This window comes from Acinonyx jubatus, chromosome C2 (assembly GCF_027475565.1).
Source record: "Acinonyx jubatus isolate Ajub_Pintada_27869175 chromosome C2, VMU_Ajub_asm_v1.0, whole genome shotgun sequence".
Classification (NCBI taxonomy): Eukaryota; Metazoa; Chordata; class Mammalia; order Carnivora; family Felidae; genus Acinonyx; species Acinonyx jubatus.
In genome coordinates, this window is record NC_069384.1 from 126,382,000 (window position 1) to 126,526,178 (window position 144,179).

General features: G+C 46.9%; 1 protein-coding gene, 2 long non-coding RNA genes and 1 pseudogene across 5 annotated transcripts; 2 read left to right on the forward strand and 2 right to left on the reverse strand.

Moving 5' to 3' along the window:
• Positions 1 to 2,707: 2,707 nt before the first annotated feature.
• Positions 2,708 to 43,581, forward strand: LOC106987554 (60S ribosomal protein L7a-like; annotated as a pseudogene).
• LOC113599962 (uncharacterized) lies at positions 18,513 to 34,466 on the reverse strand. The gene is made up of 3 exons (XR_003420949.2): positions 33,705 to 34,466; positions 32,557 to 32,729; positions 18,513 to 23,174 (listed from the first exon to the last, which is right to left on the reverse strand). It is a non-coding gene; the product is annotated as an uncharacterized LOC113599962 (long non-coding RNA).
• A 28,761-nt stretch (positions 43,582 to 72,342) lies between the features above and the next one.
• Positions 72,343 to 90,433, forward strand: AMOTL2 (angiomotin like 2). Of its 3 annotated transcripts, none has more exons than XM_027061806.2 (10): positions 72,343 to 72,501; positions 75,126 to 75,911; positions 78,636 to 78,942; positions 79,948 to 80,092; positions 80,486 to 80,578; positions 84,503 to 84,798; positions 85,570 to 85,877; positions 86,654 to 86,871; positions 87,444 to 87,617; positions 88,619 to 90,433. In XM_027061806.2, exons 2-10 carry the CDS (start codon positions 75,178 to 75,180, stop codon positions 88,675 to 88,677), a joined length of 2,334 nt encoding a protein of 777 aa, XP_026917607.1. In that variant the 5' UTR covers positions 72,343 to 72,501; positions 75,126 to 75,177; the 3' UTR covers positions 88,678 to 90,433. The 3 variants fall into 3 exon arrangements, with proteins under 3 accessions (XP_026917607.1, XP_026917608.1, XP_014941186.2); XM_027061807.2 differs by having other exon boundaries at positions 87,447 to 87,617; XM_015085700.3 differs by lacking the exon at positions 72,343 to 72,501 and adding an exon at positions 72,531 to 73,172.
• Positions 89,938 to 110,303, reverse strand: LOC113599963 (uncharacterized). The gene is made up of 3 exons (XR_008297985.1): positions 109,957 to 110,303; positions 99,315 to 99,444; positions 89,938 to 91,432 (listed from the first exon to the last, which is right to left on the reverse strand). It is a non-coding gene; the product is annotated as an uncharacterized LOC113599963 (long non-coding RNA).
• Between the last annotated feature and the right edge of the window lie 33,876 nt (positions 110,304 to 144,179).

A 144,179-nucleotide genomic window follows, 5' to 3' on the forward strand; every position in this document is an offset into this window, starting at 1 on the left:
AGACTTCACATCTTGTGGCCTTGGCCTCTGCACCTGGGCCAACCAGGACCCAGTTCATGGACATGCAGCCCATGTGGCAACACAGGACTCACACTCAGAACAGCCTGTTGAGGCTGTCTTGAGATTCTTAACAATTATTGAACAAGGGGCCCCATAAATGACAATGATGGTCCTTAAAACTATGGCAGCCATCTATAGGGGTTCCATGTTGGACAGTGACCAACTGGACCCAGAAAATGCCCTCACATTTCTGGAAATGAGAATTCAAGAAACGAACTGTGTGCCTTCGGGCTATCAGAAAAGTAGGCTCATCCAGGAGAAGCAATGGGAGAAAAGCTGGGGCAGACCTCCAGGCATCCTGAAAGCTGTTCCTGTTCCTCATGAAAACCTATAGACCTATTGATGAAATTGTTTCCTGAGCTTGACTGAGTCCTCTGTCATTGTTGCCATCCTACCCATAGGGTAAGAGGGTAGATAAAGAAGCAGTACAAAGTACATTAAGAAAGGTTTTGTAGACAGTTGAGAGAACTTGAAGCAAGGTTATCACCCAATCCCAGGGCATGTCTGTGCCTAAATCTTATCTGGCTTTTGGCCGAATACTATATGAACTTACACTCCATTGCCCTAGCTGTCTCAGAATAGAGCCCCTGACTGAAATAAGATATGAGAGCACAATTACAGAGCTGAGAACAATGGTCAACACACAAGTTCATGAAGGGCTTCTGCCTGGGTTTTTATTTCAGTTTACCTTATTGTGTTGAACCATACCAAAAAAAATCTGTTTTGGGGGCACCCTAGGTGGCTCAGTTGGTTAAGCAGCTGACTCTTGGTTTTGGCTCGGGTCATAATCTCACAGTTTGTGACATTGAGTCCCATGTTGGGCTCTATGCTGACAGCACAGAGCCTGCTTAGGATTCTCTCTGTCTCTCTCTCTCTCTGACCCTCCACCCTCTCTCAAAATAAATAAACTTTTTTTAAAAAGCTGTTTTTATAGGTCAAAAACAGGCACACTTTCCTGGGGCTTTTTTTGCTAATTTTATTCTTACCTAGAGCCAGTTGCACACATATACACACACAACACACACTGGATATGATGAGGGGAGGCAGGAGCTGGCAAAGGGTGGAGAATTTGAAAACAACCAAGTGACTCCAAAGGAAGTGAGGGTGGTTGATGTATAAACCCATCCCAGTTACTCCATGCCTTCCCTGATGACTCAGATCCCCTTTATCCTGGGGCCACCACCCAAGGGCAAAGGGGGTTTTCCTCCACCCACGCCATGATCTTGCTTCCACTCTCTTGGCATCTCTGCCCATGCTTCCTGCCCTGTCCTCTTAGTCTCAAGCAGTCTCCCTGCCCCTACCACCAAGCACGCGGACTGGTACTCACTCTCACTGGCACACCATCTAACTATGAGGGACTTCTTGAGGAAAAAAGAGGAGGCAGCACCCCTGCCTCTCTGCCAGTGGGGATGCCCTAACTCCTATCATCAGCTAGGACCCCATATGGCCTCCCCCAGCTCAGGCCAGACAGATGGGGACGCAGGCTGTCCTGGGGAGGCCCTTCTCTCCAGTCCCATCTTTCTGGCTCTTGTGTTCCCCCCTGCTCTCCTCCCATCTTCTCTGGCTCTCAGCTCTCAGGGCTGTGTGGATGCTGAGAGTTACTCCTTCCCCTCCACTCACAGCTCCTGCTCACCCAGGGCTGCCCTCTGGGAGATGAGGCGCTCACAAATCTGAGTTCTCAGCCCAGGAGGACAGGGAGCAGTGGCTCCAGTTATACACAAGAAAAATGAGCCCAGTCTGGGTCACAGAGCCCACGGACTGCTACCTGCCTCTCATCTCACCCAGTTTCCCACTTTCTCTCAGTCAACCAAGCAGGCAAGACTCCTCTGTGCATGTGTCCTTCCTCTCCTTCTTGCTTTTTTGCTCTTATTTAAGCACTTATCTAAACATCTTCCTCCACGTTAGACTTCTTTCATGCTACAAATACCTTTAAAGTAGAACACATGTCAGGCTTGCACCTTGTGTATTTTACATAAGTTACTTACTTGAAATGACGTGTAAGGAAACCATATACAGGCTGCTGCAAAATATAACAGCTAAAAGTACAGACTTTGGAGGCAGAAAAATATAGGTTCAGAACCCAGCGTAGCATGCACCAGCTACTTGTTCCCAAACAAGTCATTTACCTTTCTGAACCTGCTTTTGGATCAGAGATAGGGTTGACAATACTGGTCACATGATAGGCTTATTGGGGTACCAAATGAGCCAACACAAGTAAAGCACTCAGAACAGTTTCTGGCATATGGTGAGCACTTGAAAAACATTAACTATTGTGGGTTTTCAACAAAATAAAACATTTAAGCATTTCAAAGGAATTCTACATTGATACTCTGAAGTCAAGCAAAGAATAATTTTATTGTGTAAATAATCATTCCCAAAATAGTCCTCGGGAATTAAAAATTTTGCATGGTAGGAACAGCAGTGACTTAGGAGGCAGAAAGTCTAGATTCAAGATCTAGCTCCACCACTTACTGACTGTGTGACCAGGAGCCTGTGTGGCAGCCTTTCTGAGCCTATATCCCAGGGGTTGGGAGTGAAATAAGTACAGTGTACTCAAAACTGCGGTGGGTGTCAGAGAACACTGCTGCATTTAGTGGTAGGTTGGCCAGGGCTGTTAAATATATTGCAATAAAGAATTGTGATACCGATGGTGATCACACTGAGAAATACCAGTAAGTAAGAGAAGTATCATAAAGAAATTATTACAGTGTCACAGAGAAAGTGCTGACACAGATATCTACACATGTTTTCTGTTTTTGTTGGCCAAATCAAATCATATGACCTCCCTTCTAGGGAAGAAGCAGGGAAATCATACTGGAAAGGCCCATAGGGGTTGCTGAACAGAGAGCCTCTTAACAGAGATTAGACCTTGGTCCCAAGGAAAAGGAGACACAATCAGGTTTTTGACCAGAGGAATGATCTTGTCATATCTGTGCTTTAGAAATGCCAACCCCCTATTTTTAAAGAGAACTAAAATGTGAAATGATAACAAGTTAATTTTTTCAAAGCTTTACACTGCCTTGTTCTGCATCAGAGAAAGCTACGAGCTCATTCTATATTTTACAAACTTCTCCAGATTTAAAGTATGATAAAAAAAAATTTATTCAACAAATTATGCTGGGACAATCTGGGTAAACAAAAACAAAACTAAGATAGATCCCTACCTCAAACCACATATTCAAGATGGTTTAAAGAATTAAACCTAAGAAAATTTTAAAGATGTTAGGAGGAAATGTAGTTAAATACTTTAGGAACCTTGAGGCAGGGGAGGCCTTCCTAAGTAAAAACCGAAGAACCATAAAGTACAAAATAGAGAAGCTCAACATTTCTACATAACAAAAAAGGTAAAAGAGTAGAAGCTGGTTTTAACATACATAACAGACAAAAGATTCTTTTCCAGATAGCCTACCAAGCTTAGGCTTTGTATAAATTAATAAGAAAAAGATAACCCCAAATGACAAATGGGCACTAGGTATAACCAGGCGATTCACAGAAAAAAAAAAGATATGAAACATGAAAATAGGATTATGGCCAATATTTCAGGTTGATTCACTCAACTCCATGCCTACTACCTTGTAGTTTGCTGCATTCTGGAGCCTAAAAAGCTAATGCCTACAATTCCCAGGCTCCCTTAGAGCTGAGCTTCTAAATGTAATCAGGCTTCCCCTGGCCATAGATACCCTCAAGAGACTGACTGACTCTCATGACACTCGGGGTTAAGGGAGGTGCTTATTTTTTGCTTGGTTTGTTTGTTTTTTTTTTTTCCTGCATCAACAGAGCAGCAATCTCACTGTCTAGATGTAGTCTCCAGCTCCATAGATACTGTGGACAAGATGTAAGGTATCCACAATGCAGCTGAGGCAGCGTGGTCCTGGATACCAGGTATGTCTGAGGCCTTCAGGCTTCCAGATTACCAAATCAGCAGTTGGGGCACAGCCTCCCGAATCCCAGTTTCCTGGTCATGGCAGAAGTAGACGCTCCTCTGGCAGGTTGGTTCTGAGCTGGAGTTCTGGGGGTCAGTCCTACTTTTTCATCTGATCTCACAAACTGTAAGCATCTGATTCCATATTTTAAATCAAGCAGTTCCCGTACTCTCTTTCTATTGATCTTTCTACATAAACTAAGCAGACTGGCTGCTGTCATCTGCAGCTGAACTCTGACACAATGGTCAGACTTACTAAAAATCAAAGAAATGCAAACTAAACCCACAGTGAAATGACTTTTCATTGATCAGAATGTGAATGATTATAGGGGTCTCTGGATGGCTCAGTCAGTTAAGCATCTGACTTCTGCTCAGGTCATGATCTCACAGATCATGATTTTGAGCCCCACATCAGGCTCTGCTGACAGCTCAGAGCCTGGAGCCTGCTTCAGATTCTGTGTCTCCCTCACTCTCTGCCCCCCACTTCAACAATAAATAAACGTTAAAAATTAAAAAAAAAAAGAATGTGAATGATTATAAAGTTGGATAGGGGCACCTGGGTGGCTCAGTTGGTTAGGCATCCAACTTCAGTCAGGTCATGATCTCACAGTTCGTGGGTTCAAGCCCCTCATCAGGCTCTCTGCTGACAACTCAGAGTCTGGATCCTTGCTTCGGATTATGTCTCCCTCTCTTTCTACCCCTCCCCTTCTCACACTCTGTCTCTCTCTCTCTCAAAAAAACAAAAAACAAAAAACAAAGATAAAATTCAGTGTTGCTGAGGGTAAGGGGAAATGGGCTCTATTTTGGAGCTTGTGTATGTTGTTGCAACCATTCTGAAGAGCAGTTTGGCAGAATCTACACAAATATAAAGTGAGCATCATATCTAACCCAGCTAGGGCATCCGCCATCTAGGCATCGGCCGAAGAGCTGTACTGCTATATGTCCTCAAAAACACATTTTCCACAGATATTAACTGCATCATTGTGAGTAATGGAAAGACAATAACAACTAGCTGGATTGTCCATTAAGAGGGAACAGTTAAGAAAATTATTGCACAGCCATTCTTTGGAACGCTTTGCAGCAGTTAAAGAATGAGGCTGAGCTCCAAGCACTAATATGGAAAGATCCCAGACATACTTCCAAGTGAAAAATAAATGGCAAAACAGCACGTATAGTATGATCTCATTTATGTTTAAAAATACATATAACAAAATGTGTTTCTATTTAAACATGCATATATCTGTATAAACACAGCCAAAGGTCAGAAGGACACAAACCAAGCTACTCTGTGGGGTGGGGGACGTAGGTGGAGGAGGGACTTGGGCAGGACTTGTGCCTCCTATCTACACTATTTGAATGTCTGAATAATTTACAGTAGGAATGTATTCTATTAGAATGTCATATATTATGTAATTATATTAATACATAAATTAAGAGGTTATAAAACACTGTAGGGGCAAGCTTCCAACTTTCAAATGCCTAAGAAAAAGATATATAGATATTGACTGATCTGTCAGCTATCCACCTATCATCTATTTATCTAGAAAGGGAGAAAGCAAATATGACAAAATGTAATGCACTGAATCTAGGTGAAGTGATATGGGTATTCATTGCACTCTTCTTTCAACTTTTCCATGATTTGAAACTTTTTTCATAATATAAAGTTGGAAATAAAAACATCAAATACACGTCCTTGGACCCCCACACACTTTTTCTGTGCAAGCAGATTTTTTTCAGAGGTGGGGGCAAAGCCTGTGCCTTGCACAGCTGCTAAAAAGCAAAACAGCATTGGCGTTCCTTCCCACTGACTTCTTAGAGCAAGAGTGCCTCACTCCTGAAGACAGTGTCCTGAGTAACCTTCAGAGGCCTCCATGTGCATGAACTGGGATTGACAGCAGGCCTCTGCCCAGTCCCTCTGCAGGCACAGTCACGGCCAGGACTTCCTAGGGAGCAGGGACCTAGCTGGCTCTCTAGAGGCCTGCAGAGCTCATGGCCAAGGGCACCTTTAATATCAAATACATACCCCCACACACACCAGTGCATATTTATGAAGCCCCATGAAAGGGGAAGTGGCCATTGGTAAGAAGGGGACCTGGGGACTCCTTCTTGCCCACACCAGGGGGCTCTGAAAAGATTCCATTCATTTGAGCTGCTATACTCAAGACCTCCCATTCAGTCCTCATCCTGGTGTTTATTTTTGACCTAACAGTGTGAGGAGAATGGGGAAAAAAGGAATTGCAAAAAAAGGAACTGGAATTTTAATGAGAACCATCTGGAGAATTTGCCAAGGGTATAATGTTTGGTACAAGAAAGTGATTCCTCAGCTTAAATGAGGAAACAGAGACACGGAGCAAATTGTTATGTTGCGCTTACCCCCAAACCAATGCTGAACAGAACCACCTAGAACACTGGAACATGCACATCACACAGGAACGGGGCTGCGACAGGGCTGCGGAGGGACGGAGTGCGCAGTGAGAAGGAATGTTTCTCCTCCGCCAAGGAGACTTTGAGGGATGGGTTGTGGTGGGCCCTGGGCCAGCGCCTGGAATCTGGGTAACCATGGAAACGGGCCCGCGGGTGACAACAAATACGGGATGGAATTTCAGAGTTCGCAGCCAAGCCATAGAGGAATGGGAAAGTTCGGGAAAGTTTTTTTGTTTTGTTTTGTTTTCTTTTGTTTTGTTTTTAACCAGGGATTGAGGAAGACACAGGAGGGGGCCACAGTGTTCCAAATAAATGGCTCCCTGCGCAGTCCCCCAACTGAGTCACAGGGAGCCAGATTCTCTGGGAGGCTCTATTTCCACTTTATTCTTTCCATTTGTTTATAACCCACCGCATTCCACCAAAGATTCCGTGGGGTGAAAGCCGCTCCTGAGGGGTCTCGGTGCACAGCCAGATCCCTGACTTCACTCCAGCATAATCCCATACCTTGAGGATAGCCACCTTCTGTGGGGATTTATTTGGGTGCATCCTCTCCATGCATCTTCAAAACAGCCCTGCAGCCAGGATGGCCAGATCCCCACCTGACAGATGGGGAAATGAAATTCTGAGAGCCAAGATCTCCCAGAAACAGAGGGGCTTTCTGCCCCAGCCCAAGCCCATCTTCCTTGCACCATGCCATTGTACCTGTAATCTTTATTCTGGAAACAAATGAATAATTGTGGTATTCCGCATTTATGAAGACTAGGAAAGCCTCCTACATCTATTGGTGTGCAAATGCCACTCAACCATGTAGCTGCAGAAGCAGGCCTTGATTGAATGGGAAAAGATTTCTATGATGGAAGGAAGAAATTTTTACAATTACTGGACTGAAAAATTAAAGAACCATGGACTCTAGAATTTTCTTCTCTGAGGTGTTTGAAAATACAATGGCTGGCATCATGCCTTGGGCAGATCAGGGCCTGGGACTAAAGGAACCATAGACATCCACTCCAGGCTCCATGCTTTGCAGATGGGGAAACCAAGGCAGAATCAGGCACTGGGCCCCACATCCAGTACAAGATTCTTTTCTTGACAGCATGTCCCAGGAGCCCCCAAACAAGCCCATGGTAGACCCTCGGAGTCCACAGGTAGGTTTTGGCGAAACGGTATGAATCAGCAGGATTAAAACAGGAGGTAATAACAATTGTTGCAGAACAGAGGATTATTAAATCTGGGATCAGACTCGGGGGTACAGGGACGAGTAGGGTGGGGAATATGCCTAACGGATTGACATCCTGAGAAACCGAGATCCATACAGTGCAAAATCCACTTCAGTTTTGCTGTTATGACCATCATCAGTTAAGAAGGAGCCTCTGCTCATCTCTTTTGCATTGTTGGTGGGAATGCAAGCTGGTGCAGCCACTCTGGAAAACAGTATGGAGGTTCCTCAAAAAACTAAAAATAGAACTACCCCACGACCCAGCAATTGCACTACTAGGCATTTATCCACGGGATACAGGTGTGCTGTTTCAAAGGGACACATGCACCCCCATATTTATAGCAGCACTATCAACAATAGCCAAAGTATGGAAAGAGCCCAAATGTCCATCGATGGATGAATGGATAAAGAAGATGTGGTATATATATACAATGGAGTATTACTTGGCAATCAAAAAGAATGAAATCTCGCCATTTGCAACCATGTGGATGGAACTGGAGGGTATTATGCTAAGTGATATTAGTCAGTGAGAGAAAGACAAAAATCATATGACTTCACTCATATGAGGACTTTAAGAGACAAAACAGATGAACATAAGGGAAGGGAAACAAAAATAATATAAAAACAGGGAGCGGGACAAAACAGAAGAGGCTCATAAATATGGAGAACACACTGAGGGTTATTGGAGGGGTTGTGGGAGGGGGGATGGGCTAAATGGGTAAGGGGCACTAAGGAATCTCCTCCTGAAACCAGTGTTGCACTATATACTAACTAATTTGGATATAAATTAAAAAAAATAAAAAATAAAATAAAGAAATTCTAATTCAGATCGAGAAAAAAACAAAAAAAGAAAAAAGGAGCCTTTGCTCTGAAAAGAGAAAGAGACTCAACAGTTAAGAATTTAGCAAAGAAGATAGTTTTAAATCAGCAAAGTTACATAACTTTATAACAGTTTCAAGAAATCATCTTGAAACTTCATTAGCAAAAAATGCCTCTGAATAAGCCAACAGGAAATAAAGAAGTGCAAAGAATTTCTGGAAATAGAAGAGTGGTTTTGTTTGTTTGTTTTTAAAGTGAAAAAAAAAAGACATTTTAAGGAAAAAGGAAGCCCTGACCCACATAAAGATAGGGTTTCAGTCACACTAATTTGAGAGCAAGAAGAGAAAAGAGGAGAAAGTGGAAGCCTCAGCAGTGGAGTGAGTGCCCAGGCCCTTGAGGGCTTTGTGTGGGTTGCTGAAAACACCTACAGTCCCAGAAAAATGGGCTCACGACACAGAGCCAGTTTGACACTAAAAAAGAAATTTCATTCACTGAAAGATAACAAATCTGCATGAGGCTGTCCACAGCCCTGTTCAAGTTCACAGAGTAACTTAAAAATTGCTTCAGTGCTTAACAATCTGGGAATACCTGCTATTTTATCCTGAAGTCACTGATTTTCCCGAAAGCTCTGCTTTGTCACTTTTTACCCTGAAAACCTCTATTTATCTTTTTCAGTCATTAAAAATGGGAGAGAAAGTGTCATTTTTTTCTCAGCAAATGTTTTTGACAACTTACTCTATGCCAAGCCCTGAATACAGCACTGTTATCGTATCAGATTATTACTGCCTCTTGGACTTACTACCATTTCTAAGTTTTTAATATTAAAATGCAGAGTCCACTGTGAATCTATAAGCCTCCTATAAAACGTTGAGAGTTTTCCATCTTCAAATACTATAAGCACTATGCAAGCTTAAAGAGGCCACTGCTCATTCCTAATGAGAATCTTCTGTTTATGATTCATGGATTAAATCCCTATAAATGGCTTTATATACATGCCCAAAATATGTGGATCCACACGATGTCTGAGAGTATTCATGTAAGTATGTATCTCCTCGTGAGAAAGTGTGTGTGGGAGGGAAGGAGTAAAACTGTTTTCATTTTATTTAAAAAATTTTTTTTTAACTTTTATTCATTTTTTAAGAGATAGACATAGAGCGTGAGCAGGGGAAGGGCAAAGAGAGAGGGAGACAGAGAATCTGAAGCAGGCTCCAGACTCTGAGCTGTCAGCACAGAGCCGGATGCAGGCCTCAAACCCAGGAACTGCAAGATCATGACCTAAGCCAAAGTCGGACGCTTAACCAACTGAACCACCCAGGCACCCATATTTTTAAAAATTTTTTAGAAATTTTATTTTTTATCTGTTTTTACTCATTTATTTTGAGAGAGAGAGAGAGAGAGAGAGAGAGAGAGAGAGAGAGAGAGAGAGAGAGAATGCATGCAGGAGGGACACAGAGAAAGGGAGATAGAGAATCCGGAGCAGGCTCCGTACTGTCAGCGTAGAGCCCAATGTGGGCTTGATCCCAGGAACAGCAAGACCATAACCTGAGCCAAAACCAAGAGTCGGACGCTTAACCAACTGAGCCACCCAGGTGCCTCCAAACCGTTTTCATTTTAAAATCGTTTTCATTTTAAAAAGCTAGAGGGACAAGAAAAAACTATTCATATACATCATATACTTCTTTAAAAGAAGTGAGTATAGCTCTCTCCTCCAGCCACCAAAGATGCCAAAAAGAAAAAAGCTAAGGGGAAGAAGGTGGCCCTGGCCCCTGCTGTGGTGAAGAAGCAGGAGGCCAAGAAGCTGTCAATCCCATTTGAGAAAAAGCCCAAGAATTTTGGCATCGGACAGGATATCCAGCCCAAAAGGGACCTCACCCACTAGCTCAAATGGCCCCATTACGTTGGGCTGTAGCGGCGAAAGGCTGTTCTCTATAAATGTGTAAAAGTGCCTCCCGCGATTAACCAGTCCACCCAGGCCTTGGATCACGAAACAGCTACTCAACTGCTGAAGCTGGCCCACAGACAGCAAGACAAAGCAAGAGAAGAAGCAGAGATCATTGGCCCAGGCTGAGAAGAAAGCTGCCAACAAAGGGGATGTCCCCATTAAGAGGCCACCTGTCCTTCAAGCTGGGGTTAATACTGTCACCACCTTAGTGGAAAACAAGAAGGCTCAGCTGGTAGTGATTGCATGTGCTGCGGATCCCACTGAGCTGGGGTTGTCTTCCTGGCTGCCCTATGTCGTAAGATGGGGTTCCCTCCTGCATCATCAAGAGGAAGGCCAGGCTGGGGCATCTGGTCCACAGGAAGACCTGCACCACTCTCACTTTCACACAAGTTAACTTGGAAGACAAAGGAGCTAAGCTGGTAGAAGCCATCAGGACCCATGACAATGACAGATATGATGAGATCCATTGTCACTGGGGAGGCAATGCCCTGAGTCCAAAGTTGATGGCTTGCATTGCCAAGTTGGAAAAGATAAAGGCCAAAGAACTGGCTTCCAAACTAGGGTAAGTGGATGCTGTTGAGTTTTCTGTACATTAAAGTAATTACAAGTTCTCTTTAAAAAAAAAAAAAAAAAAGTGAGTGTATAGGGCATAACGATGGGGAAGCCAATGCATTTCCAAATTGTTATTCCTTTAGCCCTTGAAAACATTAGTCTTCAATGAGAAACCATGGGCTGGTGTTTTCAGTAATAATTACACTCTTCTTTTTTTTTTTTAATTTCAGTGATTTTTAAAGACCTCTTTAAACCTTTTTAAAAATCACTTTTAACCTTTTGTTAAAAAAAAACCTTTTATCCTTTTATAAAAATCTTTATTAAAAAACCTTTATTGGGGCACCTGGGTGGTTCAGTCCATTGAATGTCCAAATTCAGCTCAGGTCATGACCTCATGACTTGTGAGTTCGAGTCCTGTGTCAAGATCTGTGCTGACAGCTCAGAGACGGGCGTCTCCTTTGGATGCTGTCTCCATCTCCCTCTGCCCCTCCCCCACTCATATTCTGTCTCTCTCAAATATAAATAAACATTTAAAAAAAGTTAAAAACAACTTTCATTACTCAGGTGCTCAGTACTTCAGTGATTATTACACTGAGAGAAAGGGCCCCCGCTGTGGGCATGGTGATCTCCACACCATTACATCACACAGTGCTAGCCTGAGTTGAAAGGCCTTAGACAAGATCATCTCAGCCCAGGTGCCCAAATGTTTGCCATGAGAAAGTGTTCTCCAGGCAAGGGGTCCCTCTCTGACCAACTCCAGACTGTGCCCACTGGATGAGCAGAAGCCTCTGTACTGGATATGCTCTGAGTGAGGTGCACCCTGCAAACCCCTTCCTGCCCCCTCCCTGCCCTGTCCCTATGGTTTGCTTCTAGCCTTCATGGGAAGAAGCAACCAGAAATATTGGAAATATTACTCAAATGCTCTATAATATGTGAACTGATGAGTATCACTTCTGTTTTTGTCAAAATGCCCAGGTGAAGCTGGGCTTTTCAACAATAATTCTAATGAAAACTACAAGCCAAAAAACGTTGGGCTCCAATTTGTATTATGCTGTCAAATAGAGAAGCCCAACAAGCAAATCTGTATCCAGGTAATATCCTGTATCCAACAAGGAAACCTGCAATATCATTGTATCATTTGGAATGCTTTCAGTTGCAAGTAAAATGAAACTCAACTAACAGAAGTTTAAGCAGCAAGGGAATTTATTATTTCATATAACCAATCCAGATCCATGGCTGATTAATTCCACAACTAAATAAAATCACCCAGAACCCAGGTTCTTATCTATCTTTAAGGTTCTTGTGTCCTCCTCAGCTGTCAGCCTGCTCCCTTCATGATCACAATATAGTGGCCACAACTCTGGGCAACACATCCTCACATCAGAAGCAGAAAACTGATTATCTTCTTAGTTGTGAACATGGAGCAGAGGTGAATACCTCTTACCACACACACACACACACACACACACACACACACACACACACACACTGGATGGATATAGCCATGTGGGCTGCTAGAAGCCATCTTGTAACTTTGTGGTGAGTACATAGCTGAGAATGACCTGAATATTCAGAAGAGAGAAGAACCAAGGCAAGAAACAGGTAAAATTGGAGATGAATGTCATTCTGAAGCCACATATGCCCTTGGCCTTTTTAGTTACATGAGCCAATAAATTCCCTGTTTGAGAGGACAATTCAGGGTGAATTTTCTGTCACTCACAACACAGAGACCTCATTCATACACCTTGTGCAATTTTTCCAAAGCTAGACTAATCCTCTAATTTTGTTTTTCTTTTTAAAAATATTACTAGTTGAGACATTCTACAATATATCTGGCCAGCATTCTTTAAAGCTGACAAGATCATAGTCACAGATTGGAGGATTTTAAGGAGACATGCTTAAATGCATGTAGTGGCCTGGATTGGATACTGGGAACAGACAAAAGGATATTGGTGAAAAAATTAGGGAAATCCAAATAAAATCTGTAGCTTAGTGCATAGTATTACACCTACGTTAATTTCTTAGTTTTGACAAATGTGCTGTGGCTATGTAATGAGTTAACATTAGAGAAAACTGGTTAAAAGTTACATGGGAACTCTCTGTACTATCTTTCACAACTTCTCTGTGAATCTAAAATTATTCCAAAATTAGAACTTTAAATAAATATATTACTGGTCGCTAATACTCCAAAATCTAGTCTAGTAAACACTGAACTCATCTGACTCTTCCAAGTCACAGATGAGAAGGTTAAGTCCCAAAGATTTTGGGACTTGCTCATGGAACCTGGAGATTCATGTCAGAGCTGAGCTTGGGACCCAGGCTGCATCACCTGGACACAGAAACACCCTGCAGCTCAGGGACCCCAGGACTTCACTCAAAGGAATTAGTTTCCATAGAAACAGCTCTTCTCTAAGCACACTAAATTCCCTTGCTGCTCTCCATATTAGCTCTGGACTATTACATTTCAAAGTCCATTTTTCACATTAATAAATTACACAACTATAGCAGCCCAGGAATGAGCTATAACACCATGCAAAAGGAATTTGTACCAGAAATTTAAACTACCATATGGTCAAAGGATTAACATTAACCATAAATAGAAACCATCACATTCTGTGGTGCCTTTCAATGACATTCATATGAATTAAGGATTTTCTCAAAAGCAATACACTAAAAATGTTAACCCAAGCCACAACATTTCCAAAGAAAGATGTTGAAGGGGCTGTATCTCAAATAACTTAGGTGAGAGTGAACATGGCATTCTGGAAAAATCTATATAAGATGACTCAAAAAGTGGCTCTAGTGATGGAAGACATTGATGTTAAAGAAGCAGTTGTACAGATTGGGTAGAGTGTGCCTCTTAAAATGTAAAGGAAAAAGTAGAATAAGCCACAGCCCTCCAAGAGTGATCTCTTCTACCATAGTGAATTCCTTCATGTAGAGTTTAATGACACAACCGCAGGATGAGACACTTTGAGTAAAAGGGAAAAAGCCCCAATCCACCTACTTTCCCCCAAACCTTAGCAATCTCATCCTCTAGGCTCCCCCTCCTGTAATGTTTTTCTGTCCTCTGCACCCCAGTACTCAGAGCTGAGTCCAGAGTTGGTGACCAATGTTAGCTCCCTTCTCTCCTTGTTTTCCCCACCCAATAATTATTCCTCTTCCATCTTGTGAGCACTGGACTGGCCCTTGGGCAGCGCCCAGGCATCCGCTGGAATGCTGATCCCAGAATGTCAGAACCCAAGGGATCCCTGAGAAACATGGACCAAAGTATGCTAATTAACACCCTTCCCTATAATTTCTGGTGACTATTGGAATTATCTGACAAAAGTTATGACAGTATTTCCCCTTCATTGGCACAGAGATGACTTAGGAAGCACATCATGATAGAGGAAAACCACAATTTCTGGTGTTGGCTACAGTGTCCCCCATTAGCTAATGGTTATATGACAGAAGATAAAAAATGATCTTGACAGTCAGGAATAATGGGCCCCAAATTACAAAATGTAATTTAGAAAGAATGTAGGCAGTGCCCTACAGTTAGGTTCCAAAAAGTGCCTTGCAGAGGCCCAGGAGGCAGCATGTGACGCCAGCAAGAGCAGAGACCAGGCCCTGGGAGTGCCCGGTCCCAGCTGAGCCTCTGACCAGCTGGCCATGCTTGGACAAATTGCTAGCTTCAGGGGATGCAGCTTTCTCATCTGGAAAATAAGAAACTCAAACGAAATGATCTTTCACGTACTTCCCAGATTTGAAGCAATTCTCTGCCAATGGTAGAAAGATGACTCAGTGAATTGTGGCTCGTCCCCATGATAGAGTATCATGCAGCTGTTACAGGCCCCATGTTTCCCAAGAAAATCTGATAACATGAGAAAGTGCTTGTGACATGAGGGAAAAAATAAATATAGGTTGTGGTTTTTATTTTGCAAAAAGAAATAGAGATGCCTCCGCGGAAAAACAAAATGAAGGGAATAAAAAAGTACTAGAAGTGTTGGCCACAGGTGAGTTAGTTTTTGTCATTCAAAGCTCTGAAAACTGTATTCATCATCAGAAAGGTAGTAAATGCTTGATTAAAAAATACTCCAATAATACACGAGTATATACAAGAAAAATTAAAGTTTCTCCCTTTCTGTCTCCCACTGCCACTCCCTAGGTGTAACCTATATTAACATTGTGAAATAAGTCAGACTTCACTGTGTTTAAAGCTAAATTTGCTTGAAGCATCCTTTGTTTCAAGCAGTCCACAAAGAGAAAACTAGAAAACAGAGATGGTTTTTATTTTCTCCCTTATAAACCTTAGGAAGAGAACTTCCATGAAATATTAGAATAAAAGTAAGAATGAGGATGAGAATAGAAATAATAAAAAAACCCAGGTACTAGCATATTTGTAAATGGTTTTAATAGAAGTCTAATAATCAGTTTTATAATGACTGTGATATTTGGAGTATTTTTATTTCTTAAAGTATTTGAAGCATTTAAGAAAGTCTGATATAATGGATTTGTTTTAGAATGGGATTTATAATAATGGGATTTCTAAACATGATAAATGTTTAGAAGATTAAATAATTTCCCATCAATGGGAAAATGACTAGGGAAATTTAATTTGTGAGTCAATGAGTTTTGATTTATAATTGTGTAAGTGTTGTGTGAACATGTAGAGAAATACAGTGCATTTAAAATTAATGGAATGTTAATCATTTGAGAAATTTGGAACATTGACAAATGAACCATTAAACAAAGTACAGGAGTACTAATTCTTCTCCATCCTCAAAAGCCCTCAAACATTAAAGAGTTGTTTACGTACATGCTCAGAAGCCAGGCCATACTTTGTTGAGGACCCTGTTGGCTAAGCCTACAGCTCAGGACATAGGAAGGGAGAAGCATGGGAAGTCGGCCTCCATCAGGACCTGAGGACCCCCTGCCTCTGCCAGAGCAGTACCTAAATAGGAGGCTCAGTCCCAGTTGGCCACAGATTCTCACCTGTGACCAGCAGGGTGACACCTTTTGTGGTGAGGGCCACAGCAGCAGCAGAACAGAAGTCTCAAGGGATCTCAGAGGCATCAACTGTGATGCCTGATTTCTGGCTTCTGGGATAGGTCTGAGTTCTACTCCCACCATGAGGCAGGATAACATACAAGTAAACACAAATTAACAACTTGGATGCTTACTTGTCCATTTATCCCAGAAGGATAGACCCCAAGAAGAGAGAAAAATAAGTTCAGATTTGAGGCTTGAGGTCTATAGTTAGAATACTGCAAAAAGAGATATGACCTTAATTGTACCCCAAGCAGATGAAGTGGGACATATTGGTTACTTTCAAATCTGTGATTCAGGTGGAGTCCTATTGCTCTGCTCCCAAGCATCTATGCATTTTTTTTCCCTCTAGGTAGCTATACCACACTTCCCTTCTGGGAGAACACCTCTCCTCATGCTCAGTACATTTGTTTCTAGTGCTGCTGATCCCTATTCATTGCTTTACCAGTGGGAATGTAATCAGGACCAGCCAGTCAGGGCATCACTTGTAAACTGCTGTGAGCCTAGAGTTCCAAGGACTACCCCACGGAGCTCTAGAATGAACCCAACACAAAGGAAGGCTGAGCCTGTGGTCTAGACAGGGAGAAAACAGACACCAAATGAAGACAGTCCTGGTGCTTTTCTTGGACTTTTCAGTTACATGTACCAATAAATTATCTTTTTGGTTTAAATCAATTTGATGTGAATTTGCAGTCATTTGTTACCAAAGGAGTCCTAACTCATACACATAGATCAGAGGGCTTAAAATAATCTAGAAACTTCATCAGGGAGAGAGGTGAGGAATTGGATATGTAATTCTGAGACAAGAAGACTCAGACTACAAGATAACTCCCTTCAAATACCCCCTACATAAATGTTCCAGAAGATTAAATGTCCACTCAATAAGTAGATGAGCTTCCTAATTACTAAAGTTATCCAATAAAGGGAACAACTCCTTCAGATGGAGGTGAACCCTCCACTAGAGGAACAATCCAGTCAAGGATGGATGACAAGGATGTTAGCACTGAGATTCCTTCACTGGGTGGGAAGTGTGACTCTCAAATGACTGAGATAGTCAACAGAAATTGGCTCTAATAGTCAACAGAAACCAGGGAAAGTGAGTGAAGGTGCTGTAAACCTCTGCAAAGTTTTGACCAGTGAGAAGCTCTGGTGCTCTTTGAATTGGATTTGGTCTGTAGCCTGATGCTGCATAGTGACAGAATTAATGTGGAAGTCAGAGAAATCACTGGAAAGCACTGAAAACTGACCACTTCCCTCTCATAAACCACGAGTTGTTTAAATAGGAATTCTGTAGTTGGTTTGGAATGCTGAGTTTGCAAAGCCACTTCTGTTGATTTGGCCAAGATGAGAGTAAAACATGGAAGAGGCCAGCCCAGAAGTTTAGTGGGAACAAAGGATTCTAGACACACCTGCATGTTTGTGTTACTGTGGAAATGACTAAAGTCAGCTCAGGTCCCACATCCCATTACCAGTCTGTGATCCCTGCACCAACACACACCTAGTCTTAGGTGCCCAGAGATTGAGATGGGCACAGACCATTAAAGTTTTCATTAGTATGGCAGGTTGGTTATTTTCATCACATAACCTACTTCTCTGACCTCTACCATACATTACACTTCAGCCATCTGGACTTTCATTTGATTCCTGAAACACACCTAGCTCATCCCATCTTAGAACCTTGGCTTTTTCTTATTCTTCTATATACCCAGAAAGCTCTACCTCTAGGTCTCTATATGGCTGACTTTTGGGGTTGTTCAAGTCTTAGCTCAAATGTTAAACCCTCTGTGAGTTCTTTCCTGACCACTAGTCCAAATTAGCAACTCTGTCCCCAAACACATGTCCTCACCCAGAGAGAACCCATCCTCTCTATCACATCATCTCTTTCATTGTCTTCCTGGAACTCATTACTATTGGAAATTGTCTTCTTATTTATTTGCAGCTTTCCTTTCCATTAAAGAATAAGCTCTGTGAGAGCAGGGACCTTGCCTGTTTTGTTCATTGACACATCCTCAGCTTCTAGAACAATTCCTAGCATGCGGTTCACATGTCATGAATGTTTCTGGAATAAATAAAAAATAGTTGAGTAAACCTACTTATTGTCACCTTGATCTTAGAGAGATTTTCTTCTATATAATATAATGTTTTCTGGAAGACAGAGTAAGTGAATGACTGGGGTAGACAGAGACTCTTGTTGAAAGGACTTGTCCCTGGTATGGCAACTTGCCCTTGAATTGGCTTACTATAGTGTGGTGACCAGAAGGGAATACAGGACTTTATCCAGAGCCCAGCCTCTTCCGTGAGCACGTCTAATATACTCGAAAGAGTGAGCTAACCTTATTTTTTAAAAAAGGAGCTACTAGTGGGGCACCTGGGTGGTTCAGTCGGTTAAGCATCTGACTTCAGCTCAGGTCATGATCTCGCAGTTTGTGAGTTCAAGCCCCACGATGGGCTCCGTGCTGACAGCTCAGGGCCTGGAGCCAGCTTCTGATTCTGTCTCCCTCTCTCTCTGCCCCTCCACCACTCACGCTCTGTCTCTGTCTCTGTCTCTGTCTCTCTCTCTCTCTCTCAAAAGTAAATAAACATTAAAAAATAATAATAAAAATAAAAAAGGAGCTACTGCTCAGCAGTCATTGGGACTCACTGCCCTTTCAACCCATTGTCTCCTTTGGTCCTTGGTGAAGATAAGCATACACAGAGCCTTCCCTCCTCCACTCTGAAAGCCCAGTGAGTCTTGAGTGAAACTCAACTCTTGAGTGTATCTATTGTTTTTCCTCTTGGTTTAGACAAATAATTACTTATTGGCATCTCCAGTGCCTGAGATAATTGATAGAGGATGGTTTTTAAAGTCTGAGTGCACATCAGCAAAGCCAGGCTTGGATCACCTTCCAAAGGACTTTGCCCCATGGGGAACTTCTTTCAGGAGAAGAGACTTGTAATTATTTAAATGAAAGAAGATGGGAGGAGCACCCTGTGGAATGTCATCTAACATGCTTTCCTGAGTTGGGAGCAATTGCAGGGCACCCTAAACATGTTGGCCAACACAGACAGAACTGGCTTTAGCATTCTGGGGAAGTCTGAGTACAGGGGGTTGGGGAACAGGCTTCTTACAAGGAATTTTTTTAAAGCATCTTGAATACAAGAATGGCATCTCCAGCAGTGGGGCCACTATTTGGGAGAGAGAGATTGCTCAGTGATGGAGTAAGGGCGTGAATAGATACACCCCAGGGACCATATGCATTAGAAAGGTGGCCATGGGAGATCTAATTTTTGGCTAGCATACTAAACTATTGAGACACATTTAATTTCTTGGTTTGCTTTTTTAGCTGCTGGAAGCACAAAAATATGGTCCACCCTCCATTCACTCACTCATTTATTCACCAACCAATATTACTGAGTAGCTGTTATGTTTCAGACACTATTTTTTGGTTCTAGGGAATCAATGCTGAAAATGGGATAGACAGGGTCCCTTTGCTTATAGGGCTTACATTCTATAGAGGAAGCCAGACAATTAAGAGATATTTGCACAAGAAATTAACAACACATATAAATTTATATGTAGGAAGGTTGGCCAAATGAAAAGAGGGCCTCAGTGCCAGTTTCTTCCCTGTTGCACCCCACCTGTTGAAAGCCCTTGCAGGTGGTGGGGAGGATGGAGAGGAAGAGGATGATGGCAAAGGAAGGAGATGAGTATGAGACCTGGATCCCAAACTTCCTATACTTTGTACAGAAAAGAGTCTACACCCAGGAAAGCACAGAAATCAAGGGGCCCCCACATTTTCTCCATTTTATTTTCTGTTCAAGCCATGTTCTTATAGGCAAGTGGTTCTGCGAAGGCCACTGTTGGCTCACCCTTCCCTTAAAGCATTTTTCTCCTTCTCTGCCAACAGCTGAAAAGCCACATATGGTTTCTCTAACACAGACTTTCTCACAAGTTATGTCTGTTCAGATCCTCCAGGAAGCAGATGTTGGGATAGAGTTGGCAGTGCAAGAGATTCACTTGGGGAGATGACTGTGAAGGAGAACAGGCAGGAATGAACAGGAGTTGGCAGCGAGAGCCTTCAGACCACAGTGCATTTCTGATCACTGTGAAAGGAGATGAGTGGAAGGAAAATTAAATAGAAAGAGCCTCAGAGCTGTACAGCCCCAGGATAATCTTGGCCAGCCTAATTGGGAGCTCTAGAACACAGATTGGTCATTAGAGGAGTCCTGCACTGGACAGATATTGTCAGGTCCTAGTGCCTCCACTGGACATAGTCATTGGTTGTTGCTGCCTGGGAAAGTATGGCCATGGTTCAAACACAGACACAGATCCAGAGGGCGCTACAGCTGGAAGCTCCTATCGACTGCCTCCCTCCTGAAGGGAAGGTGAGCTGCACACTCCCATGGCTGCCACCCAAGGCCAGCTTGTGGTAGTGCTCTCACTCGTAGGGACATTCTCCACTGCTGCAGTTGACAGCCAAGGGAGAACTTCCACAAGCAGGGCCTTGGCCTCCAGGAAAGACAGTAGGGATAAGATTGGGGAGGTGGGCACACAGGGCATGCAGGCCCCTGGGGTTTGAGGGGATACCAGAAACCCTGTCAAGGCTCAAATGGTGCCTAGCTACAATGGCTGAATGGACAGCTGGGGGCAGGAAACACAGGGATTGGAAGGCCCATGCATGCTGGCCAGGGAGACCAGAAGTGGCTGACTGCCAGGATAGCCACAATGGTCAAGCCAGTGATGGGGATGAAGGATGAGCTGTGCCACATGCTCTGCACACACAGGCAGCCCAGCCCACAAGTCTGGCACCTTTTCCTTGGTTCCCTGTATTTTCCTCATGGGGACCTAGACACCTGCCTCTATACACACTTATCTACATCCAGTGGTATTGATCCTTCTGATCCTCAATCACTTATTATCTGATATTAAAGAAAAAACCTGAAACCTGTTTCGACAAAAAAAAAAATCTAAGAGTTAAACTGAGTCTGTCTTAAATTAATTTTAAGTCGAATTTCTCTAAATAGATGCAAACCATCATCTTAGCAGTGCATTTAGGCTAATTTGATAGTTCTCTGAAAAACTAACTCTGAATTTCACATTCAGTATTAAGAGGCCCTTGGACACACTGAAGTTTGCGTTGTACCATGAACCGAGGAGTATGTTGAACTAAAATTTCTGTATCTAAAGTCAAAACTGAAATAAAATGAAATAAAATAATGCTGACCCAACAAAGTGACTCCATGCTTTTGAGCACCCTACACATTACAAGCACAAAACCTAAGTAAACATCTACCTTCTTGATGAGCACCACTGAGAGCCCCCTGCCCCCGCAAACAATTCCAAACCCTTTGTTCTGTAGTCTCAAAACAAAGGTGATTACTGATGGCTAAAGGCAGGCAGCTTGGGAGGTGGGCAGTGTGCTGAGATAAAGAAACACAATGGATTTACCCAATCCTTGCTCTCAGAGAGCATGAATACAATAGATTCTTGCACAACAGAATATAATTTCCCACTAGTGCTGAGCATCCACTTTTTGCTTCTCTTTGTGATCCCATGTGTGTTCCAGGTGCTGTCACTAATTAGTGCTGCATTCATACCAGTTGCATATGTATGGTGGCTAAGGAGCATTTTGCAATACTAAATAATTCACACTGCTGTTAGCTGAATTTATAATATTTAAGTATGTTGGCCTCCATTTGCACTGTTGGCCTGGGCCCAACAAATGTGAAAGACAGGCTTGGACAATGGTATCCTAGTTATGAAGCAGAAGTCAACAAAAGGATCCATGTAAATTGGGCCACAGGTCATGAAAACATTCCCATGATGGATCATTAGCAATGATGATAACCACAGCAGCAGTTCCGTAAATATACCAGAAGTACTGATCCTGTACATTTTGCTCTTGTAATCGGCTCTTTGCCCTGTTCTGCGCAGTATCTCTGTGTGCTGCAGAGTAAATGCTATGAGGAGCAGCTCTCACGACTCCAGTCTTGCCAGCCCTCTAGTTGTAAAGGAAGGACCACTTCCTGTTCTACCCCAGCCCTTGCCCTCTCAATGCAGGGAATCCGGTCTCTCTCTGAAGGTCTGCTCCCTGATGTTTGTAGGGTGTTCCCAAGTGCCATCCTTCGTGGGCTCTGGAGCCAGGCTTCAGACAAGCTTCCAGACAGGCTCCTCACTCGTCTTTGGCCACAGCAGTGCTGCTGGCTCTGCCCAGTGTCTTTGTGAGGGCATCTCTCTACTGGTGGCTGGGCTGAGCCCTGCCAGAGCACTGCTGTGGGGTCCTCTGCCTGAAGACCTGGCTCTCCCATCGGCCCCTTTTTCCACGAGCAGGAATCTCTCCTCCACTGCTGCTCCACACATCTCCTCAGAGAGCTCCCAGGCTCAGCCTTTCTGCAGAATCCCTTGTGATGCTCATTTCTCCTGGTTCCCAGGTATCTTCCAAAGATAGGGTCCTCTTGGGGCATCCTTCATCTGGCTGTCCACCCTCACCTGACCCAATCCCCAGGAATCTCCATGACACACAACACCCTCAGCCCAGAGAAAGAAGGTCTTTCTCTTCCCATATGACAAGTGGAAGTACTGAGTGGTCTCTTTCAAAATATACATTTAGTCTGCCCATAACATGGCCCTTTCAAAGTAGTCATTTTTATCAGCTTTAAAGGAAAATAAAAAGCCCTGCTAATGTCTAATTCCACTGCATACTTTGTTATACATCTAACAATCTACCTGACATCTTCTCAGCACCAAAGTTCTCCATTTCCAACTTGTTCGTCATAGTTGGGCACACTCAGGTGGGGGGAGGTTAGAGGCAACACCAAGCAGACATTACACATCTTTGAGGAGAAGTCTAGAGCTTAGTTTTGGAGCCTTCTCAAAGGAACACAAGGCTGCCTTCACTTGTCCAGACTATCAGAGACAGAGGACTATGCATCTCGGTCCCTTAATTTTACAGGTGGGGAAATTGGGTGCATACAAAAGAAGCAACTGACCCCTGTCACTCTGAGAGTTGGTGGCACGGTGGGACCTCTGACCCATGGCACTTTCCATCACAGAAAGGCTATGGATTCTATTCCCAGGAGACAAGACCATGCTTCCTCGGTAAATAGGAAGGGACTTCCCAGGCCTCTTTCATCACCCCAAAGGAGGATTGTCATCTGGAAGTATAAGCAGAAGACCTTGAACAGTTGCCAGAGATTCTGAGTAGAACAAGGGCAAGGTGAGAAGATGCCTGGGAAAATAAAGGAAGGTGGTGATGAGTAGGTGAGATACACATCTGATACAGTGATACAGTGAGAGCACTTGATACAACTTCCCAAGGAAAAAAAGATCTGCAGCCCCCAGGCTGGCTGTGCAGAACCTTGGAGCAGTGATTTTCATCCTTGGCAACACACTGCCATTACCTAAGGAGTTTTAAAAAATACAGATGTCTGGGCCCACTCCAGAGACTGACTTATTTTTTCAGTACAGCCTAAGTGTCAGCATTTGTAAAAGCTCTCTTGATATTCTAACAGGTAGCCAAGGTTAAGTTCCAGTTCTTAGAAGAAAAGGCCCTGGTCCATCTCATATTGGGTTCCCTGCTTCAAAAAGAAGCAAATAATGTTTAAATCGAAAATGCTTAGGGGCGCCTGGTGGCTCAGTCAGTTGAGCATCTGACTTCGGCTCAGGTCATGATCTCATGGTTTGGGAGTTCGAGCCCCGTGTCAGGCTCTATGCTGACAGCTCGGGGCCTGGAGCCTGCTTCAGATTCTGTGTCTCCCTCTCTCTCACACTCTGCTCCTCTGCTCACACTCTGTCTCTGTCTCTCAAAAATAAATAAAGATAAAAAAAGAAAATGCTTAAGTTATTTTCCCATCCTATTCTTAGCCCACACACCAGAAATTATAATTGTTCTAGCCTGAACTGTCAGATTTTCTGCTGAGATCCTTTTCCTGGGTCTTGTTTCCACTTCTGCTACCACTGTTAGATCTCTACACCTCAGATTCTATGAAATTCTTTCCAGTTCCCAAAGTCCCTTGGTATGTGACTCTATGAAAAATATTTAGAGTCATCACTGCTGAGAATGTAATCTTTAAAAAAAAAAAATCTTTCCCTTCTAGTCATGATAAAGTAACCAGTACCAGACTTGTCTTCCCACCATAAAACATGAGAAAATTGGACAAAATATATGAAACAGCTGTTTCCAAATACTGGACAACAAGCAAAACAGGACTATGATCAGGGCTTACAATTGCCCTGGCTTTCTGCCAGGAGCCACTTTTCCAGACAGTGGTGCAAAAGAAAAAACACAAGCATAGCATTACAAGTTTGCCAAGTTAAGCCAAGATCAGAGTTCAGAGAGGCAGAAGCAGCTGGAATCCATTGGGCAGAGTACTGGAGAGGAAAGAACTATGCAGAGAAAGAATTCCAGAAATCCACACAGAGGTCTCATTGAGTCTATTGTTGAAAACTTCTGTGGATGCTCAGGGTAAAACTCCAAGAGGCTATGCAAAGAAGCACTAGGAGTCTGTGCAGAACAACCTCTAAAGCTTACACACAGCTGTGAGATAGCAGAGCTCCAACCAGAGAGGAAGTATCTCATTGGACACCTGGAGCACTCAGTAACCTAGAAGTGTTAGATCTTAGTAGAAGCACTAAAATATACCCAAAGTGAAAGCTACTCTAGATCTGCTTTAACAAAGCTTAAAAGCAAACCTTCAAAAAATTGAGCTTAAATTCCTTAAGTGTATGCCAAAACAAAGTACAATATTCTTTAAAGAGAAAAACAAAAATCATCCCCTCAAAAAAATAACTGTCACAATGCCTAGAACCCAACAAAAAATTTCTAGACATACAAAGATGCAGGCAAACATGATCCATAACTAGGAGAAAAAATCAGTCAATAGAAACATACCCAGAAATGACAAAGATTTTGAAATAAGCAAACAGGTGTCTTAAAACAGTATTATAAATACGTTAATATAAATAGAAATACAGAGAAAAAAAACAGAATATATAAAAGAAAACAGAAACTCTAGGGATAAAAAAATAAACAATATCTGAAATGAAAAGTTTAGTGGATGGAATTACCAGGAGAATAAACACCACAGAAGAAAAGGCAAATGAATTTGAAGATATAACAAAAGAAATTCTCTAAGTTGACACATAGAGAAAAAAAAATGAATACAACCTGGAACCATGGACACCATGAGTGAACCACGGAAACATGTCAAGTAATTGAACATATGCATAAGGGGAGCAGAAAATTATTTGCAGAAGTAATATCTGAAAAGTTTCTGAATTTGATAACATTTTCAAACCACATATCTAATTAGAAACTCAACTAATCCCAAGAAGGGTGTACACAAATAAAACTACATGAGGGCATACAGCTGAAACCAAAGATAAGGAGAAAACTAACTATAGATAAGGAGAAACCGAACTATATGAGGGCATATAGCTGAAACCAAAGATAAGGAGAAAAACTTAAAGGCAGATAGAGAAAAAAAAAGAGACATACAACATAAAGGAAACAAAATGAGAATTATCATAGATTTATCATCAGAAAAAAAAATGCAACCAAGAAGACAATGGAGTGACATCTTTAAAATGTTGAAAGGAAAAACAAATTAATCTAGAATTCTGTAAGAAGTGAAAATATGCTTCAAAACTGAAAGTGTAGTAAAGATGTTTTCAGACAACAAAAGCTGAAATAATTTATTATAAACATACCTATTGTACAAAATAATATTTCTTAAAAATACAAATGGGAAATTTTTAGAAATATAAATAGAACTTTTTCAGGCTAAAGGAAAAAGTCTCTGCGGAATCTTGTGCCTACATAAGGGAATGAAATGTACCTGAAATAGTAAATAAATGAACACATATGTAAGATTTTTTTCCTTTAAGAAATTTATTCAAAAGTTAACTGTTGAAAGAAAAAAATAGTAACAATATATTAGGGGATTTATAACAGAAGCTGTATGATAACAATAGAACAAAGGATTAGAGGCTTCAGGTATGTCGTCATAAAGTTCTATATTGTACCTGAAATTATATATATTATTGAAATGTATATATATACATTCTAAATCCTATTGTAACCATTAAAAAATAAGACAGACATATAGCTAAGAACTAAAGTGGAGATAAAACAAAGTATCAATTCAATTAAAAAAACAGACTCAACTATATGCTATTTTTAAGAAACCCACTTTAATGATAAAGACACAGAAAAGGTGAAAGTGAAAAGATCTTTTATAGAAAAGCACACACCATGCAAACACTAATTAAAAGGCTAACACAGTTCTACACTAGATGAAGTAGACTGTAGTTATAAAAATATTACCAAAGATAAATATGAACATTTCATAATGACAAAAGAGTCAATTCACAAAGAGGACATAACAATCCTAGACATTTGTATACCTAACAACAAAATTTCAAAATGCATGAAACATGAAACAACAGAACTGGAATGAGAAATAGACTTCATCCACAATTATAGCTGGATATCCCAACACTCCTCTCATTAATTTATACAGCAAGTAGACAGAAAGCCAGCTAATATATAGGAGATTTGAACAATAATCAACCAACATGATCTCATTAACATTTATGGAACACTCCACCTAAAACAACAGAACACATACTCTTTTCCAATGCACAGGGCACATTCACCAAGATAGACCATATTCTGGGCCATAAACAAGTATCAACATATACAAATATTGAATTATATGTGCTCTGCCCACTCAAAATTAAATTAGACATCGACACCAAAAAAAAAAAAATCCCCAAATATTTGGAAATTAAAGAAAAAATTTCTTAGTAATCTATGGGTCAAAGAAGGAATCATGAGGATATTTTGAAGTGGATGAAAACATATCAAAATTTGTGCAATGCAGCTAGAGCAGTACTTAGAGAACAATTAGGGGTTTTATATACTTACATTAGAAAATAAGAAAAGTTTAAAATCAATTATCGAAGCTTCCCTTTAAAAAGCTAAAAAATGAAGATAAAATTAAACCTAAAGCACAAAGAATAAAATTAAGTAAAAATGGACTAACAATAAGAACATAATTTTTTAAAACCTCTAGTTTTTTTAAAAGATCAATAAAATTAATGAATTGTTAGCTAGATTGATCAAGAAGAAAAGACAAAAGACACAAATGGCCACTATCAGGAGTGAAACAGGGCACATCACTACAGATGTTACAGATATTAAAAGATAAAAGGGAATATCATGAACAACCCAATGGTAGTAAATTTGAGAACGTCAATGAAATAGACAAATTATTTGAAAAATACAATTTACCAAAACTGAAAAAGAAGAAATAAAACATCTGACTAGCCATATGCTTACTAAAGAGATTGAATTTGTAAAAAAAAAAAACTTCTTCCCATAAAGAAAACACCAGGCCTTAATGGCATCACTAATTCTTTTGAACATCTCAGAAAGAAATAATACTAGTACTACATAAATTCTTTCATAAAAGAGAAAAAGGAACATTTCCCAACTTGCTTTATGAGGGCAGTGTTACCTTGTTACCCAAACCAGGCAAAGCTATTATAAGAAAAGAAAACTACAGACGCAAAAATCTAACAAAATGTTAGCAAAGAGAGTTCAGCAATATTTAAAATGGATAATGAATTATGAACAAGTAGGGTTTCTCTCAAGAATGGAAAGCTGACATTTGAAAATCAACCAATACAATTCACCACATTAATGGCATGAAAGAGAAAAACTACATGATCATCTCAGGAAATGAAAAACAAATGGACAAAAAAAACAAACAAAAACATCTGATGGAATTCCACACCTATTTGTGGTGAAAGCACTCAACCAACTAGGAACAGAGAGGAAAGCCTCAACTGGCATCAATGAAAAACCTGCAGTAAAAGAAGGACTGCTTTCTACTTAAGATCAGAGACAAGCTCACATTTTTGTGAGCTCTCACCACTTCTGTCCAGCATTGTACAGGACATCCTAGCCAGTGACAAAAGAAATAAAAGGCATACAGATTGGAAAGTAAGAAGTAAAACTATATTGCTTAATGTGTATAGAGTTTCAGTTGAGCAAGATTAAAAAGTTCTGGAGATGATGGGTGGTGATGGTTGTACAACAATGTGAATGCACTTAATGCCACAAAACTGTATGCGCAATAATGATTAAAATGGTAAATTTTATGTTATGTATAGTTTGCCACAATACAAAATTAACAAAAAATTTTAGAAAACTGTATTTATACTCCGATAACAGGATTGTGTGTGTAGAAAATCCCAGTGAATCTACAAAGATGCTAATAGAAATAAGTTCTAGATCACACAATACAAAGTCAGTATGCAAAAATCAAATATTTCTATTACTTCTATATAGCAGCAATGAACAATTAGAAATGTTATAATACCATTTACAATACCATCAAAAAAGTGTTATATATTTAGAAATAAATTTAACCACAAAAATATGCAAGACTCATGCACTGAGAACTACAAAACATTACTGACAAAAATGGAGGAAGATCCAAATAAATGGAGAGGGAGCATATGAATTGGAAGACTCAGTACTGTTAAGAAATCCATTCTCCCCAGATTGATCTATAGTCAGTGTGAGACTCTATAATTTATATGGGACTGCTAAGGGCCTAAAATTGTTACAATTTTTATAAACAACAAATATGGGGTATTTATCCTACCTGATTTCAAAACTTACTAAATATTATAATTATCAAGACAAGGTGGTATTAGCATCAGGATTGAACACATAAATCAGTGTGTTCCAAACAGAGAATCCAGAAATGGATCCACACATATGTGGCCATTGTTTTTTGACAGAAGTGAAAAGGCGATTCAATGGTGCAAGGGAATTTTGGAAGAATGGTGCTGGAACAACCAGGTATGGTAAGGAAAGAGAGAGAGAAACAGAGAGAAGGTGGAAGAGCAAAGAACCTTTACTCTTATCTCATACAATACACAAAAAATTGACTCAAAAAGTATCATAGACCTAAAGGTAAAGAATAAAACTTCTAAAAGAAAACTTAATAGCAAATTTTTATAATCTTGGGGTAAGCAAAATTTCTCAGGATACCAAAAGCACAAACCATGAAAGATAAAGATATTAAATTAGACTTCATCAAAGTTAAAAATACTTCTATTTTTAAAAGACACTATTAAGGGGGCAATGGGGGACTCAGTTGATTAAGCATCTGACTCATGGTTTCAGCTCAGGTCATAAACTCACGGTTCGTGGGTTTGAGTCCCACATCAGGCTCTGCGCAGAGCCTGCCTGGGATTCTCCCACTGTCTCTAAATAAATAAACACATACATACATATGTACATACATACTTTAAAATAATAAAAAAATAAAAGACACTATTAAAATAACAAGGCAATCCACAGAATAGGAGAAAATATATCTGATTACTACACACACACACACATACACGTGCATCTGACAAAATGCCTATATCCAGAATATATTTTAAAACTCTGCAGTAAAAAAACAAACAAATATGGGCAAAAGCTTGGACAGAAACCACAAAAGAAGATATATAAATGGTTAAAAACACATGAAATAATGTTCAACATCATTATACCAGGGAAATGCAGAGTAAAACCATAATAAGACCTACAACCTACCAATTAGAGTGGCTCAAATTAAGAAATGGACAATACAAGGTGCTAAAAGAAACAGAGAGTGTCTGTAACTCATACGTTGCTGGTAGGAATGTTCACTGGTACAAACACTCTGGAAAACAATTTGAGAGTTTCTGAAAGTTAGTCATACACTTATCCTATGATTCGGAAGTCCCATCCCCAGGTATTCACCCAAGAGAAATGAAAATCTATGTCCACACAAATACTTGTGCACACGAGTTTATAACACCTCTGTTCATAAGAGACAAATACTGTAAACAACCTAAATGTCCATCAACAAATGAGTGATAAACTTATGTGGTATATACACACTAGAATACTACTCAACAATAAAAAAGGTACAAACTACTGCAAACCACACACACACACACACACACACACACACACACACACCGAATCTCAAGAGCATTGTTCTAACTAAAAGAACAGACTCGAAGAAGCGCATACTTACGAGTCCATTTTATATGAAACTCTAAAAAGGACATATTTAACCTACAGCAACTAAGCAGATCCATGGCTGCCTGGGGTCAGTATGGTTGAAAGAAGTACTAGCTGGACAGGCTACAGAATTTTCAGGGCCCACTGCAAAATGAAAACAGGGTGCCCCTCATTCAAAAATTAAGAATTTCAAGGCAGTAGCAGCAGAGCAATAAGGCGAGCGTGGGGCCCCACCAAGCACAAACCCCCATGTGAGAGCAAGGCTGTACACCCACAAGACCAGCGCCAGGTACAAGGGGGCTTTTTATGGTGATGAAAATGTTCTACAGCTCGATTTTGGTGGTGGTTACACATTTGTATGCATTCATCAAAATGGTTTGAACTGGGGTAAAAATGGCAGAAATTCCCAAGGCCATTGAGAAGAACAGAACTGCGGACGATCCAGATAATTCTCTGTGCTTTTCTGTCTCCATTAATCTACTAAAAATAGCCCTTTCGACTTTGGATTTCAACCATTCCCTCTCTAGAAACTCCAGAACTTCTTCATCTTCATTCACTGTTTATTTATTGAATATCTACTTATGGGCATTCTAAAAGGGGCTGAAGATACAAATATTTTTAAAAATTCAATTTCAGCTCTCAAAGAATAGTCCACTGTCGTTCTATACAATACAGTGGACTTTAGCTACATGTGGCTATTTAGATTACATCACTAAAAATTAAATAAAAGAAAGAATTCAGTTCCTCATTCACACTAGCCATGTTGCAAGTGTTTAATAGCCACCTGTGGCTCATGGCTATCTTATTGGACAACAAAGAACATTTCCATCATTGCAGAAAGTTCTGTTGGGTAGTGCTGAGCATGGAGACAGGCAAGGAGAGATAGACATAAATTAGATAGTTCCACATTTCTCCTGATTTTATTTATTTTTTTCAAATGTTTATTTATTTTTGATAGAGAGAGAGAGCACACATGAGCGAGGGAAGGGCAGAGAGAAAGGGAGAGAGAGGATCCCAAGCAGGCTCTGTGTTGTCAGTGAGATCATGACTTGAGCCGAAATCAAGAGCCAGCTGCTTACCAACTGAGCCACCTAGGCACCCAATCTCCTGGTTTTAAATACTTGCTCACCCCACAGTCTTTTGTGTTCTATCACCTACAAACCAGAAGCTTCCCCATAACCACGTGAGGTGGTTTCAGGGGGTTTGGGGTTCTGCTTACACAGAGAAGAACAGCCACCTTGGAAGGTCTGCTTTTTTGCACACTTGAGCTCAGCTTGCCCTCCTGGGCTGAAATCCTCCCAGGAAGCTCTGGCCCAGTATTTCTCTAGTCCATTACAACCATCCAAATATTTGTTGTTGCTCCCAGTACCCCAGGTGAGAGCATCAGGTCCTCAACCTGTCCTCCCCAACAGCTGGAGGGACATGCTTGCCCACTGGCTTCAGCTGCACTCATCTGAGATTTGGGGGAGGAGGGTAGATCAGCGGCTCCAAAAGACAACAGTCATTTGCTACCCACTCCACCCCGGGATTTGGAAACCCTCTCTCTCCTGTCTTTTCTGATGGGAATAACTTGTCTATTTTGATACCCCATCTGATGTGTGAACCCCCTCTGCAGCATGCCTGTCCAGGAGTAGCCAGCCTCTGCATAAGCACCTTCAGTGATGAGGAGCTCACTAATCCCCAGCACAGCCCATTCCATCATCAGGTGCCATTCTTTCTTTAATGGAGTCAGAGAGAAGGTGGGGACTTCGCCCATTCCTCCCGGCTCCTTGATTCCTTCTCCTTTGGGAAGTTCTTCATATCTGTGAAGAGGACTCCAGCCCCCGACCAGATCCTCAGCCTCTCCTACCTAACAAGCACTGCCCTATGTGGGAGACCCTAGCGTGGCCTGCTTTTGGCATTCTTTGTTTTTGGAAGTATCGCAAATGAATGTTCACAGTGCCCCATCCCCACAGAATCACTATCTGGAGCCTCATTAAGGTCTTCTATTGCTGGTGACATCAACAAAAAACTTACTAAAAATCCTCTGTGCCCATGACAAAACCATTATTAAAGATGCAAGTCGGGGCATTTGGTTGGCTCAGTCAGTTAAGCGTCAGACCCTCGGTTTTGGCTCAGGTCACAATCTAATGGTTCAGTTCATGCATGGGATTAAGCCCTGGGGAGGACTTCGCACTGTCAGCATGGGATTCTCTCTCTCCCTCTCTCTCTGCCCCTTCCCCATGTGCATGCTCTCGAGTACAGATGCTCTCTCTCTCTCTCTCAAAATAAATAAATAAACTTAAAAACCATTTTTTAAAGATGTAAGTCACTTAGGATTCTTTACCTAAGCCCCACACAAGATACTTCTTTTTGAATTAAACTCTGTCTTTAAAAATTTCCCCAGAAATGTTTCTTCCTTTATTATGAGAACTCTGTGGGTGTGTGTTTCTTCATTTACTTATGCAGCCTTGCTCATCAGGCTGCTCCGAGGGTCTGAGCCAACGAAGGCCTCTGACTGCAAAGGCCCCTCCTTTGCAGTCACCCCTTTCCTTACCTGGTGCTGCGTCCTGGGTGACACCAATACTTCCGAGGCTGTGCGGCTGCTGCAGCTGTCTGGGAAACTCAGGAGCGCCTCCGTAAGAATGGGGACTATGAATCTATGTATGTCAATCCTCCAGCTCCGGCCCCCTGCAAGGACACTGCAGGGGCTATGGGACTGGGACTCACCTGATGGAGACAAGAAAAGTGAGTCAAGTGACAGCAAAGTCACACCCCAGGTTTCTGAAATGTGTTTTGAAAAGAGGGGGAGTGGCTTTCCAGGTGGGCCTACTTGAATGGGTCCTTTAAAAAAATTGTCATCAAAAATAGCTTTCCTTATTAGCTCTATTTCAACATATCATTTAATTCAAAAGAATGGCTTTCCTAAGGGCTTCTCTCCCTCTTTGTTAATTTTACATCCTAAGTCCAGTGGAACCAGCCTGGATTTATACTCTCTGATCCCTCCTCCCCAGGTGTACCCTGTTCCCTCCCTCCCAGGTGCATCCCCACTCTCTCTCTCTCCCCAGGTATACCCCCACTCTCCCTCAACAGGGGTACCCCTGCCCCCTCCCCCCACCTAGGTATACCATCATGCTCCCTCCCTGCCAGGTGTACCCACACAAAAAGCTGCAGCTTTCCCTTGGAGCATCTCTGGTCTCTTACTTAAGCCTAGACTGCCCAGAGACCTGCCACCAGGCAGCCTTTCAAGAGCATTCATTCTCAGTTGTCCCTGGAGGTGGGTGGGACCCACCCACAAACCCTGGGGGCCCGATGTATTTCAGAATCCAAAAGTCTTTGGACTTTAGATAGATAATCTAGTGCATATTATCTGTGTTATGTAAAACCCCAGTGGAGTCTGGGGGCAGCACTCAATAGTCAAATGCATCAATATTTCTGTACCAAATGTTCCACTACATGGGATAAAGATGACAAAAAGCTTCAGATCAACTCAGGTCAGGTTGTGCTGCCAAATGAGTTTTTAAATTTTTTGTAATGTTTTATTTTTGAGAGACAGAGGGAGTATGAGTGGGGGAGGAGCAGAGAGAGGGGGAGACACAGAATCTGAAGCAGGCTCCAGGCTCCGAGGTGTCAGCACAGAGCCCGATGTGGGGCCTGAACCTGTGAACCACCAGATCATGACCTGAGCTGAAGTTGGACGCTTACCCTACTGAGCCACCCAAGTGCCCCCAAATGAGTTTTCAGGTGCTCCTGGCTGGTTCAGTCGGTAGAGCCTGTGACTCTTGATCTCAGGGTTGTGAGTTCGAGCCCCATGTTGGGTGTAGAGATTACTGAAAAATAAAATCTTAAAAAAAAAAAAAACTTAAAAGTTTTCAGAGCTGTTTTACATTTTGGAATTGCAGGTAAGGGATGATAGATCTGCCTGGCCTCTCCCTTCTCTTCTTTTTATTGCTGGAGATATTTTTCAAACTAATCTGCCACAAAGAGATTCCCACTGTGTTTGTGGGCAAAGTTTGAAAGGCAGTTAATAAATAGTGGTGAAATCCTTATGCTCAGCCCAAATAAAAAAAATCTGTTTTACCTGGGCAAACTCCTTTCACAATCACCCAACATCTGCCCATCTGTCATCTTCTGGGTTCCCTAATTTGTCTTCAGAGGACCAAACCATCTGCCACCTTGCAGCCCCAGCTACCTTGCACCTGTGCTACCCAGATGCCACCTTTTCTTCAAAAGCAATTGCTCTCCTCCTTAAACTCCCCAGACGTCCAGAGTCCATGTGCGTCAATCACAGAGTTTAAAGAGTAGCTTCTTCCTCAAAAGAAAGATGATAGGTACTAATCATCTGAGGGCCACTCACAGACTCCTCTTAAATATAACCAGTGTGGGATCACAGGAAATCTCTTGATAAATTGCAGACAAAGTTCCTAGAGGACATGCCTCGAGATATAACCCACACTGCTTTCAAGTTGACCACAACGCACCTTTTCCTCTGCCCCACCCCCAACTCTCACTGAGCTTTCTCTTACTAAACCCACACAATTCCCGCACCCCTCCCTCCAGCCTCCCTTAGCAGGTGGGGATATTGTTTTAAAGAGAGTTGGACGTAAGTGCTCATATTTCTGGCAGCTTATAATCCAGAGGCTGGCCACCTGGAGGGTCCTGAACTCTCAGCCATTGTAATGGCTCTGACACCCATCTGATGATGATATCTTCCATTGGCCTTGGGTCTCTCCCCTCTCTCCCGGTCTGCTGACTCTAATTTCCTGCTCCCATGCAATTGCACCTCTTTTGTCTCTTGCCTCTGATTGTGGCCAGTGGTGCATTACCTCAGAAATGGGACACGGCCCCCTTTCTTTGATCATCCCCAAACGCCTGTCACGTCAGATGCTATTAACAAAGCATCTTCCACTGACAAGTCAAAGGTGGGTGGGGTCTACACTGCAGGACAAGCCATCAGACAGCTTAAAATACACCACTGCCCTCTTTAAAACAGGCTTTTTGACCTCTCAGGCCCAGATTCCTGCCTCTCCTCACACGGTCCCTCTCTCCCTGGCCTCCATCCACTCTCCATCTCAAAACTCTGCTCATTTGAATGTGCAGAACAATTTCATTTCCTTTGCTGCCTTGTGGCTGAAATAGACCAGGCCTTACTTGGCCAAGACCAAGCCATGTGAGCCCTACCAGACTGGCCACCAGTGGGCTTTCCTTGGATAGGTAGGCATTTGCATGTTCTGTCTAGGGGCAGACATGGGCTATGTGTGTGCTTGTGATCTGATCCTGCTGGCCCTGGGTATCTTTGTATTCCCATATCTGTCTGTGTCCTGTGAGGGTTTCTAGCTGTAATAAATCATAGCAAGCAAAAACTGAGTGCTCAGTCTGGGCCAGGCAGTGTTCCACATACCTTATGTATAATCCTGACAACATTACCCTTTTACTATCATCCTTGTTCACAGATAAGAGACCCAATGGAAAATTAAACAATGTTATCACGTGCTTAAGTATCTGGGCGTCTCTGGTCTTGGGGTCACCCTATGCATCTGTGTGTGTTACATAATTATGTGTTATATCCATGTTCGTGTGTGTGTGTGTGTAGCCCCAGAAACCCTGTATCCTCGTCCTGTCCCCTTGCTCACCTCAGGGTTGGTCTCTTCTGCCCTGGTCCTGGGAAGGGTTAGAGCCGGAAATGATAGGTCTTGGTGTGTGGTCTAGGGACAGTGACAGGGAGAGGGACACCTGTGCTTGTGTGTGTGTGATTTATCCCAGGCAGCTTACCTGCTGCTTCAGCAGGACCAGAGTATTCTCTGTGATCTGTGAGCTCTTCAGTAGGAACTAGATGAGGAGAGGTCCTGTAGGTAGCCAGGGGCCTGGGTGCTTCTCTCCAGGGGTGGTGCCCTGATACTGCCAGGCTCGACATTGGGCAGACCGAGGGAGGTGGGCTCCAGCTGCCATGCAGAGAGACAAAAGGCAGGATGTCCTAGCAGTGACAGTTTGACTCACAAAGGACTATTAGAGGGCATTCATGGCAGATGAGGCTTCTCTTTTTCCAGAGCACAAGTGAAAAACCACCTCTCTAAGATGGTTTAAACTTTTCCTACATCTACCAAATACTGAAGGGCTACTTTTGCCCTCCACTGTGCTGAACATCTTACAAACACTATCAGTAATCCTTGATAGGACAGGATAAGGGTAGCTTATTGCAATTGTCCCCTAGCTACAGATGAGCACATGAGGCTCAGAGGGCTAAGTGGTCTGTCCAAGGCCACACAGCTAGTGGCAGATCCAGAGTGCAAGTCCAAATCTTTCTGGCTCCAAAGCCTATATTCCTTCTACTATATCAAAGTATCTGTGAACTACTTGATTCTTCCTTGAGACTTTCCCAGTTCCTAGAGTAAGGCACTGTGGCACAATGAACAGGCTGCTATGTAACTATGACCCCAGGGTTTTCTGGCTGGAAGAGAGACAGTCAGCAGCCTCCCTCTGGGCCTGGACTGTCCATTTAAAAAAGCAAAAGCCTTCCCTGTAGCCACTGCTACTGTTCGTCCTTAGAGACAGTGAGGGGAACAGAAGCCCCTGCCCACAGTCACCCACGGCAGATCTGGGCAGGATGATGCCTAAAAGCCAGCTTCCTAGAACAGGACACGTGGTCCAGAGCCTCTCCCTGACTGTATGTGGTGTGACTGATGGTGCAGGGTCAGAACACTCCATGAGCAGAATCTCACATGTCCCTACAGGGCTCACGTGGATCATCCTCCACCCACCCCTGCCGAAGAAGGGCTCTGAGGATAGAGCCCTGGCTCCTCAGCACAGCCTCCCTGGCCCTGCTGGCCCTGAATCCTGCTTTGGCCCTTCATTTCTTCTCCCCTCCCCCACTCAGGCCACAATAACTACCCTGTTCTCAAAGTCATCAAGCTCTCCACTTTCTCCAACACCTCTGCTTGGAATGCTCTTCCCTGGTGAACTTTCCATCCTCCCTGTCTCATCCTAACAGTACTGTCCTCAAGGAAGCCCTCCCTGGCCCTCCAGGTCCTGCCAAGACCTCTGTTAGGTGCATTCAGAGCCCCTGGACTAGGTTCAAATTGCAGGTAATTATTTGTGATGATTTCTATCACCCTAGACTACAGGATGTGCGAGAGCAGGGACCATCTGTATTTCATTCACCTCTGTGTCCCCAGGCTATACTGCTTGGCACACAGTTGTTGTTTAATAAATATTGGTAAGATGAATATGGACATGCTGGAAGGAGGGTAGGAAGGCAGGGAGGGAAGGAGTGACGGAGGGAGGGAGGGAGAGAGGGAGGGAGGGAGGAAGGGAGGAAGGAAAGAGGGAGGAGAGGAAGGAAGAAAGGAATGAAAGAAGAAAGGCAGGCAGGAAGTTAGGGAGGAAGGAAGGGAAGGAGGGAGGGAGAGAGGGAGGAAGGAAAGAAGAAAGGCAGGAAGGCAGGGAGGAAGGAAGCAAGAAAGGAAGGAAAAAAGGAGGAACCCAAAGGGAAAGAAGGAAGACAAGAATGGCTATCAACCTCTGAAACCCCACAGATTTCACCCTGTGAGGCTCTGAGACACCCCAGCTCATTTTGCTATAGAAACATCAACTGCAAAGCTCAAAATTCCTTTGAGGTCACTCAGGGAAGAAAACCTATCAGAACAAGGCAATAAGAGGAAGCCATCCCCAGGAATGCAGAGCCCTCTATTCTGTGGCTCCCTGATTCACCTTCCAGACACTTCAGTGACGTTGTCTTTCCTCAAGGTGCTCATCACTCACAGGCGTAACTACCCCGGACTCTGCCGCGCTGAGATGACTCAGCCTACACTCCAGCCAGACTACCCGCCGTCTCTTGCTGGCCACGCCAGCTGTGCTCCCAGGCTCTGACACCGCACACGCTCAGGCTGAGGTCACTGCCCCTCCCTGACTGGCCGTCACCACCACTGTCTCAGTCACAGGGAGCTTGGTGTGCTGTCCTTTCTCTCCTTCACCAAGGATGGCTCATTTGTCACCTCTTTCGGGAAGGAGGCAACTGTAGACTAGAGGGGAGGCAGAAGAAGAAGGAAGGGAAGCAGACGAGCTCTACCTGCTCTGACACTTCTGCCCCTCTTCCAGGGCTAGAAGCCAGGAGATGTCCTTGCCAGTGGCCCTGCCAGGGGACCCCACCAGACGAGACATACCAGCCCCTCCATAGTATAGTCTGAGCTTCACAGTGAGTCTCATTTGCCCCAGGGAATTTTGGAAAAACTGGGAGAGGGTGTGAGAAAGGCCAGGATGTGGCACTCTGTCTGAGGAGGCAGGCAGTGCAACACGCACTTGCTCACGGCTGCGGCTGGACCAGCAGGGGCTGTGCACCCAGACGTGTCTGCCCACTTAACCACCAGCCTACAAAGAAGTCCACTGGAGCAGCTTAGTGGGGCTGGGAGGCAACCACAGGCCACAGGCCAGAGAGGGTGTTCAGACCCTCACACCCCCAAGATGCTATTCTCATACCCCAGGCCTTTCTGACTGGGAAAGTCTTTCAGAAACCCACAGCTGGCTCTTCCCAAAAAGCTGCCTGAGGGAACCCAGCAGCACAGGGCCCTGTGTCCCAGCCAGGGCAGGTGGCCCGGACTGGGTGCAATGCAGCACCGCTTACCTTTGACCTGTAGGCCTTCCCACATTGCTTTCCCTCCATAAATCTCTTCTCTCTCTCTCATTTTTTATAGCCCTTTTCACTTCTGAATATTAGCTTATATATGCACCTATTGATTTGCTTATTAACTGTCTCCCCCAGTAGAATATAAATTCCATGATGACAGATTGTTTGTCTTATTCATTGCTGTATTCCTAGGATCTAGAACAGAGCTTGGCATATAGTAGTTCCTAATTTAACAAATGTTTGTTCAATGAATCAATGAATAAAATGATCACGGTAACAACTGTTTTTGACGGGGCTTTTATCCCCATGTTTATAGATCAGTATGCTGAGGTCACAGAGGCAAGAGCCTTGCCCAAGATCAGACCAGTACCAGTGGTATGAGTGTCCCAGGCAGGACTCAATGCTAGTGGCCAGGCCAGCCCACGTGGGCCTGGGAGAAGCTCTGCCATGCTAGGTGGGCATGTTCTGATAGAGCGTGAAGATCTGGGGGAGGCTCTGAGCCCCAACCGTGTCTGTAAAAGGAAGGCTTCATGTAGGTAATGGCTCAAACCCCTTCTAGTTCTGAGGTGCTAACACAGCGTCTCCTTTGTGACGCTTAGACCTTATCTGGAGGACTTGGGCACCAAATTCTATCTTCCCCCATTGTCCGCATGCGGTGGCAGGAATCTTCTGGTCCAAAGATCAGTTCATCAGGACCTTTGTCAAGTGGGGCATGGTGTGCTTGGGTACGCTAAGTCAGGGGCTGAGACTCACCATAGTAGAGGTATGGAAACAACCCTCATATCCACTGACAGATGAATGGATCAAGAAAATGTGGCATATACACAAAGAAATTGTGGCATATACAATGGAATATTATTTAGCCTTAAAATAAAGAAAAACAAGGAAATCCTGTCATTTGCAACAATATGTATGGATGTGACGATTACTTTTATGTGTCGACTTGACCGGGCTAAGGGATGCCCAGATGGCTGGTAACACGTTATCTCTGGATGTGCCTGTGAGGGTGTTTCCAGAAGAGATTAGCATTTGATTCATTCAGTCAACTGGGTAAAGAGGTCCACCCTCACCGATGTGGGCAGGCATCATTCAATCCATTGAGGACCCAGTTGAAACAAAAAGGTGAAGGAAGGGCCAATATGCTCTCTCTTCTTGAGCTGAGACATCCATCTTTTCCTGCCCTCACATATTGGAGCTCCTGGGTCTCCAGGCTTACACCAGTGCTCTCCTGGTTCTCAGCCACTGGCTTCCCTGGTTCTCTGCCTTGCAGATGGCAGACTGTGGGACATCTCAGCCTCCATAACAGCATGAGTCAGTTCCTATAATAAATGTCCTCTTTTTTTAATGGCAAGGTTTGTTTTTGTTTTTTCTTTTTAATGTTTATTTATTTTTGAGAGAGAGAGAGAGCACGAGAGAGGGAGGAGCAGAGGAAAAGGGGACAGAGGATCCGGAGTGAGCTCTATGCTGACTGCAGAGGGCCCAATGCAAGGCTCACGAACCATGAGATCATGACCTGAGTTGAAATCAGACCCTTAACAGATTGAGCCACCCAGGAACCCCATAATAAATGTATATATGTATCACATTGGTTCTGTTTCTCTGAAGAACTCTGATTAATACAATGGAACTTGAGGTCATTATTCCAACTGAAATAAGCCAAACACAGAAAGACAAATACTGCATAAACTCACTTCTAGGTAGAATCTAAAATAGTCAAACTCATAGAAGCAGAGAATAAAATGGTGCTTGCCAGGGGTTGGGGGGCAGAGGTAATGGGGAGGTGATGGTCAAAGAGTACAAAGTTTCAGGTATGCAAGATAAGTAAGTTGGGGATCTCTATTGTATAGTGTCTATAGCTAACAATACTGTATTGCTTAAAATTTTGTAGGTGGACAGATTTTATGTTAAGTGTTCTTACCACACATATAATAGTAACAACAACAACAACAACAATAATAATAAAAAATAAAGGGGCAAGAGGAAACTTTGGAAGGTGATGGACATGGCTATGGCCTCGGTGGTGAATGTTTCACAGGCATAAACTTGATCCCCAGACTCACTGAGTTGTACGTATTAAATATCTACAGCCTTTTACATGTCAATCACACCTCACTCATGTGTTTCAAAGAAAATCAGGGACTGAGAGGCGGGACCACAGAGGGGGCAAGGGTGAGTGCTGAGGCAAGAGCACATAGGAATTATAACAAGAAGGAAGGGGCTGCAGACAGGAGAGCGGAGCGCTGGCCAGAAGGGCTCTGGGTGGCCAAAAGTGGCCTTCTGCCCTCTCTTAGGCTCTCTCCACATCCCTGCAGGCAGCTCTCCCCGCGTGGTGCAATGCCTTCTCATGTACCTTCAGGGAGGCCAGTTAGGAAGAAGTGGTGACATAGGAGGATGGTGTCCTGTGAGGAGTGTCAGAAACAGTCCAGCAAGTGTCAGGAGTGTTTTTTTCATATTGTGGGTCACCATTCATTAGGTGTTCATCAAATCAACCGAATGCAAAATTTTCAAGCATTTTAAAAAATGAAATAGAGAACAAAATAGCCTAGAATAGAAAACAACAAAGTGAATGGGAGTTTTATTTCATAAAACTTTTGTATCAGGTGTGTATGTGTGTGTGTGTGTGTGTGTGCGCGATTATACTACAGTGGGTTGCAATATAAAGTTTTTTTGTTCTTACAGATTGTGGTCAAAGAGTTTGAAGAAACCAAACCACTGGTCTAGAGATCTTTCTTCATTTATCATCTTTGCTTTTCAGAGATGTGGGAAAGTCCCAGCTGAATATAAGCACATTTTATTCTATTAGTCAAGTAAGCATGCACTGAACAGCTGTTACTGTCAGAGGCTCAGAAGAAGGGGTGCCTGTATCTACTGTGTGTTGGGGCTGTGACAAGAATCAACACGGAAGACAATATGAGAAAAAGGGTGCCATACTGGGGGGCAAGAGTGGGGCTAGATGAGCAGCTGGATGTTTGAACGTTACCACTCTGATGCCACCTTCTTGATGTTCTGACCGGTTTTGTCAAAGTGTAAAACACGTTTTAAAATCATCAATTTGCAAAAAGAATCCTATCACCCCTATTCCATTTCTGATTCTTAACCCACCCAAGGAGGTGAGGCTCAGGAATACGATAGGAATGCGTGGATTTGGCCTTTTTTTTTTTTTTTTAAGCCTAAAGTTTAACGGTTGGGTTTTAGGCTGAGTCAAAATGTCCCCGCATCAAAACAACTGCATGAAACAGCTGCTCCTGTTGCAGTCAAAATGGTGCAGGAAAATTCCATGGACCTTCCCTGTGGGCCCCACACACAAACTCTCATTTCTCCACGCTGCCAATTTGAGGTCAGTATGCCTTAAAAAGGGTGGCATTTGTGTCAGCCAGTCCTGGCCTCCTAGGCGAGAGCTAAGTAAACAGGAGTCCTGGGGAAGACCACTTCTTCACGAGGGCCCACAGTGGATTTTTCCAAGGGAATGAAAGGTTGCCTTTGTACAGAGGAGAAGGGAAACAGAATCTGCTATTTCACGGCTGCCCATTCTCCATGACCTCATCGGTGTTGACTTTCTTGCCATTTCTTCTCTCTTGGAGCCACAGAGAAGCCAGGGAGGAGCCTGGTGAACAGTGCCACCTTCACTATAGAGAGCGGTCAGGGGAGGTGGAGAAGTCACTGACAGCTACCCCTCACGCCAGGTGACCCGAGCTGGAAGAAGGATGGGGACAGTCGTGAGCCCCTGAAACAAAGCTGCCTTGCCTTGGACAAGGTGTGTACAGGTTTCAAATGCCTACGGGCCAGACGTTAATTTTTTTTGGCTTGCATTATTTTTCTCAGAAGGAAGCAACATGGAAATGACACCGGCCCTGTAATTCAGGCACTTCCTGGAAAACCATAATTACCCATCACATTATAATTACCCACCACTGCTCTCTTCCATTTGGAACTCTTGCTTCCGTGAGTTCTATTCTTAAATTCCTTCCCCGCCCTGAGAAACAAGACAAAGCATTTTAAATGGTTTCTTGATGAATATTTTTGTCCTCCTAGATATATTCCGTGCTTTATATATTCCATGCCACCCCTTGAACATCTACTTTAATTTTCATATAAATGAGATTATTTGTCTAAGTGACTGAAAGGAAAAGAGCAAGGAGTTATTTTCCACGACCAGCAAAGAATAGAACTGAATGTCATCTCCTGATTTTGCTGCTTCTTTAAAACATCTAGAGAGAATTCTGTTTCTTCAGGAGGAGCCAGCCTGGTGTGGTAGGACACACTACCACCCAGCTGTTTGACCTTGTGTGAGGTGCCCATCTTTCCAGGGGCTGGCTATAGGTTTAGACTAAATCAGCATTTCCCAAGGACTGGAGCTCAGACACCAGGGATTTTAGGTGACACAGGAGCAGAGCCTCAAATGATATCAAAGCAGGCACTGAAGGAGCACTGTCCTTTGCAGTCCCTTTTCAGTTCCTTAATCCTGTAGAAGAGAAGGTCTCCATTTGGTGCCGGCGGGCCTTTAACACTTCTCTAATGACTGTGATCTTCCTTTATACCATATTGAGCAGGCCTTAGCTCTGAGCCATCTGCTGGCAATAGCAGCTAGAATTTAATAACTTCGTTTTGACTTTATTATATTCACTTTTTCAGCTACCTTCTACTTATTTTAAGTATATCTTATTTTTCTATTATGGTGAAAATATGGCTTCCTTTTTTGTTTTTATTTTCTTGCTTTTTGAAAAACGGCTTCCCATTTTAACACAGTTGGGGGAAGCAGGGCTTGAGGTAGGGAGGTACTTTAAGTACACCTGTCAGGATTAAGTTTTCCAGATATTAGAAAGACCAAAGGAAAATATACAAAAAGTTTTTACATACCCTTTGTGTCCCTACACACGTGGCCACTCCCTCCCCCACTATCAACATCCCACACCAGAGTGCTATATTTGCTACAAGTCATAAACCTACATTGACACATCATTGTCACCCAAAGTCCATGCTTGACATTAGTGTTCACTCTTGGTGTTATACATTGTATGGGTTTGGACAAATGTATAATGAGATGTATCCACCATTATGGTATCATACAGAGTAGTTTCACTGACCTAAAAATCCTCTGAGCTCCACCTATTCATTCCTCCCTCTCCTCTCAACCCCTAGAAACTACTGATCTTTTTTTCTTTTAATTTTTTTTAACATTGAAACTACTGATCTTTTACTGCTTCCATACTTTGCCTTTCCCAGAATGCCATATAGTTGGAATCATACAGTACATAGCCTTTTCAGATCACTTCTTTCACTTAGTAATATGCTTTAAGGCCCCTCCATATCTTTTCATGGCTCGATGATTCATTTCTTCTTAGCACTGAATAATATTCACTGTCTTCATGTACCTCAGTTAATTTTATCCATTCATTTACTGAAGGACATTGTGGCTGCTTCCAAGTTTTGGTAATTATAAATAAGACTGTCATAAACATCCATGTGCAGCTTTTATGTGAACATAAATTTTCAACTCATTTGGTTAAATACTTAGGAGTTCAATTAGGATCATATGGTAAGAGTTTAGTTCGTAAGAAACTGCCAAACTGTTTTCCAAAGTAGCCATATATCTTGTATTCCCTGTACATATTGCATTTCGCAATACTGATTTTGGGGTTACAAAGCAAGTTTAGCAAGTAGGTAAATTTGCAGATACGGAATCCTAGAATAAAGAGAACAGACTGTAAGTATTTTCCTCTCTCTTTTACTTTTTCTTATTTTTGCTGGTTTCCATTTTCCCCCTTGTTAATTTGAATGTTCTATTCTACTTTTGCATTCCATTCTCTCCTGGTTCATTTATGATTAGCCTCGATATATTTCTTTTTCCTTAACAGGTAGATAACTTGAATAGGCACAGTCCTATAAAGTCTATTTCATTAGCTTCTAGCTTTAGTACTAGATGAAAAGTGTAATGCCAATCTGGTTCTTTTCTCTTTATAGGTCAGTTGAGGCAATTGCCTGGACCTTATAACATTTTCCTCTTTTATCCTTAGGGTTCAGAAATAGACCTAGGTACTTTCTTGTCAGTTCAGTCTGAAATTCAGGAAATCTTTTTTGTTGCTGTTGTTGTTTATTTTATTATTTTTTGAGAGAGAGACAGAGACAGAGTGTGAGCAGGGGAGGGCAGAGAGAGAGACACACACACACACACAGAATCTGAAGCAGGCTCCAGGCTCTGAGCTGTCAGCACAGAGCCCAAGTGGGGGCTTGAACTCATGAGCCTTCGAGCTATGAGATCACGACCTGAGCCAAATTAGGCCGCTCAACCGACTGAGCTTGCAGAGAGCCCCCAGGAAATCTTTTCAATCTTACAGATTGAAGTCTTCCTTCAGCTCAGGGCAATATTTTTCAATCACATTTATTATTTCTTTCATCTATTCCATTTTCTTCTTCTGGAAGTCCTGTTATTTATATGTTAGGTCATTAGATCTGCCCTGCCAAAGCATTTTTCCCTCTAATTTCCATCTCTATATTTTTTGTTCTGAACTTTAAGCTATTTGCTGACCTTGATTTACCAGGCTGCATATCTGAATCTCAGTAGTGATCATTTTCTCCTTCAACTCATCAACTGAACCATTTAATTGGGAAATCATATTTTTAGCTCCACAGTCTCTTTTTACTATATTTAAATATCTGTAGTGCTTATTTTTTTAAAACTCATGTTGCCATCTGCCTCTTTCAGCAGTTCTAGGTCACTGGATGTATGCTCTGTTTGTCCTTCCTCTCTCTGCCAGTTCACTGAGGCTCAGGTCCAAGTGCTGGAGCACCCTAAGGGATGGGCATTCTGTTGGTGGAAAAAAGGGGAAAAGGACCCTATCCTAATCAAGGCAGCTTAGATGTGGTCATGCTGCCCATCTCCTGCAGAAGCATCTGGAAAATACCTCCTCGGTCTGGGTTTCATGCAGTCACCAACCCCAGGAACGAGGGAACTTACCCCGCTGGTTCAACAACTTCTTAGCTGCTGGGATGAGGCACAGGTGTCTTCATCTGGCCCAGTGTCAGCCTTCCCTTGAGGGGCCACAGATCAGGCCCAAATTCCACAGGCTTCACCTCTTCTCCAACCTTGTTTCAAGTATTTCATGAACTGATGGGGGAGAACAACCATTCCTCATTCTTTTCACCAGTCCCTACAACTGTTTAGTGAAGGAAAGAGAGAGAGATTCATTTTGAAGCAGATGAAAAGGGAGCCACAGTCATGTTACCGTGTCCTCAGAGTCACCTCTAAAACATCCTTTAAAAATAAATTTAAGTGAAAAAGCAAGAGGACTTACAGAAACATATTAAGTAAATACTGTTATAGGTGGTACATGATATGACAAAAGTCACAAGGGTGGTATGTGAATGACAAAACCTGAGAAATACTGCACCAGAAAAATGTTGAATTTCCCTTCTGGTGTGTTATTACTCTGTAAAGCAGAATTACTGACTGTTCTTCTAACAGGGTGTATGCATTGCTTTAAAGGAAAAAAAAAAAAAGGAGAGATCAAATCAAGACTGAACTAATAAAATGACTTCTCCATGGTCCCGCAAGCCCTATATCCGTATACACACACATACACATGTGTGTGTATATATATATATATACACACACAAACATATACATATATATTTTTATGTGTATACCATGTATGCATGATACATATGTATCATATTATAGGCGGATTATACACGGATCCCAAAATGGAAGCAAATAATTAAAGAAAGCAAGGAGGCAGGGATTATAATGTTTTACATATAATCCAGTTGAGTGATAGCAGCAAGGACACAGAACCCTGTCGCTACTAGAGAAAGGCAGGACAGGAATTGTGGCCATTATAAGGGACTTCCTCTCACAGGGCACCCCCTCCATTTACTACAGGGAATAATTTTTTTCAAAACAAGAGCCTCACGTTTCCTTTGTTGTGTAGTGTTCATTGTCACTTGTCCACACAGTGTAGGGAAGTGGGGGAGGGAAGGTCACTGAAGCACTTCTTAGAAGCCCTGAGGGCACACATACCCCCCCTCAAAGCCACACACACACACACACACACACACACACACACGCACGCATACCTTAAACATGCAAACATCCACAGCCTCAGGTCACCCGGCTGCCATTAGCTCCTCAATAACAAAGGGGTACTGCCTCCATTTGCAATGGATGCGCCCAATTGTTCCACTGCCCTCAGGACTGAACACTCCACTAAACTCACAGAAGTACCGCCGGACTTCAGGAAAGCTTCAGGCCTAAGGGGATGGGCAGAAAGGGCTGCTGTCCTGTCTCCTGCCTTGCCGGGTTCAGATTCATTTTAAGGAGTATAAAGCACGGGGAAGGGACCTAGCCTACAACACTAGTTGCGAAGACCTACCGGCTAGCGAGGCAAAATGAGCGCTCTTGAAAAAGTACTCAGCGGGCGCACCCACTTGGCACCAACACGTGGCAGTGCCACGGCCAGGTTGCAGCCCTTGCAACTCCGATCCAGGGCTCTCGATGTGGCTGCCCTGGCTGACACTGTGGCCCCTTGGCTTCTGATACTGTCAGTCCGAAGCAAACGCCCCTGCTTTCTCTAGTCGGCTTGTGTGCCAGCAAAGAAAGCCACTGCGTCCTCGGCACGGGGCTCGCCACACCTGTGACCTTTTCAGGGACTCACTGGCCCCGAGCCCCGCGGGAGCGTGTGAGCCTGCGTGTGCGTGTGCGCGGGCGCACACTGGCCCAGCCCCGAGGCTCCGGCGCACGGGGATAGACGAGCCCGGCCTGCGCAGCACAATGGTCCGCTCGCCCGGCTGGCGCGTGGCCCAGCCCGGCGCGGGGGTGGGGGTGGGGTCGGAGAATTCGGTTATTGTTCGCGGGGCCCGGCGGCCGCCGCTGCAGCCGACGGGCGGCAATCCATTCAGCCGACAGACGGCGTCTCGCGCTGCGGCGGCGCGTCTCCCCCGCGCACCTGCCCGCGCCCCTCCCCTCCCCGCCCGCCATCTGTCGTCTGAGCGCCATTGTAAGCAGCCGTGCCGGGCGTCCTGGACGACACCCAAGAGGACCCGAGGCTTAGGCCGGGCGAGAGGCAAACAAGGAGAGTTTATTCCCAGTCCCGTTTGGAGGTGACCTTCAGCAAAAGAGCCAAGCTCCGGGGGCATCCGCCCGTTCTGCCGCCCTCCAGCTTTTGGCGCAGAGTTTCTTTCGGGGCCGTTCCTGGACCCGGACACCCAGGGTCGGCAATCAGAGCGGTAGGCTTTCTCGGATGTTATCTGGACAGGACCAACCCGTCAGCGGGCAGATCCCGCCGCTAGCTTCCCTGAAGAGCCCCCGGGAGCCCGTTTCAAATGCAGATGCTGGTTTTGTCTGCACGTCTGATCCTCCGAGTTTACCCCAATTGTCCAGGCCTCTTGGGATACTGGATTGAAAGAAGAGTTTCTCTTTTCTGCAACTGCAAATGCAGCCTTTTCAAGTCCCACCTGCCAGCCTGCTGTCCTGGCAGTCTTTTCTTCACCCGCATTTGTTTAATATCTCACATCTATCTTCCTTTCATGTCACTGGAAGTTTCAAATGCTTTGATATGTACGGACCAAAAGGAAAACAAACAAAACAAAACAAAGCTATGCTCATTGTGGTCATTGTGAGTTTGCCTTTTCAGAGGGCAGCTTTTGTCCCCCCAAGATTCTAATCCTCCCTCCCTCCTAGGTACCTCCCCAGCCTCAGCCTGAGATGCTCACCCTCTCCTCACCCAACCCCACCACCCCCACCCCGCCACACAACACCTCTTTTTATAGATGGGAAATCAAAGGCGGAGAGACTGGAGGGGCTGTGGACAGATGTGGACTTTATCTCTCTGTTTTTAAAACAAAAAGCACCCACACTTGAATGGGACTACTATTACTAGAAGGCGTGTGCATTCAAAGAGGGGTGGGGTGTCAGAGCTCAAGGGGGTTCGATTTGGGGTTTCTCCCGGCTGACATGTCAGTAGCTGTCTGTCTCTCGACCTTGCTGCCAGGAAAAGGGGGCACTGGTACCCCAGAGGTTTCTGACCCCCAGGAAGCATGCTCACCACACAATGCAGGGCAGGATCCCATGCAGAGCAGGCTCTCCTCCTCTAGAACTTTCAGTGCTTCCAGCTCATGAGTCTCCATCCATCCAAAGTCCTGGGGGGGAGAAATTGGAACTAGGAATGGAGAAGCCTTGCTGGGATATTGCTCCGCAGGCTTCCTCCCTTGGACAGAACTAGAAACAGAAAAAGTGTACCTCTATAAATCCCTTTCCCAGTCCTTCAACTCATAGATGGATTCTTTAAGTATGTTAATATTACTCATGATTCCTGGGCTGTGTATGTATGTGTGCAAGTGTGTGTGTGTGTGTGTGTGTGTGTGTGTGTGTGTGTGTAGGTAATACACGGTATAGAATTCAAAAGGAACAAATGGTTATTTGGTGAGAGACAAATTTCCCTTCCACCCTGTACCCAGAATGCCCATGTTTGCTTTTCTGTTTCTGCTTGGCCCCAAGAACACTAGGCTTTCCACTCTGGGCTTCTGACTTTCCTCCAGCTGTGGGATCTGGTACAAGACTCTCCTCTCTGACCTTCCACTGCCTCCTTGGTAAGACAAGGGTAAGAACACTCACCACGGGAGGTTGCTAGGACCAACAAGAGTGTGTGAAATGTGTTCTAGGCCTGCTGAAGCACTGTGTGCTTGCCGAGTTATCACTATTAGAAACAAAGCTGTGTTCTAACACCCCTCAGCTGGTCCAGCAAGATCTGAGGGGATAGGATTTGAAGGTCTTGAATAAGAAGAGGAAAGCTTTGGCTGCTGGGAGACTCTAGACTGTTAAAATGTGCAGGAGAGCTGGAGTTAAGAAAAAATGGGAACAAGAGGCTGAAGGGAGGTGTGTCAGTCAGTTCATGCCACATAACAAGTAACCACAAACTATATATGACAATAAGCATTTTATTCTTGTTTAGCATTTGTGGGCCAGCTGCAGCTCTGCTTGAGGTTGTGAATTTGTGGGTAGCTGAAGCAATTCTGTGCCATGTGTCTTATTCAGGGGCTAGATTGAGGGGTCCAGCTCCCTATGGTATATTCTTCCAGCAATGACAGAAGCATGAGGCACCAAACCAAACTACACAAGCATAATACCTGCTAACATCTTATTGGCCAAGCTAAGTCACATGGTCAATCCAAAGTCAAGGGAGTAAGGTTCACTCTACCCAGCATGAAACAGTGGCAAAGGTACGTATTACCATGGAGTGTAAAATTGGGAGCAATCTTTCAATTCCTTCTCTCTATATTTCCTTCCTAGATAACACCCATCCTCATAGCCTTAATACCATGCATTTGCTACGGATTCCCTAACTTACATTCCAGTCCACAGCTGTCCCCTAAGGGCTAAACAGCATTTTCCCCACCCCCAATATCTCCACTTGCAGATACCATGCACTTCTCCACGTGAAACTCTTGGTTCCACCCACCCACACGGTTCAAATAAGACGCAAAAGATCACCTTTCACCCACTTTCTCCCTTACCCCCACCACCAGATTCAACCTATCAACATGATGCTGCCTCCACAATATACCTCTCCCTGGTCCAAAGCCCTAGCAGCTCTCACTTGGATGACTGTCATAGTTTCATCACAGGAACAGAGCCCCCTGCTCTGCTTTGCCCCTTCAGTCTCTTATTATCACAGCAACCAGAGTGATACTCATAAGCTCTCAGTCTTCTCCTCCTTACCCCTGATGGTTCCCATCGCAGAGAACAGCAAAGTCCTGATAATGCTCTACAAAGCCCTACATAACCCTACCATAAGCCCTCCCTCCTCTACCTCTCTAATACTCTGGTCCTCATACTTTCTGTTCCAGCCACACTGCTCTTCTTACTGCTCTGCAAACACCATCAGGCAGACAGTGGCCTCAGAGCCTTTGCATCTACTGTTCCCTCTACCTGGAAAACTCTTCCCCCAAAACTTTAATATTGCTAGTGCCCTTCCTTCACCTTCCCAGGGAAACCTCCCCTAGTCACCTGATCTAAAACATCATCCTTTACTCAAATGTTCAGATCCTCTTCCTTATCACTACTGAACCAATCATACCATTTACTTGTTTGTCTTGCTTATTTTCTATTTCTAGTGGGAAATAATGTCTGCTCCACGTAGGATGACTATCTCAATTTGCCCAGGTCTCTCCCTATTCTAGCACTAAAATTACTGTGTCCCAGGAAATCCTTGGAAAAGGATGTAGGTTACCTACAGGGCAGGGGTTTTCTCTATTTTGTTCACTACTTCTATTTCTGGTGCCTAGCACATTGTCTGACACTCAATAAATAGTGGCTGAATGAATGAATGAACAGCCAGAGTGATCATCTGAAACTTTAATCAGATCACATCTCTCCCAGGCTAAAAATTTTTCAATGGCTCCTCATTGCACTTAAAACAAAAATCTAAACTCCTTACCATTGGGGCACCTGGGTGGCTCAGTCAGTTAAGTGTCCAACTTCAGCTCAGGTCATGATCTCACGGTTCGTGAGTTCGAGCCCTACATTGGGCTCTGTGCTGACAGCTGGGAGCCTGGAGCTTGCTTAGGATTCTGTGTCTACCTCTCTCTCTGCCCCTCCCCCACTCTCACTGTGTGTCTCTCAAAAACAAATAAACTTTAAAAAAAAATTTTTTAACTCCTTACCATGGCTACAGAGCCTGCCAAGGCTGGCTTTTGCCTGCAGCCTCTTGTACCTTCTTCTCCAACACTCCCCTTGAGCTCTGGGTGGTCTAACCCCCTTCCAGCCTCCTCAAGTACACCAACCCTTCCATACCTCTAGATATTTGCTCATTTTCTTGGCCTGGAATACATTTCCCTTGGAGGCTCCTGCTCAACTCTTCAAGTTTCAGTTCAAATGGGTCCTCAGAAAAGCCTTCCCAGGCTGCCTTATCTAAGAGCATCCTCTCAACCTTCCAACTCTCCACCCTGTTTATTTCCTGCACACTGCTCATCACTAACTACAATCGGTCCTGCTTGTTTATTTGTTTGTTTACTACCTGTCGCCCACAAGGGCAGGAGCTATGTGTGCCTTGCTCTCTACCACAGCACCACTGCCGAGAACACACCAAATGCTCTTAAATATCTGCCCCAGCACTGCTCTGTGGTCAGGAAAGGAGGGCAGAAAGGTGGCAAGATTTCATGCCAGAGTAAGGACTTAATTTCACAGGAGCCCGAATGGGCTTTTTGAGCAATGAAGGAATTCTTTGAACCTTGTCAAGGAAGATACTAACTGTAATAAAAATAATATATATCATTTATTCAGCACTAAACATGGGCCAGGCACAGTGCTAAGCCCCTTATGTGTACCACCTCATTTAACCCCACAACAACCTCATTATTATCTCCAGTCTTAGGTAAGAGAACTAAGTGTAAAAAACACTGTCCATTGCCTGCTTAATGCCCATTCTCTGCCTGTTCTTTGCTCCTAGAATCCCGGCTTTGTGTGGGGTGATAAAGTGTCCAAGCCTGGTGACAGGTCGCAAAAATTCTATTCCTTGCATTCCTAGACTCCCTTGCAGCTAGGGGTGGCCATGCGAGCCTATTCTGGATAATGTGAAATAAGCAGGAGCCTACTGGGGGAGGAAGTATTCTGAGAAAGCTTTATTTCTCCAACATCCTTCTTCCTGCCTTAAAGTGATATACTGTGTGGAGCCCTGGCAGCTATCTTGTGACCATGAGAAAATAAGCCTAAGAGTGAAAGCCATAAGGTTAAGCATGGCAGATCCGAAAAAGGGAAGTCCTTTGGTATTCTAGTCCCGTTGTTAACCATCTGAACCAACACAAGCAACTGCCTACCTCTAGTCTTTGTGTTATGTGAGTGAAATAAACCCCTCTTTGTTTAAGCCATCATTAGCCAAATTCACTGTAACCTGCAACTGAACACATTTTTAACCAAGAGACTGGAGCTCAGATAACTTTGGAGAAAATTAAACCTTTAGAGGAAGAATCCAGTTGGGAGGTTGACTGTGGAAGTCCAGCAGTATAATGACCAGAACTTGAGCTCAGACTTTGTTGTGGTGATTGAAACTAAACAGATCCTGAAGACGCTGCCTTTGAGGCCACTTAAAAGACAGAAGGCCAAAAAGAGGTGGGGGCGGGGCATCACATTCACTGCAGACCAGGTTTGATGGTGAAATTTCCAAAAATGACAGAGGGAAATCTACAGGGAAGGTTTGGGATAAAACATGCAAAGTTCCGTCATAGGACAAGGTATAAAAGAACTAACGTCTTTTAGTTTCTATCCTGGTTCAGGCCCTATTTCAGAAGTTTTACAGTACTGGCCCATATAGACCTCCCAATTGACTGGCAATGCAGGAATCATTTCCACCTTAAAGAAGAGGAAATTAAGGCTCAGGGAAGAAGTAAAGTATGTAAAAACTATAGATTCAAAGCAATCCCAATCAAAAGCTTGGCAGGCATTTTTAAAATGTAAATTGACAAACTGATCCTAAAATTCATATGGAAATACAAATGACCTAGAACATCCTAAACAACTCTGAAGAAGAGGTTAAAAGTGGAGGACTAAGATCTGATTTCAGAAGTTGTTATATTGTTATAAAGCTATAGTAATAAAAACAACTTAGTATTAAATAAAAAGTTCTGCACAGTGAAGGAAACACTCAACAAAACTAAAAAGCAACCTATTGTATGGGAGAAGATATTTGCAGATGACATATCCGATAAAGGGTTAGTATTCAAAATAAATAAAGAACTGATACAACTCAACACCAGAAAAACAAATAATCCAACTTAAAAATGGGCAGAAGACATGAACAGACATTTCTCCAAAGAAGACATACAGATGCCCAATAGACACATGTAAAAATGATCCACGTCACTCATCATCAGGGAAATACACAAATCAAAACCATGATGCGATACTACCCCATACCTGTCAGAATGGCTAAAATCAACAACACAAGAAACAACAGGTGTTGGCAAGGATGTGGAGAATGGGGAACCCTCTCACACTGTTGGTGGGAATGCAAACTGGTGCAGTTACTGTGGAAAACAGTATGGAGATTCCTCAAAAAGTTAAAAACAGAACTACCCTACAATCCAGCAATCACATTAATAGATATTTACCCAAAGAATGCAAAAATACTCATTCAAAGGGATATATGCACCCTGATGTTTATAGAAGTATTATCCACAATAGCCAAATTATGGAAACAGCCCAAGTGTCCATCAACTGATGAATGGATAAGGAAGAGGTGATATATAAATACAATGAAATATTACTCAGCCATAAAATAAGAATGAAATCTTGCCATTTGCAATGACATGGATGGAGCTAGAGAAGATTATGCTAAGTGAATTAACTTAGTCAGAGAAAGACAAATACATATGATGTCTCCTAAATGTGGAATTTAAGAAGCAAAACAAGCCAGCAAAGGGGGAAAGGGAGGGGTGGGCAAACACAAAACAGTCTCTTGACTACAGAGAACTGGTGGTTGCTAGAGGGGAGGTGGTGGGGGACGGGTGAAATGGGTGAGGAGGGTTAAGGAGTACACTTTAAGAACACTTGTGATGAGCAGCCAGTGATCTGTGGAATTGTTGAATCACTGTATTGTACACTTGAAAGTAATATAACACTCTTAACCATCCTGGAATTTAAATGAAAACTTAAAAAAAAAAAAGTCCATCTTGTCATAAGATAAGATAAGATAAGATAAGATAAGATAAGATAAGAATTAGTAGTATAGTGTAGTAAATAGTAAAGTAAAGCATAGTAAAGTATATAGTAAATAGTAAAGTATAGTATTGGCGCAGAGATAAACAAACCAATAGAATAGAATAGAATAGAATAGAGAATCCAGAAATAAACCCATGCACATAAGAACAACAGGTTTTTGGAGCGCTTGGGTGGCTCGGTTAGTTAAGTATCCAACTTCATCTCAAGTCCTGATCTCATGGTTCATGAGTTTGAACCCTGAATCAGGCTCTCTGCTGTCAGCGCAGAGCCCACTTTGGAGCCTCTGTCTCCCCCTCTCTCTGCCCCTCCCTCCTTCACTCTCTCTCTCTCTCTCTGAAAAATAAACATTTTGTTAAAAAGAACAACTGGTCTTTGACAAAGACACAAAAGTAATGCAGTGGAGAAAGTATATAATTTATAACAAATTGTGCTGGAGTAACTGGATATGTACATGCAAAATAAAGACTACGAAGGAAGAAGAAAGGGGGTGTGGAGAGAGATCCTGGAGTCACTCCTTGCACCATTAATAAAAATTAACTCAAAATGGATCATAATCCTTAACATAAGAGCCAAAACTACACAATTCTCAGAAAACACAGGAGTAAATCTTCATGACTTTGTGTTAATCATTGTACCTAGCAGCTTTGTTTATAATAGTCAAAAGTGAGGAGTCTGGGTGACTCAGTTGGTTGAACTTCTGAGTCTTGGTTTCAATTCAGGTCATAATCCCAGAGTTGTGGGATTGAGCCCCACATTGGGCTCTGCACTGAACATGGAATCTGCTTGGGATTCTCTCTCTCTCTCTCTCTCTCTCTCTCTCTCTCTCTCTCTCTCCCTCTCTCTCTCAAAAATAAATAAACTTTAAAAAACAAAAAATATAATAGCCAAAAGCTGGGGGAAAAAAATCAACTGCCCATCAAAAGATGAACAGATGAACAAATTATGGTACATCCATACAATGGAATACTACCTAGAATAAAAGCAAATGAACTATTGACACGCACAACAGCATGGATGAATCTCAGAGGAACTATGTTGAGTGAAAGAAGCCAGATAAAAGGAATACCTACTGGATGATTCCATTTCTATAAAAGTTTAGAAAAGGCAAACTCATCTATAGGAACAGAAAGCCAATCAGTGGTTATCTGGGGAGGGGGAGGGGGAGGGGTGAAGAGAGGGGCTATAAAGGGGCACAGGAAACTCTGGAGGTGATGGGCATCTTCATTACCTTGATCCTGGTGACAGTTTTATGGGTGCGTATATTAAGTCAAAACTTAACACATTGTTCAGTGTAGTTTATTATATGCCAATGATAACTCAATAAAATTATTTTTTTTGATATCCACAAGCATGGTAGGGGGTCAGCAGAGAAGCCCTTGCCAGGTGGCTAGAGCTCAAGAGCAGAGCTCACTCCACCGCCACAGGCTGCCCCCAGATGGCCAAAGTCTGTTGGCAGGAGCTCTGTGTGTGAAAACTACAGCTGGAATAGCTGGAATTCTTCATATAAATTCCAGGAAATCCAGGGACTTCTGGGCACCATATGAAAACATAAGAGGGAAAAAAATGGCTCATTTTCTGAGAAAAATGAAGCATATTTTATGGGGTCATGGAGCCTCTGAAATACCACCAACAACCCTTTTTCCTGGTGCCTGTTGGGGCTGGGAGTGGATATGGAGGAGAGAAAAGCCCAGTCCTGCCTGCCCTTCCCAGCCAGGGTCTCACACAGAGGCAGTCCGGCACCCATCAAGGCTGGCAGAAAGGGGACGGAGAAGATGGAACTCCTATAGGCATCCAGAGGGGATAGAGGCAGGCTGGTGCAGGAGCCCTGAATTCGGAGGCGGGGGGAGTTGAGGTGTTCCGGTGAGTCAAAGCAGGGGCATCAGTGTGACCCTGAGGGAGGCTGTGTCACCTGCGGCTTTCCCTGGTGTCCAGACTGAGGTGGAGGCTGTTCCCAGCAAGGACGAGCTCTTCTCTGCAGGTAAAGGTGCACACATATACGGACACAGGGGCTCTGACTGTGGGCAAAGAAGCAAATCTATTATCCCGGCTTCCTAACCAGATGGAGCTCTTTATAAGCACGGTTTATCACTTTGTAACAAGGCCTCTTCCATTCAATAGACACTGAGTGTTTTCCCATGCGCCCAGCACTCACCAGGAAATCCCGGGCCTCATGGAGCTTATACTGCGGTGGGAAAAACAGGCCATATGCAAGACAAATAAGTAAATACACAAAGTGCCAGACAGCTATAAAGGCAGTGCACAGAAATTAAGCAGAGAATGGGGACAAGGAGAATGGAAGGGGACGTGGGTGGAACTAGACGAGGAAGGGGGGGAGTCACAAGAAGTTCTAGTGGGACCCTACCTTGTCTCTCTGTGGTGGATTTTTTCCCTGAGAGCAGACCACAAAGAATCCAGGTGAACTTTGTTGATCCCCTGGCAGCTGTCACCAAGACCCACTTGTGTTCCTCAGCAGCTCTGACATGAGGAAGGCGTGATGACAGCCCCACCACAGATTGTTCCTGGGGGCTGTTCAGCCCTGGGTCCAGTGATGAGCCAACTACCCCCCGAACTTTAGTACTTTCCTCATTTCCCTTCCAAGACTACTCTCACTAACCCCACCTCCTAAACTCAGGAAGCTCCTGCCCCTCAGACTCTCATCATTTTCTTAGTTGTCACCATGTACATACACCTTCCATTTATTCAGCCCTATTTATCTGCCCATGGTCATACCGCACCAATTCCCACTTCTGAGCCTTTTTCCTATGCTGCTCCTTGCCTAGAATGCCCTCCTATTCAAACACTTTTCATACTCAAAGGTGAAGCTCTAACCAACCTATTTCCAGAACCTCTCCCTTCCTGTGTCAGCCCTATGAATCCCCTCTTCTTGATCTCCAGCAGCACACCACATTGAGGCAATGCTGTCCCTTTGTCTCACTGTCATCTCCCTAAGGCTAACTTGGTCCCTGCAGCCACCTTGGGTGTTCCTCTTGTGTCTTTACTTCTTCTCTAGGCCTGAGATGCAAGATCATGCTGAGCACACAAAAGGTATGCCACAGATATAACTCATTTCTCCCTCAAAAACAAGCCTTTGCTTTGTCCAAATTTCCTCCTCTCCATCTGAGAAATGGAAATGGTTTGGAAAATTCCAGTATGGGAGTGTTCAGCCTTATTTGAGTTGTGCAAGTGGGAAAAAATGTGCTTTTCCCCGAATTAACAAATTCCCCAGCCTTTCCTCTGAAAGCAACTTACAAACCTCTGAGCCCAATGTGTAAGCTTGCCAACGTCTTCACCTCTCTGAAGACTGAATTGTCTTCCTGTCTGTATGTCTCATGCACATGTGCATTTGTGGGTGAATGAGGAGGCTGGAATCAGAGTAGAAGTTAACCAATCTTGAAAATAAAGCATGTGACAAGTGGAAAGAGGCAAGCCTTTTGATGCCCATGTCCCTTGGCTTTCCAGCATACTGAGGAAACAATTTCTTAACAGCAGTATGCCCCTACCTGTCTCTATTCTCCCTCTCTGCATGTATCCAAATTCACCCATCCATCCATTCAACAAACACTAATTGAAAGTCAAATGTGGTTGGCAGTTTCTAAAATGGCTCCCGTGTTCCCATTTCCTGGTGCTAATATTCTTGTGTAATCCCCTTCCCTTCAGTAGGCACTGGACCTAATAACTTGCTTCTAATGACTAGAATACAGTCAAAGTGATGGGACATCAAATTCAACATTAGTTTACAAAAGACGGTAACTTCCATCTTGGTCACAGTCTCTTTGTCGTTCTTGTTTATTTACTATGATGAGGTCAGCTGCCGCGTGGTGAGATGCTCTACGAGGAGCTGGAGTGCCAGGAAATGGAGGGCAGACCTTGGCCAACAGCCTGGTGAGGAACTGAGGTCAGTCAGCAGATTGCAAGACACTGAAGGCTGTCAACAATGCTGTGGGCTTGAAGCCGGTCCTTGCCACTGAGTCTTCAGAGGATAGCATCGCGGTCTTGTGATGGAGGCTGAGTGGGGGATCCAGCCACCTGCATCCATGTTCCTGACCCACGGTCACTGCAAGATAATAAATGCTGTTGTTGCAAGCTTCTGCATTTTGGACTAATTTGTTATGAGGCAATAAATAATTCATACACCAACTATGTGCCAAGCACTCTTGTTGGCCCTGGAGCATAGGAAAGGACAAAACATCTTTGCCCTCATGTAGGTGACAGTCTAGTGAGGGGAGGCAGATGATAAATAAAGTATGGTGACAGAAAAAGCTAAAGCAGTGAAGAGGAATGGTTTTCAGGTGGCTGGTGAGGTGGGGTGTCAGTGGTTGTAGCCTTTTACATGGGTGTTTGGAGAGGTCTGAGAAGGTGGCATTTGAGCAGAGACCTGTGGTGAGAGCATGAGCCCCGGGCATCCAGGGGAAAAGTGTTCCAGACAGAGGAACAGTCTAGAATGAGTTTTTGTTTTGCTCGGCAAAATAAAATTTAGAGAAGGAGAAACTTTCAGCTTCTCTTTTTAGCCTGTAGAAAAATATCTAAACATAGGCAGCCCACCCGAAATGCATTCCAACTTTCTTCCTGCTCCAGAGAGAGAGAACTCAGAGTCCAGACAGAAGTAAGCTGTGTTTCTGTTTTGTTTGTTTCCTATGTCCTTGATAGAGGCAGTTACTCAGCTTGGCAGGTGGGACTTTGTGATTTTGAGGGGAGGAAGGAGACCGTGTCATGCCTCTCTGCCCTGTCCTCCCCTCTGTGTGGCTTTCCTGCTTGGTGTGGAGTATAGGATGTGGGGGCTGGGCAGCTGAGACCCCAACCCAGAGGGATACCCTCTGAAGAAGACTTGAATTGCCCAATTCACTCTGGGCTCCCTGGGGCCATCAATTCACCTTGGGCCTGACCCTCTCAAGGTCTAAGAAATCCAGCCAGAGCCACTCTTGCTGCCGAGAGTTGGTGGGAGCCAGGGGCACTGAAGACCACTCTCTTGCATCTGCACAGGACTCAGGCTTATCTGAGGAATGTATGGGGAGAGCAGTTTACAAAACATGTTTTGAGCTGCCTATGAAGAAAGTAGTCCTGATAAAGTTCTTCTGTTTGCCGGAAAGTGGAGGTTTGGGTAGACTCAGCGGCTCTCCTTCCCCCAGCGCCTGCTCAGAGGGAGGCTGGACACTGAAGCCTTGGCACCAAGCTGCCTGATGGACAACGCTGATTTGTCAGAGGGGATGCCAAGAGCAGTTCTCCTTCCAAAATCTGATCAGGTCCAGATCTGATCCTCTGGCCCAAGTCAGGATTGAATGAATGACTGCCTCTGACTTCTGTCAAATTCTGGCTTTACTTGATCGCTTTCACACCCACGAAATGGGGTGTGAACTTTCCACCCGGTCCGTGTTATCCAAAAGGACAGCCTGGCTTTACATGGGCCTTCCCTGGACAGCCAACAGTGCTCTGCTTCTCCAGACACAGAGGAAAGATGGCGTAAAGACATTTCTAACCAATAAAAATGGGAAGCTCTTGTTACCAGCAAACCCTCATTCAGGGAACACTTCTAGAGCAAGAGGAAAATGATCCCACGTGGATGCATGGAGATGAGGAAAGTAATGGAGAGCAATGAAAAGGGTAAAGCTATGGGCAAAACTAAATGAATATCGATGACATATAAGAAAATAATAATAATGTCTTGTGAGGTTTAAAATATACATGGAATTAAAATTCAGGACAACAAGAGCACAAAGATGGGAGGGGAGTCATGGAGCTAACGTGTTCTAAAATCTTTGCATTGTCCTGGAAGTGGTAAAAGTAGTAATTTACATTAAACTTTAATAAGTCAGGAGGACATTTTGTAATCTCTAGGGTGACCACTGAAAACAATAATAAAAGATTATATAACTAATAAGCTAAATGGAATGGAAGAATAACAAGTACTTATAAAGTAAGAAAGGAAAAAGGGAATATAAAACAAGTGAAAAAAATAAAAGACAAACAGTGACATGATGGATTTAAACCCAAATATGTTAGTAATTTCATTAAATATACATAGGTTAAATGTTCCAATTAAAATCAAAGGATGTCAGCCTGGATTCGTTTCAAGGAAGGCTGACTGACTCAGGCGGCATGCACCCTCTTTCTTGCCTGCTCCTCTTAATCTTAACCCTCTTAATAGTTGGGAGATTGACTTGATAGCTGGAGCCACAGTGGTCATCCTGCAACCATGAGGCTGAGCCCAGAAGCTGTGGCCAAAGGATGAAGGAGCAGAAAGATTAAAAGGAGCCTGGGACACAGAAGATGCTGGGAGCTACCATACCAGCCCTAGGTGACCCACCTCCAGATTTCATGCTTTGTGAAAGAAAAGTAAATCCCTAACTTCTCCCATTCAGTACATTGTCTTTGCATTTTGTCAATGGTTTTCTTTGCTGTGCAAACCCCCTTACTTGGGTGTAGCTCCAAAAGCTTATTTTTGCTCTTGTTTCCCTTGGACACATACCTAGAAAAAATACTGCTAAGGCCAATATCCAAGAAATTGCTACCTATGTTTTTTTCCAAAAGTTTTATGGTTTCAGGTCTCATATTTAGGTATTTAATCCATTTTGAGTTTATTTTTGTGTATGGCATAAGATAGTGGTTCCGTTTCATTCTTTTGCATGTGGTTGTCCAGTTTTCCCAACACCATTTGTTGAAGAAACTGTATTTTTTCCATTGCATATTCTTGCCTCCCTTGCATTAGATTAATTGACCATATATGCATGAGTCTATTTCTGGGGTCTCTATTCTGTTCAATTGATCGATGTATCTGTTTCTGTGCAGGAAAGGGAACCCTCATGCACTCTTTGTTGGTGGGAATGTAAATTGGCACAGTCACTGTGGAAAACAGTAGAGAGGTTCCTCAAAAAAATGAAAAGTACCATGGGATCCAGTAATTTCGCCATTGAGTATTTCCCTAAAGAAAACGAAAACACTAATTCGAAAAGATATTATGCACCCCTATGTTTATTGCAGCATTATTAACAATAGCCAAGTTGTAGAAGCATCCCAAGTATCCATCCATAGATGAGTGGATAAAGATATCTCTCACACACTCACTCACACACACACACACACACACACACACACACACACACACTGGAATATTACACAGCCATAAGAAAGAATAAGATCTTGTCATTTGCGACAACATGGACAGACCTAGAGGGTATTATGCTAAGTGAAATAAGCCAGACAGAGAAAGACAAATACCATATGATTCCACTTACATGCGGGATCTAAACAAACAAGCAAAAAACAGAAACAAAATCATAAAACAGACTGGTGGTTGCCAAAGGGGAACAGGTTGGAGGGACAGGTGAAATAGGTGAAGGGGATTAAGAGGTACAAACCTCCAGTTCTAAAATAAATAAGCCACATGGATGAAAAGCACAGCATAGGGAATATAATCAATAATATTGTAACAATGTTGTGTGGCGACAGATGGTGACTACACTTGCCATGGTGAGCATAGAACTGTCATATCACTGAGTGCCGTATACCTGAAATCAGTGTAACACTGTATTTTAACTATACTTCAATAAAAATAAAATAAAATAAACTTAACTTTAAGTCACTCTGTGTTGTGTCTAATACTCATGCTTAAGCACAATCTCTGATACACAAGTTTTAGGACATTACATCTGCCAAACTCACTCAGTGTCAGATACTAACCTTAAACCAATTAAACCCACTGGATCGTGCACCATGTAAAACCTCTAAAGAGCACTAAAGAGCACAGTGTGACTCACTCTAAGAGCAGAGCCCACTTAGACCAATTAGACGTCAGGGGGGTTTAATGGATTGGGACCACTCACACAAATACCCCTAAGTGCCCATCTCACAACCAAAAGGATATTGCTATAATACTTTATAAACAACTTAAATGGGTTGGGAGGGGGGTTTCTTGTAGGCAGCCAACAATTATAAAACAATATGGGTCTTGCCATGGCAAGAACAAGTGTCCATTAGTTTATTCTATTCAGTCAACAATAGTTATACAGCACCCACTATGCACCAAACATTGCTCTAGCCGTCAGGGAGACAGCAAGAAACAAAATACAGAACTCCCCTGCCTAGCACAGTTTACATGCTAGTGAGGGAGACAAAAAATAAGCAAATACATAAGTGAGACAAATTGCATGTAGAATGGTAAAAAGTTGATGGAGGAAAAAAGTGGAAAGAAGAGAACAGAGAATGGGGTAGATTGCAATTTAAATAATGATTATTCAGTATGATCAGGGGAGGTCATACTGGAAGATGATATTTGATAAAGACCTCAAAGGAGTGAGTAGGCGATAAATGACAAGGCAAAATGTTTCAATCAGCTCTTGCCAAGGTAAGAGGAAGGAGTTGGGAAGGATATAACTTGCCCTCATGAATGGCTTTGGCCAAGGGTGTTGCTTGCTGAAGAACTGCCTTTGAGTCTTAGCAAGGGGGAACCTGGCTTGTGGGAGGTCCCACTGCTGAGTGGTGTAAGGTGAGAATTTAGAGACTTCTCAGCAGAGAGGATAATTATCGTGCACGTCCTGGATGCCATTAGAAGGAAGGTTCCATTCATGCTCCCAACAGCCCTCTGTATGAAGTGGGTTTTGTTATGATGCTCATTTTACACACAAGGAGAGGGAAGCTTATCTTTCTGCCCAAGGTGGTAAAGCCAGTGGGTATGGAGGGAGGCTTCTTGAGCTGCTGCCATCAGCACCTCACAGGCCCACCCTTCCATCTCCAGGAAATGCCCATTAGGGTGACATGCAGGAAGATCAGGGCTTGAAGATAGTGTGGAAGGAAAGGAAGGAGATAGTGTGGAAGACTTGCCTCCCCCTTCCACCTTGGAGGGCCTGGCTGAGCCTGTCCTTCGTCCTCTTGACTGTGGCATTGACAGGGGTTTCATGGGTCCTGGGGGCAGGGGCAGCATAGGTGCGTGCAAGGGACCGTTGGCCAAGTCTCAGCATTAGGGCTTCACAGCTGCAGAGACAAAGGGCTCTGCCTTTACCTCCACCATATTGGGAAGCACCACCCCTCCACCCCATTCCCCCATCCCTACCACTACCCTGGATCTTCCCCCTTTGGCCAGTTGTTCCTCATGGAGATGAAGTGGATTTCTTGGCTGCACTTTTACAGGACCCTTGACCCAAAGGGAAGGGTCTGAAATGTACAGGGTACATAGCTCTCTTAGGGAGAATTTATGGGAGGTCTCTGCCTCTCTCTCTTCCTACCCTTTCCTCCCTGCAGCCAACGTACCAATGTTTCCTCGGACCTCAGAGGAAACTCCTCTTGTGCCTCTCTAGGGTCACTCCTTTGTCCCAGTGCTGGATTTCATGTCTTTTCCAGCACCAGTCACATTGGATCTGGGATGGGGTTGGGAAGAGTTTGTCAAACAGAATCTGAAAAAGCAGGCCAGGTGGTCAAGACCCACTGGACTTCCAACAGACTTTCAGCAAGGGCTCCCCTAAATGTGGGATGCGTTGTCTCAGTCTCCAACTCTGGAGCTCTCAGATTCTCCACTAGGACGTTAGACTCTACACTGTGATTTGCCCATACCTGATACCTCCTGAGATCAGTCTACTTTCTTTCAGCCTGTCTTCACTTATGTGGGTGCCTTAAACAAAATATACAGTTTCTTTCCTGCAGGGAATTTTAGACTCTTCATATAGGTTGACACCATTGTGAACCTCTAAGAAAGGAACACTGTTTATGGAGTCTCTCTAGCATATCTGACCTCAGGTTTTGAGGAATACTTCACAAGGCCAGCACACAGTATACCCTGAGAGCCTCTGCACAAAATAAGTCAGACATTATGATGTCTCCCAAGTGACTCCAGTATCCTGCCCAGTCAAACAACACAACAGTTCAATGGTGCTGAAAGGCCAAGCGCTCTGCCCTTAGGAGGCAGTCAAGGTGGGCCTGGGAGCAGCAGTGTTCTCCCAGCCATCCTCTCCTATGAATGCACCTAGAGGAAATGGGCGAGAGTGGAAGCAAGTGGGGTACCTGGGTGGCTCAGTCGGTTAAGCAACTGACTTTGGCTCAGGTCATGATCTCACCTTCGGTGAGTTTGAGCCCTGCATCAGGCTCGGTGTTGACAGCTCAGACCCTGGAGCCTGCTTTGGATTCTGTGTCTCCCTCTGGGAGGGAGCCCCTCCCCTGCTCACTCTCTCTCTCTGTCTCTCAAAAATAAACATTAAAAATTTTTTTTCTTAAAGTGGAAGCAAGGACAACTCTGGGCCAGCCTTCTCCTGGATACTGGGTTTGGTGAAGGCAAGGTGGCAACTATTTTTTTTAAGTTTATTTATTTATTTTGAGAGAGAGTGAGAGAGAGAGAGCGCCAGCTGGGGAGGGGCAGAGAGAGAGGGAGACACAAAATCCCAAGCAGGCTCTGTACTGTAAGAACAGAGCCCAACGTACCGCAAGAACAGAGGTCAAACTCACGAACTGTGAGATCATGACATGAGCCAAGATCAAGAGTTGGACACTTAACCAGCTGAGCCACCCAGGCACCCCCAAGCAAGGTGACATCTACAGGGAATACCACATGCCTCCTGGAACCCCAGCTCAGCCTCTGGACCTCTAAGTCCCCTCAAGTTTAAAAAGCCTCAAGTCACCCTTTGCCAAGTCTTGGTGGCAGCCCTGTGGTACCAAGGTAGCAGAGTCCCACGTGTCATCCAAGCTGTCACAGAAGCACCCCTATCCCTGGCTTATCCTTGGTGGATGTTTGGGAACCCAGTGCACAGCAGGCCCTGGAGTCGTAGAACCAGTCCAACAACCCTGAGCTTGCCAGCTTCCTGCCCCAAGTGCCCGCACCAGTCCTGACAAGGTCTGGAATGAGCCACCTCAGTGAGAAAAATCAAGAGGAGGCTGAGTCCAACCAAATGCGGAGGAGAGAGCAGTACCATTATCCTGCTTCTGCCCCAAATCTGCCTACTGGGTGGGAAAGAGATGAAAGGAAAAAACCTAACCGTAGCAAAAGAAATCAGGAGAGGAGAGAGCAAGCAGGAGAGGGATCTCAACAAAATTCTGGAAAATGGAATGCAGACAGATGAGGTTATAGCTTTCTCCCCACAGCCGAGTGTCTGGGAGGGGGAAGAAGCAACCTCAGCAGAGCCTCAAACAATCTTAGCAAATGAAGCCACTGGACACACAAGACAGGGGCAAGGGTGAGGCTGAAACCAGGTGAGCTGTCTGACAGCTTTATGAAGAGGAGATCCCCTCCTTTGCCACATGAGAAGATCAGTACCTCATTCTGTACCACTCTCCTCCCTCCACCCCTGCTGCCAGAGTGGAAAGCCTGAGAGGGGAGGGGTCTGGCATAGCCCACTTTTCCCAACCCCCTCTGCTTCCTGTTCTGCTGTCCAAACACTGGCTGCCAGGCTTTCAGCCTCCAGGCAGGAGATTTGGAGGGTCCTTCACTGGGAAGCTGACTGGCCCAAGGGAAATGACCTACATATTCTACTATTTGGGGGTCCCCATCATCACAGCCAGAACCTTATCCCATCGTTTCTCTGTGAGACCCTCCAAAAGCCCAGCTCTGCATCCACATGGGGCCTTCATCAGCTGTTAAATGCCTCCTTTTTAAATAGGACCAGACAGCCAAGAATCAAAGTCATTTGGGGAAGCCTTAGCTACGAAAAACAGAGACCAAAACAAACAAACAGAAAAAATGAACTCCAAGGAAACAGAGATAATGTGGAGATTGGAATAAGAAAACAATTTTCATTGTAATTACTACTCCCGGGGGGGATACAAGAAGATAATTCATGAAACAAGAAGATGATGTTATAAAAGGGAACACTGGATTAAAACCAGCTCTTGAAAACTAAAACTGATAACAAAAATATAGAAGGGTTGAAATTTCCCAGAAAAATAAAAGGTAATGGCAGTGGTGGGGGGGAGTTGTTTAAAATTTAGAGAATCATTTTGGGAGCTCTAACATCCAAATAACTGGAGTTTCGGAAAAGAGAACAGTTAAATTGGAGAAGAGTAACAACAGAAGCATATGGGAAACTTCTCAGCACTTAGGGACATGAAGTGCCAGACCAATGGGTCCACAAAGCATGCAAAACAAAGGACAAAATCATATCAAGGCACAACACTGGGAGATTTCAGAACATCAGACGTGTCGAAAAAATCCTCAAAGCTTTAATCCTCAAAGAAACAGAAAACATTTTAAATCCAGGGATCAGCAATCAGAATCACATCATTGTTTTCCACGGCAACAATGGAAGTAAGAAGGCAATGAGGCAACCTTTTCAAATACAGAAGAAAATTATTAAATTATTTGTAACCTAGGGTTTTATACCCAGCCAAGTATCAGTCCTGCAGAAGAGTACAATGAAGAGATATTAAGACATGAAAGATTTTTTGCCTCCCACAGATCCATTCCTAGGAAGCTACCAGAAGACAAAGACAAGGAATCTGGGAAACAGGGAAGCAAAGTGGGGGAAGGACCATCAATGGAGCCAGAGGGAGGTCTCAAGATGAAAACTGTTTGGTGCGACCAGACAACAACCCATTCCAACTCCCCCGAAGGGATGCCACAGATCAAACTGGACCTGATAGCACACCAGTGGGCCTATGACACGCACGGAATGCAATTTTAGGATTCTGTCCGTTTGGGCACAAATTAATGCTAAATATACAGCACACCTAGAAGATGAAAAATGAGGTAGACATTTAACTGCAATAAAAACAAAAGTTAAATAAGAAACATGGCATAGTATATGATTCAGCTATTAATACCATATACATAGTCATAATAATATAAACACTGAATAGTAATTTAACCAAAACATGGCAGGTAGACACATCAAGAGAATGAGGGAAGAGAAGTGTGTGTGTGTGTGTGTGTGTGTGTGTGTGCGTGTGTGTGTGTGGTATATAAGAGAGCTATATCCTAACCTTGAGTGGTACATAAGAGAGCTATATCCTAACCTTTTGTAGTAGGAAATAGGTAGATACTACCTAAAACAGAAACACCAGGAAATAAAGAAGTCCATTTTTTTTAAATTTAAGTTTAAATGATAGAACATGTAAGACTTAAAAGTGGTTGCAGGGTCCTTGTAGAAGGACCCTCTTGTCTCTTGGGAATGGAACTTGATGAGGAAAAAGTGGAACAGGGCACTATTTTTACATTATAGTGCTATCTGACTTTTTAATTTTTTTTCTTTCTTATTGAGGTATAGTTACAATAACAAACTACTCTAATTTAAAGTACACAATCTAGGGACACCTGGGTGGCTCAGTCGGTTAAGTGTCTGACTCTTGGTTTCCACTCCGGTCATGATCTCACAGTTTGTGAGTTTGAGTCCACATCAGGCTCTGCACCGACAGTGCATCATCTGCTTGGGATTCTCTCTCACTGCCCCTCCCCACCTCTCCCTCTCAAAATAAATAAATAAACTTAAAAAAATAAAGTACATAATTTGATGTTTTGGCATGTACATATATCATATATATATAATACATACTATATATATATATATATATATATATATATATATATATACACACCACAAAGTGTCCCTTTATAATCCCTCCCTCTCAGGATTACTCCTGGAGAAGGACATATGGGTGGCTGGAGGTCAGTGGCTCAACGTTTTCTGCTTCTGTTTTAGTGAACCAAGGAGTCTGTGCTTCTAGTGCAGGTTCCTCATATGCCAGCATGGGGAAGACACCTCACAGTCCATCTTGGCCTTCAGCTTGAGAAGCACCTCCTCCAGGATGCCTACCATGACACCCTCCCTGTGTGCATACTCCCTTCTTTAAAGATGGAACTCTCCACTCTCTAGTGTACTACCCTCTTTCTCCCCTGCACTCAGTGACCTGTGAGTCTGCAAGGTTGGACACCTTCCATTCGAGGGCCTGGCTCAGAGCAGGTGCTCAGAAAATATTTGTTCAGTGAATACATGAGATACAAAAAGAAATGCATGGATCGTGAATAGGTGAGTAAATGCCAAGTCTTTTCCCATTGTCAATTATTTTAAGGTTGTTTGTGTTAAAGATGATATCTCTTTAAAGACTGTGTGAAAGCCCAGGAGAGGCTGAAATAGGAGGAAAGCTCAGAAACACAACTGAGCCATTAATCCATTCGAGGAGCCTGAGAGACATCTGTCCCTTGTATGAAACCCTGTCCCAAACACGCCCCCCTCGACCCTCCTCAGGGATCCAAGACTCCTCTCCAGAGCCCTGGGAGTAGCTAACTCAAGCAGTTGGGGATGAGGATCACTAGGGGGCACTCTTTCATCATATTGGCCCTGCCCCAAAGGCCACAGAAGCCTACCTTGGGGTCTTCTACAAGGACCCTGCAAACCGAGGGGCCGGCCTCTTCACATGCTCTGCAGCCTCTTGCCAATAACAGAGAGGGTCTTTCCAAGGAGCAGTGGCACATCCACTAAAACAGTATCCACTCGGTACAAGGTAGCTTTGCAGAAAAGGCAGGTATTTGGGGGCACATTGATATTTCAGAATGACCTTCCTTTCTTTACTGCCTTGAGTGTGTCAGTTCTTAGATCCCCAGTCCCAGCCTGACAGCTGCCCAGGTAAGAATAAACTGAAGGGTACACTCCTGCAATTTACCTATTTACTCACCTATATCCACTAGACACATTTTCCTTGAAGGACTGGGGACTGGGAGGCTCTGGGCGATTATAGCCCCCAACGTAGGGGGAAGAAATGGGAGCTTACGGCCTGCACAAATCATCCCAGCCTTGGGCCTGCACGAACCTCAGAAGTGGCACAGAGGAAGGCTAGGGGCCCAAGCGGTATGTGTAGTCTGGAAAGTCAGGGCTCCTTCATTTTTTAGGACAGCACTCTCTTAACCTCAACCATTGTGGGACTTAATTTCAAAGATACTCCCTCTCTGGAGGAATTAACCACCCAAACACAAAGACTCTGTAAGGCACCCCTGCCTGATGGAGATTCTCGACCTGGAGTGGAAGGGAAGTGAGTGGTAGGAGAGGACTGGGGGGAAAACCTGGATGTAGGAGGACACAGAGAAGGGGGAATGCAGAACAAAGAGAAGAAGGCCCTTAGCTTGGCTCTTGGAACTGGAGCATTGGAACTTCCATTCCAACATCTAGGTTCTTCCTGTGAATTTACTATCTGCTCCAGATTCTGGTGGGCTTCCTGTTTCCCCTAACCTGTCAAAGGAAGTGTCCAGGGGAGGCTGGAAGGGAGAATTTCACAACTAACAGAGCCTTCCTTTGAAGTTGCCACCAGGGCCCTGGAGCCCCGCCTCTACCAATCAACCATTTGGGCAATGAGGAGACCATTCTCTTCCCCTCATGTTCCCATTTGGTACAGTGGGACACAATGCCAGATTGAGGCCATATCACAGGCACAGACCCAGCCCCAAGTCCAGGTCTAGGCTAAGGAGGATCCCTTGGTAAGCCCTGTCCACACCTATGATGCAGCCACACCCCTAGGAGCTGAACTTTCCAGAGCAAAGGCATCAAAACTGACTTACTCTGAGAATTGGGTCACCTCTGCATCTTTCCTGGGCAGGATTCCAGACCCAGCCAGCCATGCTGTCACCTGAGAAGAATCATTAACTGCAGGGGGAGAGGGTAAGAGAGAAGGGGAAAAGATGGGTGGAGATGGACAAAGCTGGGAGGAAGAAAGCACTGGCTCGCTCACTAGAAGAGCCTCTCCTCCCCTCCCATATGGGTAGATTTATGTACCAGCAGCCTAGCCAACCCAGTGCCCACCTATGCACACCTGCCCCTGGTACATCTTTCACCCAACTACCCCGCACAACTCAGGCAGGCTTCACTGAGGCCTCCGGCTCTGCCTTGCCTGGGAGGCCCTGTCCTCCAACCTTCTTACAGAGAGGAGGAGAGAGGAGAAGGAGAAGAGGAAGAGGAAAAGAAAGAAGAAATGTGTGTACATTTCAGCCCCCTCCAGGTTTTGGGATCCCTCCCCCTTCCTGTTGCTCTGGGACATAGAGGTGAGGAGTCACAGGGGCCCATTTAGGTCTACAGCAGGTTTATCCACTCCAAGATGTACTTGCTTGACTCTAGCGGCCTTGAGCAGGCCCCTTTCTTTAACCATCTGAAGAATGTTTGTCAAGCATTTTGTCAGGTACCCCACCCCCAAACGTCCCTGAAAGATAGGACTCTACCATATGACCTTTCACCTGATTTTGCAATCCCAGAGGGCACATGCCTACTCTCATACCTCCACCAAGTGTCTCCAAGAAGAATTCCATCCACGGGGTAAGGCCACCTGGGACCTCTTCTTCTCCCTTCCTTTTTAGTTCTAAAATTTTTACCAAGTGTATCTAGTTGGGACAGTGACATATTGGCCTTAGCTTCTCTTTGTGAGATGGTCTTTGGATGGCCAAATACCCCTTAGCTTGGCACAAAAGACTTATGTTCTCATTTGTCTCAGAGCCGATCATTATTTGCAATGCAATATTTGGCTTCTGAGTAAATCACACACACAGAGACGCATCTTTGGGGAGGACTTCATTAAATATTAACGATGTCCCTGGCTAGTAAGTAGCTCTTTGAACTTAAAACGTTTTCTCATCCCTGGTCTCTCCAGCAGATCTGGGGCTTGTAAACTCCATGGTGAGGGGAGGAAAGGACCTTACTGGGGGTAGGACTCGGCCTTCACTCTCCCAGGGGATAGGGTCCTGAGTCCCCCACATGCAGATGTTGGGAGGCCCAGTGTGGCCAGGGCTCAGGAGTGGCACACAGAACTGTGGGAGTAGAGGAGAAAGGCGGCTGGGGAGAGGGTAAGGACAGGTGGGTAGGGTGTGTCTGAAGAAGAAGTGTAGGCCAGCACAGATGGACCAGCCTACAGGAAAAGTGGGGGAGGGAGCGTCCTAGGGGCAGAGGAAAGAACTTCATCCAGGTCAAGAATAGCAGGACCAAGATGGGTGGACACCAGGGAGGGCCCTGACTGGCAGGGGTATAGGACGGAATGAAGCTGAGACTGAAACAGAGCAGATGGAGAGAGGAGGGCTCCCAGAGTCTGTCTTGGACCTCTAGGGAGCCCGGGTTCCGGTGGCAACGGAAGGGTTTTGAGAAAAAAACTGAGCAGCCCAGAGGTTGCCTGGCTTCATCACTCACGCTCTCTGTGACCCTGGGGCAAGCTAATTAACCTCCCTGAGCCTTGGTTTCCTCACTTATGACACAGGGATGATAACAGAACTCCCCGGGAGGATGATTGGGAGGGCTGACCGGGATGACAAGGCGAAAAGCGGGTGGTGGCACACCGCGCGCACTGCGTAAATTTAGGGGTGCTGATTACTACCTTTTTCCGGAAGAGTTGGACAGAGCGCCTGGCGGCGGGTGATTCAGTTGGTTAGGTGGATCAAATTAACCAGAAGATTTTCAACTCAGATTCACACTTCCTGTGGAGACTGGCCCTAAAAGAGCTGGCGAAGGTGTTTGTAAACAATAACAGGGCAATTCAAAGGTCGCCGCTGGCGGTGAAAGCAGTGGGGGGTTAGGGAAGAGGCTCCAGGGAAAGCAGTCTTCTCTTCGCCGGGGGAGGAGGGGCTGGTAGGATCCAAGACAGGCAGGTGTGGACACCTTTGCGGTCTTCCTTCCCTTGAATACACACATACAGACACACGCACGCGCTCGCGCATCACCCCCCCAGCCCTTTCCCGCAGTAACACCCAGAACCCCTCAGCGACACGCGATTGTCCATCTCCCCGGCGTCGTCCCGCCGACAGGTAAGAAGGAGTGAGTGGAAGGCCGGACGCATTTGGGGGGCGGTAATGGCCGAGGGGATTAATTCTTCTCCCGCAGCCCTGAAGGCAAAGCGTGGCTGTGGCGTGGGGAGAGGCGCAGTGCGTCCTGGAGGGCCCTGGGCCGCGCGGGAACCCAGCTCTGAGGCCGGGCGCCTGGCCCGCAGCGCCGCCTCCCGGGAGAAAGGCGGGGGCCGGGAGGAGGGAGCCGGAGGAGGCGGAGGGCGGAGGGCGGAGGAGGGCGGCGCGCTGAGAGGTTATTTGTGGTTCGCTTTGATCCCGAGGGGGAACCTGAAACTCTCACATTCCTGGCATAGCAGCCGCCTCCGGCGCGGGCCGACCCTGGGGCTGCGCGCTGGGGCCCGAGCGGCCAGAGCGTCGGCGCCACCGCCTAGTGCACACCTCCGCCGCCGAGCTGAGCTGAGCGGAGCTGGGCCGGGTCGTCGGGTCTGACTGCGCCAAGCACCCGGGGGCCGCAGCGGTAAGGAAGGCCGCTCGGCGCTTCGGGGAGCGCTCGGGTCGGGAGAGACGCGTCCAGCCGAAGCCAGAGCCCCGGCGCAGCCCGCTCTTTTCTGGGAGCGGGAGGCCGGCGCTCTAAGCGTCCTCGGGATGCAGTGCGCCCTTTCCAGGAAGCCGCGGGGGCGACCCGGGACCATTCCTCGCTCAGGGCGCTCCGCAATGCGCCTGGGTCGGGGGCTCTAGCTGGTGCGGGGTCCCCTGGGGCTGGGGGAGGGGGCAGCTTCTGGGGAGAGCGGTGTCATGTGTTTTGGGCCGTGGGTTGGAGAGAGCGGCGCAGAAAAGGGAAGGAGACGCCGCTTAGAGTTAAAGTTGCAGGGCCCTGGGGCTGATCTGGTTGGTTAGGTGGGGATTACAGGTGTCTTTGCCCCCAACTAGTCCAAGAATTCCTCTTTGTCTTCCTTGGAAAATCCTCTCTGGAGCCACTGACTGGCTCTCACTTAGAAAGAATGCAGCCGGCCGTCCAGCCCGGTGACGTCAGCGTTGGAGCATTTGGAAAACAAAGAGGGCTTGGGAGGCTGGGAGGGAGGCGGACCCGCGACGCTTAAAGAACTCCGTGGGCCTCCGGCTACCCTCCCCTGCTCGCTCTAGGTGCACCGGCGGCCTCCAGGTGTTCGTGGTCGGCTTGGAGTCTGGGTAGGGCGGGATCCCTGGCTGGGGTGCAATCTGACTTAGGGACCGTCGCTTGGGTTCCTTAGGCGAGCGTGAGCCCCGGCGAGAGCCGGAGTTACGTGCTTACTTAGGAAGGGGGTGGGGGTTCAGAGAACCAGGAGCGCTGGTGCAGCAAAGGTGCACGGCCCGGGTCGTGGTCGCAGATTTTAGTAAGGCCTCAGCTGAAGGGATGTGCATCTGAGGCGTCTGACCGGGACAGATTCGGATGAGAGGCCCCGGAGGTGTTCCCTGCTCCCAGGCACACCGTTGGCGGAGAGGAGACCAGGAATCTGTCCAGAAAGCTCTGCATTCCTCGGTCTTTCTCAGCAGGTTTCAGCCCAGACTGATTACTTTAGGAAATGCCCCGCAGATGAAACCTTGGGGCGAATGGATTCTAGTTTGTTTTGCCTCTGGTAACTCTGGAGTCTTGCATCTCCAGCCTCCTGTGTGTAGGGAGAAGGGGCCGCATGGTGGGGTGCCAAGAAGGATGGGTACAGAGATGCCTTCCAGACTCCACTCCCTCTCCTCATTTCTGGGCAGCCAGGAGGAAGGAGCGGATTGGGAATGGCTGCTCTGCCAACCTACCAAGCCCAAATAGCAGCAGGGCACTGGGGCTAGTTCTGTGGCGGAGGCGGGGCCACGTTCTGCCTGCTCCCCTCCCCCCATACACAAGGACCTATGGAGATGTGGTTTTGTTTGGTTTTCCCTGAATCTAGTTTGGAGGTTTGTGTTGGAGGAGGCTGTGGGAAGGAAGCCAGGTGAGGTGGGCGGTCTTCCAGGACATGAGCCACTGAGAGCCCAAGCTCAGAAGAGAATACCTTCCTCAGGAGATAGGATCTCCCTGCACTTGAGGCTTCCAGGCCCCAGCCCCAGGTCCCTGCAACCAAGAGCCTCTCCCTTGCTCGCTTCCGTCTCCAATTGGCTCAAATGGGTGTTACTGGTATCAAAATGCTGAGTGCCCATCCCCTATGTGGCATAGGACCGTTGAGGTCTTTTCCGATGTAGCAAGTGCGTGTGTCTGTGTGTAAGGGGGACGGTCATAAAATCAAAGACAGGGTGCTACCCTTTCTTTTTCCTGGGGCATCCATGCGGTTGCTGTCAGCACACAGACTGTGTGACTTACCCGCACACCTGGATGAGTGGCACCTTTTTGCCTCAGTTCACAAACCATGGTCCTACTGTAGCTTCTCTTCTTTCATCCCATATTCAGCAAACCAGCATTTTTTCCTTTCTCCTGTTCACCTTGCAGAGTAACTGCCGAGGTCATCCCATGACAGGGAGGGCTCAGCATGGTAAAGGGTGGTGAGTTAACTGCTAAGACTAGGGCTTAGGCATGCAGCATTCTAGAGGGAGCTAGGGGCAGTTTGCCCAAGGCTTTTACTAGGCTGGACTCGTTCTTTACCACCTGCCAATAAACTGGGCCCCTGTCCATCCCTAGACTGGCCTGCTCAGTGGTTATGGCTGAACTACCCCTCCTCTGGAGTCTCTCATCAGCCTTTTCAATGGGAAGCAGACTGCAGGAGGCTGGGGTTCCTGGGTGATTGATTACCCACTAGGTTACTGTGTCTTTTTCTTTAGACATAGTAAAGATGCAGCTATGCCTCCATACTAAGTGTGAATATGATGGTATGGCAACCCTTTGCTAAGGATTCACAGCGCACCAGGAGCTCAGCAGCCATTGCCTCATTTAATTTTCAACTCCATGAGCAGGCATTATTCCTTACATTTTTCTGATGGAGAAACGGAGGCTCAGAGGTTAGGCAACTTGCCTTAATCAGTAGGCGGCAGCATTGGCAGTTGAACCCAGCCTTGCGTGACCCTCCATAGCCTTGCTCTTTGCCATTCTGCTTTGGGCCAGAGTGTAATGGAAAGTCCTCCTGTTCCTCTCCCAGGTACTCCCACTGATTGCTCTTCTTTCTCTTCTCTCGGGTGCCCTAGGGCCAGGTGCCACCGGCCACTGTTCAGGCAGGGGTGTGCAAGCCAAGGAAGCATGAGGACTCTGGAAGACTCCTCGGGGACAGTCCTGCACCGCCTCATCCAGGAGCAGCTGCGCTATGGCAACCTGACTGAGACACGCACACTGCTGGCCATCCAACAGCAGGCCCTGCGGGGTGGGGCTGGGGCTGGGAGCACAGGGAGCCCCCAGGCCTCCGTGGAGCTCTTGGCACCCGAGGACACTCAGGTGCTACAGCAGGCCACAAGGCAGGAGCCCCAGGGCCAGGAGCACCAGGGCGGTGAGACCCACCTGGCAGAGAACACCCTCTACCGGCTGTGCGCACAGCCCAGCAAGGGTGAGGAGCTACCCACCTATGAAGAAGCTAAAGCCCATTCGCAGTACTATGCGGCCCAGCAGGCAGGGCCCCGGCCACACGTAGGGGACCGGGATCCCCGAGGGGCCTCCGGAGGCAATCGGAGCCAGGATGAGGCGCTGCGGGAGCTGAGGCATGGGCACGTGCGCTCCCTGAGTGAACGGCTCCTGCAGCTGTCCCTGGAGAGGAACGGTGCCCGGGCCCCCAGCCACATGAGCTCCTCCCACAGCTTCCCGCAGCTGGCCCGCAATCAGCAGGGGCCCCCACCCAGAGGCCCTCCTGCCGAGGGCCCAGAGCCCCGTGGACCTCCGCCTCAGTACCCACACGTTGTGCTGGCTCATGAGACCGCCACTGCTGTCACCGACCCACGGTACCGCACCCGTGGGAGCCCACACTTCCAGCATGCTGAAGTCAGGTAACTGCCCACCCTGCTCTTTCAAGCTCTTGACCTTCTTCCAGTGTAGTTCTCCCCAGGGTGGAGAGCCTCCAGACAGCAGCACCTTGTGTCAGGGCTGGCCAGCCCCAGAGGAAGGCTGTTGATACCTGCCTCCTTTCCGAGAAGGAGGGGCTGATGCCTGGAGGAAAGTAGGACTTAGCCAAGGTCACATGAGAACTTAGTGGCATCTTTTGCTTTAATTCAGAGATGGATACCATTGTGTAATTAGCTGTAGCAGTCAAATAACTAAGGTTCCCAGAGGGTACAAGTTACAGCAGGGGGTTAAAGGTTAGGTTTTCAAAAGAACTTGCTAAAGACAAGGGTTGGGAATCATTGCCAAACTGTTTCCAAGCTAAGTGGCAAGAAAGTGGGACCTCCTTCTCTGGAGACTCTTAGGACCAAGTGGACAGTTTGCTTTCTGTGATTAATGGAGGGCATTCCTAACTGGAGGCAGGAAGGACCAGATGGCCTCCTTAAAGTCCTCTCTGTGCCCTACACCAGGGCAGGAACTGCCCTGTCACTACCATTTATTTCCTTTCATGTTTTCCCACATGCTCCAGGTGGCTGGAGCCTGTAGCAGGAGAGGACATGGGGTCCGGGCAAGCCCCTTTCTGTGGAGCCTTGGAAAGGGCTGCTGGGGGATGTAGAACTTGATTCTGAAGCCTTTAGAGGATGTGATTTGGCTTACTTCTTTAAGAAGGCCCCTCAGGCTGCATGTAGGGAATGGATTCTAAGGGGCAAGAATGGAAGCAGGAGACCAGGAGGAGAAAAGCAGAAAGCCCAGCTTGCAGAAATACTGGTTCCTAGAAATGAGGCTCTGCCCCAGGCTTCTGACTTGGCCCAGCACCTTCTGAGAAGCTGACACACACCCTTCATGTCACACACTCTGCATCTCCCCCGCCGATGGTGGTCCAGGAAACCCCTGAATCTGCAGACTCCTTTCCTCTGGAGCCTCAAGGTCGAAGTCTTGTTCTCTTCATTCTTGCTGAGTCTTCATTTAGTCACCCACTTTCCCACCGCTTGGTCTTTTCCTGGGATAGATGCCTTTCCTTGCTCTCGAGAAATGAGTGACGCCATGGTGTTGGTATGGGGGAAGTAGAGGACGGAACCCTATGGGTTTTCTCCAGCCTCCACCTCTCGCGTCCCCATCTTATCTCCTTTCTCAGGGCTTGGTCAGGGAGAGTTTCGGAAGCTGAGTCGTGGGTTTCTAGTTTTGGAGCAGCCTTATTGAGCCCTGTCAGGAAAAGATAATATCGTGGAAAGGAAGTAGACTGCAGGAGAACAAAAAAGGGAGGGAGGGGGAGGGGCAACATGGGGGGGGGGGGCCGGAGAGCAAGTGTGAAGGGAAAGGAGACTATTCTTCCTCAGAGCTAAGTCATCCTCAAAGAATGCCAGTTGTGTCTGCCTAGCCCAGTGCAGGGGGAAGAAAGTTTGTGAAGCAACCCTGAGAATGCCACATTTAGCAGTGCAGGGAGAGTTTGGACATTCCAGTGGAGACCCTCTGCTCAGCTCTCACTAGGAGCTCTAGCTTAGGCAGTAAGAGAAGCAGATCTGCCCGTCCTTTCGTTTCAGCTGATCAGAGAAGGCTTAATCGTTGGGAACTAGGGGCAGGGACTTTTCTTTCAGCCTAGGGTCCTAAGAGGAGCCGGGGAGGAAGGGCATGAGTGCTGAGGGGATGGACCCAGAAGTGGAATTCAGCTCTCATGTAGCTTCTGGGGCCTGGAAAATTCCTGGTGTAACTGAGGAAGTCTGTTCTTTTATACCTGGAGTCACAAGGCCCCAGCAAGTCTCTGTGACCAGCTTCCACCCCCACCTCCACGGGGTTCTGAGGAGAATGCTGCACCATTGCTAGAGGCCAGTAGAACATTGTCCCTAAACTCAGGGTATTGTGGTAGTCCAGAGGTGGCCCCATCTAGTGTGTGGGTTACATTTACTCTACGAAGACAATAGGCTGCAGTTGTCAGTAGGAGAGGTAGAGGATGCGCCACCATTGTGGATCATGTGCTGTAGGCCCAGCACTTGCCAGGCTTTGTGTTGCCTGGTGAGCCCCGTGAGGCTGGAGATCCTCACCCTCATGATTTAGTAGAGGCATGCTGGCACCGTGGGGATTTGAATGCCTGTTTGGTCAGACTTTGGAGCTCAGACTCTTACCCTGACATCTATCTCACCACTCTGCCCTTAGCCACAGTATTCTAAAAATGTTTCTGTGAAGGGTGATGGGACCCAAAATAGGAGGGAGAAAACGTGGATGTGCTACACTGGCAGGTGCTAGTGTAAGAGGCTTATAAGAGACAGAGGGGTAGCTGCTGAGGCTTAGCCACCAAGTGGCCCAGGGGCCTGGAAGACTGTGTGCTCAAGTCATGATTGACATGGCCTCCAGACCCAAAAAGAACCTTGTATGGATTAGAAAGGTCAAGTGTGCCTTGTTTAAGATGCCTTATTTAAGTATTGGTTGCTTACAAGGACCAGGACTACTCAGGCTGATCCCCAGGGCCTTGGCCACAGTAAGGCTGGGCATGAAATAAGCATCCTGATGTTAACCCCCTCTAGCCCCATTCCCTTGGCCCTTGAGGGTCTTAGGTAGACACTGTGGAAAAGGCCTCCTCCATTATGCCAGGAGGGCTGGGCCCACTCAGGGTTGCTCAGCGGTGGGAACCATGGGGGTCTATACAGTCTCTGAACACTGTCTCTTCTGTTCCCCAGGATCCTGCAGGCCCAGGTGCCCCCTGTGTTCCTCCAGCAACAACAGCAGTACCAGTACCTACAGCCGGCCCAGGAGCACCCCCTGCCACCACATCCAGCTGCTGTCAGCCATGGCACCCTAGGCTCCCTCGGTCCACCTGAAGTGGAGGGGCCAGCAAGCAGCCAGGCGTCCTCAGCCACCTCAGGCAGCGCCCACCTGGCCCAGATGGAGACTGTGCTGAGGGAGAATGCCAGGCTGCAGAGGGACAACGAGAGGCTGCAGAGGGAGCTGGAGAGCTCAGCAGAGAAGGCTGGCCGCATTGAGAAGGTAGGCCTTGCTGGGGCCTCAGAGGGGTGAGGGGGAGCTGGCCCCCACCCCCTCATGCTTCGTATGCCCTCCCTCGCCAACTCTAGACAGCTGGGGAGCAGCCGCAAGGCTGGCAGAGCAGGCCTGGAGTGTGAGCAGTTGCTGGCCAGTAGTGATTAGAAAGAGCCCATTCACCAGCTCCCTGCACACCCTTCCCCTGCACACACCCCCTTCTGCGGACACCTCCCACAGAGAGCCCTTTGTGTCCCCCACACAACAGTAAGTCTGTTCTAGGCTGGCCCTGGCCAAAAAGAAAGCCCCTCCTTTTGGAAAAAACGAGCTACTTATTAGAATCACAGGCCAGCTCGGAGCACGTGCAGAACCCGCCAGCAGCCAAGTGGGAGGGGCAGTGGGGGTAGGCTGGCCCTCTGCAGTGGATGGTGATGGCTAGAGGAGGAAATACTCCCAGGCAGAGGCAGTTCAGGCTGGGGTCTGGTGCCCTGTTCCTCAGTGAAGGTTTACCAGCTGTGCATTCAGCTTTGACAGGTGGCCTCAGGCCTCCTGTGACTGTCCTGTGGTGTCCGAGATAGCTCAAACCCCGGGACATGGCTGGAGTCTTTGTGCCCCCTCCTGGTCCACTGTGCTCAGATTCTCAGTAGGAACTGGACAAAAGTAAAATGCATCTTTCTGGATGTTGGGTGCAGGAAAGCTGTGTTAAGTCACTTGAGGCAGCCACTTCAAGAATACCTGGCCCTGGGTTCACTCAGCATCTGGACCTTGGCACAATTGATGGGACCCTCGCTTGCTGGTTCTAGTAGTCTGATTCATATCTGGAGTCCACAAGCTTCTGACCATCCCACTATAGCCACCTGGATTTTTTGCTGTTGCTTTTTATTCTCTCCTCTCTCACCCTTCCTGATGGAGAGTAGCAGAGCAGCCTGGGCCTGTGGAGGGGACCTTGATTGCTACCCACTCGCAGGGATCTCTCCCCTTCCTTCAGCTCTTCTGTCTGCCTCTTTCTTGCAGCTGGAAAGTGAAATCCAGCGGCTCTCTGAGGCCCACGAGAGCCTGACCAGAGCCTCTTCCAAGCGGGAGGCCCTGGAGAAGACCATGCGGAACAAAATGGACAGTGAAATGAGGAGGCTGCAGGACTTCAACAGGGATCTCAGAGGTGAGGGAGGTCACCCAGGTAGAGGGGGTGGGGAGCGTCTCTGGAGGGCTTGATCCCTCTGTTCCAGGGAGACATTCGGAATCTCTGCTGTCTGCAAAAATAAGTGTAAATTGGCTTGGAGGGAACCAGGCTGCAACTCGTAGGGGGCCACCTGGACAGAAGGATGCTTGTCTCTCTTCTATGCCTTGGAGCCTCTTGTGGGGCCCCCATCTATGTGGCTCAGTGCTCTCTCCTCATTAGGCCCTCAGCATGCCTGGGGGCTTCCCTATCAGCCCATCCCCGGTTTGGACAGCACAGCCCCACAGACAGGACCCCAAGGGACACCCGGGCAGGTAGTTTCACCTGATACTCAAACATCTTTCCTGAAAATGTTTTTTCCTTCATTTGAAACAGAGAGATTGGAATCTGCAAACCGCCGCCTGGCGACCAAGACACAGGAGGCCCAGGCAGGCAGCCAGGACATGGTGGCCAAGCTGCTTGCTCAAAGTGAGTAGGGGTCACATGCAGATGCCTGGACAGATGTGTGGGTGGCGAGACCACAGCAGTGACTGTGGACAGGGAGGATTGGCCCTCCTGCTTATGAAAGCAATGCTTTGAGCATAGGATTACTAGATGCCTACTATGCACCCAGCACTGGACTGGACTGGCTGGGAGGAGTGACCTCCAAAGAATAAGATCTGGTTCCATATTTATTGGAGAGATCAGTGGATACAAGAGGGACAGCTGGGGTGCAGTGATTTGCTGAGCTGTGGTGCTGTGTCAGTACAGTACAGTATCCTGCAGGATTGAAGGTGTAGGGAGCAGTGGGGGAGGCAGATCGCCCTGGAGGCAAGTAAGAAGAGAGAGAAGGAATGTGAGTTTCCCCAGGAAGTTCCAGACAGCAGAAAGGTTGGGGGTGCCTGGTTGGAATGTGAGAAGCTGGGGTGCATGATGCAACTGGGCCATAACAAGGTGTCCAAGTGGAGGTACCTGCAGATGACCAAAAATGGGTTCCTCGAGCTTAACCAACAGGTGCAGTCTAAGGAAGGGGTTTGAGAAGCTACTCTAATGGGTGGTGGAAGGCTTCTTGAAGAGAGTGGATGAGTTCACCATTGACTAGCCTATTCAATCAGTGATTTATTTGTTCCTTAGGAGAACCATGCTAAGCACCTATCATGTATCTGGCAGAGGGTGGGAGCAGGCCCTGGAAGGTACAGCGGCAGGAAAGTCAAGAGAGAGGGGTTGAGCTTGAGAAAGGAGCAGGGCCTTCTAACCACAGATTCAAGGGAACAAGGGTGTCCATGGCCCTGGAGATTAGTGACTGAGAAGTCTCCACTGGCCTGAGAGAGAGGCTCTGGGAATGGCACGGGAACGGCTCAGGTGGAGGTGCCTGGAGTGGGAGAGACAAAGAGAGCCCTGAACACCTGGAAGAAGCTCTAGCAGTCCGAAGTTCCTATTGTGCTATTGTGCATTTGCACAGAAATGGAATGCGGGTGGCTGGTGTCCCGGGTGAGGGTGGCTTTGAGGAAGCCTACTGTGTGTGTGAATGGCCTGGATAGTAGGGGGTGTCCAGAAATGGAGAAATGGCTTGAGGACTGAGCTCTGGCTGGCAGCACCTCCCTCCTCAAGGAGGGCTCAGAGCCCTGGCCGGGGCTGCCCTGGACAGCCAATGGGAGAACACGACACTGACCGGATTGGGGGGTGGGGGTGGGCAGGAAGTAGGATAGGCTGTACTGAGCAGATTGAGGTGGCAATGGAGGTGATGATGCTGGGGGAGGGCGGGAAAGGAGCAGCCCTTCGTGTAGCCCTTGGGAGCTTGGGCGGAGGGGTTGCTGGCTGTTGGCAGAATGGGGGCCTCCTGCAGGAGGGCAGGCTTTGGGGGCGCGGCGCCACAGAAAGGAAGTAGCAAGGCAGGTTTCTGGGAGCCGGCAGAAGAGGGGCGGGGCGGGGGGGGGGGGGGGGGGGGGGAGGCCGGCCCGGAGGCGTTTCCGCTCCCCAGAGAGCAAGCGCCAGGCTGTTCTTGGCTCCTCGCTGGAGCCATTAATCTCGCAGCCGCGGGTGACCTGGATGCCTGGCATTCCAGAGCCGGGCTGTTCCGCTCTGGACCCGCCCCCCTCCGCCGCTCCCTCTGGGACAAAGGGAGAAGGCCTGAGCCGGTGGGGGCCAAGCCCGTAGCTTTCTCCCGGGCTGAAGGCGCAACACCCCCCCCCCCCCCCCCCCCCACCCACCGCGCACCACCACCACCGCGCAGCTCGCTCTGCTTTCCTGCGCGCCCTTGGCACCCTCCCATTAATGCTCCCGGCTCCTCTTCCACCCAGGCCCAGGGGCTCTCCTCCCCAAACAGTTTCATCCTGGTGGCTGAGGATGGCCAAGGCCGAGGCCTCTTCAGCCCCTGCCAGGGCCTTAGAGGTTGTGCAAGGCAGCAGGAAGCTGCCAGAAACAGAAGACTAGGTCCCCCCACTCCACCCCAAGGGCTGAGGAAAGCCAAGCAGCTTTTCCTTGTTCCTTGATACCTATGGAGAAAACACAAAACTCCAGGGAAAATGTCTCTAGTTGACCTTTTTTTCTGGGGTCAGTCAACAACTAGGAGGAAAGCGTGATTATTGTCACCAATGCCACCTGCTTTTCATACAGACAGATCTGGCTGCTCTGGTCTGTGTCTCCCTGGGGATCTGGCTTTGAGTCCTGAGGCCTCACTTTCCGAGCTCTGTCCCTGTTAGACATTTGCTTCTTGCTGGAGACTCGGGTTCTGGGGTTCTAAGATGGGGCAGCCATGGTCAGACTGGGATGAGAGGCTGCTGCCCATAAGCTCTGTGAGCTGTAGGCTCTGTGAACACATGCAGAGGGGGTCATTGTTTCTAGGCCCAAATCCCCAGTCTCCTCTCTCTGCCAGCCCCTCCACCACACTCATGAGATGCCAAGTCAACAGTCAACCCACTGTGGATGCCTCCACTTCAGTATTATGGAGTTTCCTCATCTTTTTTCTCCACACCAAAGAGTGAGGCCAGCCTGGGCCCAGCCTTCAAAAATCCGGAGTGAGTCAGAGCTGACCTGGGTTGACTGTGCCCTTCTCCTGCTTCAGGGCCCTGAGTAAATGAATCCTCCCTCTGCCTACCCAGGTCCCCAGCCTTAACTCTTCTACTCCAGAACCTGTATTGTCCGTTGTGATAGGTATTTAGCCACATGTGGCCCAAAGGTTAGAATTAATTCAGATTGAATAAAAAGAAGAATTTCAGTTCCTTCCCCACACTTCAAGTGCTCAATAGCTATGAGTATCTAGTGATGACTCTACAGGTCAGCACAGTATAGAACAGGTTTATTACAGCAGAAAATTCCACTGTACTGTGACAGTGCTGCTCTTAGGGACAGTGCCTTTGAGTTCATCAGGCAGGCCCTGGAGCCCACCCCCTTCTACTCTCCAGTAAGGCAGGCAGCCCACACACTCTCTGGGGGGCTAGCCTGGACTCCCAATGGGCAGGTGCATGGAAGGTAGACTTAAGCCTAGAGTATCAGTTGGAAGACTGCGTGGTCTGGCTTGGGCCTTGCTTAGCCCTGCAATGCGGTGTGGGTCTCTGAGCAGAGTTCTCTTGGGGAAGGAACAAAGATGATTTAAAAGTCAGCTTAGCTAGGACTTCAGCCACAAATCTTTGGACCATAGTCATTTTTATTGTGCCACAAAGGTTGCATTTCTTTATAAGCCTGGTCACCTACCCTCTCAGTGGTCCCCCAGACCAGGGAAGGAAATGCAGCACTATTCTGGGGAGCCCTGGGTCCGCAGAATGTGTCCTGGAGCTCACTCTGGGAGGCCTGTGGATATGAGGGGCACCCCACCACAGCCAGAGCAGCCTGGTCCTTTGGAGGCCAGGTTGACTTGGATCCCCGCTTTAGCAGCAACATTCACCTGTGTTTCTTCCCCAATATGTGTTGGGGGTCACACATCCTACCTCGAGGGACCATTATCAAAGGCTATTATACAAAGATGTGTAAGTAAGTGCCTGGCTCATAGTGCAACCAGTGATGCTTCTTCTCTTCCCTGTTCCTTCATTCTTTCACTTGAATGATGGCCATGTCACAGTCCACCTGAGTCTTCTCATCTGGAAATAGGCATCACACTTCCTATCTGGCCAGTCTCTAGTGTCATTGTGCGAAATTGTGAATGTGGTTTGGAAATGGTGACACCTGGCACAAGTGGACAGTGTTTGGGGCTGCCCATGTCCCAGTAGAGAGGCTGCACAGCCCAGTTATTACTGCAAGGGCCCTGGTCCAGTGCTGTCATTTATTTGTGACTTAACCTGTTCCTCCTGCATAAAATGGTAATGGAAATACTGGCACCTAACTCCTAGGGTCATTGAGGCCCAGCGTGTGGTAGGCGCCCAGTGGGACGAGCTAGGGCGGTTGCCATCACAGACTGAGCCCCACACCTCCCTGCAGGCTATGAGCAGCAGCAGGAGCAGGAGAAGCTGGAGCGGGAGATGGCCCTGCTGCGTGGCGCCATCGAGGACCAGCGGCGGCGCGCAGAGCTGCTGGAGCAGGCTCTGAGCAACGCGCAGGGCCGGGCCGCACGAGCCGAGGAGGAGCTGCGCAAGAAGCAGGCCTACGTGGAGAAGGTGGAGCGGCTGCAGCAGGCCCTGGGGCAGCTGCAGGCGGCCTGTGAGAAGCGGGAGCTGCTGGAGCTACGTCTGCGGACGCGCCTAGAGCAGGAACTCAAGGCCTTGCGTGCGCAGCAGGTGAGCTTAGGGACCTGTGGTGGCGGCAGAGGGAGGGCACTATCTAAGGAGGCTGGTTCTGAAGGCCCAGGAGCCCCTGCCAAGATCCAGGTGGAGGCCTCCTTGGAAAGCGGGGGTGATCTGTGTTCCTTGCCCCAGCTCCTGCCAGCCACCTTAGCAGAGGCTTTACCTCTTGGCCAGGTGCTGGTCTTGGGGACTCAAGACCTGGGCTTCTGTGCTCCACAGCAGCAGGGGTTGGCATCCTTGGTCTCTAGAGAAAGTAGCTCAGGAGCCTTGATGTGGAAGACTAGCTGGCTCTTACAGGTCTCCCCAAGATGAAGAGGGCAGATGGTGACCCAGATCCTGAGTCTTTATGCTCGCTTTGGGCTGTGTTACTAACCCTGGTGTTTACAAACCAGATAGAGTTCTGTCTCCACTCCCAACCTTACCCTTCACACAGAGGTAGGGTGACCAAATGTCTAGGACTGCCCAGGTGGGTCCTAATTTACACCAGTTGTCGCAGTGTAATTATTAAGAGTATCCGTTTCCAGTTTGGAGGATACTTTCCGTGGTCCCCTATGCAAGGCAGGCCTGATCTTCCTATACCCTTGGCCACAGGGGTGTGGGGAACCGTAGCACCTGCTTCATCTTTGGTGGCCGCAGGGTGCCGGGGTGGGTGGCCGGGAAGGGCAGAACAAACCCGTGCATAGGTGAGAGTCCTTCTGTGGGCGAGGACCAGTGGCTGCCACGCCCCAGCCTCCGCCCTTGACCACAGTGCTCCCTTCTCCGCAGAGACAGGCAGGCACCCCCACAGGTGGCAATGGCAGTGGTGGGTCCCCGGAGCTCAGCGCCCGGCGGCTGTCGGAGCAACTGCGGGAGAAAGAGGAGCAGATCCTGGCACTGGAGGCTGATATGACCAAGTGGGAGCAGAAGTATTTGGAGGAGCGCGCCATGAGGCAGTTTGCCATGGACGCGGCTGCCACAGCTGCCGCCCAGCGTGACACCACTCTCATCCGACACTCCCCCCAGCCTTCGCCCAGCAGCAGCTTCAACGAGGGCCTGCTCACCGGTGGCCACAGGCATCAGGAGATGGAAAGCAGGTTGGGCCTTGGAGGCCACTGGGGGTGGGGGTGGGGGTGGCCCTGTCCAACCCCTGCCATGCCCTTAATCCCTGATAAACACTCCTCTCCCCATGAATGAGGCTCAGCAGTCTCATGCTTCTGGGCTGATTCCTGTGTGTTTGGCTCACCAGGCACCACACACATGTTCTCTCCCAGAGACTCCTTGGTCTGCCCGGGAAACCTTGGCTATGGAGGTACTCGATGCCATCCAAGGCCCTGGCCTCTATCTGCTCCCCCCTCCCCCAGGAAATCAGAGAATAAGACTTTCCAAGTGAATCCACACCATGTACCACCCCAGAAGGAATGTGGACTGGGTACCTGCCTTGGGGATAGCTAGTATTTTCTCTCCAAAAAAGATCTCAGAGGCCCTACAAGATTTCTGTTCAACCTATGTCTGACTCAAAAGCACAAGCACATCAACTGAGCCCATTTGATGGTCAGCAGCTCTGGGGTATTGCCCCGCAGGAGAGGGATTGTGCCATTGCTATCATCAGATGAATCCAACCCACCCCTTGACCTGCCTTTGCTGGCATAGGAAGGGCCCAGTGTCTCATGTGCTGGAGGTTTTCAGGGCTTCAGATTTCAGAACTGTGATGGTATTTCTAAACCCCACCCCCCACCCCTGGTCCCTATTACAAGGACAAGAGAATACATCCTGGCTCCTCAATGGGGAGGGCTTTTTGTCCAACTTTTATGAGGTGGAGGCCGCTGGATCTGTAGGTCTGACCATGTGAACGTGGCCTCTCACCCCTCAGGTTGAAGGTGCTCCATGCCCAGATCCTGGAGAAGGATGCAGTGATCAAGGTCCTTCAGCAGCGCTCCAGGAAAGACCCTGGAAAGGCCACCCAGGGCTCCCTGAGGCCCGCCAAGTCCGTGCCATCTGTCTTCGTGGCTGCAGCGGCAGGGAACCAGGGCTGGCAAGGTCTCTCTTCTAGTGAGCGGCAAGTGGATGCCCCTGCCCGGCTGGCTACAGGTGAGACGAAGCAGGTGGGGAGCACAGGTAGAAGAGTAGGTTGCTTTCAGGCCTTTGCTCCCAGAACTGAGGCTCAGAGGAGCCAGGGTTTCCTGACCCCTTGCCCAGGGGAGCCAGCTTACCGTCTGGCTCCAGTAACCACAGCTACGGCCACAGCTATCCTGCTGGTGTGAAGAGGCATGCTGTAGTCCCCATCCCCATAAATTCCATCACCGTGGATCCTGGCCACTTGCCATCTAAGCAAAAATAGGGCTTCCTGTGCAGATGTACCTTCCAGGCCAGCTCTTCCACTTCTTCATCTGAGCAGATGCCACAGAAATTCAAGAGTCCCTGATGCTTCTAAGATTTCATCTTCAAAGAAGGGTTCTGTTACTTAAAATGTTTGGAAACCAATGCAACTGATAGTTATCCCCATTTGGAAATGGGAGCATTTAATCTTAATCGAAGTTCTTACAAATCAAGAGCAACCCATACCACCTCGCGCCCCCAGTTGGTACAGTTAACTTCAGGTGTTCTTCATGGGGCTACAACTCGTGGGCAAGGCAGTAACTCTCAACCTCCTTCCTCTCCAGCAGACAGGGCCCCTGAGGAGGAGCCAGTAGCCGCAGCTCCCCTCCCTGCCCATGCCAAACACGGGAGCAGAGATGGGAGTACCCAGACCGATGGTCCCCCGGACAGTGCTGCCGCTTGCCTGGAGCCCGACAGCCTCCTGGGGTACAGCGGTGGCCAGAGGACAGCCTCACTGGGTAAGTCCCTCTTCCCTGGGCTTCTGTGCCAGGCAGGGCTGAGGGCGCACTGGGGTGTGAACTGGAGCACCAGGCCCTTTTTTCCCAGACCCCTCGGGCTCGTGGACCGCTCTGCAGGGGGAGCAGTGCACAATGATAGGCCGGCAGGGTAAATGTGAGGGCTGGTTGGATGTGTGAATAGAGGAACTGAAAAACCCTGATCACAGACAGATCCTGAGTTCAGAAAGAAAGCGCCTGTGTGGGGGGCACTTTGCCTCCTCTTTCGTAGTCTTCCTTACATATTTCATTACCAATTTAAATATCTAAGGTCATGGAGCTTGGCGAGTTACCTGACAACAATCTCAGGGTAGAAGAGTTTATTTAAAAAGAGTCCAAGACAGAGACATTTGAGAAGATGCCTTTTCAATTTTTTGCTTCCCTTTCACATTAGCCCTTGCATGCTTGCCTGTGCCTTGCCATCTCAGAAAACCACAGGCACAAAAAGAATGCTGCAGCCTCCTTCCCTGGGCCCCCCTCCCTCCGAGCCTCCAGGCAGTTTAAAGTTAGAAACAAATGTCATTGGACACTGATAGTCTGGATGGAGAGCTGGCGTGGGGGGTGGGGGCTGAGCCTTGTGCTTGGTTGGCCAAGTTAGAAGCACCTGGGCAGTTGAGGGGGGAAAAGTTGGTGAAGAAAGATCCTATCTTAAAAATGGGCGAGGATTTAGTGGTGCCTGGATGGTTCAGTCGGTTAAGCATCTGACTTGGTTTCAGCTCAGGTCATGATCTTACATTTTGTGAGTTTGAGCCCCACATCGGGCTCTGTGCTAACAGCGGAGCCTGCTTGGGATACTGTGTCTCCTTCTCTCTTTGCCCCTCCCTGGCTCTGTCTGAAAATAAATAAAATTAAATTAAAATGAATGAACGAATGAATAAATAAATAATTTTAAAAATGGGTCAGGATTTAAAAGAACAATCTTGTAACGCTCGCTGGCGTTTGCCTGTGCTCTTGTCTCTCTCCAGACTCTGTCGCTACATCCAGAGTCCAGGACTTGTCGGACATGGTGGAGATACTGATCTGAAGGAGGTCGTGCTTGGGGACTCCGAACCATTCCCTGTCTCCTGCCCTCTGCCTCTGTCAGCCATTCCAGCAGCCCCTCCAACTGCTGCTGCCCCACTTTCCCCAACCAGGCACTCATTCCCATTGACCGTCTGGTGCCCGGGGCTTAGGAAGGATACTTGTAGGGGTGAGGGGAGCTGTGAGAGCACCTGCACCCAGAAGACCCTGCTTCTCAGCCCCACATCCCTCCTGGGCCCATGCAGAATGAGGATTCCCAGGCTTACTGTTGGGGTAGCAACTGGAAGCCCAGAAGGGAGCTGAGCCCTCTCTGGACCCCCAGTTGGCACTCAGGCAGGGAGGGAGGGGATATCTTGGTGTGAGGGGCTGGTTGCCCCTGGACACCAGTAATAGGTCAGCTCTGCTGTTCCCCTGTGGCTGAGTGTGGTCCCTGCCAACCTCATCTGCTCCTCAGCTCCTCATTGCCTCCTTGAAATCACGGAGACTTGGCATCTTTTGGGGACTATTGAGGGTGTTAATCCTGCAGAAGCTACAGCCTTGCCCCCTCACTCAGAGTGGGGAGGGGCCGTTTAAGTGGACTGGGATAAGCTGTGCAGATTGTATATATTCCCCTTTCTTCTGGAACAGAAGATTGAAGTGTGCCGCTTCAGATCTGTCCCCTCTCTGTTCCCCTGTCCCTGCTGCCACGGTTCCTGTAATTGCCAACCAGCCTCCCAGCTCTCTCCCCTTCTCAAGTTCTTGGCCCATGGATTTTGATACTGGTTGATCCACGTGTTATTGCTGTCTTTTCTTCCACCTTAAGCCCTGTTTTAAATGCCCATGGACCCCTGTCACCAGCCTCTTGAAATGGCTCCACAGCTCCTGTCCCTGAGACGTCCTGTCAGTTTGGTTATAAACCCTGAGCCAGATGAAATGAGCCGTGGGGGCCTTCCCAGCTCTAATTCTCTTGATGGAAACTGGAGAAGTTGCCTTGTTCTCATCAGTCTTTGTTCCCACCTGGAGGGATTGGGAGTGGGAGTATGCTGGTGAAAACTAGTCAGTGAGCTACAAGATGCGACTCACATCGTCTTCTGAATGGAGCCCCCGTCACAAAATGGCAGTCGTGAGGCTGGCTCCTCAAGCTACTGGTGAGCAGCGCCCTGAAAAGCAGGGCCAATGCTTTGGAATTAGAGCAAAGCATCCACATAATAGCCTGCCAGTAGCAGTGACTTTGACTTCTGGTCTTACAGAGTCCCCTAGCTCAGCCCCAGGACCCATTGGTGGGTTTTAGTAGTTTGTCTTGACTGTTTTTGGTTCTCCTTAAATCTCTGTTTTTTTCCTTTACTGTTTTTAGGTTCGGTATGTGTCCTTTCATTCCCATGATTCCTCAAGTTTCCTTTTTAAACATTTGCATTTGCTGGACAATTGCATATTTTTTTACATCCCCCTACCCTTCTTTAAAGCTGAAAAATACATTTGGTTCATGTGCATTGTTTACAAAGCAAAAAGAAAAAAACAGAAAAAAAGGCAAAAAAATATTGTGAAAGAAAAAAAAACAACTTAATATATTTTGGATTAATATTTGGTATTTCTTTTAAAGTATTTTTTGTGCTGTGAACATTTTCTGCCAAAGACCATGATGTGTGTCTGTATGTTTAAGTTATCGTAAATATTTAAAATGTAAACATGGCTGTTTTGTTATGCCACCCTGTACCAGGATTGCTGCTGCATTCCACTGGGTATAACAGTATTTTAATAAAAAAAAATAATAATAATTAAAAGTTGTGTCTTAGCCCAAGTGAGAGGCTACATTGGGACAGAAAGAGGGAAAGGAAAGGGTTGAGGATTTGGTGGGCCACCCATGCACTCTTGGCACTGAACGGAACCCCCACTGCTACTCCCCCTCCCCATATTCCTGAGGGTCTTGGTTCTTAAATATTTGACCATATCCACAGATGGCAGCTCAGGCTTGTTGCTGTTTCTCGAACACAAGGAGTGATGGGTAGTTTGCATTTTCAGACTGGGATACCAGTGGACAAGGCAGGTCCATCCTTTTTTGCAAGGCTAGGATGATCCCTAGTATCTCGTCAAGGATCCATGAAAGTCCTGGGAATTTTGTGAGGCTGCTTTAAGGAGAGAGTTGGAATGAGGACATGGTTGGTTTCCTTTCCACTTGTACAGAGAATGCTTCAGGCTGGGAGGGTCTGGTAGATGGGCAGCCTCCCCATGGGTAGCTTTGTCCTAGCTAGTTTTGTTGAGCCACATGCTATGGTTACTCCACAGTAGGATTGGGTATCCAAAGGTGGCTTAATCCTGCCAGCTCCACCCAGCACAAGGAGTCCCAGAACCATCCAAGAGACCAGGAGCCATGCTTGCCTTCTGCCTGGACACAAGCAGAGGGTGTTTGTGTGTGTGGCACATTCTGGGGCCCTGCCTCCCTCCCTTAGTGTGGTATCACCACCCTTTCCCTGTGCCCAAGAAAGCTTATTACTGAATCCATAAAATAGAAAACCATCTTCAGTCTCAGATGTTATATCAGAAACAAAGTGCCTGTCTCCATGGGCCAGTCAGCATAACAGGTCCCCAATCAGGATGTGAGGAGCAGTCGGGCTGACCACGAGGCAGCAGGCAGCCATACAGGTTGTGGACACTTGAAGAGAACAGTTAGCCGCCATGGCTGTGGGTGAAGTATTTTCAGGGCAGGTGTAGGGACTCAGCAGCCATATTGAGTAACCCAGTAGTATCCTAGAGAACATGTCTTCCTGAGTCAGCCTGCCTGCCTACAAGAAAGGGAGCCAAACAAGTGGAAGGATTGGGAATATCCAAGGACTTTTCCCAGCAACTTTGCATCCCCAACTCTGACGGGCCCCAGCAGAGGGGGAGCGCTCCATGAAGGATCCCCCACCCAACATAATGCCGATGTAACTGTCCCCACCCTGTGGCCACATACCCACCACAGTGCTCTCCAGCCTGCCTCCCACCACCTGGGCAGCATCAATGCCTGTCTTCCTCCTACCAGGCCCTGGCTTAGGGTTTGCAGTGTGGATAGGTTCCTCTCCGAGGATGCAGGCCACAGAGCTCCTATTCCCACAATTCTTCCCTCAACCGCATCAGCCCACAGCTACATTTGCTAAGATGTGGTGTCCAAACAAAATGGCGGTGCCATTGGTAAGGGCATTCCAAAGAATACCCTTGATGAAAAAATTCCTGTTCACCTCCACCTGGCCCCAAAATAGCTCTGCGAGGGCACCCCAGACCTGAGGTCAATAACCCCTGACAAGAGTGCCATGCCATCCCCAGCAACTTTGGCCAGGGACTCTCAAAGCACCTGTGCCTTTTGTGGGAGCTAGTCTGGGAAGAGTCATTTTAGTATTTTCTTGACACAGACCAGGCGGGATGAAGAAATCATCCCTCATGCCCAGCATATGTGCATGCATGTGTATTTGTGTATGTGTCTGTGCACATGTGTGCCTGAGTATGTGTTACAGAAAAAGATGTGAAGGGCACCAATATATTTTGGCTTGTGCCCTTGCAGGGCAATGAGGTCCTCTAGCCACAGGCTCACTAGTGGGTCTAGGGAGCCATTTCCTCTCAGAAAAAGGGTTGAGTAAGCTTCTCAGTGCACTTTGAATTCAGCCTAACAAAGTTCTGGAACTGGTGGAGCTGCAGGCTGTGCTGGGGTTGGGCAGACCCTTGGGGACAGGAGTGTTTGCCCATGTGCCCAGACACCTGCACTGAGGGGGTCTGGGTCCCACAGGGGGCTTTGCTGGGACTTTGGGAAGCCAGGTTCCTCTTTGAAGGACAGAGAAAGTTCCTCTGCTCTGCCTGCCCTGCCCCTACTCAGTGCCTCCACTAACAGGGCTGAGGGTGTGGCTCAGAGGGGCCCCATTCTGCCTGCCCTTGAGGGCTGGAAGGCCACCTGTCTCGGCCATCTCTTAGCTCCTGGTTAATCGTTAACTCTTCCCCTGGCCCCAGGCATGTGTCAGGCTCAGAGGGCTTGGCAAAACGTGCCAAGATAGGGGCAGTAAATTGGGGCCCAGTCACCCAGAAATGGAGGAAGCCAGTCCACTGCCCCCAGGGACCCCAGCTGGTCAGGAAACTTGTTTGCAGTGCCACCATTTTGTTTTGTATTCAGCAAGGATGCAGCCAGGACACAGCCGAAGTCCCTGAACAGCCCTTGCTGTGTGTGACTGACACCTCGGGAGGCAGCCCAGAAACCTTGGCACCAAGTAGTGCCTTGACACACCCACCATGCCTGGATCCAACATCAAAGAAAAGCACCATGGCAACGAGGGGCACCAGGCTCCCCAGATCCTTCTCTTTCTTTCTTTCTTTCTCTTTCTTTCTTTCTTTCTTTCTTTCTTTTGAGATACAATTCACATTCATAAAATCCACCTCTTTATTTTTTTATTATTTTTTTAAGTTTATTTATTATGAGAGAGAGAGAGAGAGAGCGAGCGCACATGCACTCGAGCAGGGGAGGAGCTGAGAGAGAGGGAGAGAGAAAATCCTAAGCAGGCTCCAAGCTGTCAGCACAGAACCCAACACAGGGCTCAATCCCATGAACCATAAGATCATGACCTAAGTTGAAATCAAGAGTCAGACTCTGGGGGCACTTGGGTGGCTCAGTAGGTTAAGTGTCTGACTCTTGATTTTGAATCAGGTCATGATCTCACAGTTTGTGGGTTTGAGCACCAAGTCAGGCTCTGTGATGACAGCATAGAGCCTGCTTGGGATTCTCTCTCTCCTCTCTCTCTCTCTTTCTCTCTCCCTCAAAAATAAATAAACTTTTTTTGAGAGAGAGAGAGGGTGCAAGTGAGCAAGGAGCAGAGAGAGAGGGAGAGAAAGAGAGAACCCCATGAGGCACAGAGAGAGGGAGAGGGAGAGAATCCCAAACAAGGAGTCCGAAGCAGGGCTCAACAAGCTTGCCTGATGCAGGGCCTGAACTCATGAACCCCAAGATCATGACCTGAGCCGAAGTCAGATACTTAACTGACTGAGCCACCCAGGCACTCCAAATAAATAAACATTAAAAAAATTTTTTTAAAGAGTCAGATGTTCAACTGACTGAGCCACCCAGGCGCCCCTAAAATCCACCCTTTTAAAGTGTACAATTCTGTGGTATTTTATATCACAGCATTCATTTTAAGCCAGCAGTCAAACATGGATTGTCAGCAAATGCCCCACCAGTGGGCCATATGGACGGAATTAGAAGTGCTATTTGATCTGGCACACTCACACTTGTCGTCTCCTATTTCTCAGGATGACACTTTGACCTTTCTATAGCTGACAATCTGCTTCCACCTGGCCCAGCTCAGCAGCTCCAGCTCAGCCCTCTGGGCCACAGAGAGGACACCGTCTGCTCTGCACTAGAGCCCTCCACCATCTTACCCTCCGGCTGCCAGGCTGGAGGTCTTGGCCAGAAACGTGGGAAGGAGGCCTGTGAGGTCTGTGAGTCCTGACCCCTCAGACACTCACTGGCTACTCAATATTTTCCAGAGGCAAGGAGCACTAGCAAGGATGGGTTCAGTTTTGTGAGACCTGAACCTTATGTGATTTGGGAACCCTTTTTAAGAAGATGCATGCAAACTGGCAAATGCAAAATTAGGTCCAGTGTCGTGGAAGGGGTTTTTTCAAGCAAGCATCTCAAGACTTAAGCTCCATTGATTTCAAAGTACATCTGCATCCAGGCACGGGCATTATGTCTCCCCCAAGGAAAAATTCTCTGCAAGGCACCCATGACCGACTCAACCTTGTCTCTCACTGATGAGGCTTGGGGCCAGAGATCAATGAAGCTGCAGTTTTTCCCCACCTGGGACAGATGGAGTGGTGCTTCTAGGCACCCACCTTAACCTAACCCTGTTCCCAGGGGCAGCGGTGCCCACACAAGGTGGCCTGGAGTCCAGCAGGGAGGTATCACCACAGAGGCTGGATAATAGGGCTAATCATCTTGCCAAGGGCCAGAGCTGTGGCTGGCCCACGTCTGTACCCTGCTCTCACCTGCCACACAATCTCCAGCCCCTAGCCAGAGTTTGGCAGGGTGGAGACACCTGTCAGTCAGCTCTCTGGGTGCCTGGGGAGCCATGCCACTCAATGGTGGCCCTGACATTTTCTACACATTCCCTATTCTGAGGGCCTGCCAGCTTTCGATGCTGACCTGCCAAATGTCACAAACTGTCCTCAGATAAATGCCTCTTGCAAATCCAAAGGTTCCTACCTGGGGCCACATTCCAGGTGGTTGGGCAACTACGTGGACACCACCCTACACAGGTTTGCCTCTTCTTGCATTAATTTGGCTTCTTCTCTAGCTCCAGGAGGCCCTGCCCAGTCTCTCCTCTGCAGCCCTTACTTGCTCAACAAAATGCGCTGTGGAAATCATCTCAGCATGTTGCGTCAGTGGCAAAAATGCCAAAATCTCAACCAGAGAATGACTAACTGCACAAGCCACAGCTGAGGTTTGCCCTGAAAACTACAGCAAGTTTATTTCATTGAACATGAAGGAAAAACAGCCCTCCTTCCCAGAGTCTTGTCTCTAAGGTTTGGGTTCTCTGCCTCAGCAAGACTGACTCCTCCTTTTTTTTTTTTTTTTTTTAGTTTTTTTAATGTTTATTTATTTTTTTAGACAGAGTGAGACAGAGTGTGAGCGGGGGAGGGGCAGAGAGAAGAGGGAGACACAGAATCAGAAGCAGGCTCCAGGCTCTGGGCTGTTAGCACAGAGCCTGACACTGGGCTTGAACTCAAAAACAGCAAGATCGTGACCTGACCCGAAGTCAGACACTTAACTGACTGAGCCACCCAGCCACTCCAAGACTGACTCCTCTTTACTCCATCCTCTTTCTCTATAAGTAGGTGCCATGGCTTCATTCATTCATTCACTCATTCATCCATTCTTTGCTGTCACAGATGTTTATTGAGTGCCCACCATGTTCGCAGCACTGCAGCAGACACGGCAGTATGGTGGTGGTTAAAGCAAATTGTGTGTCCAAACAACTTTATGTTCCTACCATCTGTTTTATCTTTATACCCCATGTGAACCAAGCACAGGGGTGCTCATAAGTGTTGGCTAGAAGGATATTCTGGACAAGAACAGGCTCCTGTCTACTTTTCTGGCACTGATTCCATCACCATCTTGTGTGCACCCAGCCATGCAAATGGTGGAAAAATGGCTCTGCGTGCACTGTTGTCTGCCTTACCTCCAGGCCTTTGCCCATGACACCCCTTTTCTCTGGAAAGGCTTTCTCATCTCTCATCTCCTCTCTTGGTCTGTTTAACTTAAAACTCATCCATCAAAATCCAGCTTGAGCATCACTTCCTCCTGGCAGCCACCCCTCCCAAATTCCTTTATGTTCCCCAGGCCCATGAGGGGGAGGAGAGGGGAGAATTGCTGACCGAGCAGACGTTAGTCTGTGGCTCTGCTTGCTTGTCAGGGAGCAGATGAGAAGATGTAACTGACCTTTTTGATTATACAGATGTTACCCCTTGTCCCTGTGCCAGGGTCACAAGTGGCCCCAAACACTGCCTGGACAGCAGCCCCTTAGTATGTTTTGGCTGGAGGGCCCACTCCCCTCCTTCTCGGCCAAACCCACACCATTCATTGGAGGTAGGGGAGGATGAAAGGGCCTCTGTGGGTGGAGTATTGGGGTCAGAGAAGGAGAAGCTGAGCCTGAGGGCTTGGGCCAAGGTGGAAAGGAGAGGCTGAGCAGGCAGCTGTAGGTGTGTGAGCCCAAAACCGGCCCTGCAGGATGGCTGGCCCATGAGGCAGGTCCCAGCGCTGCCAACCACGTGGGCCCCAGGCAGCCCCAGCCGTGGGAACGGCTGATGGAACCAAACTCCCTCCACCTCCAAGAGATCCGCTCCTGCCCAGCTCTGCCAGCTCTGGTCTCCCTCCGGAACAGGCCAGGGGCAGAAGTAGAGGCAGAGTGGAACACTTTTTATCAGGACACTATTCCCAGGCATGCCTTATAGCACTTGAGTCCCAGGGTTCAGAGCAAGAGCACTGTGCTCACAGCCCGGTTAGGATGGGGACAGGGAACATTCACTACCTTCCTACCCCATGTCCAGCTGATGGACCACCTCTTCTTCATTTGCTAATTCAACAAATGTCCAGTAAGCACCCACTGTGTGCCAGACACTGTTCAAGGTGCTGAGGAGATCATAAAGCAAACAGAATCTCTGTCCTTTGGAACCTGCATTCAAACAGTAGTTGGCGGGGGTGGGGGGAGGGGCGGCAGGGGGAGGGGCTGGGGGAAGACAACCAGGAAACAGAATACATTTTACAGACTGTGTTAGAACAGTGGTTCTTAAACCCATTGTGGCACAAAAACAGTTTATTTTTTTCTAATCTACATTTGGATTTCCGGGCAATGCAAATTGCTATAGGTTCTATAGTATTTCTAGATACCTCAGTACAGAAGTTCCTGAATGCTTGCTCTTAATGTCTGTGTTCACATCCTCCTACCGTGTTGGTGCCCACTGTGTGAGAAGGTGACAAGAGCTTTGGGGGATAGCAGTGGAGGGCAGAAGAAATGAGGAGTTTAAAGCAAGGTGGCAGAGCTAGGAGGAGAGTTGCAATTTTAAGGGGTGGTTATTGAGAAGGTGACGTTTGAGCAAAAGATCTGAAGATAAGGGAGAATGCTACATGTGAGTCTGAAAAAGTCACATTCCAAAGGTTAATAAAAAGTAGAACTTTATAAGTGTGGATTTTGACTAGTTGAAGCCTTACTGATAGGCAAGGGGCAGGAAGTGAAGGAGCATTGTAAGGGGAGGGCTGAAATGGGGATCCATCGGCAGGGGTGTCCCCAAGGACAACCTCCCTGAATTCTGCAGAAGCTGAAGCTCCCTGAGGTGGCTTCCGTGCCCAGGGTGGGCCTCGAGTGACCCACAAACCCACAGAGATCCACAAGGCCTCTCAGGCCCAGGCAGGGCCTCCGTGGAGCCACTGTGATCCTGAATGGGCACACAGTTTCCCTGAACCTGGTTTCTTCCCTCCTTTCAGAACCTTCTTCTTTCATGACCCAGCTCTCAATGCCTAATACAAGGGTCACCCAGAATACCAGACACAGGCCATTTAAAAAAGACATTTTTTGCCAATCTCAATGCATCTACCTCCAGCTTTGAACAGAAGAGGTGTGTCTAGCCCAGGAGGGGTTTGAGCCCTGTTCCTGTGTCCTCATAGTAGGAACAGGATCAAGACTGTAGGGAAAGTTCCATCCATCTGATTTGTTTCTGTATCTCATCCCAGGGCATGTGGCACATGTAGAGATTCCTTTCTCTTGTTGAACACACTTTCACACCCGTAAATGTATACCTAGTCATATACACACATTTCCATACCAAACACACACCCAGATTCAAAATATACTCACAGGCTTGGCCATATGACACCTTCCCACAAACATTCATCATAAACCTTCAGGTACACTAAAGTGGCCATGCACACTTACACACACACAGACACACACACACTCCTGTGGGCCCACACCCACACCCACCAAACACAAAACCCCAGAAATGTGCACATGCTCCCCACACATTAAGACACCCCCTCCAAGTGAGTTTCTACTTAGAACAAACACACAGCATCCACAGTGAATGACAGATGGATGGGACAAAGTTCACTTATGCATCCAGGTGGCCCTGCCAACACAGCCATGAAGGAGCAAGCAGCAGGCTTGGCCCCTCACTGCTAGGCCTTTGGGAGGGCAAGGCTGGGGTGGGGTCAGATTTGGGCAGGAGACGGGCAGAGCTCCTGGCTGCTGACTCAAGGCAGGGAGCAGACAGCCTTGTGCATTCCCGACAAGTAGGTCACCATGACGAGAAGTGCTGGCCTACGTGTCAGACCTAAGGTCAATTGGAAAAGGCTTGGTGAAAACCCAGTACTTGCGAGGCAGCAGGTGTTAAATGGGTGCTGCCTTTCATTGCAGGTCTTCAGTTAGGTCTATGCAGCAATGGGGAACAGGTGTCCAGGGCAAGCGCTCTTGCTGGATGCAACGTATATGGAGGGAAAGTGGACAACGGTTTCAGAGGGGCTGCAATATGGGACGGAAGGCGGAGGCAGGTGGACATATCCCTAATGTTGTTACATTGACTGCTACTGTGTGTGAGGCACTGTGTGGGTGTTCTCGTGGATTATTTTGCAAGATACAGACCTGTACATTAGATATTATTGCCTCCATTTCACATATGAGGACACTAAGGCCCAGAGAGCTTAAATAAATGACTCCAGATCCCCAGCCAAAAAGGGAAGAACTAGGATTTGAGTCAAGGTCTGACTCCAAAGCTCAGATTCTTTCTACATCTCCATGGTGAAGTCAAGATTTGCACTTTAAATGGTCACAAGCAAGAGGAGCCTCAGGAAACATGATAACTAAATGTATTATGGTATCTTATATGGGAGCCTGGAACAGAAAAAGAACTCCAGGGAAAAACTGATGACTTTAGTTCATGATAATGTAATAATATTGGTTCATCAATTGTAACAAACATACCCTGCTAACTGAAATGTTAAAAACAGAGAAAACTGGGTGCAAGTACACAGGAATTCTTTGTATTTTCTTCATAATAACTCTATAAATTTAAAACTGCCCTAAAATAAAAAGTTGATTACAAAAGAAAAACATTTTTTTTTTACTTGCCAGAAGCAGGAGGCCACAGATAACTTACCTTCCAAGGTGCAGCCTGTGCCCAAGGCCTAAAAGAAGCAGGGCCTCCGGAAAGTGTTTTGACCCCCTTGTCTCTCTTTCCAGTAAAAGGCCATGTTGGACTTTGTAACACTTCCCATCACCTGCACCACCTGAAAAACAGACATTAATTGCAGGGCTGTTATGGCCAAGGCCACCTGGATCCCCTTCCTAAATGGGACAATAGGGCACTGCAGGCAGGCAGAGCTAGGCAGAAGGGCACAGAACTCTGGGGCTCTGCAAACGGGCAGGAATCACTGAGGCTGATGCAGGGAGGTCTTGCTGAGTCTGCCTGCTCCCCCCCTTGCAGTGTGGCCTGGCTAAGCCCATGTCCTCATTTTCTCAACCGTTCCCATTGGCATATAGCTTTCGAGGTATACATCTTGCACTTCAATGGTTAAATGTATTTGTAGGCATTTTATTCTTTTTGATACTATTGTAAATGTAATTGTTTTCTTGATTTTATTTTAGGGCTGTTTATTGTTAGCATACAGAAATAAAACTGATTGCTATATGTTGATTTTGTGTCTTGCCACCTTGCTGAACTTGTTCATTAGTCCTAATAGTTTTTTTAGTGGGTTCCTTAGGATTTTCTGTATACGAGACTTTGCCATCTACAAATATAGTTTTACTCTTCCTTTCCAATCTGGATGCCTTGTATTTAATTTTCTTGCCTAATTGCTCTGGCTACAACTCAAGTACATATGTTGAATGGAAGTGGTAAGAGCAGATATCCTTGTCTTCATCCCGATCTTAGGGAGAAAGCATCCAGGTTTTCACCGTTAAGTATGAGGTTGGCTGTGGGGTTTTTGTAGGTACCCTTTATCAAGTTGAGGAAGTTCCCTTCTACCCCTGGTTTGTTGGCTCTTTTCACATCATGAAAGAGTCCTGGATTTTATCAAATGCTTTTTCTTCGAATATCAAAATGATCATGTGGTTTTTGTCATTAAATTTATTAAAATGGAGAGTTACATTGATTTGTAGGTGCTGAACTATTTTTGCATTCCTAGGATAAATCGCACTTGCTCATGGTATAAAATCTTTTTTATATGGATTCGTTCTACTTCATTGAAGATTTTCCCACAAGAATATGAGCCCAGGAAGGCTGGGGCCATGTCTATCCTGCTCACTGCATGCTTCTTAGTCCCTGTGGAAGCACCGGGTGCAGTGAGAACTCAGTAAGCCCTAACAAATGAATGGAAAAGCGAATCTGTAAAACGCAGGCTCTCAATAGCTTCCAAAGAGCTCACATTTACAAATAGTGACCATTACATTATCACAAATGTCTCAGTGTGCTGATCCTTGTACACCACAGAGGCAGAGGAGATTATGAAAAATCCAAACTTAGAATGAAGCCCTTCCCAGGTGAGGGGACATTGGGCAGCTTGGTCCACAGTCCAGGGTATCTTGCCTGGGGCCCAGATTCCAGAGGGAGAAGCTTATGGGGACTTGGAGTCTTCCTTCCACATGCAGTTCCCCCCAGGCTGGGAAACACTGCAAGGTCTCAGGGTGGTGACATGTGCTCTAGGGATCCTGAGAGCAAACACGAGACAGATAAGTGCATGTGTCATAGACAGCAAGGTCTTGACTCCTGTGGTCCAGGGGATGGGGGTGGGGGCAGATTTCTGGACACTGTGGCAGCCAAGCCTGTCCCCACTGATAGGCCTGCCATTCATACATCTTCTGAGTAGGTTTTTAAGCTCATCCTGAAACCAGGGCTATTAATCTGAACCCATGGGAGTTGGCATGAGGGTTAAATGAGATAATGTATGAAGAGCCTCACCCACGTTGGGTGTAGAGATTATTTAGATAGCTAGTTTCTATTTTGAGAGCAAGACAAAGCACTAGCCACAAGCAGGGGAGAGGGGCAGAGGGAGAGAGAATTTTAAGCAGGCTCCATGCTCAGTGTCAAGCCCGACTCTGGGATCACAACCTGAGCAGTAATCAAGAGTCAGACGTTTAACCGACTGAGGCACCCAGGCTTCCTCATTTAAAGGGAGCAAGCAGCTGCTTCTTACTCTGGCCAGAGTTTTACCGAGTGGACGTGAGGGCCTAGAATTGCCAGGGTTTCTGGTGCTCAAGAGAAGCTGGACATTTGGATTTTTTTTCCCCATAAAATCTCTTCATCTTTTTAATGTTGGCAAATAATCTCATTCTCCTTTAAAGCCAAACAAAACCTATGAGCCCCAATATGGGGCGCCTGGGTGGCTCAGTCAGTTGAGCGTCCAACTCTTCATTTCGGCTCAGGTCCTGATCCCAGAGTTGTGGGATCAAGCCACATGGCGGGCTCCGTATTGAGTGTGGAGCCTGCTTAAAATTCTGTCTCTCACTCTGTCCCTCTACCCTGCTTGCGTACTCTCTCTCTCTCAAAAAAAAAGAAAAAAAAAAAGTATTTAAACTTATTCTAGTAGGAAGTCCGCTGCCAGCCAGATTCTCTTACAGCATCATTTTATTCATAACTTTAAAAATCCCAATAGGTGCCACTTGAACAAATCCAAGACCCAGAGAACATGAGGTAACCAGCACCCCCACGCCAGGAGCAGCCATCAAGGCTCCACCTTCACCTCCCGCCTAGACACAGGTGAGGGCTTCTTCGGGGGAAGCAGAAACATTTCCCCTTGTCTCCCCGGGTAGGAGCTTCAGGAGTAAGGAAAGCTGCCCTTCCTTTTGTCCCCTTTACCCCCCACCACCATATATCATGCTGGCTTTTGACTCCCACCATAAGAACAGTCCAGTCACAACACAAAAGCAGTGGCACAAGAGGGCACCATTGGAAGAAAGCTGGGCATGACCAGAGAGCTGGGGCATAGCCCCTGCCTGCCCGCTCTAAGAGTGGATTTCAGATTCTTCCTTCTCCATGTGGTGGGAATTCTTCTCTGGATTCTGGCATCAGGCCTGAGCTGCTTATCTGCTCCATACTGGCCTTATCAGAGCAATTCAGTGAATCTACCAAGAATGTATTTGCTGCCCTTTTGGCAAGCAGAGTGCTTGCAGAGCCCGCCTTGGGCCCTTCTTTTCCAGGAAGCAGATCAGCCGAGTAAGCTGGGCTAGGGATTTGGCTGAAATGCCCCCAAGAAGGACCACCTGTGTCCCCTCAACCTAGGTGAGAGCAGCTGAATACCTTCTGTGGCACTGCATTCCAGCCCACCTCACAAACTCTACTAATGGTGTGGGTTGCAGTGTGGTTTTGGCCAGAGTTCACTGAGACTTTGAAGGAAATGGAAAATGAACAGTAGGAAAAATAGAGGTAGAACTGAGGCATCAGGGGACATGAGGCATGGAGGGTGATGGAGAGAGGGGCCTGGCGATGAGGGGGCCACTAGTGACTATTGGGAGCAAACTTTCGTGGCTAGAGAAGGTGTCAAGGTTGTGTGTACAAGAATGTTCTTTACGGGGCGCCTGGGTGGCGCAGTCGGTTAAGCATCCGACTTCAGCCAGGCCACGATCTCGCGGTCCGTGAGTTCGAGCCCTGTGTCAGGCTCTGGGTTGATGGCTCGGAGCCTGGATCCTGTTTCCGATTCTGTGTCTCCCTCTCTCTCTGCCCCTCCCCCGTTCATGCTCTGTCTCTCTCTGTCCCAAAAATAAATAAACGTTGAAAAAAAAAAAAAGAATGTTCTTTACAGCATTGTTTAGAACACTGAATACTTGAAAATAAGTTCAAGGTTCAGCCACAGGAGATAGATAAATAAATATGATTCAGCCATGCACAGGTGAAAAACTGACAGCTGGGGGTTAGAGGCAAAGGAGGAAGGGAGGGATCCATTGGCAGAATACATAGGATGTTCAGGGCGGTGAAACTACTCTGTATGATACTGTAATGGTAGATATGTGTCATTATGCATTTATCAAAACCCACAGAATATACATCACCAAGACTGAACACTAATGTAAACTTAGGGTGTTTGTGATGTGTTAATATATGTTCGCCAATTATAACCTATGTACCCCTGTAGAGGGGGATTATGCAGGGGGTGGGGCCAGGAGGTTTACGGGAAACCTCTACACTTTCTTCTCAATTTTGCTATGAACCCAAGACATCTCTAAAATAATAAAGTCTTTAAAAAAAAATCCCTGACAGCTCACAGGTTTTGTTTGGCTTTAAAGGAGAATGGGATTATTTGCCAACATTAAAAAGATGGAGAGATTTTGGGGTGCCTGGGTGGCTCAGTCGGTTGGGTGTCCAACTTCAGCTTGGGTCACAATCTCACAGTTTGTGTGTTTGAGCCCCGTGTCGGGCTCTGTGCTGACAGCTCAGAGCCTGGAGCCTGCTTCAGATTCTGTATCTCCCTCTCTCTCTCTCTGCCCTTCCTTTGCTAGTGCTCTGTCTCTCTGTCACTCAAAACTAAATAAACATTAAAAAATTTTTTTTTGTAAATGATGGAGAGATTTTATGGGGAAAAAACCAAACCCAGATGTTCAGCTTCTCTTGAGCACCAGAAACCCTGGCAATTCTAGGCCCTCACGTCCACTCGGTAAAACTCTGGCCAGAGTAAGAAGCAGCTGCTCGCTCCCTTTAAATGAGGAAGCCCTGCAGGTGGTTAAGTTTCTACTTGTAGAAAGCCAACTGTGCAGTTTCATACAGTCTCTCTCGGATTTGGGTGTAGTAGTCACTTGTTCATGCTATTCTCTATACCTGAAACATTCTCCCCATAACCCTAACCCTTTGCCAGGCTAATTGGTTTTAATCCTGCAGGAATGATGTTAAATGTCACTTCTTCAGGGAAGACTTCCCGGACTACCCCAGACTGGGTTAGGGGACTCTGTTTTATGTTGTCAGTTCATCCTTGTAAACTCTTCACTGATGTCACAGAAGTAGTTGTGCCTACTCTCCCCTACAGAAGAATTCCACTTAATAAATTTAGACGTAATGAGGAAATACAGAATGACCATTAGAACAGCAGATCTCTGCAGACAAGATCCACCCATAGATATTAAACTTAGTGGGCAAAAGTTTAAAAGGAAACATGAGATTTGCACAGTCTCAAAGTATTCTCCCCAAAACAAATTTTTATTAGTGACAAAAGGGAAAATAGTAACTTTAGAATAGCAAAATCTGGCAGATTTCATCTTAGGCTATGTGACCAAGATTAACACCTGCAGTAACAGAACATATTGGCATCACGTGTTTCCTGATATCATGCACTGAGAAGGGCATGCCATCTCTGTGGCATCCTTTCTGATAATGCATAACCTCAAACTAATTGTGAGAAAACATCAGACAAGCCCAAATTAGGGGATCTTCTGTAAGGTAACTGACCAGGAGTCTTAAAAAAATCTCAAGGTCTGGGGCACCTGGGAGGCTTAGTCAGTTAAGTGTCCAACTTGATTTCAGCTCAGGTCATGATCTCGTGGTTTGTGAGATCAAGCCCCCTGTCAGGCTCTGCACTGATAGCAGGAAGCCTGCTTGGGATTCTCTCTCTCCCTCTCTCTCTGCCCCTCCCCCTTGCTCCCCTTGCACATGCACTGGTGCATGCTCTCTCTCTCTCTCAAAATAAATAAATAAATAAACTTAAATTAAAAAAAAACTCTCAAGGTCATGAAAGACTGATGAACTGTCACAGATTGGAGGAGACTAGGGAAACATGACAACTACATGTAATATGAGACACTAGATTATATCTTGGAACAGAAAAAAATATGTATACAAGTGGAAAAGAAAGTCCGTCCTGAGTAGTATTGCACCAATGCTAATTTCTTGATTTTTAGGATGGTAATACAGTTGTGGGAGATGTTAATGTCTGGGGGAGCTGGGTGAAGGGTATATGAGAACTCTGTGTCATTTTTGCAACTCCTCAGTAAGTCTAAGATAGTTGCAAAATAGAAAATCAAAAAAGTGCTTGTGAAATTATTTGCTTGATGCCTGTGTCCCTTGCTAGGCTATAAACTTCACAGGGACAGGGAATGTGACTGCACTATCTTTTCATCACTGCATCCGGGGCTCTGTAAAATGTCTGGCACACAGTGAGTATTCAGTAAACACGTACTGAGTAAAGAGACCCGTAGTTATTGACATAGAAAAGTCCAATGTATAATTTCTGAGTGGAAAACACAGGGCACAAAACAGTACATATAGTTATGTCAACATTCATATACATGAAGAGGCTAGTGAGTTACAAACCAATGTTGACTATAGTTGTATCCAGAAGATAAAGTTATGGGTGATGTTTCTTTTCTTCTTTTCACTTAGTTATATTTTCTAAGTATATTTAAAGGTTCACAAACTACTTTCATGTGCAGAAAAAAAAATGTGTGTGTGCACATACATAACAACCACATCTGCATTTCAAAGAAAGCCCTGAACATCATGCCTGGCAGCCCTGGAGCCAGACCTCAAGATCTGGGCAGAAGATGCGCAAATCTGAGCACGGGATGGGGCAGGCAGTGCCGAGGATGTGCAAGAAGGTGGGCTAACTCCCCTCTGCTTCTCAGTTGTCTCCATCCTTCCAGCCCACCCTCTCTGAGCAAAACTTCCGAACTGGTGTATTAATTTCCTAGGGCTGCTGTAATAAATTGCCACAAACCGGGTGGCTTACAACCATGGACATTTACTCTCTCGTTCTGGAGGCTGGAAATGTGAAATTAAGGTGTCGACACACCCTGCTCCCTCCAAAGGCAGAAGGGGAATATCCTTCTTTTGCTTCTTCTTAGCATCTGGTGGCTCCTGGCAATACTTGCCATTCCTTGGTTTATAGCTGTATCACTCCCCACCTCCAATCTCTGCCCCTGTCATCACATGGCCTTCTTCCCTGTGTCTCTATATCCAGATGTCCCTCTTCTTTCTCTTATTAAGAAATCAGCCACTGGATATAGGGCCCACTCTAACCCAGTATGACCTCACCTTAACTTGATTGTACCAGCAAAGACCCTATTTCCAAATAAGGTCACATTCACAGGACGGGGGAATTAAGACTTGAACATATCTTTTTGTGACACATAATTCTACTAGGAACTTCCCTGTGCCCATTATCTATTAGTGTGCAACACACTACCTCAAAACTCAGCCACTTAAAACAGCAACAATTTCATCAGGTCACAGTTCTGAGGGTCACCAATTTAGGTGAGGCTCAGTGGGGAGATTCTTCCGCTAGTTGCACCTGAGTCATTGGTGTGACTACAGTCTTCTAGTGGCTCTGCTGGGGCTGGAAGGTCCAAGATGACCTTACTCATGGCTGGCTTTTGGTGCTGGCAGTAGTCTAATGAACCCCAAGGGGGATGGCACTTATCTATCCACGTGGTCTCTCATGCTCTGGCAGGCTAGACTGAGCATGTTCACACACAGCTTGGCAGATTCTAAGAGGACAAGATGAAAAGCTGCAGGACCTCTTGAGGTCTAGGCTGCTTCATCCTGGTGGTCAAAGCACATCATAGGCAAGCCCAGGTTCAGGGGTGGGGAAATAAACTTCACCTCTTTGTGGAAGAAGCAGCAGAGTTGCACTGCAAAGGGGCATGCATAGAGAGACAGGAGGAGCTACTGAACCCATTTTTCAAAAAGCCTACCGCAGGTGCCAAGTTCTGGGAAGAAAAGGTGAACAGATTCAGGCCTTGCCCTTAAGAAACAAGTGCAACCCTGATGAGAATGAACTGGAGAAAGTCCCTGTGTTAGAACAAAGGCAGAGCATCCCCTGATGCATGTGCAGGGAGGGGGTAGGAGGTGAAAACCGAGCAGCCCCCTTGCCCTCCAAATCCCAGGCCAAGGGCCTCTCACCTTCTCCAGCTTCTGAACAATGACCCCCACGCCCTGGGTCCTATGGCTCATCACAACCTCAGATGATCAGTCCTGGGAATCATAGTCTAACCCTACCTCAAGGCATGATCTCAGATCCCCAAAGCAGCAGCTATATGTCCTTATGTGCGATGCTGACAAGAGGCCAGAGAAGAGTGTCCAGCAAGAGAGGTGGTGCAGAAATGGGCCTGGAGTCGAGCCTTGGCAGAGTCGTCTCTTCCCTCCCTCACAGGCAAACACTTGCCCTTTTCTCCAGAGACTGCCCAGGAGAGGACTAGCTGCCCACATTTATGGGGGAGGAAAGCCTCCAGGGGCACACATATCATATGCCATATGGAGGTGGAATCCTGGCTGCTTTTATTTACCGAGTGGCTTTGAGCCTCTTTCCTCATCTGTGAAATGTGGTGTATGGGTGATAAGGGTTTTGTAAGAGTGGATAAGAATGATTTACAAATATCTCAGAAGCTGTACATCATCTACAAGGACATGTGTTGCTCTTGCCTCACTCGTTTCTTCATTCATTCACTCATGCAATGTTTAACTTTGTTTCGTTTGCTCAGAGAGGCCCCCTCCTCCTAGGATCTGCTCTTCACTTTTCTTCAACCATGTGTTCTGAATGTGCATCTTCCTAGATGCTCTTCTCCTAGAGGATGGTTCATGGATGGGTGACTGTCTCAAGCTGACCTACTCAGCATTCTTCCTTGGGTGGGTGTGGGGGGGATTAATGTGAGAAGGTAGAGGTGGCCTAGTTCCCTCAAAAGTTTGGAGTCAGAAAGTTCTGGAGTCATTACTGGGCATGTCCCTCATCACAGGGAAGAAGTAGAAGAGGGACAGGAAATGAAGCAAATCCTGGAGCTGTGTCCATTGTTGGTTTCTAGTTCTCTCGGAGGCCCATCTACACCCTTCTCTTCCTACAGTTATGAGAATTTTCCCGAAAAGATTTCTTTTTGTCTAAGCTCGTAACCAAAAGAATCTTGATTAAGACAGGTAATTTGTCCAATGTTTATTGAGCAATTCCATTTGTCAAGCCCTGGAGATATAACAGAGAAAACCTGGACCGTCTCCTCTGGGAGATCACAGTCTGGGAGTTGGGGGATACAGGAGACAATACGCTGTGTGATGGGGCCTGCCACAGAGCAGGCCTGATCCATTTTGCTTGGAGGAGATGCCTATCCTGGGCCTTAGGCCTGTGGGTGAGTCTCCCTGGTGATGGAGGAGGGTGAGGAGAATATAGGGGACAGTTTAGACAAAGCCTTAACAGCATGTATAAAGACACAGGAAGTGGATCAACACAGCCCCACCGCCCCCCCCCCCCCCCGACATACACACACTGGGAGACAGAGGTGTTTCCTGGGACTGGGGCTCAGGTAGAGAAGGAAGCAGGGTCAGATGAGAAGAGCCTGGTGGACCAGGCTTGAGAGCATGACAGGAGTGGGCAGTTGCTGAGGAACTGGGTGCCTCCAGGGTCATCCTTAGCTGATGTGAGACGTACCAGGTGAGGTCAGGGGCTGGCAGGACTATGCACAGGGTCTAAGAGTGGTTGCCCAGTTTCCACTCACAGCCTCCACCTTGCAGCCTGGAGGTGGCCAGGAGGTGAGAATGGAGTTCAGCTGTGCAGACAAGCTCAGCCTCCTCCAGCACTCTCATGCCTGGCCCTGTTGCCAGGATGACCCAGGCCAGTCCCTCTGTACATGCTTACCCCACACAGCAGCAGGCATTGACCAGCAGTCACATCACGGTGGGCTAGCTTTGCTGTAGGTACCATGCCCTCTGCTCCCACAGAAGCCTAGAGCACACTGCCTGGCAACAAACATATCTGCTCAACCTCAACCACAATAAGTGAGCCCTTTGCTTCACATGGAAGGGAGGCAGAGAATCTAGAGGGGAGGACCTTTCTGGAGGAGCCCCTGCTGCACAGGACCAGAGGGGTGGTCTTCTTCTGGGGACCAGAGCCTTTCCTTGCCCAAGAAGTCATTAAGTGCAACTCAGCATATCAAGCAAAAAAGCCTTCACTCCAGGGGCAACCAGGAGGTCAGCCCATGTGGAGCCCATGATGGCGTCACAAGAATAGGTGGTCAGCTCAATGCAATGGGACTGTCCGGACACGTGCACCCAAAGTTGTCATCAAAGATCAGTGAACATCATCAGGAGGACATAGTATGGGCAGGTGGAGCTCATAGATCAAATGGCCAGAGCCTGCGAGGACTCACACATCCTCTGACCCTCTGCCACACCAAACCCCGTTTGGCCACCCAGCTCCCGCAACACCCCATTCAGCATCCTGCAGTAACACGTATGTCTGATTCTGTAAGTTGTTGCCCAGCAGGAGGCCCTGAGGACAGGCCTGTTGTTCATACTGCAGCCCCGGCTCTCACCTAGCTAGGTTTGGCATGGGGCAGAGGTGGAGAGCGGGAGTTCTGAATGAATAAGGGATGCCTCGAAAGCTCTCGCAAGAAACTTAGAACTAGCAGCAGGTGCTGGGCCAGCACAGCCCCAGAGACTGGAGGGCAGGTTCTCAGACAAGAGAGACAGAACATGCAGTGGATTCAGATCCGAAGAGGTTGATGGGGACAAGCTCTGGGAGGGGGAAAGTATTGAGCGAGGCCAGGATGATGCCCAGCAGTGTCCCATCAGAAGACACCCAGAGAAGGGAGGACAGGGATGCAGGGAGGTGATCCTGTGGGATGAAGCCCTGCCAGGGCAGAGGGGATCCACAGGTGAGGAGGCTCAGTGCAGAAAATAGGGACCCAGGGGCCTGGGCCCCCATAGAAGAGCCCTAATGTGACAACATGAAAGATGTCAGTCATGGCTGGGACATCTCCCTAACATCCATGATGATCAAGGCCCCCACATCTGTGCTCAGCAAACCCCAGGAGCAGGGGTGGCTGGAACCCATACTTACAGAGGCCAGGGAAATCATTGACTCCTTGACTCCTTATCAAGCCAGGTGGCCCTGATGCTCAGACAGGTGAGCATGCTGCGGGAGCCTGCAGGCTGACAAGGGAGTTGGTGGGGAGGGGCTGTTACCATGGGATCCTCAGTGACCTGGTTAAGAGTGTGACGTCTTTGGGGTGCCTGGGTGGCTCAGTCAGTTGAGCGTCCAACTTTGGCCCAGGTCATGATCTCACTTTGTGAGTTCAAGCCTCCATTGGGCTCTCTGCTGTCAGTGCAGAGCCCACTTCAGATCCTCTGTCCACCTTTCTCTGCCCCCCCCCACTTGTTCTGTCCCTCTCTCTCTCTCTCTCTTTCTCTCAAATGAACATTAAAAAAAAAAAACCAGTGTGACGTCTGAGCCCACTCAGCAGTGCCCTGAGCTGGTGGGGGGAGGGGGAGGCAGGAGGGTGGGGCTGCGGGAAGGAACTAGATGAGAAACCCCTGCTCCTGGAGCAGCAAGTGGAGGATGAGCAGGACTTACTGGGTGCTGGGTGGCCTCCAAGTACCAAGCACTGGAGCAGATAGAAACAGAAAGTGATTCACCAGAATGGAAGAGTGAGAGGGAGGCTGGAGAAAGGGGATTGGGACCAAATCCCAGAGGGCCTCCCAGGCCAAGGCCAGAGACCAATGCTGTCCTGCTCTCCTGGAGAGCACCAAGGAAGGACTGGAAGCAGGCATGGCAAGGGCAGTTGTGCATTTTAGGAGGAGCTGGAGACCCAGCCTATTAGCCCCCCACAGCACTATACACCATGGTACTTCTCAGACAGTCTGGCCTCAACCTCCCAACAGTGACCTAGGGGAGGGCAGAGGGTGGTAGCCATGGCCTGGGAAGGCAAGTCACCCATGGGAAGCTCCACCCCTGGGGGCACCCACCCCAGCAGATTCGATGGTGGGATCAGGCCCAGGCTCACCCAGAGTCTGGGGCATGGGAGGAAGCATGACCATCAGGCCATGGGCCTCACCCAGAATGGAGTCCCCTTTAGCAGTCCATTGGCTTCTCGAGGCACTGGACCTGGTCTGCAAGCCATCCCCATGGTGCCCGGCCCTCCCAGCCCTGGTTTCCCATTGGGCTGGGCTGGCTAAGCTAGAAGGCCCCAGGGCCCCATTTTGGGCCCTGCCCTCACCTGTACCTGCGTCAGTACTGCTGCCTGCCTTCTACCTCAGGCTTAAGAAGGGGACACCTGGGCCTTGAATTACCCACCAGCTACCCAGCGTTCCCTGACCCCATCACCTGTCAAGCAATGTGGGCTGTGCTGTGCTACTGAGCTCTATTCTCCCCCATCTCTGCCACTGCTCAGCATCTGCCGGGAATGCCAGGTTCCCAGGACCCAACTCAGCTGAGGGCCATACCACTGCCCCTTTGCACAGTCCCAACTGACAGAAACCAAGAAGACGCTCGGGGCAGTGTTAGAGGGATCCCCAGCCTCTCCCCCTTGCACAGGCACCCACCCCACCCCCACCCCACTTTCTCCCTATGACAGGGCAGAGCCATAGTCTGAGGCATTTCCTCCATGCTCCTGGGAAGGGGATTTTCACCATGTGGGGCTGACGTGGGAACAGGTGATTCATCACTTTCAACAGCAGAAGGATGACATAGTCTACAGCTCCCTGCAGGAGGATGGGAGGAAGGGAGGAATGGAGGGGAAAGAGCCTGGAGGGAGTGAGAGGGAACAGGGAATCACACAGCCAACATCATTTTTGGTACATCCTCCAATACTGAGCTGGGCACGGATGGTGTGGCTGGAAACAGATGATAAAAAAACTCACAGTATGTGGAACAGGTGTTTCTGAAGTAGGAAGAGGGGGTTCTGAAGTAGGAAGAGCAGGGACCCCTGACCTGGGAGGAGCCAGAAAACCTCACAGAGGAAAAGCATCTCAGCTTAGGCCTGCAGATTGGACTGGCCAGTTAAAGAAGGGGAGTGAAAATGGAAGGTGGATTGCCAGGGTGAAGGCAGGGAAAGGAAGGCACAGGGAAGGATCTAGACATTCCATGTGCTAGAGAGTGAAGGACCAAGGGGTACAAGATGGGCCTGGAGAGAGAAAAGCTAGAACAGCATGAACCCCAGGAAATGCCTATTGCCTGGAAGGGGGCTCTTTGGTCAGATGGCCATTAGATGGTTTGGGGAGGGTCTGGTTTCTGCTAGGGCTCTTAGCCGTGCTCCCCAGGATCATGCCCTTCAGAGTATTCACTCCTGCTTCTGTCCATGAGACTGAGACCATAACTCCAAGGCTAATACCACAGGAGCCTCCTGTTATGTCTTCCTGGGACCCCCAGCCAAATCTGCATTTGCTTTCCTGGACCACATAAGGGACTAATTTTGCAAACAGGCCCCCTGAGGTTCAGAAAATCCAAGGAACTTGCCTGACATTACAGGGCACATCAGGCATTGAGGCATTCCAAGCCTGTCCAATGCCAGAGCTGCGGGCAACATTAATAGGTGTCACATTCATGTCACATACATACACAACAGGTTCCCTGGTCATGTAAACTTGGGAAGCTGGGTTAAACTCAAACAAGGACTTTCCTACAGGACTTTTCAGGGTCTTTAATGTACTAACCAGTAATAGGAGATGTACAGCATGGAGAGATTTCCAAATGCATTTGGCCATGGAATCCTTCTGTCCCTGATGGAGCTGTTGTCTCCAAGGATCCCACCAAGAAGCCTGCTGGTCTGGATGGTAGAGTCAGAGACAACTCTGGAAGCCTCCCTGCTTATACTGCTTACACTTTGTGTACACTCACATAGTGCGGTCCTTGCATTTGGGAGGGTTGATTCACTTAGGATTTTACATGAGCTTGGGTAGAGCAGAATGGGGAGGCCAGGCTCCCAGACCCCAGCCTTCACAGGAGCCCTCTCCACTCTTTGCACGTTGGCTGTGGCCTTGGATAACCCGCCCATGACTCAGGAAGGGACAATCTCGGGCAAAAGAGCCATTCCAGGTCACCAAGGGCACCAGCATGTTTGGGGAATGCTTCCAGGAAGTGGTGACATTTTATCCATGAGGGGTGAGTGGGAAAAGAGCAAAGGCACAAGGGAAGAAGTCACAAGGGCAGCACCAGGGCCACTGGGAACAAGGCTGGGAGAGGCCAGGAAAGGGTGCTTAGTGCTGGTGGTAGAGTCTTTGAAAGCTATCCAAAAGGGATTTGGACTTGAACCTAGAAGTATCAGAACCACAGAAGGTACTTGAAAGAGGAGTGAGTTGATCAATCCACAAATAATTGCAGCCTGGAATTATTCCCAATCATTTCTTCCTCCCTGTGAGCTCCCAGGACCTGCCTCCCACCCTCCCTATCACATGACCTCAGTCACTGCCTGTGAGCTCCCAACTCACGCCTGCTGGAGTGTGCCAGCTCTGATCCAGCCCATGTCACTTCTTACCTCGTCCTCCTTCCCTGATGTCTCCTTGGTCTGGTATCTCCCCTTGGTTCCCTGCAGATGGCCTCGCATTGCCCTAACAGAGAACCTTGCACCAGGCTGCTCCCAAGATTCTTCCCTTCAGTGCAGCCTCCTCAGGGGAACCATCTGCAACCACCATCTCTTGGCTCAGTAGACACTGCCCCCCAACACATTTCAAGAAGGACAGTGATTCTGGGGTACCAAGCAATGTCTAGGCATCAAGAAAATGCTGGTGATGGCCCCCCTGCTCCAGACAATACAGGATGACACTCTCTCCTCAGCCCAGCCTGATCTCCATCTCAGCTTTCCTGGAGCCTGTCTCTGGTTGTCTGGAAAAGGGGCACATCAACCAGGCCAAAGACTTGCCCTTGTGGTCAGCTTGTTCAGGATTCTGGACACTTGCAATCAGCAGATGTCAAAAGCCATCTGGGGGATGAGGGTGAAGATAGAAGAGAAGGGTCTGATTGGGGGCATCAGACTGCAGTGACTGGCTGCCCCTCCCCATCCTTAGGACGTTAAGGGTCTGGATAGCTAGCTAAGGCTGATGTCCCCTCTGCCTTCGGGGCAGGACTGGGACAGGGCTGGCTGACTCCAGGGCTCTGATTGACACATCTTTTCTTCCATGGGTTACTCCTTTGATGTAGTGTCCTTCTATTTCAGAGAGGTGGCTTTTCCAGTCTCTACTAGGATCCTGGGGACAGAATCACTGGCATCAACTCCTTTTACACAAGTCATGCTCACACACACACACACACACACACACACACACACACCCAATACCTGATGCCTTGGAGCACTCTTTCCTTGGGATTCTCTTTCTCTTGGCTCCCATGAAGGTTCAGAAGCCTTAGAATCTCTTGAATCTGCTGGCATGTTAGGTATTTTTACAATTGTTCTAAAATCCCATTATCTCAGCCTTCTGAACAGACTCAGTGACTCATCCTGGTTGAATACATGACTGGTCACCAACAGGTCCCCTGCTGCCCTCACTCACAGGTGTGACAGAGAGCCCGAGGGCAATGGAAGAGATTTCTGCGTCTTCCACATACTCTCCCCTCCTGAGGCCCCGGCCATGGGAAAAACACAATGATAACAAAACTAGAAAGGAACGGTCTTGACCACGTAGGATAATTGTAAACACTGAATGGTGTTTCAAAGAAAAACAAAAGTAAAATTATAGGGTTGATGAGCTGGGAGGAGCCCAGAGATAATCTTGCTCATTCTCTCAAGCCAGCACTTACCACATTAGTAATTTTACACTTATCTGTGTTATTATTTGCTTAATTCACTCAACAAATATTTACTGAGCACTCACTACGTTCCAGGCACTATTCTAGATACACTTGGGCTACATCAGTGACAAAGCAAAGACGCTGCCCTCTGGGTGCCTATACTCCAGGGGAAGAGAGGGAGAGACAGACAACAGTCAGTGATATTCATATTAAATAAAATGACAGAAAATTTCAGAAGGTGTAAGCGCTGGGGAAAACAGATGCAGAAGAGCAGGGTAAGCAGTGCTGGGCTGGGAGCAAATCGTAGCTTTCAACAGAATTAGCAGAAAGGGCCTCTGGGGGAGCACAGCTGTAGAAGGGGAAGCTAGGGTGAGGACCTATGGAAGGAAGAGGCAGGAGGCCAGTTGGCTAGAGCAGAGGGGCAGGGGGGAGGGGTGTGGACATCAGGTTGGGGAGGTACTGGGGAAAGGATCATGTACAGCCTGGTTCACTATATGGACTTTGGTTTGTTGTTTTGTGTGTGTGTGTGTGTGTGTGTGTGTGTGTGTGTGTGTGTGTGTGTTTATTTATTTTTGAGAGAGAGAGAGAGAGAGAGAGAGCAGGGGAGGGGCACAGAGAGAGGGAGAGAGAGAATCTCAAGCAGTTCAGAGCCCACTGTGGGGCTCGAACCCACAAATGGTGAGGTCATGACCTGAGCCAAAATCAAGAGTCAGACCCTTAACCGACTGAGCCATCCAGGCGCCCTAGCACTTTGGTTTTTATGAGGATAAAATGCAGAGCACTGTAGAGGAGGGTAGTGCATGATGGGACTTTACACCTCTAAGAGCCCCAGGAAGGCAGGGTCAGTCTGCACTCCATGCCTGGGGCAGGGCACGGTACCTGATAAGGGCCCAATAAGTACTAAATATCAATGGAATGAATGAATGAATGAATGAATGAATGAATCCAAGACAGAGATTATGTCCACACCTTTCCAGAGAGATAGTACTGAGAATACTTCTAGAAAAATATGTTTCCAATCTGGCCATTGTATTTGGACTAGAAATTCATGTCCATATGCTTCAGGGAGTTTTTCAAAGTTTTTCCCCAAAATCCTGATTCCCAGGTTGGGTGGGGCCCAGCATGAGTATGTGATTCTCACAAAAACCCACCCCCAAGTGAGAAACATCAATGTAGACATTCCCACATACTTCCAAATACTCAGCACCTGGCATCATATCCAGCCCCAGGGCACACATTAAATGAATGAATAAATTTCTGTTGACTGAATTCATGGATGTCTAAGTGCACGAAGAGAGCTAATTAATTGCCCTTTTCCATTTTCAACTCAGATGTTTGGAATCATGTAAATAAATAGCTTTCCAGAGAAGGAGAAGCCAAAGGCCATTGCTGTCTGCTGTTCCCCCACCAGCCCCCAAAACGTGCCGTACTGCTACTTCTTATCTGGGTCTCTTCCCTTTCATTGGCTTCCACTTGATCTGCCCTAACATCCCGAGAGCATGGTTGGCCCTATCCTTAGAGGATCGCAGGGATTCTGAAAGCAGATTGACTTTCATAACCCAAAGTGTTTTTGCAGAGCTTGGAGTGGGTGGGGTCTCTCCTTTACCGAGAGGGCTGCTGAGCAATGAAACTTTACTAGACAGCCCTGTGCTCTCAAAGGAAAAGTGTGCTGAGCCTGGGGAGCAGAGTGTAGGGCCTGGCAGAGGCTTGGGGAGAGGCAGACGTTCACTTCCCTTTCCACATACGAAGGGTCCACCCACATTCCAGGGACAGGCACGGATTCTTCCTGCAGGAAATGCTGGGGCTATGAGGACAGTCCTGTCCGCCCCTTCCCTTCTTGCTTCTCCCCATCGTGGTCAGCTGCCTCCCCCTGGAGCCTGGGGCCTCATCTCATGGCGTCTGGGCCTCACAGATTCCTGGCCTCTTGCTTGCAGGTGTCAGCTGCCAGAGATTTTTGCATGTAAACAGTAAAGAGCCCCTTATTATCTTGACATACTTGAAATAAGTATGGCCATTTTTTTTTCTCTTCCCAGAATTCAAAAAAGGCCAGAAATTCCACAAGGCTCTGACTCAACTCTATTTTCTCCTTCCTCTTGCTTTCTCGCCCCTACCCTCTGACCTTGAAAGAGCAGCTCCAGGAGGTCTGAGGCTGCTGCCACACCTGGTGGCCAGAAGCCATCCCCTAACCCAAGCACCCAGTTTGCCCCACTGAGGCAGCAATTCTGACCTACAGAAGAGTGGGTAGTGGTTAACTAAGGGCCTAGCACAAAAGTCAGGCAGCCTGGCTTTGAATCCTGACCCTGCTACTTATCAGCTGTGCAGCAAATGACTTATGTCTCAACACCCTAGTTTCCTTGTGTCTAAGATGGGTATGTCAATAGTTTCTTTCTCTTAGGCAGACTGCAAGGATTAAGTGAGATAATACACAGAGAACAATTCACAAACAATAGCTATAACTACTGTATTTTCACTAGCATTGAGCACAGACGTCTGTCTATTCAACAGACGAAGGGGAAAGGACATCAAATATAGAGGAGACAGCACATCCCAAGACTCAGAGGCCCAGCCAGCAAGCTGGGTTTGAAGGCCAGGGTATAGGAGTCTAAAGGGGAAAGAGGACAAGGGTGACAGGGAAGTTCTCAAGACAGCAGAGTCCTATTCTAGAAGGCCTTGGAAGCCTTGCAAGGAGAGGTCTAGACTATTCTCCAAGGGCACTGCCCTAGAGTGAAAGGTTTCCTCTTAGGAAACTCTCTGGCTGTAGCAACAGGAGTCAGGGGCAGACACAGGAAGAGACAGAGGCTGGGTCAGAGCTGGCAGATGGATGCAAGAGGGTAGGGCAGTGGCCCCCAAGCTTCAGTCATTTCCAGCCCCAACTATTATTTATGGAATACTTCCTTTCATGTTAGCTCATTCTTTAACTCTTCATGTCTCTTCTGTTGTGCCATTATAGCTACTGCTTCATTTTTTTCCCCAACATATATGTAAGTGATACACTCTTAAGATGAAAAATGTGCGTCTACTTGCCACTGGAAATTACCTCTTTGCCCACCAGGGGCACCTGCCTCGGGCTTTGATAGCCATCATTGCTGCTCAAGATCCTGCTAGAGGTAAGAGGACCTGAGGCTAGGCCGTGGCTTCCCACGTGGCTTCCCCCTGAGCCAGGCTGGCTTCCCAAACTTCTGCTTTAACCTTTATGACCTTCGCAACTTTGCTTGGCGGCTGGAGGGCACACACCATGGTTGCTGCTCTGAAAACAAAGACCAGACAAGCCTCCCCTGTCTGTGGTAGCCCGTGGACTATGGTCATTAGCGCCCCTCCTCGTTCACTCATGTGGGCTCCAGCTCAATTTGGAGCACAAACTGGCAAAGGGGCTTCCCTGAGAGTGAGAGAGATTTAAGCAGACCTAAGGATTATTCAGTTGTGGAATCCTTTGTGGGCAACTGCTTTGTGCCGTGAAAAATATGCAGGAGGAGGGAGAGAGAGGAGGAAGACAGGAAGGCGAGAAGGAATGCATCATCTGATTTATCCTTACAAGAATCTTGTAAGACAGGAATCGTTGTACCCATTTTATAGATGAGGAACCAATCTCAGAGACATTAAACTACCTGCCAAGATCATTTCTAGTAAGAAATACAACTAAGCTACTAGTCCAGATCTGTCTGATTTTAAAGCCACCGCTTTCTTTTAAAAGGATAAGGTCCAGAATCAAATCACTGTAGCATAGCAACTGTTATTTTTCAAAATCCCTATTCAGTCTTCTCTTGTTCATGTGCAAAACTATGCATACTTTCTTTTGTTCACCTGGCACTATATCATAAACAGTTGCAATGTTGCTAAATAGTCTTTACAATAATCACTTTTACATACTATTCCACCCAATGCACATATCATGATTCATTAAGCCATCACTGAATATTTAGGTAGTTTCTACATCTCAGGATTATAAATCCTCCCCACCCCCACCCTTCCCAAGTCAGGCTCCCCTGGGATGAGTCAGGGCTCCCTCCTGCCCTATGTCTGGAAGGTTATGTAGGTCACTGGGGCCTGATCATACCTGCAGTGGCACAGCAAAGCATTCTATTGTCTCTCAGAAGGTGAGATCTTAGAAAGTTGTGTCCTTTGCCCACCCCTGACACTTTGCCAAGCCTGGTGTGGCTTTGCCACCCACTCAAGTGACTGAGTGAGAGGTGGTGTGGACTAAGGGGGAGGGCAGAGGCTGATTAGAGTGAATTATTGCTACCGGTGAAGGCAGTCCCATGCCCAGACATCTCAGGAGCCAAAAGGCACCCCAAAGACCCCAGAATGGCCAGCAATGATCTTAGCACTGGGATAGGAGCCAGACCCCTGCTAAGGGCCTGGGGTATTGCTTGGTCCCCGTTCCCTTGAGATGTTCCTTCCAGAGAGTTCTCTGCTCTCTGCCTCTCAGGGAACACAGCCACATCCCATGCTAGCTTCCCAGCAGTTCTAAGATAGATTCCAGAAGCAGAAACACTCTTGCAAGCAGACATGCACAACTGCCTAAGGTGAATGGCCGAAGATCACATTTTCAGGATGCTTCTCTGCTTTATCTGTTTGTAAAGCAGATATTTGGGGAGGTTGGGCTCAGTATTGCTTCGCGGTTGCCAGTCCCAGGGGAAATGGCTGGAATTCTTAGCATAGTTGGAGGGCTGTGAGGCAACAGAGAGGACTGCTCAGAGGCCTCTCCCGACCCAGGAAGATGAGCCATCGCCTCGGTATCTTCTCTCCTTGGACGGGTTCTGGTGTGGGACACACTGGACGTTCCTTCCAAGAAGGCAGGGTGGTGGGAAGTCTCTAGGGGGGCTCTTTGGAGGAGAATCATCACATTACTTATGCAAACCCAGGACTGAGAGTGCTTCCAGAGGTCATGTTCTCTATGCCCCTGCCCAGCTCAGCACGCCCAGTGCCTGCAGAATTGGCCTTAGGAGATGTTCACAAAGTGTTAGTGAGAGTGGCTTCCTTAAGCCATTGGAATTTAAGTTTCTTCTGAGTATGTTGCTGTTTGCATTTTTTTAATGTTTATTTTGAGAGAGAGAGTGAGCGAGCAAGCAAGAATGAGCAGGGGAGGGATGGAGAGAGAGGGGGATAGAGGATCTGAAGCAGGCTGTGCACTGACAGCACAGAGCCCAATGTGGGGTTCAAACCCATGAACCCATGAACCATGAGATCATGACCTGAGCCGAAGTCAGATGCTTAACCAACTGAGCCACCGAGGCGCGCCACTGTTTGCATTTTTTTCCTTTTAATAAAGAACATGTATAATTTTACAGTTTATTTATTTATTCTGCAACAGAGAATGGGAGCTGGAGTGTAGGGCAGAAAGAGAGAGAGAGAGAGAGAGAGAAAGAATCCAAAGCAGGCTCCTCACTGCCAGCATGAAGCCCGATGCCGGGTTCAAACCCATCAACCAGGTGATTGTGACCTGAGCCAAAATCAAGAGTCAGAAGCTCAACTGACCAAGCCACCCATGTGCCGCAGAACATGTATCATTTTAAAACAGAATCGATAAAGCTATTTTTAAATAAATAAATAAGTTAATTAATTAATTAATTTTAAAAAAGGCCTCAGAGTCAGGGCATTTCATCTCTTGTCTTGATTGTAAGCCCCATGGTGTAGTAATCTTTCTCATCAGAAAACCACCCCTATCTACCCTCTCCTGCAGCTGTTTGGGCACCCTGCCATGCTGCAGAAGGGAGGCAGAGGTAGTAGGCTCCTTGGGTCAAACCTGTGGCTGGTGCACACTCCTCACTGGGTACTCTGGCCATGGGCCAACAGCCACACCTACAGAATTCTCTGAGAAGAGGAACAGCATTTCTGAGACCACTCCATGGGGACGGCCTCAAAGGCAAACTGGACTTTATTCAGGCGCTGCTCCCTGCCAGGAAACGCAGGCTTCCGGCACCACCTCTTCAGTGGCCTGTTCGCAGGTCCCCGCCCAGCTAGTATGTAGATGTGTCCTCAGGAAGCTCGGCCCAAGGCCCACTACAAATGGCGCTGTCCTGGTTTATGGGCCCTTTGAATGGCCACGACTTTCACTGCTTCCTTCAGAGCTTTGGGAAAACACCAGAAGAGAGGCATTGATGGTAGAGGGAAGGTCAAGCAGTGTGTGGCCTGGTTTGACCACCCTGTGACTGCTTGACATGAGCCTGGCAGAGAAATCGTCCTGGGAGCCTGATGCCAAGTGTGTGGGTGGGATTTAAGAGAGGCCGGGGGCCCCTCCCTGGAGTGGCCACTGTCCAAGAGGAGAGAATGAAAGGCATGCCTCAGAAGTGTCAGAGCCCAACAGGTGTGTGTGCCTGAGGGCTGACAGGCTGAACGCTCTCACGCTGCCTGCACTTCCTGTAAAGCAGAGCCTCTCAGCCCTGGCCACATGTCACATATCACCTGGAGACCTTTTTAAATCCCCAGTGCCCAGGCTGTATTCCAGACTACGTCAAACTTTTTGGAGGTAGGACTCAGGTATCAGTTTTTTTTTTTTAAGCTTCTGGGTTAACTAAAATATTCAGCCAGGGTCAAGAACCAGTGCTTGAAAGAGATGTCTCATGCATCCCAGGCTCATCAAACTAAACAGGGCCCCTCCTGAGTGATTCATCTAGCCGCCTTCTCCCTAGAGGCCCTCCTCGGTCTCTAGTCTCTCGAATTGCTGCCATTCTTCAATACCCACCCCAGTCCCCACCTCCTGAGGCAAGTCCTTCTGGCCATGGCAGCTGCAGTGAGCACATCCTCTGAGGTCCCCTGTCCCCTAGGAACTTCTGTCACTTACCATGCATAGTCATTGGTTGACCAGGATTTGCCTTGTTTACAAATTAGGTAACCTGTGCCCATGGGGGCAGGTACTCTGTTGCATGTTATGCTTCCTTGTAACCCACTGACCTATCACCTACCACCACTCATTGCCCGTATTAGATGTTTAATACATATTTTCAGCCTGATTTACATTCTATTGCATTTCAACATTTCAGGAAATTTTGGTGAGAGAATTGCAAGAATGTCTGATACAAATTAGTGGTTTTAATGTTGATCAGCGATGGTGGCCATGGAGGTAAGTATGGTGGGCAGCAGGGGGTGGGAATGGCTGCAGGAAGAAGGGCCAAAAAATGCCTGTTCAGCTGTCTTCCAGGAATGTACGTGTAACCCATATTATCCAACCCTTACGTGGCCCAGTCTCTGCACTGAGCATCTTCAAAGACACTGCAGTTCCATAGGGTGGTGGGCCGGGACAGAATGCTTTCTAATTAAGAGCACTTTGAATATTTACTGTGGTTTCTTAAGGAAATTTGAAGTGGCAAACTTAACCTACACTTTCACATCTCCTCTCTGCCTCTCTTTCCCTGTATATCACATCTGAGGAACGGACATACCATCTAGGCCTTGAGGAGTAGAGAGAAATAGGAAGTGTGTCCCAGCCAGACAGATGAGCAGAGGATACAGTGCCTACTGGGTTCTCAGAATGGCCAGTGGTCCTGTGAGTGTGGAAGGAAGAGAGTAAAGGGTGAGAGTGGATAAAAAGAGGCTGAAAAGGAGGACCAGGGCCAAGGAATAAAGGGCCTTAATCACAGGCTAGGGGAGTGGACTCCAGGATCTACCACTCAAAGCATAAGACCGAGAGGTGGTATGATGGGGTCACTCTGGTAACACGTAAGGGTGGAGAATCAGTCAGGGCATGACAGCAGATGACTGGGCCGAAGGGAGGCTGTGGGCAAGGGCTCAGTCAGGTCCCCGTGTGGCTGCCAGCAGAGATCTTTCTGAGCCCCATGCACTGAGATGGGTGGGGTTGGGGCCAGTGCCAGAGGTGGTCCCACATACCATACCCTTCCAGAGGTCCTGGCCTGCCAGGCCAATCACCCTCAGACTCACACTGGCCACTCCACATGGCTCCTCCCACCTCTGAGCAGAGATCAAATTCCCCCAGATGTTGGTAGGGCCACGCTCAGCTGCCTTCACTCCCAGGCCAACATTTCTACATATGTCCAAGACCAAGAGCATTTATAGTCACCACTAAATAGAAAACAAACAAGCAAATCCTTAGTTGGACTCAAACAATAAGAAATATATTTCAGTGAATTTTTAAAACAGAGGAATTGTAGGGGTGCCTGGGTGGCTAAGTCAGTTAAACATCTGACTTCGGCTCAGGTCACGATCTCATGGTTTGTGAGTTCGGTCCCTATGTCAGGCTCTGTGTGGACAGCTCAGAGCCTGAAGCCTGCTTCGGATTCTGTGTCTCCCTATGCCCCTCCCCCACTCATGCTCTGTCTCTGTCAAAAATAAATAAACATTAAAAAAAAATTAAAACAGAGGAATGGTTCCTTAATGTCAATTTTTACCAAAAGACTTTAGGAGTCTGGGCTGTTTGAGTTTTCCAGGATGCTGGTGTTGAGATGGAGTTAGGAATTCAAGTTAACTTATGGTGGCAGGAAGTAACCCCTGCTAAAGAAGAGGGGAAAAACAGAACTGGGTTGGAGTCTAGAGACTGCAATGAAGCCTGATTTCTCTGCCAGTCCACCAGGGACTGCTAGAGGAGTCAGTGTGGGGTGGAAATGTGGAAACAGCTGGGCCTTTGCTCAGCCATTGGCTAATACCACCCCAAGAAGAGCATAAACTGTCTGAAAATTAAGTGGAGCCTGCAGGACCCAACAGCTGTAGGCTATAAGCTAACCATGGTCTTGCAGTTGGGCAGTCCTTGCTTAGAGAGAAATCTTCCTGTCTGCCATGGAGCCCCACCTCTCCCAGCCACTAGTCTGAGTGGCCCGTATGTGGTGTGTTTGAACCCTGCGCCTCAAGTCCATAAGGGGTCCCCTTCACTCTCTCCATCCATCGTCTTCCTTTCCTCCTTACTCATTGGACAAATGGCACCTCTCTCCAGGGATCCAGTCCATCTTCTCCCTCCTATACTTCCCAACACTGAAGCCTTTCCCTTCATTTATCTCCTCACAGTACTCTGTCCCAAACTCACCGCTACCTGGGAAAAGATCTGTATAACTTGAATCTCCAAGACTCATCTTCCTAAGATAGGAAAAGCTTGACATAAGTCACAGATGTAACCAAACAGAAAAATGAGCAAATGGTATGAATGGATGGTTTATGGAACAGGAAATATGAATGGCCCTTAGGTGAAGGGATGCTCAACCTGACTCATTGTAAAAGAAATTCAAGTTAAGACTACACAGAGATACCATTTTTCACCTATCAGATGGGCAAATATCAAAAAGTTTGATTCAGCACAGTTGGCGGGGAAACAAGCACACTCACAGATGGGAATGTGGATTGGAAAAGCTGGATGGAAGGCAACTTAGCGATATCCCTCTCAGTTACAAATTCCCATGACCTTCAAAAGGCAGTAGAAGGTAATGGTTAAGGGAACAGACTGGAGCCAAAGCACCATGGTCCAAATCCCAGCTTTCCAGGTCATGTAACGTCTCCATGTCTCAGTTTTTCTCATCTGTAATGTGGGATAATAGTACCTACCTCTGGCAATTCTTTCAAGGATTAAAATACATTAATTATTGTGAAGCACTTATGGCAGTTCCCACCTCTTAGTAAATGCCATGCAAACGTTAATTATAATTATTATTAATTGACCCAGCAATGCCACTGCCAGGAATTTATCCTACAGATACACTTCCACAGGTGCTAAATGAGTGTACCATATTATTCACCACAGCATTGATGCAAGTGGGGAGAAAACCGGAAATAATCCAAATATCCATACACAGGCTAAATTCATTATGGTTCATATGGATAATGCAATACTATGTGGATGCAAAAAAATAACCAAAACACTCTTTAGTACTGATCCAGTGTGTACAGAATACAACTATAAGTTTTTAAATAAGGAACAGTATAAACATAAGTCCACATTACCTTATCCACAATTATGAAATTCAAAAATCACTAAAAAAACCCAGAAGTGATTCTTTTTTAAATGAATTTGGCACAAACACACCTGGTAGCAAAACCTGAATTGAACCGAACTCACTTGAGACTGATTATGGCTTTATTTAACCTACCTGGTGCAGAAATATTAGCATGTTTTATTACAGACTCTGCTGGGGTTTGACCTAATATACACACGCACTACCTTTGTACATTCCTTGACTTCTCAATTCCCCAGAACAACTGCCCCCAAGGGCATACTAAGGAAGTATGGACCTTTATTCATCTTTTTTTTTCCCATTAAAGTGTCTTTAGTGTCAGTTGCCTCTAATAAAAGGAGCTGCCTGGTTGTGTCACAGGAATGTGAGTGTCAATTTCACTGTATTTGAATCTAAGAGTCTGGATATCTTACTTATTCAACAAATAACTAAATACCAGGAAGACCTCTTCAGCCCAGGCTGCCAGGTCATCTTAAAGCCTGAACACCCTCTTATTGGCATCTCTGTGGCAGGCTGCCTGGGAATTTGGACCTGGGAACCAGGGCTTGAGGGTGGGAGCAGGTGGGATCAGAGCCTCCTCTCTGACTCACAGTGCTGTCCTGGGCACAGTGGCGAGGTCTCCTCCCTACAAAAGTGGAGATAATGAGAGTGACTCAGTGACGGGCACTCTGATGGGCCGATTGGCAGGGAAGCCAGGTCCTCTCACCGGTATCTTCCTGCATACCTTTCCTTTAGGAAGGGAGGGAGGCACCCTCCAGACTCTTCCTCGGGCAGACCTCCCAGCAGAGATCCCATGTGAGGGTGTCTGATCCCGCTAGGAGTGGCAGGGTCCGCATGGATTGAGGGTCAGGGTGGTGAGCAGGGTGCATGAAATGTCAGTCCCTTGGAGGACGCACAAGAAGTTCCCAGCAACCCTGTTTGCAAGGGTGAAAACTCAGAAAAAGCCCCAGGTCAGAGTGATAGGAGAATAGTGAAATAAGTTCAGGGGGTGGATAGACCTGAATGTGCTGGTACAAAATATGCCCATGACCTAGTGTTGAGTGAAGAAAGCAAAGTGCAGAATTATATATATATATATATATATATATATATATATATATATATATATATATATATTGTGCAAAAATATAAATACAATCTGACAAGGACCTTAGCTGGCAGGGGGAGGGAGGAGAAACTAAAAGATGAAAGGTATTTGTGTGTAATAAAAGACAAGAAGTAAGTGGCAGATGGGCAGTCTGAATGCCAAATGCCCATCCAGCGGGGCTGTCCACGAGAAGCCCACATGTCACGCCCAGGAGACTTAGGAATCAGGACCCAGGCACCTTAGAAGGGGTAGGAGGGGAAAGCAGGAGCAGTTTCGCCCTGATTCCCTCCCTAGCTGGGCAGTGGGATAGCTTATTTTGGTCACCCAGAGGAGCCTGTAGAGAAGTTAACCCCAAGGGATGTTGGGTATAGGAGCACCAGGCACAGCAGGGTGAGGAGGTGGACGACTCAGCACTGAAAACGGGATTGAGTGAGAGTCGACATGTGAAGGGCAATCCTACCATCCCCTTTTCCACACACCTCCAACCTACCCAGTCACTGCTGCTCTACACCATGGACCAGGGGACGACACCATTCTCAGAAGAAACTGTATGGACTCAGAGAAAAGACCCAGGGAAACACCCCCACCCCTCAAACCAACCCCTGGAGTTGAAGTGAAGCACAGCTCTACCTGAGCACATAGAGTCTCCAGCTAGACTTTCTTAGCACGCCTCTAGAATTATAAACAGATATGTAACAATCACCCATCACCAGAGAAAACTCCCAACACAAAAGACAGAAGCCACAACAAAGAAAGAGAATAAAAGCAGACAAAGGGTAATACACAGAGTAAAAGAAAATGTCAAGAAAACAATAATATCTTCAAAGAGGTGAGAAAATGGCTCCCATTAAACCAGATCAGAATTGTATTTTTAAGGCAGAGGGGAAAAAAACTTCCTAGAAATTAAAAATGTGATTCAAAAATAAAAACAGACAAGATTTAAGAGAAAGGCTCAGCAGTGAGAAAAATCATCCAGAGAGAAGAATAAAAAGAGAAAGCACAGGAAAGGAAAGATGAGAAAAAATGTGGAGGCTAGGTCACGAGGCCCAACATGGAAAGAAAGTACAGAGGAAAGGGGCTGGGGGAAATTATATGTAAAAATATCACAGGAAAATGTCCCCAGACCAAAGGACATCAGCTAAGTGCCTGTTGAGTGCCTAGAACAATAAAGGAGGAAAGACCCATGGCAAAACAAGTAAGTGGTGGTCAGATTCCAGAAGACCTGGCATGAAGAAATAGGCCTAAAGAGCTCCCGAGGGAAGACAATAGGGCATCTATAGATAAGTGGGAATCAGAGTGGGGAGGGCTGTGGAAGAGTGGGGTTGGGTCAGTGCAAGGGTGGGGGAGACTTGGGGATTCGTTCTTTATTTAAAAAAAAATTAACCTTTATTTTTTTTTAATTTTTTTTTTAACATTTATTTATTTTTGAGACAGAGCATGAACGGGGGAGAGTCAGAGAGAGAGGGAGACACAGAATGTGAAGCAGGCTCCAGGCTCTGAGCTGTCAGCACAGAGCCCGAGGCGGGGCCCGAACTCACAGACCATGAGATCTGACCTGAGCCAAAGTCGGAATCTCAACCGACCGAGCCATCCAGGCGCCCCAACCTTTATTTATTTTTGAGAGAGCGACACAGAGTGAGAGCAGGGGAGGAACAGAGAGAGAGAGGGAGACGCAGAATCCGAAGCAGGCTCCAGGCCCCAAACTGTCAGCACAGAGCCCGACGCAGGGCTCGAACCCAGGAACCGTGAGATCATGACCTGAGCTGAAGTCAGACGCTCAACCAACTGAGCCACCCAGGCGCCCTGGGCAGTCATTCTTTAAAAGTGTTAAGATTGAGATGCTTCTTCAGATGTTGTGTGGGCAGTTGAACATAGGAGTCTGGAATTTTAGGGGATTTAGTGCAATTTTTTCTTGCACGTGCGCGCGCGTGTGTGTAGGACCCTCCCCAACACCCATAACTCATGTAACAACCTAGTGCATATCCTTCCATACTTGACTCTATGCCTATATACACACACATACAAACACATACACATACATAATTCTTCCATATGTAGACACACACACATTCAAGCACACTCACGTGTGTGAATACAGAGCAGCACAGAATATGCATCTCTCCGATCTCTGTCTGTAGTGTGTGCACTGAGGCCAGGCTTCCGCAGCCAGTGACCCAGCAGGACAGGGACACGAAGGCAGGCCTTTTCCCAGGACACAGGACTCTAAGAACCTGAGACTTGTGCTCAAGGACTCCTTTCTTAGAATTGCGGTTCACAGCCTGACGCCCTCCCAGCCTCCTCCAGCAAACTCCCCATTGTTTACTATAAAGTTTTTCCCAGTGAAAGGTCTTGCAAATTGAATCCAATTTTGGAGACTGATTCTTGGAGGACCCAAACAAACAAAACATATAGAGGCACACATAGGTTTTTAAATAATTGTTTTAACTAAATACTGCATATGCTTTTCTTATTAATAGCTAAAGAAAATATATCACTGGTATATCTCTGGTTCATTCTTCTTTTTAGATTTTTTAAATTTTATTATTATTATTGTTATTTTCTAGAAAGAGAGAGAGCACATGCGAATAAGCTGGGAAAAGGGGCAGAGGGGGAGAGGGGGAGAGAGAGAGAGAGAGAGAGAGAGAGAGAGAGAGAGAATCTTAGGTAGGCTCCACACTCAGTGCAGAGCCTGATGTGGGGCTCAATCCCATGGCCATGAGATCATGACCTGAGCTAAAATCAAGAGTCTGACATTCAACCAACTGAGCCACCCATGTACCCCTCTGGTTCATTCTTTTTAATGGCTGTCTAATATTCCTAGGTATGGAATATGCACCAAAACTTATCTAGCCATTTGCCTATAAATGGACATCAACTTTGATTCCAAGTTTAGACACTATGGACAATGCTGTAATAATTATCATTATCTTGTATACATATTTGAGGACAGATGACAAAGATGACCAAGAAGGTATTGATGGTCAAAATATACTATTATACATGTAATTTATACAAGTTATAATATATAAAATTATTAATCTTATATAATAATTTTCATTGATGTTGCCAGATTGATTTTTTAAGGCCTATAAAAATGTAGATTTCTATCACCAATGTATGTGAATATCTCTTTCTCTGCAGGCCCACTAGCAACAGATATTACCAATTCTTTTCATTTTTTTTCAGGCTGACCTAAGTGTTTCACTAACTACTAGCAATTCCTCTTTTTTTTTTTTTTTTTTTTTTTTTTTTTTTTGGCTCTTTAGAACTGCTCTCCCATAAACTGCCAGTGTTTCTTTTGGGTGATTGATCTTTTTCTTGCCAATTTGTGGAAGTTCTTTGCATCCTTTGTCCTGATTTGTAAATAGAGCTCTCACTTCTCTTTATCTGTTGTCTTTGTGCTATCTTTTGCCACAAAAAGTTTAAAATTTTAATCTAGTTAAGAATATTCATCTTTTCTTTCATAGCATCCGGATTTCTAGTATTTGTCAGAGCTTTCCCCCATCCCAACTCTTCATGGTCCAAGAAGGCTGCTAGAGCTCTAGGCATCATCTGCATTACAGGCAGCAGGATGGAGAAAGGGACAATAAGGGCACTCCACCTCCTTTTGAAAGAAACTTTACAGAAATTTCCACATGATGATTCCACTTACACGTCATTGGCCATGACTTGGTTACATAGCCAGAGCTGGCTGCAAGGAAAATACTGTCAGGGTTGTCTTTGGGAAATGCAATCTGCCATATCCATGCTTAGAAAGAAGGGCACCCCTGCTTTGCAGCATTCAACAGACAAGCAGAGACCACACACTGTTAAGGGTGGGTTGGAGCCTGGGAGCCCAACTCTTAGGAGAGAAAATGTCTCTATTTTGGTCCCCACAGGCATGATGCTTAAGATGGTGGGCCTGCTAAGTCACAGACATTCAGGAGGGTCTCAGTTCTGAGGCTCATGTGAGCATCATCCAGGATGGCTATGGCTTCCAGGGGTGACACCTCTGCCTGGAATGTTCTCTTCTCAGTACCTTCCCCAGGGGATGGGCAATAGGCTTGTGGTTGGGTGGGGAATAGCAAAGCCTACTGGCATGCAGGGCTGATGGCCTGTGAACTCTGAGAAACACCACAAGGCACTTCCAGGCAGATGGAGACTTTAGAGAATTACTTATGATTCATGCCAGTCTGGGGGGGGGGGGGGAGGGGGAGGAGTATGCCAGAGAGAAAAACATAACATTGGAAACACTTTCTCATTCTTTCACTCAGTCACTCACAAGACCACTTGTCATTCACTGAGGGCCCAGAGAGGGGCCGGTTACATCTACCCAGATATTTCTTGCAGGTTTTCTTTCTATAGTTCTGTTCTGTAGAAAGAAAAGCACCAATGGAAGAGGTAGGTCAGTGGAGAGTAGTTGGCCACAAAGAATAGACACCAAGATGTTTAGCTTGAAAGAAGCTGGGAAGCAAGAACCCAGCATGCCATGCTAAGGGTGATGTGGATTCTAGCAGACAGACCTAGAGGCAAAAGCTGGTTCCACCTCACCCCATATGCATACTCTTCTCTGAACCCCCTCACCTCGCTGGACCTTGCCTTTCTCATCTATAAAGTTGGAGTGGTAGTCCTGAACCTTCTCCCTCACCAACCTTGAGAAGGGGTTGATGTGGGGAGTTTTCCAGCCTCTCACAAGTCATAAAGCCCATGACCAGCTATGCTGTACAGACTAGCATCCTTTGCTTCAACTCCCTTGGGTTTTTAAAAAATATCTTTAAGAAAATCATACAAGTATTGGGGCGCCTGGGTGACTCAGTTGGTTAAGCATCCGACTTCGGCTCAGGTCATGATCTCGCGGTTCGTGAGTTTGAGCCCCGCGTTGGGCTCTGTGCTGACAGCTCGGAGCCCGGAGCCTGCTTCAGATTCTGTGTCTCCCCTTCTCTCTGCCCCTCCCATGCTCATGCTCTGTCTCTCTGTCTCTCAATAAGTAAACATTAAAAAAAATTAAAAAAAAAAAAAGAAAATCATACAAGTATTATAGATTTGCTGTTAAAATAACCAGGGAACACAGACAGACCAAAAGAAGGCAATAAGAGAGAGAAGAGAGCTATTAACATCTCAGGTTATGCTCTTACAATTTCTAGTATCTGAATATATTTTTAATAGGAATATATTTTTAATATAAAAAAATAGAATATATTTTTATATATGGTTCTGTAGTCTTCCACTTTTTACCCAACAATATTGCCATTAATTTCTTTCTGTGCCAGTAAGCAAACCTCCATGACATGTTTTAATGCTTGTCTGCTATTCTGCCAATGCTGTAGTCAATTCTCAACACAGGATCAGTACCACTGATGTTTCTTTTCACTCCAGTCCCAACAGGCCTACTGCAGAACTGTGATTGATCCTATCTTAAAATATTTTTTTAAGCTTATCCATTTATTTTGAGAGAGTGTGTGTGTGTATGTAGGAGGGGCAGAGGGAGAGGAAGAGAGAGAGAATCCCATGCAAGCTCCATGCCATCAGCACAGAGCCCAATGTGGGGCTCGACCCTATGAACGGTGAGATCATGACCTGAGCCCAAATCAACAGTCATTTGCTCAACCGACTGAGCCACCCACGCCCCCGATCCTATCTTTATTTAAAATGTTGCTATTTTGCTCACCATGGATTGATTTTTATTTGCTAAAATATTATGTCTCTTAACTATGGAGTTTTTTGGCATGCCTTACATTCTGCACCCAAGGCAAGAACCTCACTGTCTTCACTGTAGCCCTCATCCTGTGTCACATGATGAGCAGTCCATACTTTGTATCACTAATTGTTGGGATCCTAAGATTGTTCCACTTTTTCTCATTTATTTGTCTGTATCTCCAGCACCCAAGCATAGTGCAAGACACCTGGTTGGCACTCAATATATATTTGTGGAGTAAGTGAATGAATGAATTGGTGAAGGAAGGAAACACCACAATGATTGTTCTTGTGGGGAATGTCAAGAGAGGAAGACAAGAGGTACAAGCCCTGATGAGCAGGAAGTCCCTGTGTCCACCACACAGAGCCCAGGAGAGAAGGCAGCCCAAGTCATGTGGGCATAGGACAGCTCTCTGGTGGGACAGAAGTTCTTTCAGTGTATGCGCCTCACAGGTCCACCTGGAGCCCCCTTTGGAAGTCCCCACCATTTCCCAATGGAGCCATTGCTACTCTGGCCTGGCCCTGGCCCAGACAGCTGGAACCAAAACACTGCCACGTCCCCACTGTGGGGCTAGCACATGCTCACGCAGAAGCGCCCACACCCAGCCCCAAGAGCCTCCTGCACACAGGCTGACTCAGGAGCGCACTTGGACACTGGGCTGCAGGCCTACTGGCTGGGCCACTTCTCTTGGGGCACCAGGACTGTGCTCCAGTGTGGAGCTGCTTCTCCACAGCAACGGCAGTCAGGGATTTTCCCAGCCCTGACCAATGCGTGGAATTTTAAAATAACAAAGCCAGAATCCAAGAGAGGAAATTCTAAGAACATGAAATAAGTCAGAGGAGCAGAGGTGGCTATTTATTTTCCACGGCTTGCCTTGTCCTCCACTTCCCTGCCCCCACCCCAAAGGCTGGGGGATGGGTCCGGATTCAGATGTCAGCGCCACAAAGCTAAAGGAAACCCATCTTCCTGTGTTTGCCAAGGAACAATGCTGGAGAGGCCATTCCAAGGCCTGCACTTTTCCTCTGTACAGAATTCAGGTCCCAGTGCAATCCTGGGAGGGGGGCCCCGACAAGGAATTTCTGCAAGTAAACATTCCTGTTCTATCACTCAGGAACATTTGAGACATAGAAGCTATGATCTCCTGCGGCCTCCCACCAGCACGCACATCCATACTGACCCACCCCAGGGGAAGATCTAGCAGATCTAGCGGTGGATTTGGAGCCCTGACCCCACCCCACAGCCAAGCAACTGGTCTCATCGGCCTCCTCAGTCTCTGTCTCCCAGCGCTGCCTTCTATCCTCCCCGCTTCAGCTCTTATCAGGCTTTATCTCTGCTTTCCTGGACTACTGCCCAAGTCCATCCTTTACGGCCCTGACCCCCTTGCTTTGTTCATCCTATCCTCAGCCAAGGGTCACCCTCCCACACTGCACCTCCAACGGAGGCCCTTCTCTGCTCCTAACCACCTGCACCTGCAGCACCAGGTTCCCCAGATATATTCCAGGGCCTTTGTCACAGCCAGCCACACGTGTCTCATCTCCTGCATGCTCCCCCTCCTCAACCAGGGAAAGACAAGAAGACAGGAAGTTCCCTGACCATCCCTACAGCATCCACCCCTCCACCGGTCGCCTCCTCAGAGATGAAGGGGTGGAGGAGAGCTGCCCTTTTCAGAGGCAGAGATGGCTGTCTTGAAGGGAAGAGAAGGAGTCAGTGAATCAGGCCATGTGTTGATAGAAACAGCCAAGTTTTACTGAGCACCTATTAGGTACTAGGCTCCATGCCAGATGTCTTAGGGGGCCTTATCTCTCAGTCTCCATAATACTCCAAGGCAGCATGCTGAGTCCCAATCCTCTTTATACTCCTCACAGGCAAGCTCCTGGGCCTCTGGCAGAATGGGGCTCCATAAACAAACCAAAATCATGTAGACTGAGGTGGACACCCTGATCCTTGACTCAGCTGGCCATCTGGCAGGCACTTTCAGGGAGGGCAAGCCCAGACTCTGCTTGGGGGCCACTCTATTCCCTGGGCCTTCACACGCAAGGTTCCCTCTGTCTAGAACACCCTTCACCCTCTTTTGAGCTAACTCCTATTGGCCTTTCAGGTCCCTTTGCAGCTTCCCCTGAGAAGCCTTCCTGGATCTCCCCCACCAGTCTGGGTTATTCCTCTGTGTTCTCCTGGGCTTCCTTGCTCCTTCTGGGTGTTTCAGCAACTGTCTCCAGGATCAGGTCAATTCCTGAAGGTCAGGGGATGCCTTGCTCACTTCTGTGTCCCCAGAATTTAGCTCAGGGACTGGCACAGAACAGAGATTCACTATTTGTTGAATGAATGAAATGCTTACTCTTGGGTATTCCTTCGCTCCCTGGCTGGTCAGAGAGCACCTAATCCCAGATTGAATCGTCCGCTTTTCCCTTCCTCTCTCCAGACCTTGCCATCCACAATATGCCCTAAAGACATCTTACAGCCTGAAATCTGTGCCCCTTAAGGCTGGTGGTAGAGAGGGTCAGTCCTGTCTCCTCGGTGCCTCAGTAGACTGACTACTTTTGGTTTCCCTCCTTAAACCACACTTGGTCTCAAAGCACCCCTGCCCCGGGACTGGTGCCGAGTCCTCCGCTGGCCTGACAGCCCGCAGGGTCTGGTCCTCCACCCGGTCGGGTCGTGTTGCTGGTTCTGTGGGGTGGCCTCTCCCCACAAGCCGCTGCCTGTCGTTCCCCGACGGGAGGGGACCGCACTTGCGCGTTCAGGGCACGCAGTGAACACGCTGTTCACATTCCAGCGCCGGCCGGAATGCGGACAGAGGATGAGCCAAAGGCCGCATTCCTCCCGCTGCTACGGGAGTGCAGCCAGGGCCCCCGCCCCACCCCGCGCGCCCCCGGTGCCGCCCCCAGGCCCCGCCCCCAGGCCTCGCCCTTCGGCGCGCGGGGCCCCAGCCCGAGAGGGCGCCCCCTGGCGGCGGGGCTACCGGAGGCGACCCGGCCCAGCATTTGAAGCCCATGGCCCACAGCTCCCGCCTTCCGCGCCTCCTCCTACGCTCTCCTGCTGCAGGCTGCCTGCCCTTTGGCTCCGAGAATCGCCTCCTTCCTGCTCCCCGGGAAGCTTCCAACTTCCGGGCACTATATTAGGACTCCAGCGCGACTTTTGTTGCTTCCATCTCAGCAACACAGCTTCTCTCCACTATTGTTTTTGTTTTTTGTTACTTGTTGCCAGTCAAATCAGGTGAAAACCAGTGGCTCTCCAGGGCTTTAACAATCAAAATCCCAACTCCAAGGCTACTTCCTCTTCTGGCTTTCCATCCTATACCCAAGTTGCTGGCCTTGACCTTCTCCAATGGTCTGGCACCTCTGCAGGAACCCCCCACCCTTGCGTGCCACGTCCTACCCATAGGCATCTTTGGGGCTAGAGACCTAGATGAAGGAGCTGCAGGCCTCATCCTGTTCCAGTTACCCAGGTCCCACAGAGTATCTTTTCCAGCTGCTCCGAGGTGGGCTTAAGGCAAGGAAGTGTGGCACGTCCCTAGTCCCTGCGGCTCTAGGTGGACACTATGAAAAAATGGACCAAGTAGATCTGTAGGTCTGCAGGTCTGCACATTGGCCCCCATTGAAAAAAAGCAGCATTGCTTCTTAGTAAGCATCACTGCTACTGATGGCAGTTGAAGCCCAAGAAAGTTGAAAGCCTACCCCCAGTCCCCCACCCCCCATGATGGCCTCCAGCACGGTGCAGAGACGACTCATATCACATGCATTCATACAGTTGCACCAATATTAAATACCACTGACATAAAAAAAAAATACCACTGACATGAACATGAGTACCTAAAGAAATGCTTTTACCCCAAACCAGGACTAGGCTGTCCTATTTAAGTCACTTCCACCCTCCAGGAACATGAAGGAGAGGAGGGTATACTGTTTACTTCCTTCTGCTTGAGGGGACAAGTAACTTGTCTTCCCAGATACCTGCTCACTGTGAATGCTGGGTAGTGCTGGGAAGGTGTGGGCTTTCACCCATTGTCTCAGTTTGTTGACATGTATCTTTCTTAGTGGCAAAGAAGCTGCAGCCTAACACTGTCTGCCTGTAGAAATCTGCATGTTTATCATCCCACCACCAGTTAGGGACTCACCCTGTGGTTAAAATGACGCCTGGGAAGCCAACAATGAAGCATGCCTGGAACTCGCATTGCTTGCCATCAGGGAGGGTTGTGAATGTTGCCAGGAAAGGTGGGAAAGCAGAAGTCAAACTCTCATTTGTCTCAGCTGCAGGAAAGGGTGGGGAGTCAGGAGAGCTGGACTGGTGGCCAGGCGTGACAGCTGGCTAACATGGCTTGGTTGGTTTCTCAGACTGTGTGAGGAAGAAAATGCGGTGGCCCTTTCAACCTGCCAGGGCTAACACTCTTCCTACCTACAGCATCTAGACATAGGCCCAGAGTGACAAGGTGGCAAGTGGCCATGGTTTGAGGTTGCAGCCCTGGCCGCAGGTCTGCCTCTTCCCCATGACACAGAAAATGGACATTCTAAACATTTCACACCACTCTGGCAGTTCATACAACGGCAGTGCCAGAGCTCTGTCTCAGTGGGGTCAGAGTGTGCTTGAGGTGATAATGACTCAAGTTAGCTGCAAGAGGAGCCCCAATGATGATCATATTCATTTTACAGACGGTTACTGAACCCAGGCTGGCCTTCTCTTCCCTTCCCTGAGTCACTTTCCACTGGGGGAAGGCAGACCCAGGGTGCTGTGGGACGACTGACGTGCCAGGCTAGGGCACAGTGTCAACAGATTGGGTCTTGTGGAAGGGGCTATTCTCCAGTCAAGTCTTGAAGGAGCCAGGACTGACCAGCAGCAGCGGAAACTGTAACTGCTGCCTTGACTAGAGAGTGCTCTTTAGTATTCTGAGACCTACATGCCATTGTGCTGATTTTTTGCTAAAAAAAAAAGTCCCCCCTGGATTGTGCTGGTCATGTGGTTAGATTGGCTAGCCTTTAAGCCTTGAGTTCCGAGGTCACCTGGTAAAGATGAGTGGGACTGTAATTTCCACTGGGCCCAAGCAATGAGCTGGTCTCAGGGATGAATTTGCTTCAGAAATGTACTCCCTTGCCATGGAGTTGCTGTAAGCCAGGCTCTTCTTCACCGATGTGTGGACTGTTGTCTCGCTCCCCCAAACCCATGTGTCCAGCATGTGCGGCAGAACCGGGCATAGAGGGCAAGCTCCTGTCTGCTGTCGATGCTCGGGTACACTTAGGTGAATGGCTGATCCCCCTCTGAGTCTCACTCCATTTTTGTGCTTAAAATTCTTGAAAGCTACCAGGCCCTACCTATCCCATCTTAAGAAAAATGAGTTGAAATGATAAACTCTTCGAAAAACTATAGTTTCCCAAAGTATCATTTTATAGAGTAGTATTTCTTAAATGTGAGTGTTTCAGAATCACCGGTTGGTGGGATCAGGGAGGGCAAGGGTTTGTTTAAAATGTATTTTCCTCGGCTTACTCATAGATTCTGAGTTAGGAGAGCTCAAATAGGGCCCAGGAATCTGCATGTTTAAGACTGTCTTAAGCAGGGGCACTTGGGTGACTCAGTCGGTTGAGCGTCCAACTTGGCTCAGGTTATGATTTTGTGATTCATGAGTTTGAGCCCCACATCAGGCTCTGTGCTGACAGCTCACAGCCTGGACCCTGCTTCCAATTCTGTGTTTCCTTCTCTCTCTGCCCCTTCCCACCTTTCTCTCTCTCTCTCTCTCTCTCTCTCTCTCTCAAAAATAAATACACATTAAAAATTCAAGAATCCTGATGCCATTGGTTTGGAGATAAGAACAGATACAGATGACCTAACATCTGTTCTCAGTAAGTCCACTTAGAACAAACTCTCTGTCAAGGTTTGAGCAAATCCCATGAGATTTTTTTTTTAATTTTCTGCTCCTGAAAGGAAGAAAGTAGGGAGTGGGGCTGAGAGGGACACCCCTCCCTTGTGCAGGATGCAGACATGTACAGCAAACCAGGGTGGACCCGTGGGAGTCCTGCAAAGTAGACATGACATATGCTAGTGAACATGGAAGAAAGCCATGCAACAGAGGGCTAGCACCTCCCTCTCCACCTCTTCTCCCTCCTATTACAGGAATTGGACACACATGAAGCACACCAAAGGCAAACAAAAACCACCTGATTTAAAATGCCTCCATTGGAACCTGAACCAAATTTCAAAGGGTCATAGTTCCAGTGCCTGGCACCTGTGCAGTGTTGGCAACAATCTTCACCAAACCCGATGCCAATGCCCTGAGCCCACAGAAAACTGTAAGAACTGTCAGGACCGGGACGCTGAACTGTTGGTGGCCACACATACTGGCTACCACCAAGCTCTTTTGATCTGCACCTCAGCCTCCAAACCTGTTTTTGCTTTCACTCCGACATATCATATATTTGCACTCCTATCACTAGCTACCATTGACATAAGGCAGTTATTTTTGATATCATAGCAAGCCTCACCATAAATGATAATAGATATAATTTCAAATAGTTTTGACAGGTTTGAAATTGGGAGGCTTACGTCTTGTCAGATCTGTTCAGACTGTCATTGTTTTTATGTCATCATGCAGCTAGGAGCTCAGACAAGGAGAGGAAGTGACAGCTCAGTCATCGATCTGTCTCTCATTCACTTGTGCAGGTGCTGTTAGTTTTACCTTCGAACCTTGGTTTCTATGTAGGAATCTGTAAAAGCTACTTGTCTGTGCCAAAAAGGATTACTTTAGTTTAATTATACAGTATACTCTGTAAGCGCACTCCTCCAGGAACTCATAAACCATACTGGGTCCTGGACGGTGCCCCCACTCTTTCCTCAGGACACCATACATACTTTACTAATACAGGGTTACTGGACATACAATTCAATGACGGAGCCAGCACCAATCTGGACATCAAATATTAGTGAAACTATATTCTTATTTTCAGATTAAAAATATAAATATGTAAATAAAAGTTGTAGTATTTTCCTCCTGCACCTCCAACATCATCTTCCATACCTCAAGTTGATAGCACTGACCTAACTGGATCCTCCCACCCCAGGGATGCACATCCCTGGAAGCCAGGCTTCCTCTCTCAGGAAGGGGACCTAGCAGTTAGCCGTGCCCCTGAAAATCAGGCAGACAGACCCCTACAACTGGAAGAAATTTGGACGGGGCAGAACAATCACATGTTTCAGTTTAGACTTCTATTTTGGCATCTGTAATTGACAACCTCCTCATGCCCCCTTTTGTTGGGCTGTGGTTTGGGCAGGATAAAGATTGTGCTGAGGACCATGGTAAGTGGGGGTGGGCACATCGAGTTGGGGGGACTCCCTTAGGCTCTTCAGTCCAAGCTTGGACTGCATTTTTGAGGTCTATGGGGAAACAGCAGCCCCTGGTGGCTAGGACATGCCATGCCTCAGAACCTCAACATCCCTCCTGCTTTAAGACTTGCCAAACCCTCACCTTGATGGTTAAGTACCATGGCATGGTTATTTGCACAGACAAGGGTTTCTAGCTGGGCTCATGGTTGATGCTTGATGAAGCAAATTAACTTGCAAATTAACTTGCCTGAGTCTTAGTGTTCTCAGTGTTAAAATAGGATAACCAGACTTACTTCTTAGAGCTACTGCTAGCGGTAAATGAGATGATGAATGAAAACTAGTACACGGTGCCCAGCACTTAGTAAGAACTTGTGCTATGACAGCAGTCACAATGATTGATGCTGATGCCTTGAGACATCTAAAAGCACTGGAAAATATCTGTAGACACAGCCCTGAATGGAGAATGTGAGATCTTAAGCAGGAACTCATGTGTTTCTGCACTAATAGATATGGATGAGCAGTGAACATATCCAAAATAGGCGTGGGAAGCGTAAGCCTTGTGTGTGTGTGTCCGCAGATGTATATGTAAGTGCACAAGCACAATCACAGTAGAAAGGCAGAGAGCTGTGGGAGATACTCAGGGCACATCCCAGAAGGGAGCAGTGGTGAAAAAGGGGAAGCCAGTGTCACTTATTCTTGTATTATACTGCAGAACCAAACTCTGAGAGAGGGTAAGAGTTTATTAACTCAAACAACAATTACCTATTGATCACCTACTATGTGCTGGGCAGAGTTAACAAAATTGAACAAACACCCATCACGAGACGCTTTCAAATAGAGACCAGTGCTGGTTCTTACCCAGTAGGGATGGTGGGGGTGAGTCTACTCTGGTAGCCTGGAGACTAATCATGGCATTCCTCCCTGTCACCAGGAAAGAATACTTGCAAGTGTGCAAAGCCAGGCCCTGGCAGAGTAAAGTATCCCTCTACTCAGGTGGCCCTGCCAGAGGTATGTCACCATTCAGCTCTTTGGAATGTGCTTGGGTCTGCATAGTCCAGAATAAGTCAGAAAAAATATATGAGCTGCACTCTCTCAAACCCTGCTCCATCACTGGGATTCCATCCCTCTGTTCTATGTTGCATTTAGTTGTATGTCCCATCCAGTTCTATGAAAAACTAGCAACCTCTGAGTGTTCTCCAGCTTTCTCCTCACTACCTTCAAAAGGGGACGTGGGCCTCACCTAGGTTTGCAAATGGAGGAGAGAGAAACTGGTGGCCCAGAGAGGTAGACAGGATCTGCCAACCCCTGGTAGCACCCCTATGGGACTCTCAGTCCTTCCAGAGTCTGGAAGAATTTACACATTTGTCGAGATGAACTGAAAGATCAAAAGGCGTGGACCATTTGTTCCTATGCTCCACCCCCAGCCCCTAACTTACCTCTGATTTATGGATAGACATCTTAACAGCCTTGAGAGGCCCACTGAGCTTACAGTACTCACTGCTTAAAGGAATTCTTAAACACATACTATGTGCTGGACAGGGTTAACAATATTAGGGGTAGAGGAGGATGGGTCCTGAGGTTAAGGAAGTCTCCTGCCCAGGCTGAAGCTTCCCCTTCTCTTGACTTGGGCTCTTTTTTCTCTCCTACCCATCTCACCCCGTTGGCTCTGCTAGAGGCATTGAGGGCCTGCTGTTGGCCCACTTCAGCCTTCACCAAGCATCAACCATTACATGCTCTCTTTGCCCCCAGCATCACCATTCAAGATAAATGCAAAATTGTTGGTGCTTCCATGTTTCTATTTTCTTGCTATTTTGAAAAGTAACACTGCTACAGAATTATACCTCTCTCACAAAGGTCCAGGACAGCCTGGGATGGGCTGGTGTGGGAGACAGGCTGGGAACCATGCACCATTGAAAATGTTCCTGTAGAGACATTCTGAGGCCAGACAACAGAATCCTAAGGCTCCAAGTCCGGGATTGCCGTGGATCTGTTTTTCCCTTCCCAGGCCCCCGGCCTTTCCTGCCTCTCTTCTCTCCCTGACACACTGGTCCTGTCTTTGTTGGCTTTGTCTTCAAACCTCAAGGAGGAGAGAAACAAAGGAAGGAGCCAATCTGTGGAAAAGGGCTCTTCCAAATTCAAGTCTTTCACAATTCCTTTTGGAGGGTTTAGAAGGCTTTAATTAAAGGTACATCGAAAACTAAGCCAAATATTTTTTAAGGTAATTATTAACTACAGGAAAAAAAGAGACAAAGGAAACATAAACATCATGAACTCTTTGGCTAAATTATACTCCTATATTTATCTCCCCAAAAGTAACTAATAATGTAACAAAAAGTTTGGTCACAGCAATCACAGCAGGATGGAGAGAATGGCGGTGGGGGTATGGGGGGTGGTATTAGGGCTAATCATTTACCTTCTGTAATAGGAAGTCAAAAGATAATGTCTAGAGTTGAGAAATACAGAAGTACATAGCAGAAAAATAGTTAAAAAGTTTAGAAAAGGGTATCAGGAGTAAGAAATTGCAGGATGGTGCTATCTATAAACCATAAAGCCATATTTTATTTATAAAATAACCATCATACACTACTCCGATTTTTGAAAAATAATAATGGAAAATTTGTAAACACAAGCTGAATGTGGAGAGATAACGTTGAAAACATTTCTTTGAACACAGAGTAAAAAGATCAACAGATGGAACATGTGAGATAAAAACAAAATGACACAAGGACAAATCTAGATGTCTGGATGCAGGAGAAAGAGAAGATAGAGGGAGGAGACAATTGAGGAAGTCACCAAAGGACATTTTCCTGACACAAAGAAACCCTCAGATCATCTGAGCAAGGATCCACAGAAGCCATGAACATGAATGGCAGTTAGGAAAAAGAAATTCAGACTTCAGCTCAGGTCATGATGTCATGGTTCCTGAATTCGAGACCCGTATCAGGCTCTATGCTGACAGCTCAGAGCCTGGAGCCTGCTTTGGATTCTGTGTCTCCCTTTTTCTCTGTCCTCTCCACCACACGCTCTGTCTCTCTCTCAAAAATAAATCAACATTAACAAAAATTAAAAAAAAAAAAGAAAGAAAAGAAAAAGAAATTCAGATGGCCAATAAACACAGGAAACAATACTAAGCCAGACATTCAGCTAAAGAAATACATAGGAAAACATCAATGTTTTCACCTATCCTAATTGTCAATACTTAGAAAGCTTGATAGTACCTAGTACTAGCAAGTAAATGGAGAATGAGACACTGATTATGTTAGTGAGAATGTGCATGGTGCAAACATTTTGTGGGGCAAATTGGCAAAATAGGATCAGAACTTAAAATGTCCTTACCCACTATTCCAGCAATGTCACTACTAGGAATTTATTCCTTGCAAATACTCGTTAAAGCATGTCAAGATACCAGCAATCATTCAAAGGTATTTACTGCGGTATTGTTTATGGCAATGTAAAACCTGAGATGATCTAAATGTCCATCAACAAGTAGCTGGTTGGATCCATGATGGTAAAGCCATGAGTGCAATGAGGGAAAGCTGACTGTGTTAAGTGTGCATGGAATGTCCTTTTTAAAGAACGAGTATTATCTGCCAGTAAAAACATTTTTCCTGGATGGATAGATAGCCAGTGACTCAAGAATGGGGGAGAGGGATTGTCATTGAGGACCAATGAGAGTTGTACCTTTTATTTTTACACCGTACAGAACTGTTTCACTCTTTGTATGATATTGTATTGTTTCATGCTTTAAAAAATGTTAACTGGAATTATCCATGTGCTGGTATTATTGCCACCTTTATTTTCCTCATAATACATTTTGGCATTAAACCAAATACATGTTTTATTTTTGTTTTGTGTTGTTTTAAGGGACCCACAGAGGGCCAATGGGGATACTAAAGAAATATCCCATTTAAGGACACTGGGACAAAATTTCAGAACTTCAAGCATAAAAAGAAAATGATATACTCTTCCAGAAAGAAAAAGAAGCTTTGGGGTGCCTGGGTGGCTGACTTCAGCTCAGGTCATGATCTCGCAGTTTGTGAGTTTGAGCCCCACGTCGGGCTCTGTGCTGACAGCCCAGAGCCTGGAGCCTACTTCAGATTCTGTGTCTCCCTCTTCTCTCTGCTCCTCCCGTGCTCATGTTCTGTCTCTTTCTGTCTCTCAATAATAAATAAACATGATTTAAAAAAAAAAAAAAGCAGCTGACACATGAAGAAATGAGATTCAGCCTGACATCATATTTTGCAGGAAAATTACTTTGAATCCGGAATTCTATAGCCAGCCAAATTACTCCCCAAAATGAAGACACAATAAAGACATATTCTGAAATCCAGGGAGTCAGAAAATTTATCATTCGTGCACAGCGTGTGAAGAAATTAACCAAGAAGTCCCACTAAAACAAAGTAATTCAAAAAAGAATAAGTGACATTTGTTTTAAAAAGTGGAAGCTGAGTATAAGAAGAAGTATAAACATAGAGATAAAATGAACCCATACCAGTTTGAACTTTGATGCCTAGAACATTCTCTTTTGACCTACAGATGTTTAGTAATCTAAAGCTGTTTTGTTCCTAAAAGCTCCAGTCATACTGCTTGATTCTGTAGCAAATAATATTTACACAATTATAACATTGTAATTATATGTTATAATAATGTGATTTATGTGGGGTTTAATACCTTAGACTCAATCTGTAGACAAAACATGCAATGACATGAATAGAACAGAATGTATATATTATAAACCTTGACAAAGTAAAGGGGAAAACCCTGCTTAAAGCCAGGGAACTGAATTCTCTAAATTCCTTTAGCTGCAATTAGGATAGCAAAAGCCAGACCTGGCTGATTAGAGTTTAGGGTTCCATTAAATGCAAAACTGGGGTAAGAGCCCAGGCCAGAAGTAAAGGAAGTGGCTCCAGTGATGTATTGGAGCTAACTGCTCCCTAGAGCTGATTGTCTTCCTCTTTTTCCAACCCCTCATTGCCATTGTGTTGTTAGCTTGAAATTAGCCATAGTGGGAATACTTATACCACAGATATGGTCAAACTCTAGACATGAGGGCTCTTTTTTGGTCTTCCCAGAGAGCCCATGGTTGAATATTGACCAGCATGCCCTGTGGGAAAGCCTGAGTCTCTGGCCTGAAGGATTGTTAAGAGGAAAAACAGAAGGAAGGTGGTGAAACCCTCAGGATTAGATGGGCTGTGAGAGAACCAGTGGTATTCTTAGAGAATGAAACATTCCAAGGCCAAATAGTAAATACTATCTTGAAACTATTCAACTCTGCTGTTATAGCCAAGAGCAGCCATAGACAATATCTACCTGAATAAGTGTGGCTGTGTTCCAGTAAAACTTCTATTTATAAGATAGGCAAATAGCCCAATCATATAGTTTGCCAACCCATTGTCTAAGACAAACCCCCCAGGAGTGCACTTCAGATATGGCACAGAAAATGGCTCAGCAGCCACAGTTGGAGTTAGCTGGATAGCTGGATAGCAGGATATTTGAGCCAGAGGTCCCATCTCTGACTCCCCATGGCTTCCAAATGGCTTGCAAGGAATCCAGAAGTTCCTGTGTCCCAGGGGAAGGGTTATATGGTTATATATATACATACATATAT

Excerpts from the sequence above, each read along its gene's own strand:
- AMOTL2 (XM_027061806.2), top strand. The coding sequence starts at position 75,178 with ATGAGGACTCTGGAAGACTCCTCGGGGACAGTCCTGCACCGCCTCATC. Across the intron at positions 75,912-78,635 it reads TTCCAGCATGCTGAAGTCAG|GATCCTGCAGGCCCAGGTGC; the intron begins GTAACTGCCCAC and ends TCTGTTCCCCAG. Across the intron at positions 80,579-84,502 it reads GGCCAAGCTGCTTGCTCAAA|GCTATGAGCAGCAGCAGGAG; the intron begins GTGAGTAGGGGT and ends ACCTCCCTGCAG.